Source organism: Zingiber officinale, chromosome 1A (genome assembly GCF_018446385.1).
Source record: "Zingiber officinale cultivar Zhangliang chromosome 1A, Zo_v1.1, whole genome shotgun sequence".
Classification (NCBI taxonomy): Eukaryota; Viridiplantae; Streptophyta; class Magnoliopsida; order Zingiberales; family Zingiberaceae; genus Zingiber; species Zingiber officinale.
Window position 1 is genome coordinate 1,059,959 of NC_055987.1, and position 140,850 is coordinate 1,200,808.

The 140,850-nt window shown below is 40.5% G+C and overlaps 16 protein-coding genes across 33 annotated transcripts in view; 8 read left to right on the forward strand and 8 right to left on the reverse strand.

Moving 5' to 3' along the window:
• The first annotated feature begins 7,201 nt into the window (after positions 1-7,201).
• Positions 7,202-20,376, forward strand: LOC122014911 (indole-3-acetaldehyde oxidase-like). Of its 4 annotated transcripts, none has more exons than XR_006120791.1 (10): positions 7,202-7,497; positions 8,217-9,980; positions 14,884-15,143; positions 15,301-15,510; positions 16,389-16,607; positions 17,076-18,041; positions 18,900-18,992; positions 19,098-19,196; positions 19,285-19,769; positions 19,875-20,376. XR_006120791.1 is itself a non-coding variant. In XM_042571430.1 (10 exons), the coding sequence occupies exons 1-10, from the start codon at positions 7,365-7,367 to the stop codon at positions 20,102-20,104; spliced, it is 4,164 nt and encodes a 1,387-aa protein (XP_042427364.1). In that variant the 5' UTR covers positions 7,204-7,364; the 3' UTR covers positions 20,105-20,376. The 4 variants fall into 4 exon arrangements, 1 of the variants encoding a protein (XP_042427364.1); XR_006120793.1 differs by lacking the exon at positions 19,875-20,376 and having other exon boundaries at positions 19,285-19,494; positions 19,580-19,717; XR_006120792.1 differs by lacking the exon at positions 19,875-20,376 and having other exon boundaries at positions 19,285-19,482; positions 19,580-19,711.
• A 197-nt stretch (positions 20,377-20,573) lies between these two features.
• Positions 20,574-21,382, reverse strand: LOC121998417. The gene has a single exon (XM_042553351.1). The coding sequence runs from the start codon at positions 21,208-21,210 to the stop codon at positions 20,692-20,694; it is 519 nt and encodes a 172-aa protein (XP_042409285.1). The 5' UTR covers positions 21,211-21,382; the 3' UTR covers positions 20,574-20,691.
• Positions 21,383-24,345: 2,963 nt separating this feature from the next.
• On the forward strand, positions 24,346-28,509 carry LOC122014924 (DEAD-box ATP-dependent RNA helicase 41-like). 2 transcript variants are annotated; one of them, XM_042571464.1, is made up of 4 exons: positions 24,346-24,638; positions 25,132-25,225; positions 25,577-27,221; positions 28,098-28,509. In XM_042571464.1, exons 2-3 carry the CDS (start codon positions 25,156-25,158, stop codon positions 27,115-27,117), a joined length of 1,611 nt encoding a protein of 536 aa, XP_042427398.1. In that variant the 5' UTR covers positions 24,346-24,638; positions 25,132-25,155; the 3' UTR covers positions 27,118-27,221; positions 28,098-28,509. The 2 variants fall into 2 exon arrangements, with proteins under 2 accessions (XP_042427398.1, XP_042427389.1); XM_042571455.1 differs by having other exon boundaries at positions 24,346-25,225.
• A 236-nt stretch (positions 28,510-28,745) lies between these two features.
• On the forward strand, positions 28,746-29,249 carry LOC122039044. The gene has a single exon (XM_042599060.1). The coding sequence runs from the start codon at positions 28,746-28,748 to the stop codon at positions 29,247-29,249; it is 504 nt and encodes a 167-aa protein (XP_042454994.1).
• Positions 29,250-30,265: 1,016 nt separating this feature from the next.
• Positions 30,266-31,776, forward strand: LOC122014960 (glycosyltransferase BC10-like). Its single transcript, XM_042571533.1, has one exon. The coding sequence runs from the start codon at positions 30,532-30,534 to the stop codon at positions 31,657-31,659; it is 1,128 nt and encodes a 375-aa protein (XP_042427467.1). The 5' UTR covers positions 30,266-30,531; the 3' UTR covers positions 31,660-31,776.
• Positions 31,777-31,892: 116 nt separating this feature from the next.
• On the reverse strand, positions 31,893-42,306 carry LOC122014935 (ribosome biogenesis protein BOP1 homolog). Of its 6 annotated transcripts, none has more exons than XM_042571520.1 (21): positions 41,922-42,306; positions 41,135-41,175; positions 40,932-41,048; positions 40,755-40,835; positions 40,579-40,668; positions 40,392-40,493; positions 40,152-40,306; positions 39,211-39,328; positions 39,005-39,106; positions 35,403-35,562; positions 35,013-35,121; positions 34,834-34,936; positions 34,501-34,651; positions 34,197-34,329; positions 34,007-34,113; positions 33,865-33,935; positions 33,614-33,674; positions 32,914-33,141; positions 32,749-32,833; positions 32,411-32,589; positions 31,893-32,270 (listed from the first exon to the last, which is right to left on the reverse strand). In XM_042571520.1, the coding sequence occupies exons 2-21, from the start codon at positions 41,162-41,164 to the stop codon at positions 32,185-32,187; spliced, it is 2,268 nt and encodes a 755-aa protein (XP_042427454.1). In that variant the 5' UTR covers positions 41,165-41,175; positions 41,922-42,306; the 3' UTR covers positions 31,893-32,184. The 6 variants fall into 6 exon arrangements, with proteins under 6 accessions (XP_042427454.1, XP_042427446.1, XP_042427437.1 ...); XM_042571512.1 differs by having other exon boundaries at positions 41,132-41,175; XM_042571503.1 differs by having other exon boundaries at positions 40,755-40,844; positions 41,135-41,172; positions 41,922-42,305.
• Positions 42,307-45,357: 3,051 nt separating this feature from the next.
• Positions 45,358-50,628, reverse strand: LOC122014970. Of its 3 annotated transcripts, XM_042571555.1 has the most exons (7): positions 50,328-50,628; positions 49,640-49,691; positions 49,153-49,557; positions 48,198-48,280; positions 46,430-48,113; positions 46,000-46,201; positions 45,358-45,909 (listed from the first exon to the last, which is right to left on the reverse strand). In XM_042571555.1, the coding sequence occupies exons 3-7, from the start codon at positions 49,517-49,519 to the stop codon at positions 45,699-45,701; spliced, it is 2,547 nt and encodes an 848-aa protein (XP_042427489.1). In that variant the 5' UTR covers positions 49,520-49,557; positions 49,640-49,691; positions 50,328-50,628; the 3' UTR covers positions 45,358-45,698. The 3 variants fall into 3 exon arrangements, with proteins under 3 accessions (XP_042427489.1, XP_042427479.1, XP_042427496.1); XM_042571545.1 differs by lacking the exon at positions 49,640-49,691; XM_042571562.1 differs by lacking the exons at positions 49,153-49,557; positions 49,640-49,691.
• A 655-nt stretch (positions 50,629-51,283) lies between these two features.
• Positions 51,284-52,027, reverse strand: LOC121998425 (protein TIFY 5A-like). The gene is made up of 2 exons (XM_042553361.1): positions 51,826-52,027; positions 51,284-51,735 (listed from the first exon to the last, which is right to left on the reverse strand). The coding sequence occupies exons 1-2, from the start codon at positions 51,928-51,930 to the stop codon at positions 51,502-51,504; spliced, it is 339 nt and encodes a 112-aa protein (XP_042409295.1). The 5' UTR covers positions 51,931-52,027; the 3' UTR covers positions 51,284-51,501.
• Positions 52,028-59,011: 6,984 nt separating this feature from the next.
• On the forward strand, positions 59,012-60,478 carry LOC122039045 (PAN domain-containing protein At5g03700-like). The gene has a single exon (XM_042599061.1). It carries the CDS (start codon positions 59,012-59,014, stop codon positions 60,476-60,478), a length of 1,467 nt encoding a protein of 488 aa, XP_042454995.1.
• A 522-nt stretch (positions 60,479-61,000) lies between these two features.
• Positions 61,001-66,349, reverse strand: LOC122014995 (protein LOL2-like). 2 transcript variants are annotated; one of them, XM_042571594.1, is made up of 7 exons: positions 66,170-66,349; positions 65,544-65,690; positions 64,119-64,232; positions 61,771-61,880; positions 61,556-61,630; positions 61,399-61,470; positions 61,001-61,334 (listed from the first exon to the last, which is right to left on the reverse strand). In XM_042571594.1, the coding sequence occupies exons 2-7, from the start codon at positions 65,650-65,652 to the stop codon at positions 61,293-61,295; spliced, it is 522 nt and encodes a 173-aa protein (XP_042427528.1). In that variant the 5' UTR covers positions 65,653-65,690; positions 66,170-66,349; the 3' UTR covers positions 61,001-61,292. The 2 variants fall into 2 exon arrangements, with proteins under 2 accessions (XP_042427528.1, XP_042427520.1); XM_042571586.1 differs by having other exon boundaries at positions 65,544-65,698; positions 66,170-66,309.
• A 3,089-nt stretch (positions 66,350-69,438) lies between these two features.
• Positions 69,439-71,231, reverse strand: LOC122014987 (patatin-like protein 3). Its single transcript, XM_042571573.1, has 3 exons — positions 70,336-71,231; positions 70,033-70,095; positions 69,439-69,944 (listed from the first exon to the last, which is right to left on the reverse strand). Exons 1-3 carry the CDS (start codon positions 71,200-71,202, stop codon positions 69,645-69,647), a joined length of 1,230 nt encoding a protein of 409 aa, XP_042427507.1. The 5' UTR covers positions 71,203-71,231; the 3' UTR covers positions 69,439-69,644.
• Positions 71,232-74,574: 3,343 nt separating this feature from the next.
• LOC122015005 (transcription factor PIF4-like) lies at positions 74,575-77,498 on the reverse strand. 5 transcript variants are annotated; one of them, XM_042571624.1, is made up of 10 exons: positions 77,338-77,498; positions 77,036-77,108; positions 76,571-76,917; positions 76,167-76,510; positions 75,978-76,052; positions 75,798-75,863; positions 75,644-75,709; positions 75,288-75,569; positions 75,091-75,214; positions 74,575-74,919 (listed from the first exon to the last, which is right to left on the reverse strand). In XM_042571624.1, exons 2-10 carry the CDS (start codon positions 77,092-77,094, stop codon positions 74,915-74,917), a joined length of 1,368 nt encoding a protein of 455 aa, XP_042427558.1. In that variant the 5' UTR covers positions 77,095-77,108; positions 77,338-77,498; the 3' UTR covers positions 74,575-74,914. The 5 variants fall into 5 exon arrangements, with proteins under 5 accessions (XP_042427558.1, XP_042427578.1, XP_042427568.1 ...); XM_042571644.1 differs by having other exon boundaries at positions 75,288-75,433; positions 75,527-75,566; positions 76,167-76,917; XM_042571634.1 differs by having other exon boundaries at positions 75,288-75,433; positions 75,527-75,569; positions 76,167-76,917.
• A 7,510-nt stretch (positions 77,499-85,008) lies between these two features.
• LOC121998434 (thaumatin-like protein) lies at positions 85,009-85,912 on the forward strand. Its single transcript, XM_042553372.1, has one exon. The coding sequence runs from the start codon at positions 85,056-85,058 to the stop codon at positions 85,725-85,727; it is 672 nt and encodes a 223-aa protein (XP_042409306.1). The 5' UTR covers positions 85,009-85,055; the 3' UTR covers positions 85,728-85,912.
• A 14,384-nt stretch (positions 85,913-100,296) lies between these two features.
• Positions 100,297-102,354, forward strand: LOC122015021 (probable E3 ubiquitin-protein ligase ARI2). Its single transcript, XM_042571658.1, has one exon. The coding sequence runs from the start codon at positions 100,403-100,405 to the stop codon at positions 101,951-101,953; it is 1,551 nt and encodes a 516-aa protein (XP_042427592.1). The 5' UTR covers positions 100,297-100,402; the 3' UTR covers positions 101,954-102,354.
• A 35,151-nt stretch (positions 102,355-137,505) lies between these two features.
• LOC122015044 (protein P21-like) lies at positions 137,506-138,321 on the forward strand. Its single transcript, XM_042571688.1, has one exon. It carries the CDS (start codon positions 137,506-137,508, stop codon positions 138,295-138,297), a length of 792 nt encoding a protein of 263 aa, XP_042427622.1. The 3' UTR covers positions 138,298-138,321.
• Positions 138,322-138,934: 613 nt separating this feature from the next.
• Positions 138,935-140,850, reverse strand: part of LOC122015029 (ribosomal lysine N-methyltransferase 3-like) — a 4,579-nt gene continuing 2,663 nt past the window's right edge. For both annotated transcript variants that reach the window (XM_042571669.1, XM_042571677.1), the window contains one exon: positions 138,935-139,745. In XM_042571669.1, the coding sequence (XP_042427603.1) occupies positions 139,095-139,745 (651 nt within the window). In that variant the 3' untranslated portion in view covers positions 138,935-139,094. The remainder of the gene's footprint in view (positions 139,746-140,850) is intronic.

Sequence of the window (140,850 nt, forward strand, 5' to 3'; positions counted from 1 at the left end):
TGACCCTAAACTCATGTATTTATCCCCCATGGATCTCATACATTTAAACGCCAGTCGACTGGTATCGACAAAATGAGCTTACAGAAACATTCTTTGCTCAAAAACACTGTTACCAGTCGACTGGTATCTGTACCAGTCGACTGGTACCCTATTTCTGAAAAAATCAGCCTTTTCAGACCAACTTCAGAAATGCACCAGAAATTCCACAGACCTCCAAAAATTCCCAAATTTTGTGGAGAGGTCTATTGTACCCATGTCTACTTGGGAAAAATATATATAAAAATATATTTATCACAGATCCCAAGATTGACACAAAATTCAAAACTAGCTAAATGGTTCAATTAAACCTTGACCTAAAGTCCTAGTTTTGGCTTCCTCTTGATGTATCTGCCCATACTAAACCATAATGCATTACTAGCATTAGTTTATATGGCATCTCTACATCAAAAACTAATTTTCATGCATTATGAACCCAATTCATATTTCTATGCATGAAACTCAACTCAATTGTGCCAACCCACTATGTTAGAGACTTAAGTCCGTCTCCTAACCACTTGGCACATTTGATAACCCATCTACCATGGGTCCCAAAGGATCTTCCTAACCTTAGGAATCTTAACCTTAGTCACCTCCCTTGGTGATTCATCCACTATGGCTAGGCCACTTCGGTGCACCTCGGGTGACACTTAGCCTACAAAACTCACCTTCTTAACCTTAGACACATTGTCTTTGGTTAATTTCTTCTTGTCCTTAACCTTGGACATCCCATCCTTGCCATAATTATATGTCACCCTAGCATATTCCTTCTTATTGGCCTTAGATGACTCTCCCTTATCCTTGGTCACACCTCCCTTACCAATGTCATGTGCTACCTTAGCACTTGACCTCTTTTTGGTCTTGGAGGGACCTAATTTGACATTTTTAGGTTTTTGACTACCCAAATACATGTCAAGTCCTTTAGGTCCAATAATGAACCTCTCTAGGACTTTCTCCATTTCCTCAAGCTTTGCCTTCAAGACTTGATTTTCTAATTCTAGGGTTCTAACCCTAAAGTCAACATGTCCATCTTGGACATGCCTAGACCTACCCACCTTCCTAGGCATATGTCTCCCTTTCTTGGGATTAATGCTTAGGTTTTCACCCACTTTCCTTCCCTTAGGCAAAGTGGTTTGGGTCTTAATAGGTCTACCCTTAGTGTATGATTTCTTAGGGTTATCTACCGTGTTAACCCTATTTCTATCATTATACCTAAATCCATGATTATGCTTGGGTAAATAATCTACATTATTTCTAACAAGCATATAAGAATTAGAGCTTGGATCAAGCTTCAAAATAGGAATTACCTTCCCTTTTACCTTTGAAGCTCCCCCTTGACTTGTGCTCCTCTTCTTTTCCCATTTCTTCAAGTGCACCAATTTCTTGAGCTCTCCTCTCCTTGGGCACTTTGTGTGGTAGTGACCCCACTCACCACATGTAAAGCACCTAATGTGCTTCTTCTCCTTCTTCTTCCTACAACTCACATTAGTTTCTAAATTAACTTTAGTGAGTTTAGGGTTTACCTCCTTTACCTTCTTGAGCGAAGGACACCTACTCTTGTAGTGCCCCATCTTACCACACTCAAAGCATTTGATGTGGTCCTTTTTGCTCTTCTTGGTAGTTGAGGTGGAGGGTTGAGCTTCCAAGATCTCCTCTTCCTTGGATTGCTCTTCTTCCTCTTCACTTGAAGATGTGGATGGTTCCACTTCTTCCTCCCTTGAAGATGTGGATGATACATCCTCATCTTCCTTCTCCTCCTCGGATGTTGAGCTCGTGTCAACATTCGATTGGTCCTTCTCTTCTTGGACCAATGAGTCATTCTCCTTGGGTTCCTCCTCTTCTTGGATTTGTGTAGGACTCTCATGAAGCGCAATTACCTTTTTCCAAAGGTCACTTGCATTCTCGTATTCACCTACATTCAATATCGCATTAGGAGGTAATAAATTAATTAAAATTCTAGTTACCTCCTTGTCCGTCTCCGATTGCTCCCTTTGCTCCTTGGTCCAATATCGACGTCGGAGACGTTTTCCCTTCTTGTCAGTTGGAGTTTTAAACGGTTCCTCCAACGCAATCCATTGGTCCCAATTCATTTGGAACCACATCTCCATGCGCTTCCTCCAATAGTCGAAGTCCTCGCGCTCGTATGGAGGTGGGATTCGGATGTCCCATCCGAGAGGTCCCTCCGACTCCATCTTCTTCCTCTAGCCGCTCTCTTGGCGATTAGTCCAACAAGAGCTCACCTTGCTCTGATACCACTTGTTGGGACCTTGACGTCCGCTAGAGGGGGGGGGTGAATAGCGTCTCACCCAAAACTTTACTTCCTATAATGTTAGTGCACAGCGGAATACAAAAACAAACTAACAAATACGAAAGTTAACCTAAAACAAGAAGGAAGAAGACAACAAACCAAACACAAACTCTAACACAAGGCGTTTACGTGGTTCGGAGATAACTTGCTCCTACTCTACGGCGTGTCCGTAAGGTGGACGATCCCTCAATCCGTCGGTGGATTAGTCCCCGGCAAACTCCGGCTAGCTCAACCTCCTTGTGGGTGGAGAAACCTCACTACAACTCCAACCAAGACCTCTTGGCACACAAAGATCTCTTGAGCACTTTGGTGACTACTAATTAGGCTTTAACCAAGTCTAATTTCGTCACCTTGGCCGGCCATCCCAAGCTCCTTCTTATAGAGCTTGGAGCAAATCAGAAAGCTGATTTGCCCGTTACCAGTCGACTGGTCATTGCACCAGTCGACTGGTGCCAACGGCTATCTCAATGGCTCTCTGCTACAGTGCATCAGTCGACTGCTACAATCATCAGTCGACTGCTACAGTACTGCTACAGTGCCGCTACAGTAAACCCTAATTTTAGGATTTTGCCTCGAGTACATTCACTCAGCACTCGTTCTCTCCCGACCAACCTAGACCTAGCCTTCTAGCCTCCTCCATCAGTCTCGCGTCCCTCGGATGTCTCCCCATCCTTCACGTCTTGCCTTCTGGAGCTTCCTTCGGCCTTGTCCATATTGTCGGGTCTTCCTTTGCCAAGAGGCTCCTCACCTTCGGGGCTTCATCCATTGCCAAGTCACACTTGGACTTACGTTGCCAAGACTACATGCTTGGACTTACACCGCCAAGACTCATTCTTGGACTTTCCTCCTTTGCCAAGATCACACTTGGACTTTTCTTGTTGTACTTGTATCCTGCACACTCACAATGCATATCAAATACAACAATAAACCTAACTTAAACCTTTGCCCAAACATCAAAACCTAGGGCACCTAGATTGCTCTAACAGGTAATAGGGTTTACCTCGTATTGAAGGTCGGCAGAACAATATTCCTAAGACCAGTAGGGCAATATTCCTTAGGCCAAAAGGATAATATGCTTAGTAGGGCTAGTAGGATAATATTCTTCAAGCCGACAAAATAATATTTCAGCAATATTCCTCAAGTTAGCAGGGCAATATGCTTAGTAAGGCTGACAGGACAATATTCTTCAGGTCGACAGGATAATATACTTAGTAGGGCCAGCAGAATAATATTCCTTAAGTTGGCAGGACAATGTTCTTATTAAGATCGGCAGAGCAATATGCTTAGTAGGGCCAGCATGACAATGTTCTTAAAACTGACAAGGCAATCTACTTAACATCAGCTGGACAATATTCTTAATAAGATCAGTATGACAATATGCTTATTAAGATCGGTAGGGCCAATATGTGTAATAAAGCCAAACAGGCAATATGATTAAGTATGTGTATTGTTAGCAAACACTTGGTTATTCACACATGGTAAATCAGGAAAGTAAGCTCCCTTGAAGGTCTTTCCTCCCTTACGTGGCAATTAATAAGTGGATGATATGCATCACTAGCCAAGAAGGTATTCTCGAAGTCTCTTCATCTTATGTGGAAACCATAGATTGTTCTCACTATAATCAACTCATGGAACTGCATCTTCATGAACTAACTGCATCTTCATGAACTTGGGCAGGAAAGGGAGAGGAAGCGTGATAATTGACATTTGGACACTTTATTTTATTATCATAACTCGGTGTTTCTATCTTCTTATGTATCCAATTATATGTTTTTAATGTGTTTCATGAGATTGAATCTTTGTTAGTCTCCATTTCAATTCTTATACATTTTATGAAAATTTTAGATATTATTTGATTATATTGCATTTTATAAGAATTTTAGATCTGACGGTTCTTGGCAGATTTCCTTCGCATCTAGTCAACTTTCGAGTGGTGGCTTTGTAGGAAGTTGCGCTTCCACCGTGGTTGATTGTTTCTCCGACTAGCAGTGTCATCGCCCACTGAAGTCAAGAAGTTTCTGAGTGACAACGATTTCCTTCCTCAGTAGTTCTGTTTGTGACAGACATAATGCTTCTCATGTTTCATCGTGGATTGTGGTTGGATGGTTTAGTTTACTTTCATGTTTGATTGTTTTGTGTTCAGTTGGTAGCTTATTTTCTTGTTTGATTTTATGACTGTTATGATGCATCTTAGATTTGTTAGTTCATGTTATGTCTATTGGATGTCCCCTCGGGGTGGTGCGATGGTTAAGACATGGGGTATTGCCACATGAGGTCTTGGGATTGAAACTCGGTGTGACCGAGCATAATTTCCTCCATGTCTTGGCCATTTGCACTAATTGCTAGTAGCCATCCGTGATTTACCTTCTCCGTGTTGGCCTAGGGACGGGTTGGCGGGGGCTCTAGGGGCGAGCGAATCGCCTTTTGCCACATGTTATGTCTATTGGATGATTCTTATGTCGTATGGTGATAAAACTATATAAGTCTGTCTTCGATCGTTAGATAGGATTTTAGTTTTATTTCTCGTATGTTATTTCTGTCGATGATGTTATATGTAATGTAGAGTGACATTGTATTATAGGTTCATTATTGATGGTTATATGACTTTCAATTATTGCATTAAGTTAGAAACTCCAAAACAAACCCCTGGTTTGATTCATCTGAAAATAAATCTTCTGCCATTTGTTTCACGTGAGAGATGACCCGGACCTTCTACTATAATACCTTAATGTAGGTTAAGGGGATTTCAATTAATTAGAAATTATTAATTTGATCTGAGGAGTGAATGACATGGAAATTCCTTTTCTAGACTTTATATACACTTTAGACAATAATTATGAGATATGTTGGTTTTCCTTCTATGAAATGGTAATTATGAGGTATGTTGAATGATTTTAAAGAAATCTGCTTAAACTTTTATAATAAAAGAATCCTTTTTAGTGGAATGTGATTAGAGGACTTAATTGCTATTCATTTGAGCTTTTGATTAGTTAATAATCTATATTTTTTATTAATTTAGATATTTAATTCTTCTAATTGATTAATTTGGCAGATGATCGGTTCGGTCTAAAATTTTTCATTGACGATAAATTCAAGAAAGTAAGCATCATCTTGTTGTCTAATCCCCCACCTCTCAGATTTTTTATTAGTAATTAGGGGTTGTGTACATGCATTGCGTTACCAGGTGGGATAATGCAGGAAGAAATTTTAGAGAAGAAAAATTGTCTTATAAGAAATAGTTTTAATTTTTGAGTATTACCATTATTTTTTTTTTTAGTAGGACAAGACTCTAATATTTTTATAATTTTATGCACCTTAAGGGACATTTACAAAAGATTAAGGTGGGACATTCTTTTAATTTTTTAAGTGGAGCACGACTATAATATTTTTATAATTTTATACACCTTTAGGGGTATTTATAAAAAATTAAGGCGGGACAACTGTTTCACCAAAGTTATACTCAGACATAACTTGTATACATGCACTTCATATTAGTCTGGAGTTCGCTCTCAGCAATATAGTCATTCCTATCCTATCACGTCAATTCCGCAAGCCTCTTATGCATTCTCGTTCGATCACGACAGGGGAACAAGTCAAAATAGAAAAACTTACATTGGATTTAGGGATAACCAAGCTCGAAATGATGACTTCCACCATGTCAAGGTGACACTCTACCGCTGAATTATATCCCTTCCCGGTCCCATCGAGAAATAAAACTAACTAATCCTAAGGTAAAGAGTCAAGAAACTTAATGCCACTATTCCTTAACACCGACCTTCTTTTCGCACTATTACTATTATAGATAGTAAAATAATGAAAAAAATTGGATTCAATTGTCAATTGCTTCTATCAGAAATAGAATTGTCACCAAAGTTATACGTGGCTCCGTCCCTTATTATATGTGTAAAATAATACATGAACACATATGGATCAAGTTATACGTGACTCTGTCCCTGGTTGCATGTATAAAATAATATATGAACGCATATCGATAACGGACTCTCATTCCTAAAAAATTATTTAATATTTAATATCATATATTAAACTTGTAAGAATAAATATTACATTTAATCTTAATTAATAAGTGTGCGTCAGATCCATACAATAGTACAATACTAAGGTAACACTCAAAAATCCCAGCAGTAAGTTACTGTAACGGACTATCCCTTATAAAAAATTAATTTAATATCATACTTGATCTTAGCCAAAAATCTAAGAAAAATATGTTTTCTAACATTGTCAGTCCAAAATATTTATAGAAAATTCTCTGCTTGTAGTTCTAAAATATGAGATTAAAGAAAACTCTAGATTTTTAATTGATTAATGAGAAAAATTTTTAATAATATGTTACTGAGTCTCAAATTTTTAACATGTGAAAATTATTAATAAATTTTAGAATTATTTTTAATATGAATAGAAAAAATATATTAATATATTTTTTTTTTTTTTTGAGTTTAACAGAATTGGTCGGTCAATGGATGGATTCACAAATAAAATATATACGATAGTAAGATGTACTATGACAATAAAAAATATATATATTCGTCTCAGCGTCCTCATCAATATGTCCGACCAACACGCTAGTAAGATGTACCAGGTTTGAGGCGTCACTGCTTGAGAACAGTTAAAACGTCGTGGCCGTTATAAAAAATTAAATATAATAATAATAATAATAATTTGATATTATCCGATTGTCCCTTTGGCAGTTAAAGCGTCGTCTCCGCCGCCTTTTATCGTTACGCCATCTCAATCAAATTCAGTAAAAGTGAAATCGGTGATTGAGATGGCGGCGCCTCCCGAGCATAATTGAGATGGTATCTGAGTATAATTGTTAAATGGTGTAAGAGTCAGAATTTCGATAAGGTCGTGCGATCATATCCTTCCTTTACAGTTTTCTAATGGCGTGGGACAATCATAGGCCACCACGGATTTCACTTTTACTGTATTTGATTCAGATGGCGTGACGATAAAATGCGTCGGAGACGCAGGGCTCACGGCAGAGGAGGCGGTTGCGTTAAGCATGGCGGGGAGGTTGGTGTTGGCTGTGAACACAGAGAGGTTCGAGTTAGCCAAGGTCGATCCTTCCACCACCTTGCTCGAATTCTTGAGAACCCGCACTCGATTCACTGGACCCAAGCTCGGTTGCGGCGAGGGTTAGCGGCTATACTCTCTCTCTCTCTCATATTTTGTTGATTTCGAGTTGGAGATAGTCGCTTGGTTCGGAAAGGTTTTCCTTTTGGGCGGCTGGGTTGTTTCCTTGTCGAAAATTAGTGTTTTCTTGCTGCCGAACATGTTTGTATTACTTGTTCGCGTAATTAGGGTTCTTCTTTCTAGGAGGAAAGATGCAATTTTTTCTCTGAATTGAAAGTTTTATTAGTTTTAGAAGCTGAGGTCAAGTTTTTTTTTTATAATAAAAGATTCCTCATATATTCGCCATTATTCCACGAGGTATTGGGTTGAAACTCAGCGTGTCTGAGCATGCCTCCTCCTATGCCTTGCCATTTGCAGTAGCCACCCGTGATTTACCTACTCCTTCGTGTTGGCCTAGAGATTAGTTGGCGGTGCGCTAGGGCGAGCGAATCGCCTTTACCACGTGTATTCGCCATTATTCACCTGCAATTTTTTAGAAACGCCTGCCACTTAGTTCCTTGGAATCTCTATATGGTTTTCTTCATGTGTAATCAATAAACAGCTCTTGAAGCATTCTTCCAGATGGTGTGCAAGTGGTGGCGCTACATTTTATTCCACCAATATAATCCATCTTGATAAATGGATTAGCTTTTTCAGTTATTGGTTGTCTAGTCCTTCGCACAATAAACTCAGGCATGACATATCTTTTGTATTAACATAATCTGGTAATTTAATTGTGCAGGTGGATGTGGGGCTTGTGTTGTTCTTCTTTCTAAATATGATCCAGTTAGTGATCAAGTGAAAGAATTCAGTGTTAGTTCTTGTCTTACACTACTTTGCAGTATAAATTTTTGCTCTGTTACCACTACTGAAGGACTTGGAAATACCAAAGATGGCTACCATTCAATTCATAAGAGGTTCTCAGGGTTTCATGCAACTCAGTGTGGCTTCTGCACTCCTGGTATGTGTATGTCACTCTTCTCTGCCCTTACAAATGCAGATAAGACTGATGGGCCTGAACCTCCCATCGGGTTCTCGAAGATCACCAAATTTGAGGCTCAAAAGTCTATTTCTGGTAACCTTTGTCGATGCACTGGCTATAGACCCATTGCAGATGTCTGCAAGAGTTTTGCAGCTGATGTTGATTTGGAAGATTTGGGTCTGAATACATTTTGGAAGAAGCCAGAGGATGCAAATGTTGACAGACTGCCTCCTCACAACCAAGGCCAAATTTGCACTTTTCCTGAATTTCTGAAATCTGAGATCAATTCATCTATGGGTGCCTTAGACAGTTCCCAAGATAGTGGCTTGCCAGAGTGCCAGTGGTATCGGCCTTCTGGCCTTGAACAACTCTACAAACTTTTGAATTCCGATGAATTCGCTGAAAATCAAGTCAAATTGGTTATGGGTAACACAGGATCTGGCGTTTACAAGGAAAATGACTTGTATGATAAGTACATTGATCTCACAGGTATACCAGAACTCTCAGTCGTCAAAAGGGATAGCAAAGGGATTACACTTGGAGCTGCTGTGACAATTTCCAGGGCTATTGAAGTGCTGAAAGAAAAGGATAATACAGTACTCCATTCGGGTGGAAAATTAATCTTTTGTAAAATTGCTGATCATATGGATAAGGTCGCTTCTCCCTTCATCAGAAATATGGCTAGCTTGGGTGGAAATCTGATTATGGCACAAAGAAATCAGTTTGCCTCAGATATTGCTACAATACTTCTTGCTGTTGGATCAATTGTTTGTTTTCAGACCTCTTCAGGGAGGTTAATTATTTCACTTGAAGAATTTCTTAAGTTGCCTCCATGTGATGACAGAACCATACTCATAAGCATACATATTCCTTATTGGAGTTCGGAAATAGATTCTTCCTCTGCAACTAGCAATGCCATGGTTTCTGTTCCTAAAAGTGATTCCAGTATTCTGTTTGAAACATACCGAGCAGCTCCGCGCCCACTTGGGAATGCTATTTCTTATCTGAATTCTGCTTTCTTGGTTCATGTTATTTCTGATAAGATCTCTGGGGATCTTATTTTACTAAATCTACACTTGGCTTTTGGGGCTTATGGTAGCGAACATGCCATCAGAGCAAGGAAAGTTGAGGAGTTCTTGACGGGCAAAATTCTCACAGCCTCAATTTTACTTGGAGCCATTCATTTACTGAAAGAGACCATCATACCAAAAGTAGGCACTCGTCATTCAAGATACAGAGCAAGTTTGGCCATTACTTTTCTATTCAATTTTTTTCAACCATTTGCTAAAGAATTGGTTGTGGCTGAGAAGATTAACCATGTGGATGTATCTAGTGTTGCTACTCATTATCCAAATGACAAAACCAATGGGTCTGAGGACATAATGGAACCAAGGACATCAAAATTTGAACAACTTTGCAATCCTAGCATCATCTTGTCTTCAAAGCAGTTAGTTGAGTTTAGCACAGATTACGATCCTATCGGCGCGCCTATCAAGAAAGTCGGAGCTGAAATTCAAGCCTCGGGTAAATGTTTTGGAGTTAACTCTTTTTTTTTAAGAGTTTTTTTTTGGTGAAGAATACTCTTTTTTTTTCGTAATCTTATCTAATTCTTAGATATGATATTGTATCTACAAGTGTTCACATGATATGATGACACATCTGTTCATTCTCTCTTAGATTTCATCATTACATCAACTCATGATATTTAAAATTTTAATACTTTCAGTTTATTGTGCGTCTCATAATAATATTACAAAAATGGTTATGGTTAAGTTGCCAACTCACATAGTTCTTCAAACCAGCAAAATCAACTTTGTGTTTTCATTATGGAACTGAGATTGGATCACACCTCTAATGAATATTGGAAAACTGTGTGCTCAATTTTACCGTAATCTAATCTCTGTCCAAGGGAATTGTTATGATTGTTTTGGTATCTAGGCCATTTCTATCTACCGGCATTTTTTGTACTTGTATCCATTTATTATACCTAGTTGTAGATCCACTATGATAATATTTGAAAGAATATCTAAAATGATACTATAAGGATATTAAACATTAGACTACTTAGCGATCTTTTGATTTGGGACTGAATTGAGATTTTTCTTTTGCATGTGCGCACGCACACACAAAAAGTTAGAAATACAGAGAAACCTTTTCTTCTTATTTTAAGTTTCTAAATAAAGAAATTCTCATAGAAAGTAACTTCAATTCTATTTGTTGGTGCAGCGGGGCCGACAAGAGGGGGTGAATTGCCCATATAAAAAAAATAAACCCCTTCTCATTCTTTTGATTTGATCAACATCACAATAATAATAAATAGAATAATAAAAATGAACAAAAATTAAGAGGACAATCTATTTATTTGGTTACAACCTAGGTGGTTGTTAATCCGCATTGAAGAAAGCTCCACTAGAAAAACTCCTTTGTTGAATGCGGAGTACATGTTTATAGATCATTGAATGACTAGGAAGTGAATACAAGACTTGTAGTTTAGTTGTACTTTCTTTCCTAGGTCCAGGGGTCTTTTTATAGCCCTTGGAAAATCTTATCCGAGGCTAGAAGGTGCCTTCAATTCGGTGAAAGGTGTCTCCAGTGTGACAAGTTCTATCCATGCAAAGATAAACTTTATCTTCGCTAACGATTAATTGGAAGGCGCCTTCAATAGGTTGGAAGATGCCTTCGTACTATTAATCGAAAGCACCTTCAAAGGCTGAGAGGCGCCTTCAAAAGTTGGGAGGCGCCTTCGTACTATTCATCAAAGGCGCATTCCATTCATGGAAGGCGCCTTCCACACGGTAGATCAGCTCCTTTGCTGATCTCTTCGTGTAGGTGATTCTCCGACTAACCAGAGTTGAGCTCACCCGAACCCAACTCCTACCTTCTCCTCGAGCAGCCTTCCTCCATGGCTTCTCGTCCCTTGAACCGCAGCGCGTGTCTTTCTTGTCCGTCGGTGTATTCTTTCGCAGCATCTCGTATTTCGAATGCACCGAGTCCGTCGACTCCCTTCCCGTACCATCCTTCTCGCTAACTGCGTCTTCCGCTCGACTTCTTGTGTTCCTAAGCTCCTGCACACTTAGACACAAGGATCAAACACAACAGGACTTAACTGAACTTGGTTGACCACATCAAAACTACCTTCGGTTCTAACAATCTCCCCTTTTTGATATGCATCAACCCAAGTTCAAGTTAGTGTTATAAATGCAATGAAATAGTAAAACAATGAATTTAAACAAGTTAATTGCAAAATCAAAATAAATACAAGGATAAAAATCCCAACTCCCCCTTAATCCCCCTTAACTTTTACTTATATCTCCCCCTTTGATCACATCAAAAAAAAAATTGGGAAAAAATTTGAAAACATAAAGTAAACTGTTAGAAAAATTTGAAAAACTTTTCTAGGGGTACATTACAAAAGATTACCAGTAAGCTAATATTTTTCAGAACCAATTTAAAAAAAAAATGCTATTTTTAGTAATTAATCTCCCATTTTGACACAAATAATATAAAAGTTACTTTTATATTTTGAAAAATCTTGAAAATATTTTTTGAATCTACATAAACGAGTTAGAGCAGTAAAAAAAATGTATTTTCTAGTTTGAGACAATTTAGAAAATTAGAGTTTTAATTTAAAAAGAATTTTGGAACCTAATATAGGTTCCTGCCTACTGGATTCACTAAAAATTTGGGAGGTACATAATTTTTATAGATTTTCCTAATTTGTCCTTGGTGATTCCTTATGTACCAATTAATTCTACCATTATTTTTTAATGCTGATTTTCGAAAGATATTTGAATTCAAATATGTATTGTCATTTTTTAGTTTTTCTATTTGTGCTTTCAATTTTTCATTTTCTATTTTTAGATTATCAAACATATCTAAGGGACATAACTTTGCTAAGTTTAATTTTAAGTTTTTAACCTAGCATTATCTTTTTCTAATTGAACTAAGTTCTTTAAAAGTATTTTAATAAATTGGAAAGACTGATTGGGAGAAGGTGCATGTACTACACTTACCTCGTGTTCTGATGCTCCCATTTCATCACAGCTTTCCTCTGATGATCCTTCCCCTTTATCGATGCTCATTTATGAGCTACTTTCATCTTCTCCTTGGTGGTCTGTCATTAGGGCTAGGCTGGCATAATGCTTTGATCTCAGACTTGGAAGACGACAATTCATCCCATGTGGCCTTCAGATTATTGTGCTTTGATCTTGTTGGTCTTTTGCCCTTGTCCTTCTCCTTTTTCTTCAGTTCAGGGCAGTCATCCTTGATGTGTCCTTCTTCTTGGCAGTTGTAGCACCGAACTTTCCTTTTGCTTCGAAAGTGCTTTTTTGCCAATGACTTATTGAATTTATTAGATTTAATAAATTTACTAAATTTTCTTACCATTAGGGCTGCTTTGTCTTCATCAATTTACGCTTTGGAGTCTAGGCTCCTTTAGATTCGTGAAGTTCGAAAGTGGAAAATAAACTTTCTAGCGTGCTTACCTCAGATTTTTAGAAATATAATAGGAGTCGATAATTGAAGACCATTCAAGTGTCCTTGGAAAAACATTTAATGCATACCTTAGGGAATCTCGGTTTGTTACCTTTTCTCTAAGATTCATGAATCCAGTGATCAGCTCCTTCAGTTTAGCGTGCAGTTGCGCTACTGATTCTCCTTCTTTCAGCCGAAGGTTGATCAGTTGGCTCCAGAGCAAATCCCGTTTTGCGAGCTTGGCTTCAGACGTACTTTCGTGTAGCTCCAGGAACTTCTCCCAAAGTTCTTTTGCTGATTCGTAGGTGTCGATTCTGCTGACTTCTTGCAGAGGCAACACACTCAACAGATGGAATTCGTCTCGTGCATTTGCTACGAAGTTTGCTTGCTCCTTCTTGGTCCACATATACTCTTTTTTTTTTCTACTTGTTGATCTTTGGGGGTTACAAAATCATATTTAATTATCAAAAGGATTTCAAAATCTGTTTTAAAAAAATGCCTCTATGTGTTTCTTACATAACACGAATTCTCTCTCGAACTTCAGCGGGTAGATGTTCGGTCCGGCCATCATCTCGATGCTTCAGTCAGCGGTTAGTCCTTCTGTGGTGTTCTGGCTGACTCTAATACCACTTGTTGGCGTAGCGAGAGCAACAAGAGGGGGTGAATTGCCTATATAAAAAAATAAACCCTTCTCGTTCTTTTGATTTGATCAGCAACATAATAATAATAAACAGAATAATAAAACTGAACAAAAAGTAAGAGGACAATCTATTTACTTGGTTACAACCTAGGTGGTTGTTAATCCAAGGCGTTGAAGAAAGTTCCACTAGAAAAACTCCTTTGTTGAAGGCGGAGTAGCCTTTTACAGACGTTTACAGCTCACTGAATGACTAGGAAGTAAATACAAGACTTGCAGTTCAGTTGTACTTTCTTTCCTAGGTTCAGGGGTCTTTTTATGGCCTCGGAATATCTTATCTAAGGCTAGAAGGTACCTGCAATAGGGCGGAAGGCGTCTCCAGCATAGCAAGTTCTATCCGTGCGAAGATAAACTTTATCTTCGCTAATGGTCACTTGGAAGGCGCCTTCGTACTGTTCATCGAAGGCGCCTTCAAAGGCTGGGAGGCGCCTTCATACTATTCATTGAAAGCACCTTCCAGCCATGGAAGGCGCCTTCCACACGGTAAATCAGCTCCTTTGTTGATTTCTTCGCGTAGGTGATTCTCTGGCTAACCGTAGTTGAGCTCACCCGAACCCAACTTCGACCTTCTCCCTTCCTTCCCGGCTTCTCGTCGCTTAGACTGTCGTGCGCATCCTTCTCGTCCGTCGATGTACTCTTCCGCAGCAACTCGTACTTTGGATGTACCGAGCTTGTCGACTCCTTTCCCGTGCCATGCTTCTCGCTAGCTGCATCTTCCGCTCGACTTCTTGTGTTCCTAAGCTCCTGCACACTTAGACACAAGGATCAAATACAACAGAACCTAACTGAATTTGGTTGACCACATCAAAACTACCCTGGGGTTCTAACACTATTTTCGTATGATTTATTACATAAAGGAGAATTTTTTATGAGTTATTCTCCAAGTATACATACATTTATATATCTAATTATTTTATATATAGAAATTAAGATGCTTCTTTTCATATGGTTTTTTGTGTTATTGATTTTCTCCTTGTTGCATGATGTGACTGTTCTTTCAATCATTGTCTTTCTTTCGTGTGGGGATTTATTGATTTCTAAGGCTTCACATTTTGATTTGATGGAAATAATAGAAATATTATATTTTCTTTCTGAATTTGTAGGCTTGGAAGAACTTTTAACAATTTTTTGTGTAGTTAACAATGGATTGCTAAATTACACACCATTACCATTTTACAAATGTTATATCTGTTTGGCAAGGTCATAGTTTATGTAGTTGCCACTATTTGGTTTTACTAAATCTTCTTACCGAACCAGGTGAAGCAATATATGTTGATGATATTCCTTCTCCTAAAGATTGCCTTTATGGAGCATTTGTGTACAGCACACGTCCTTTGGCTCATATAGAGGGCATTACATTCAAATCTACGCAGGCATCACCTAAAGTCATTGCTTATATCGGTGCTAGTGACATCCCACCACGTGGGGAAAACATTGGATGTAGATTTGTTTTTGGAGCTGAACCACTATTTGCTGATTCTTTGACTGAATATGTTGGTCAATGTCTTGGTGTTGTGGTATGTCCATTCTCCTCTGACTAATTTTATTGCTATCTGTTTTAGTGGAGTATTTCACAATTTAGTAGAGTTAATTGTCGTCCAATAAAAATATACATTCTAAAAAGCAGTACAAAGAACGCCACATGAGCTACATCTATTTATTTGATTACTTTAGGTAGCAGAAACACAGAGATATGCCAACATGGCTGCTAAACAAGCAAACGTGCAGTATTCCAATGAGGACTTGGAACCTCCAATCCTATCCATCGAAGATGCTATCGCAAGATCAAGTTTCTTTGATGTGCCTCCCGCAATGTATCCTAAGCGGATCGGTGATCTAGCCAAAGGAATGGATGAAGCTGATCACAAGATTCTCTCAGCTGAGGTAATTTCATGTACTTTTTCTCACAGCTTAACCAAGACAAATGGTAGCAACTTCCTCATTTTCTGCTTGGCTAGTGTTTTCACTGGCTATTTTATATTCTTGGCATTTCTAGCTTTGTTTGCTATTAGATTCTTTTACATTCTTTTTTGTATTTCCTTAATATCTCCGATGTTGTTTATGAATCCACCATTCTTCATGCCCTAGTGACAGAGTACATGACTATTTGATGTCTATTGGTTATTTAGCATATGCCTCCAGAGGGGTCTGCTTGCCACGTGCATATAAATGGGGAGAAATAAGATGCACATGAGAAATTTTATATCCACATGCTTATCTCCTTAGATCCTGGCAATATTATTTAAAGACAAACAATCTACCATAGTAAATGACAAAAAAAAGACCAACCATAATTTCTGAAGGTAACTCTCTGCTAGATCATTTATTCTTTAGAAATTTCAATTTTGCGGTAATGAACTTGAACAGATAAAAATTCCTGTTGTAGTTAATCAATAATTGGTACATCAATGTGCAGAAGAGCATAAATATTTAGTGAAAATGGCATTTGGTAGTGGTGCCACAACCACAATTATATTTCTGTAATTTCTGACATTAGCTGTATTTGCTTGTAATATAAAAAGCTTCTAAGATGATGGCCACCTAGAAATAAAAGTGAAAATTCTGAAGTTAAATGATTGGAATAGCTATGTAGGTGCCACCTGGCATTTTTTTAATACTAGTGTCTAGTAACTCTCTGCACTGGAAGTAGCATTCTGCTCCTTTCAGTATGATTTTGATTTAGCTATCCCAAGAAACAACGTCAGTAATTTTCCTGTGTTCTATTACGTTTCTAATTAACTGTTTGTGATGGCTGTCTACAGATTAAACTCGGTTCCCAATATTACTTTTACATGGAAACACAAACAGCTCTTGCCATTCCAGATGAAGATAACTGCATTGTGGTTTATAGTTCAACTCAATTTCCCGAGCATACCCAGGGTGTGATTGCAAAATGCCTTGGAGTACCGGAGCATAATGTTCGTGTAATTACAAGAAGAGTTGGAGGAGGTTTTGGTGGGAAAGCTCTACGATCCATGGTGGTGAGCTTCAAAATTTTCAAAAAAAAGGGAAAATTCTATTTGAAGTATTTCATATGGATGTGATCCAATATTAGAACTATTTTGTCTTCATTTTTACTGGAGAAACGATAATAAGCAATAATACACAGTGAAGTAGACTTTGGATAACATATATGCTAGCATTGCCCTAGGTGAAGCATGATTTTATTTTCTCCTCTTTGTATCTATTTGTTTTAACTACCATGTATTGTCAGAACAACATGTCTTGCCAGTATTACTCACATGGAATGAGATTTAGATCTAATTACTCATGTTTGAATTTTATTAGCCATTCCCCTATAAATGGTTTATACTGACCTGCTAAGTTAAGCTGAAATATGTTTAATCTTCTTTCATATAATGTAACTTCTGGAATTTGGTAAACTTTATTTTTGACAGCAGTTTAGTTAATGCTGTGTTAGGCTCTCTAAAATATGTTGTGATATATAGATAGCAGCCGCATGTGCTCTTGCAGCATTTACATTGCATCGTCCAGTTAGGATGTACCTTGATCGCAAAACAGATATGATAATGATAGGAGGACGACACCCTATGAAAATAAACTATTCTGTGGGTTTCAAGTCTGATGGGAAGATTACAGCCTTGCACATGGATTTATTTATTAATGCAGGCATAACAATCGATCTTAGTCCACTTATTCCATCTGCTGTTATAACAGCTTTGGAAAAGTACAATTGGGGTGCTCTCTCTTTCAATATCAAGTTATGCAAAACGAATCTTACAAGTAAATCAGCCATGCGAGCTCCAGGAGATGTACAGGGATCTTATATTGCTGAAGCTATTATTGAACATGTAGCAGCTTTCCTATCCATGGATACTGATTCTGTCAGAAAGAAAAATCTGCACACCTACGAAAGCCTTAGGTCATTTTATGGACCCAGCAGTGGTGATGCTTCAGAATATACTCTACCTGGTATAGTAGATGAATTGGCTTCAACAGCCAGCTATCTGCAACGCCTTGGAATGGTCCAATATTTCAATACTTGCAATAAGTGGAAAAAACGAGGAATATCCTGGGTACCTATTATATACCATGTTGAACCAAAGTCGACGCCAGGGAAAGTGTCTATTCTAAATGATGGCTCAGTAGTTATTGAAGTTGGAGGTGTTGAAATAGGCCAGGGGCTGTGGACAAAGGTAAAGCAAATGGTAGCATTTGTTCTTGGACAGCTTTGGGAGGGTGTAAGTTTAAATCTTTTGGATAGGTTGAGGATCATCCAAGTGGATAGTTTGAGTTTGATTCAGGCAAGTTTTACTGGTGGAAGCACCAAATCTGAATCAAGTTGTGAAGCAGTTCGTCTTGCTAGCAGTATTCTAGTCAGCAGATTGAAGCCACTCAAGCAAAGTTTAGAAGAACAAATGGGTTCAATCTCATGGGAGACCCTAATTTCCCAGGTGTGCATTTACATCTCGAAGTAGATTGACTATTAGTTAAGCATTGTTGTAGCTCATTTCTGTAATTCATCTCTGGCACTCTCATTACTGCATGGGGATCAAATGTTCATTTCGATATCACTTATAATACATTTAGTAGTTAATTGAATACTAGAGTTGAATAATAGAAAATTACAACAACACCTCTTCTATTTATGGGAAATGCTTTCATATCTGCCACAAAATAATATCACGTTTAAAAACTTTAAATTGTCATACATCTTTATCTTTACTCTAAGGCCAGTAAGATCAGTCAGTTACTATCATGTAGATAAAATAAAAATAAATTATATGGTAATTTTTGGATGCCTAAATGCCCTTTTTGTGAAAGATTAGTTGTTCTTAAAACATTGGCAAGAATATTACTGTCAATTGAAGTTTTTCGCTCACAATCAACAAGCAAACACTAACTGTGATATATGTTTATCTTCCATATTTTCTGCTTAGAGTATCATCTGTCTTAACCCACTTTTTAATGCTATTGTTAATGAAAATGATGAAACAATTTGGAAACCTACAATGCATTTGTTTTTCATGAAATTTATCCGACATTTATGTGCATAAATGCTAATGCCAAGTGAGATTTGTGTCGGGTCTTGGTTAATCTATATTATCTCTAGTAGCATAGAAGTTCTAAAAGTTTTAGGTATATACATACTAAACTCAAATTATAGTGAAAAAATGAAAACCAATGTTTTGAAGGAATATGCACTTTCCAATTATTTTACCTACATTTTCCCCCCTTTTGCTACTTTGACAGTATGCGCCTACTTTAGAGTTCATCCTAATTATTTACATTCCATTATGAATTGTGCACAGGCAACTATGCAAGCAGTGAACTTGTCAGCAAGCGCTTATTGGGTCCCTGAGGATAAATTAGACTATCTGAACTATGGAGCTGCTATAAGTGAGGTAGCTTCATATTTCATTGCTCGTAACATTGTGTTGTTGCAAGACCTTGCTTTAATGAAGTTTATTTTGCATTCTTCTTAAATTGTGATTTGGTGCACAATGTAGGTGGAGGTTGATATTCTTACAGGAGCTACTACCATCTTAAGGACAGATCTTACTTATGACTGCGGGCAGAGCTTGAATCCTGCTGTGGATCTAGGACAGGTCTGGTGGATGTTTCCATTGAATCTCCTCCTTCATCTGTCCTTTTTTATTTTGATCGTGATAACGGCTAAATGTCTCTCTTGATAAGGAGCCATGTGGGATGCTTGCCACATGAGGTCGCGGGGTCGAAACTCGGGGTAGTCGGGGCGTAAATCCCAGGTCCCTGTGCAATTCACCCCACCTATCACATGCTCGCTCAGGATGCTATGATTTACCTCCCTTGTGATGGCCTTGGGTCGGGTGCGGCGGGGGCGCTGGGGGCGAGCGATTTCACCTTTTGCCACATGTGGATCTCATTGTGCAAATTTTATGACTGCAATATGCCATTGTGAACTCAATAGTTCTTTTACTACAAATTAATCTCGCTATCTCTTTTTCGACAGATTGAAGGCGCCTTTGTTCAAGGAATTGGGTTCTTTTTGTACGAGGAACATGTGGAAAACTCAGATGGCTTGGTAGTTTCAGACGGTACGTGGACATATAAGATCCCTACTGTCGACACCATCCCGAAGCAATTCAACGTCAAACTAATGAAAAGTGGACATCACGAGAAGCGTCTACTTTCCTCAAAGGGTATGATCACCAATTTTGCTCACAGTTATTTCTCTACTATGTGAACTAACTCTACTTTGAAACCTTTAATCCATAAAGTAGCTGATAAGCCTCTTGCATGCGCAGCTTCCGGAGAACCACCACTGCTTCTAGCTTCTTCAGTTCACTGTGCGGTTCGAGAAGCGATAAGAGCTGCTCGGGCTGAGTTCTCTTCCAACGACGATAACCATTCCGCATCGACATTCCAACTCGACGTTCCGGCAACCATGCCAGTAGTGAAAGAGCTGTGTGGCCTAAACACGGTGGAGAAGTACTTGGAGACTTTGGCGTCTTCTCAAGGGAAAGTGGAAGCCTAACAAGCTTGACTTGGTATGTACAGAAGCAAGATCAGATACAATATAGTGATTTCCAGGCATCCTTTATTCACTCGAACAAATAGTTATATATCTAGTGAGTGATTCCAAATCATGTTATGTTGATCTTCTCTCTCCTCGTATATTTGTTTTGTTGAAGGGGAGTCTTAGTGCAACGGTAAAGTTGTTGTCTATGTGATAAAAAATTTACGGATTTGAATTTTGAAAATAACTTCTTGTAAAAAGTAAAATAAAACTGCGTACAATAGTTCATTCTCTGGATCCCGTATGATGAGAGTTTCGTGTTTGTATATTTGCTTTGTCGTCTGATGTTGATCCATAAGAAGTGCCATGCTAGAAAGTCTCTTCTTTGTTTATGCGTCGAACAGGAAGGAGTCATTATTAGAGTTACTTTGTTGTCTTTTGAAAACTATCGATATAGAAGACTTCTTATTGCTATTCCAAAACCACAATATAAAATCATTCAATTTAAACATTTAATTACATGCAAATTAAAATAAAACCTGCAGCAGATTCACCAGCTATCCAAGGGAATTAATTAATAGGATAATTAATCTTTGATCATACGATCAACGCTGCCCTCCCGATCTCTCCGGCCGCCGGTCCAAAGCATCGAGGTAAGCCGAACCGCTCCCCAGCCCCGGTTCACGGCGAGGGCTCTGGTCCAAGTACCCGCCGCCAAGCAACCAACTCTGCGGCGCCGCCATCGGCTCGTCCTTCCTTGCCGCGTATGTTGATGGCGGACTCAAGTCGTGGAAGAACAGCGTCGAAAGCTGAGACGACGGCGAATCTCGCGCCGGCGTCGGAGGCCGCCGGATCAGCGCCCGCGCTTTGACCCTCACCGGCACCACCTGGCGGTTGACGCTGACGCTGGGGGACGAGCACTCCTCGCCGGCGGCGGCGCTGGGGCCGGTGAGGCGCTGCACCAGGGTCATGAACTCGCTGGCCTTCACGTGGATGACCTCCGGCGAGACCATGTAGATGACGACCGGCTTCCGCTTATTGTTCCGGCGGATCCCGTGCGAGTCGTCGACAACAGCCGGCGATTCGCGAGGTTCGGCAGCAGCAGCCTTGGGAGGAGGCGTCATGGGCGTTTGGAGATCTGACGAAGGCGAAAATGGCAGTTGGACGGGCGGTTTATCAATACCATACTTGTACTTCCAAAAGGAAAGAAGGAGACAAAAGTAGGCTGTGAAGTCAACGCAGCGCCCGCCATTTGGAGGGCGGCGACCATGGCATTACTCTGGCCGAAGAAGCAACCGGCGGCAATTGACACCAAATTGCGTTGAGAAGGACGGGAAGAATAATAAATGGGAGCTGGTTGAGCAGCAGAGGTTTTGGTGATGGAAGACGCTCGACTTGATTGGTGCTTCCTGTGTACAAGTCAACCTAACACGTGCATTTCTCGCGATGGAAGTTTGATCGAGTCAAGTGGCAAAAAGTGGTATAAGGCGATTGGTTTGCCAGTTGTATTCGTCATTTACACGGAGAAAGTAAGATGGCGTTTTATTTTCTGTTATAAATCAGATGACAATGAGTATCATAGTATTATAAAATAAAAATAAATATAAATTTAGATATTATTTTTAAAAATAATATTTAGTTAGTTAAATATTTTTAATCGGAATGAACTTAAATTTTTGAAGAGAGGAAAAATGTAATGAGATAAAATGAGGAGAGAGAGCGTGATAGGAGAGGAAGAGAAAAAGTATGATGAGAGAGAAGTGTGTTGAGAGAAAGAGTGATGAGAAAAAATGAAGAGAGAGAAAGTGTGATAAGAGAAAATGAGATATTGAGAAAAGAAAGTATGATGAGAAAATGTGATGAGAGAGTAAGTGTGATGGGAAAAAATGAAGAGAGGGAAAGTGTGATGAAAGAAAATGAGGAGAGAGTGTGTGATGGAAGAGAATGAAGAGAGAGAAAGTGTGATGAGAGAAAATATGGAGAGAGAGTATGGTCAGAGAGATTGAGGAGAGAGAAAGTATGATGAAAAATGAGGAGAGAATGAAGAGAGAGAAAATAATGAGAGAAAGTGTGTGTGATGAAAGAGAATACAGAGAGAAAATTGTAAAGAATGTGTGGAACCGCCACATCATGAGAGAGAATGAGGAGAGAGAGTGTGATGAAATAAAATAAAGAGAGAGAAAATGTGATGAGATAAAATATGGAGAGAAAGTATGGTAAGAGAGATTGAAGAGAAAGAAAGTATGATGAAAAAATGAAGATGAGAATGAAGAGAGAGAAAATAATGAGAGAAAGTGTGTGTGATGAAAGAAAATACAGAGGGAAAATTGTAGAGAATGTGTGATGAGAGATAATGAGGAGAGAGTGTGTGATGAAAGAAATGAAAAGAGAGAAAGTGTGATGAGATAAAATATGGAGAGAGAGTATGGTAAGAGAGATTGAAGAGAGAGAAAGTATGCTGAAAAAATGAGGAGAGAATGAAGAGAGAGAAAATAATGAGAGAAAGTGTGTGTGATGAAAGAGAATACAGAGAGAAAATTATAAAGAATGTGTGGTGAGAGATAAAGAGAAGAGAGTGTGTGATGAAAGAAAATGAAGAGAGAGAAAGTGTGAGTGAGATAAAATATGGAGAGAGAGTATGGTAAGAGAGATTGAGGAGAGAGAAAGTGTGATGAAAAGATGAGGAGCGAGTGAAGAGAGAAAATAATGAGAGAAAGTGTGTCTGATGAAAAAGAATACAGAGAGAAAATTATAGAAAAATGTATGATGAGAAAGAATGAGGAAAGAGAAAATATGTTTTGAGAGAAAATGTGATGATAGAATGAGGAGAGAGAAAGTATGATGAGAGAGAACAAGGAGAGAAAGTGAAATTAAAGAAAAATTGAACAAATATGGTATTTTTGTCCAAAACTTAATTTTTATTCTCATTCCATCAAAACCCAAGGGAGGGGGGGTGAGTTTCATCTATACAATTGAGTTTCATTTCAAAATCTTGATTCCATTTCCATCAACCAAACACAAAGTTTAGGAATGAATTTATTCCCTCATTCCCAAACCTCTAAACCAAACGTCACCTAAATTATGGATGACACCTATCACTCCTAGCTACGATTAATTAGTTTTTTTAAGGTAAATTTGTATACAATCCCTATTGACGAATATGAATTTGCATGTAGTCTTTATTGAAATAAATCTTTGTTTCCACTCCTTAGTCAAATATACTTATCTAATTGCCCATGATATTTTAAATATAAAATGTCTAAAAATGAGTATAATTTCTCTTAAATTCAGTATATTAAACTAGAATTTAATATATTTTCTATCAAATTGAGCATGATTCTTTTTTCACCTCAATTGAATAAAAAATATACTAGATTTTTTTTTTTAAATGACACTCAATTGGATGAAAAATATACTAGATTTTTTTAAAATGGTGCTGAATTTAAGAGGAATTATATTAAGTAGGAAAAAAAAATTCTACTCAATTTAATAGAAAATATACTCGATTTTAGTTTAAAGTGCATAATGTAATAGGAATTATACTCATTTTTAGATTATTTATATCTAAAAAAAAATGAAGGGTAATTTTAATAGAAAATATATTCGAATATACTAGATTTTTTTAAATGATACTTAAATGGATAGAAAATATAATAGATTTTTTTAAATGATACTTAATTGGATAGAAAATATACTAGATTTTCTTTAAATAGTATTGAATTTAGGAGGAATTATATTAAAACAGAAAAAAAATATGCTCAATTTAATATAAAATATACTCGATTCTAATGTAAAGTGCTTAATTTAATAGAATTATACTCATTTTTGAACCTTTTGTACCTAAAAAATTTGAGGAGCAATTAGGTACCAATATTTGCATAAGGGAGTTGAAGTAAATAAAACTTTGAAAGCAGGAGTGGAAATAAATTTTTTTATACGTAGAGATTGCATGTAAAATTTAAATTGTGATTGAAATTTTTTCTTACTTTATTATTATTATTTTGTTTACATGTCGAAGGGTAAAAAAATGATTTTTTTTATTTTAATTTTTACTAATATCTCATATTTTTTAATAAAAAGGTTTGACCTCGATTTAAAGATTAATTAGAGGTGAATCGATTAAAATTGAAATTTTATGGTCTAATAAGAGTTAACGATAAATAGAAAAACAATATATATATATATATATATATATATATATATATATATATATATATATATATATATATATATATATATATATATATATATATATTCTCTCGAGCCCTAAGTTTTCGCCTGACGACACCCAAATCTTCGCCACGGCGACGGCCTCGACGACGTTGCTTCTCTCCGTCAAAAGCCTTCTTTTTTTCCCCTCCCCACTTGTCGTTGTATCCCTCTACTTCTCTTGCTTCCTCCTTCTCCATTGATCCGAAGGGAGATTACTTCTCCCAACCCACCGGGCTTCCACCGCCACCAGATCTTGAGGTCTACGTGAAGGAACAGAATCCGTGGAGGGATCGGCACGCGGTGTGGCAGGGCTCCTCGGCCATTTTCTCTCCTGGTTACGGTATTTGTCTCTGCCATGTCTGTGAGCTCATCATCTGAGGAGCCCTAGTGGGAAGTTGTATCAGGGGGATTTTGTTGGGCAATGGGGAATCTTTTTTTTTATAGGTTTTTACCTAAGAAAAATGTGAGAACTTGTGGAGAAACAAATTAAAGACCGCAATTCTTACCAATCATGAACACTACAAGGATAGGATGAAAATTAACAAATGTAGCGTGGTCAGGTACTAAGAATTCTCCTGCCGCTGGTCTATGTTAACTGAAACATAGTTAGTACTAACTCTAAGCGTGAATTATTCGGTGACAATTTTGGTTCTTTTCTAGTGTATTTAAGATATTGGGCCTCTCAAATCTGAAAAGAATAAATGGTTTAGCTGGCATACTATATCTAAGTATTTTCTTTAATTTTGATTTTGTATACGAGACTATCAAAATTAATTTTGCCTATGGGCATGAAATCCAGAGTCCAGTTTACCTATTTTATCTTTTCTCTGAAGTCTTCTTGATTGTAAGTGGTTAACATGGAGGACAACCAGATAGCTTCTTTGATGGATCACAACGGAACTCTCGACCCTGCATGTGACACTCAAGGTACTTTATGATAAGCACTGTTTTTTCATCAGAATTTTCCCTAGTGTGCTGCCCATTAGCTCAATATATCATAATCTATAATCATGCAAATTTTACCATGAAAGAACCTAAAAAAAAAAGTAACATGTAAATTTGATCATGGGAACGAATGACAGAATTAGAAATATCAACATGTAAATTTAATTTAGTCAAAAAGGTCTGGGAAATAAAGAGTATTATCCTTCTAACTTGCCTGAGTTGGTTGTTTTCCCATTAGTTAATGTAAAAATGATATGAGAATTTGAAAACCAGAGTATTAATATTGTGGGTAAGAAACAGAATCATTTTATGTTATCTTTTTTATTACTGCAGAATGCCCTGTGAAGCAGAGATGTCAGGAACAGAGGGAAGCACTTCCAAGGGAGCCTCATTGTGTCATTTGTGGTCGTTATGGTGAGTATATATGTGATCAGACAGATGAAGACATTTGCAGCATAGAGTGTAAAACAATCCTCTTGGCAAGACATGAAAAGACTAAAAATCCAAGATTGAATCCTGCTCCTCTAGTGAAAATTCCTACAAATGATGAGTGTTTTTATGTTAAGGGCAATAATAAAACTGACTTAGGAGGTTTAACATCGATTCAGATTGAATCCTTGAGAAGCAAAATTGAACTTTGCATCAAAGGAACTTCCGTTCCTGCTCCGGTGTTATCCTTTTCTTCTTGTTATCTTCCGGAAAAGCTTGAGAAAAATCTTGAAAGTGCTGGCTATGTGATACCAACTCCAGTACAGATGCAAGCCATACCTGCAGCATTAGAAAGGAGAAATTTGCTTGTTTCTGCTGACACTGGATCTGGAAAAACAGCTTCATTTCTGGTTCCTGTAATTTCTTATTGTTCAAGCATCCGGTTGCGGCATGTCACTGGGCAGAAAAATCCATTGGCTGTGGTTCTATCTCCCACCAGAGAGCTGTGCATTCAGGTGGAAGAGCAAGCCAAGTTACTTGGGAAAGGTTTGCCTTTTAAAACTGCTCTTGTGGTTGGTGGAGACCCATTGGCTGGGCAAATCTATCGGATCCAAAATGGTGTTGAATTAATTGTTGCCACCCCTGGAAGGTTGATAGATCTTCTAACTAAGCATGACATTGAGCTCAGTGAGGTATCCATTCTGGTCGTAGATGAGGTGGACTGCATGCTGCAGAACGGATTTCGAGATCAAGTGATGCGAATATTTCAAGCCCTTTCCCAACCCCAAGCATTGATGTTCTCGGCGACTGTTTCTAAAGAGGTTGAGAGAATGGCTAGCTCAATGGCTGATGACTTGATATTTATCTCTGTTGGCAAGCCAAACAGGCCCAGCAACTCAGTAAAACACATTGTCATTTGGGTTGAATCAAAGAAGAAGAAGCAGAAGCTTTTTGAGATATTAATGAGCAAACAACATTATAATCCACCTGTTGTTGTGTTTGTGGGTTCGAGACTAGGAGCTGATGTTTTGTCGGAGGCAATTTTTACTGCAACTGGAATTAAGGCCCTTTCAATTCATGGTGAGAAGACGATGAAGGATAGAAGAGAAATCCTTCGGCAGTTTCTGACAGGAGAGATTTCGATTATTGTCTCAACTGGAGTTTTGGGACGAGGAATCGACCTGTTGAAAGTACAACAGGTAATTATTTTTGACATGCCAAATTCAATGGAGGAATTTATTCATCAAGTGGGAAGGGCATCAAGAATGGGAGAGGAAGGTACAGCAATTACCTTTGTGAATGACGAGGACAAAAAGTTATTCAGGGAACTTGTTCAAAACCTGAAATCTGTTGGAGCTGCTATTCCAAAGGAACTTGCTAATTCAAAGTATTTGAGTGCCTATGGATTTAGCCAACCAAGGAAGCGGCGGAAATATGGTTCTTAAATATTCTTTTTCACGAAAGTTTGAGGAGACAACCTCTTACAGATCCAAGGAATCTTTGAAAATTGCTGCATTGCTGGTAATGAACATAATGGTGCTGATAACAGGTAGTGTTAGTTGTTTGTAGTTTCCCTCTTTATATTGGATCTACGCTATCTAATTACTGAATGTTCTAGTAATAAAACTTGAATAAGCTCTTTGCTAGTCAAATTACTATATTCTATTTTACAGAAGCGTGAAATTTATACATGCAGAAATTCCATTCTGCTGCATTGTCCTATGATTCTCGACCATAGAAAATTTTCTATTTCCTGCATTGTCCTTAAAACAATGTTATTATTTTGATTGTTAGTGTCTAGTCATATTACTATATTTCTTGATGATGTAGTAGTTTTTCCATATGTGCTGCATTGTCCTTGAATCTTAGTGTATCTAACTTTGAAAATTTGACCATTTAATTATGTTGCTGAGTCATTGAATATGTTGAAAAGACTATATTCAACTTTGTGATTCTTCACAGAACAGTTATGTACTCCCAACAGTAAAGATGATTCCTGGTCAGTAATAACTATTATGTGAAATCACCAAGTATGAACTTGAATGAAGTAGTTTTTCATTCACTCATTCAGCCATGTAGATAATACAAGAGGTAATAAAGAAAGGCAGACTTTGTCAGAGTAATTGTTGTATTTCTTCTGAACTTCCTCTTCTTCTCAAATGTAAGTCATAATAAAAGCTTAAACAATTTCTTTTGATGCTGTCTGCTTGTTCTTTCAGACTCCTATATGGTTCTTGATTTGATTTACAAGCCCCAAAGTTTTCAACGAGAGTTTACTTTGTTTTTGATTGATTATAATTTGTTTCCACACTAGATCAATCCAGTTACACATGTTACTAGTTTGTAATGGATGTATTGGTTAAATCTCATGCATCCACTCGCTATAATGTCCCATAAACTTCTAATGTTAGCTCATATTTCTCAGCTGTGGATCCAAAGCGCGCGATGAAGGAGAAGTTTTTGTGTGATGGATCTAGCTTTCCATACCTGCGATGATCCTTGCCATGCTACCTTCGGCTCTAGTTTTTTTCCTCCTGCTCACTCAGGCGTGATTTGGTGGATTTCCAGCGTACAAGGAGTTGGGGGGATGGGAGGCCATCTACATGATGGTCAGCATCATCATCTGGTAGAAAAGGTTCAGTTACCTGCAACAACTTCGACGAGGAACCAAAATTATACAGGACCCTGGAAAGCTAACGAGGATAGGAATAAAACTAGAGCATTCATTTTCATGAAATTGAATTTCTTGGATAATATAAAGTGTGCGATCTCTTAATACTTATTTCTTATTTTGTATAGACAGATTGATCAAATTAAGCGTACGTGCAAATTAAATAGATTGAATGGATTAAATGGGCAAACTGATCTATGCGAGGATGATTGCAGTTAGGGAATTGTTGAATTTAACAGGGGAACAAATTAAATTTAGCCCATTGCTTATTCTAATTAATTAAATTCCTATCCGTTCCTCCAAACGGATGGAATCAAAGCTGTAATAACTAAAAATCTAAAGGCCGCCAGCGTTTCATCAAGATTTCTTTAAAAAGAAGAGAGGGAGGGGAGGCGCTGACCGATGGCGCGAAACAAGGCGGTGCGCAGCCCGTCGCCGCCTCTGCCTCCTTCGACGCCGCCTGCGGAAACAGGGGCGGTGCTCACGGCTGCGGCGGGGCGGCGGCAGCTTGTGATACTCAAGCGGTCCAAGTCCTGGCGTAGGTGCCGCGAGGTGGCCGGGGACGCCGCCGCAAACTGCGCCGCCCTGTGCTGCTGCTGTCCCGCCGTGCTGTTCGACGTCCTCCTCACGGCGACGGTGCGGGTCCCTGCGGCGCTCTGCCGCCAGGCGCTGAAGGCGCGGGCCAAGCGGAAGGAACGGGCCAGGAGGAGGAAGGAGACGAGCACGGACGGTGGGGGGTCCGGAAATGCGGAGGCGGATGCCGAGGTGCCCTTGGCGGCGACGGAGGAGATGGCGGAGTCGATGCCGTCGGAGAAGATTATGGAGGTGGAAAAGGATATGTTGACTCTGTTTCGCAACACCGGATTCTGGCGGAGCTCGTCACAGACAGGGGACAGCCGCCGGTGACAGTTATTGTCGGTAACTGTAACGATAACGGTGCTCCGTCAGCTAATATTCAACTTGGAGGAATGTAACGGATATGAAAGTGTTTATGTAATTAAAGTTGAAGACGTCTTTTATTATTTATTTAAGAAAAATAATCCTTCGAGTAAAAAAAAGATCTAGAAAATCATCTTGTGTTGCTAGGTCGATAGTATGTTGACGTTAAAAATGTTTGAATTTAGTCCATTCCTTGTTTTTAAGTGGCCTAACGAAAAACATAAAAACACTTGCACAGAAAAACAATAATATATATAGTTTTACCATTTCTCGGAGGTGAAAATGCACTTGATGTTTATTATTATTTAGTTAAAGAAAACTAAATATCCTCATATTTTGTTTATTACAATTTACAAATAATTATTATTTTTTAATCCAAATGTCCGGAGTCCTAGAGGTGGACAGCTCTTCCTTGATTTATCCATTGAGTACATCCGAAAATACAATAATACATTGGCGACTGATCCCTCCCGTTATATTCGTTAGCTTGTGAAAGCACGTCAAATTTTCTTAAGTCAAGTTTGAACCAAACTCAAATTTATTAAGAATAAATTAAGATAAATTTAAACAATCATTTTAATGACTTAATTCATTTTAAACTAAACTTAACTCGATTATTTTATCAAATAAATTTGAACCTGACTTATTATAATCCTAATTATTCTTTTCTTTTTTTATCTTTACTTTGTAAAAAGATAATCAAAGAAGCTTTGACTTATATAACAATTTTTATTATAATCGTGTAGGAATTCCTCGAAACTTTTATTTGCAAGTCATCAACTTTGGTCAATTGTGGATGTTAACATATGAACTAAGTGATAGGTCCTTTTGTTTAGGGTGTTCATAGTTGCGATTCTTTGCTTGCTTCTTAATCAATCCATGCAAAGCGCATAATGAAGAGTTTGGTGTCACTTCAAATCAAGCGGCGACCAGTAGATTCTTCTACAAACTAGTTTAGTAGCAATGTTTTCTTTTTAATATATATATATATATATATATATATTATATTTTGTAACACACAAAATTCCTCTGTTCTTCATCACTTCATCAGCCCGCTTCCACCCGCCGAATTTCGTTGTTAAATCCGGTCCCCGACCGCCAAACTGGGGATTTGATCCGTAGTCGAAGAAATTTGAAGCGGGAGTAATCGATCGACATCTCGCATTCGCCATTTGTTCGACGATCTGGATCCTGGATTCTAGATGTTTGCTTAGAACCCTAAAGTTGCGATCTTTGATTCAGTGGCTTGATGGTTGTGACGGCGAGGGCTTTGTGGCGGATTTGGGAGCAAGGGCGAGAGCGGACGATGATTCTCTCGTCGCCATTTCTGGTCTCATTCTTTCTGCTGGTTTCGGTGCCGGTGCTCTTCGTTCTGGCGCCGAGGATTTTGCCGCCGAAGACGCTCCCGCGCATACCCGACCGCGACGAGGTGGATGACCTCGCGCTCTTCCGACGCGCCACTCTCGCGTCTGCCGAAGGCGGCGGGCTGCGTCCACGCGCGGCCTCGCCGCCCAAGATTGCGTTCATGTTCCTTACCAATTCCGATCTCTCGTTCGCCGCTCTCTGGGAGCAGTTCTTCCGCGGACACGAGCGGCTGTTTAACGTGTACATCCACGCCGACCCTTCCGCCCGCCTTCTGCTCCCACCGACGCCCTCTTTCCGCGGTAGATTCATCCCGGCCAAAGCGACGCAGCGAGGCTCGCCGACGCTCATCTCCGCGGCGCGCCGCCTTCTCGCGGGCGCCCTGATCGACGACCCAGCCAACGCCTTCTTCGCCCTCATCTCCCAGCATTGCATCCCTCTCCATTCCTTCCGCTTCACCTACCAAGCCATCCTCTCCGCCCCTGATGCCTCGAAGCCTACCCACCCAGAAGGCGCGCTCCGTCGTCGACGCCGGAGCTTCATCGAGATCCTCGCGGGCGAACCGGCACTGTGGGACCGCTACGTCGCCCGCGGGGACAACGCGATGCTCCCGGAAGTGCCATTCGACCGGTTCCGCGTTGGCTCGCAGTTCTTCATCCTAGCAAGGAGGCACGCCGTGGCGATCGTGCGCGACCGCCGGCTGTGGAAGAAGTTCAAGATGCCTTGTCTGAAATCCAGAGAGGATTCATGCTACCCCGAGGAGCACTACTTCCCCACCCTTCTCGAGATGCAGGACCCCGAGGGGTGCAGTCGTTACACTCTGACCAGAGTGAACTGGACTGATAGTGTCGGAGGCCACCCTCACACCTACCGTCCGCCGGAGATATCCGGCAAGCTAATCAAGACGCTCAGGAAGTCGAATTCCACTTACTCGTATCTCTTCGCACGAAAGTTCTCCCCCGACTGCCTTCGTCCCCTGCTCGACCTCAGTCACAGTGTTATATTTCGAGATTGAGTGTTCTATTCTTGATGTCAGCCGGTTGCGAAAGGTTTATGGTGCAGAAGCAAATGTATGAGGTAAGGAACTATACACGAATCATTTCAATCAATATACTGATAATCTGCATTATTAGTGGGCCGTGGCGTGTGCCAGGCTAAGTGGGCCGGGGGCAGCTGGGCCTGTTGTAACTTAGTGGCGACATTGATACCTTACCTTTATTTTTCCTCTCCCCAAAGGTAAATTAGAAGTCGACATAAAAGGATATAGCTTTATAAGTAATTTAGAAATTATAGACAGTTTTAGCAGCCAACAATAAAATAAATTAACAACAAAACTAACCTAAAGACCTTGTAAATAGATTGCAATTTCAGCAAAGAACACGAACTTGCTCTAGGTGCCGGTGCCATATAGAACGACCTCATAAATAGGTTGCAGCTTCAGCAAAGAACATGAACTTGCTACCGTAGTCATGTAGGATCGGCCAGTATTCATGTATCTTGACTCGAGGAGATTCTTCAAAGTTTCCTGGAGAATCTATCATTAGTGGCAATACAGTTTAATGACAGAATCTGCTCCAGCTGTGAATAGCCATGGCTGCCTCGGATGAAATTTACAATCTAAAACACCTGTTCAGTTAATAAGTTAATGTTAGGTCTAAGATAGGCAGGAATTGTAATTTTTATTTGAGTTAGAAAGCCATAGTTTCTTAATCTAGATGCGGTAAATGAAAAACAAGGAAAATAACAAAGTTTGCAACACAACTGACCTCTGTCATTAGAACTGTTGTGGCCACGCAGGATTTCCAATGGGACGATGAGAGGATTCTGATTAAGATCCGAATACACCGTCCCATGGAACACATAAGCAGTGCAGTCTTCGGAACATGAGGCAAAGAGAGGGTACAGGCGATGGAAGGTGACATTGGTTATGTCTTTGGGATGGGTCCTGTAGATTTGCAGGTTAAAAATCATACACAATAAGATGAGATACTTCTAAAGAGAAGGGTCCAAAAATTGTAAATTTATCATATAAGAGATACGAGAAGTTAGTAAGATACCATAAAAAGTAATAAAACACAGAGCCTAACAAACAGTTTGAGCTTACTTCAAGGTTCTATATGGTTTGGATGAAAGGTCCATATCAAACCAGCACATTTTTCCTTCCTTGCTGCCCACAATAACATTGTCACCTATACATATAATATTTTGTTATAGAAGAAAAGAACACATGAATTCAAGTTTTGCTGAAAAAAAACTACAAGAAAATTACCTGCTGGATGAATTGCAATGGAAGAAACTTCACGAAGACCAGTCTCAAGCTTCTTAACAAGCTTTTGCTTTAAAAGATCATACACACGGACATGATTCTTGGTTGATATAAAGAATATCGACCGTGTTGGATGAAAAACTGCAGCTATTGGAAGACCATGTAACTTCTTAAAAGGATTTTGTGTGTGTTTCTTGGAGAGTTGGTGTATCAAGATTGCTCTTGAATCACGTATAATAAATAAGTCAAGGGAGTTTCAAGGTTTATAAAAACATAGAAAATATAAATGTGCATAACCAATGGCTATAGTGTCACTTGCATATGATATCTAGATATCGACCAAGAGTTGCTTGCTAACATCATCTTCTAAAAGTGGGATTGATACAGTGTTTTATTCTGATTGTTTGTTCAGAGATGTTCCAAACACTAGATAACTAAAACGCCAAACTGATCTTCTATTGCTTCCTTTGGAACTCCTTTTTATGGTAGACAAAAGAGAATTTGGTATGCCTAAACTTTTCAGGGCACTTTAAGTTTCATCCTGATTCCAGCCTAGATCAAAGGCTAGGTACAATGTCATGGTTTTTAAATATTTCCAATTTGTCAGTGTGCATTAGAAAAAAGAAAGAAACAAAACCGAGATATAAAATAGGCACTAGGAATGACTAAAAATAAGTACAACTAAAATTCATAATTAGGATATCACTAGGAACGACAGTAGTGAAATAGTCTCCTTTCCGATGCCAATCAATTTTTGTCACAACCTGCAAAGCAAAAGAATGAATAAGAGAAAGGAAGTGGCAAATACCCTACCAATTAAAATAAAGTAATTCAAAGGATTAAGTCTGTGTCCAGAAACAATTAAGGTAATTTGATGTGCCTATATTGAAATTAATTACTATACAGATACATATGTAGCATTCTGAAGGGCGATTCACAGTGAATATAGTTCACCTTGCAATGCTTTAATCGGATGCCATCATATTTATCATCTTGAAGCCATCTCACTACCGGAGTGGTATTTCCTAAAGCACAGAATCAAGTGTCAACTGATCTGTACAGAAACTAAAATAATATTATGAGTAAAAACACTTACCTTCATCCTCCTCTAGTTTTGATTCTTCCACATGAAGCAACTCCTTGACCCTTGCTTGATTCTCTGCATTTCCCAATCCAGTATCTAAAATAAGCACATCGTATCCTCTGAAACAATGTGTAAATGTATGTCAGAAAGAAGCAATTAATGAGTAATAATCAAGTTTAATTCTTTTCAAAAGATATCTTACACAGATATTGACAGGATGGGAAGTTCAGGTAAAGGATTCCACACAATATGATTGACAGGTTCACCAACATCCCAAACTTTGATACATCGAGTTGTTTCAATCTCCCAAACACGCACTGTTCCATCAGATGAACCTTCATAAATTACATCAAGCGATTAGTTTGTATAGAAATTAAAGGGAAAGAAAAGAACTAACAAAATTACAGCAAGCGATTAGTTTGTATAGAAATTAAAGGGAAAGAAAATATATGCAAGAACTAACAACATAACAAACAAAATAAATGAAGAGGTCTTTTATCACCAACCAGATGCCATCCACTGTCCTGATATTTCAATTGATATCGTCTTCACTGGACTTGTATGCCCTATGTACTCAAGATAACATGTCGACGGATAAGGCCTCAAATCTTTCTGACTAGGTAGCTTAGGCTTTAGAGATTCTGGATCTATGTTGATCTGGACAAAACATCATTATGACTTCTAAGAACAAGAAAATTAGGAAAAAAGTATTACATATAGAGGATACAGTAGTTAGAAATATTGATATTGCTCATTCCATATTATTTAGGGACATGGAGTCATGGAGAAGTGCATGAATATCCAAACATCAATTCATCAGCCATAAAAGATCCACATACACGTTTTTTTCGAGTTCTGGGGCATAAATAGAGATCAAGGCAACGGTCAAAGGTTTCTTTAAGTGCATTCTCATAAGCTGGCACATTCCGAAGTGACTCAAACCTGTTCAGTGAACATCAACCTCAGCATTATGACTTAGTCATAACACAACTTAACGAAGGACAATACCTATAATTACCTTCTAGGAATAAACTTAGGACGGTCTTCCTCAAACATTAGCTGGTATGAGTTGATCTCCTCCTGAGTAGGAATGAACTCCGCAGAAGGATTATATGATTCTTCATGACCTGCAAGTGCAAAGGCACAACAGAAGTCCCATTATAGACATCAAAGCCTAGAAAAGCATATTGAAAAAATAAATAAATCATGAACACCATTCAAATAAAAAACTCAAATCATGAACACCATTCTCTTCAAAGGCCCTAATACAGCTGCTTCAGAATAAACAAAGTCCAACTACAACTGCTCTGGGCAACAAAGCCATTCCCAAGTAGAGTAAGGGTGTAGCCTTCCAAATGTGAACTGGACAAAAATCAAATGCTTTTTCATAGTAGAGCGAACATGATACCTGCCAGCTTCGATTTGGGTGGTGGAATATAACTCAAACCATGCCTCTTGTTTTCAGTTACACTAGAATCATTGCCCCATAACAAATAAACGTGAGGTTCCTCCTTAGGTTTATCAAACTTAATAAACCCTTTTCGAATAGCTCTGATATAACGAACGACCTGATGCCACAATGATATAAGCATTCAAGATAATTTATGGTTTTTCATTATAATTAAGAAAAGAATTAGATGGTTATAACACCAGACTTTGGAAAAAGTATCTGACCAAAATTTCTAAAACTATTCTCATACGGAACAAACAGAAGTATACAGAACCCAGTAATTATGAAAAAGCATAGGGAAATTGTAATTAATTATGTAGCCGCACTTATCAAATCATAAACTCAGCCAGTTCCTTGAAATTATTAAATAGAGTATGTCATGGTCTAAACAAATTGAAATAACATCTACTCCAACACATGCACAATTACTGTTCTCCATAGGCACAAGTGCAGTAGAAATATATATTGCAATATGACAGCACCCTCCCATCAAGGCTTTCTCCAATTCCAACCATCCCAGATCAAAAAGGAACTCATTAATAAGCAAGTACCTTGAACTAATCTTTATTCAACTCAAAAAGAAGATCAAGCATAAATAATTAGGCTTATTTCCTGTGAAATATAAATATGAGTGGCTGAGAGATGTTTTGATAAAATCCTTTTGGAATCCAATTGCACTCTAAAATATCAGTGAAAAACACTTGAGCAATCTAAATACGAACATGCTAAAGAAAAGCGCTAGCACAAGCCACTAAACTCATTTGCTCTCACATCTACATCTGAGCTAGAAGGCCTCAGAGAATACCCTTATGGTGGCTAGGTCACTTACCTACACTAGACAATGGTGAATTAAGACAATTCCCAACAGTCAAACTCAAAATAGCACTCATAGACTTAAAAAAAAAAATAGCTAAAATCTGACAAATGGGGCATAAACTAGATTGTGGTCCCATTCTTGCAGAATGTTTCAAGAGAAAATGGTAGCCTGATATATGACATACACAACAAGATTACTCTTTTTCCTTATCATCTATCTAGTCACATAATTTGATGATTAAAAGGCAACATAAATTTGATTTAGTGATGTGTTGATGTCTACATTTGGACATTAAAATTGTCTCTCAGTCAATTATAGCTATTGCAATGTATCAATATGTATCTAAAAATTACACTATAGTTAACAAGACGCAACTGGCCCAGTTGAATCATTACAACTCGTCAACTTTGGTCATTAATCTTGTGACTCTTGACATTTCAATTTAAGTTAGTTACCTACTCTCTTGAGTCGTGAATCAGTATAACTCAGTCTTCTATGTTTATACAAAATTTTGTAAAAAACTTAGATTTATAGTAGCTCACCAATCAATCTAAGATGGCACCTCGTATTTACAAGTGTGACACAATTTCACTTGAGAAGCAGTTGATACATGGCACGCATTATTCTAAGGCTATGTTTGGTTAGGGGTAATCAGCCTTGTAATGTAATCAAGATTTCATTACAAGATTGATTACTTTGTGTGGTTTTAAGAGGAAAAATAGAGTACCTCTTATTCATGGATAGATGTAGCATAAATACACAAGGTATTGGCTAAAATGAGAAGCTAAATACAGAAATCCTAATTAATAGGAAACTAATTGAGTGATTGATAACTAATTCCAGGGAATAGCTATAAATACAAGATATTAACATCTATAGCAAAATATTAGAATCATCTAAATTAGGATAGTTTGATTTTCCACACTTCCCCTCAAACTATGCAGTAGATACTCATTAAGCCGAGTCCGAGTTTAAGTTCAGTGAAGGTAGATCTGCATAGAGCCATGGTGAGAATATCCGTGACTTATTGATGAGAAGGGACATAGTTCATCAACACACTCTTATCTTATATCTTCTCATTGAGAAAATGCCAATCAATTTCAACATGTTCTGATCGATCATGTTGGACAGGATTCTTAGCCATTGCCATAGTTGACTGATTGTCACACATCACCTGTAAGGACCTTGGAAACTAATTATGAGCTTTTTTAACAATTGTTTTAACCATATTCCTTCACAAACGCTTCGAACTAAGGCTCAAAGTTCTACCTCAGCACTACTACGAGCAACTACGGGTTGTTTCTTGTGTGCCAAGTGACCAAATTTCCCCATACAAATGAACAATAACCAAATGTTGACTTTCGATCACTCTGAGATCCTGCCCAGTCAGCATCTGTAAAAATTTTTATTGATCGATTTATCGTTTTCTTAAAGAAAAGTCCTTTTCCAAGATCTTCCTTCAAGTATCTTAAGATTCTATGAACAACCTTCAAGTGGTCAACCAAAGGATTGGTGAGGAACTGGCTAACACGACTTATTGCATAACTGATATCTGGTCGTGTATAAGTGAGGTAAATCAATTTACCTACTAGGCTTTGATACCATGTGGTTTTAAGAAGAAAAACAGAGTACCTCTTATTCATGGATAGATATACTATAAATATACAAGGTATTACCTAAAATAAGAAGCTAGATACAGGAATCTTAATTAATAGGAAACTAATTGCGTGATTGATAACTAATTACACTGAATAGCTATAAATACAAGATATTAACATATGTAGCAGAATATTAGAAATATCCAAATTAGGATAGTTTGATTTTCCACACTTTGTTTGGTACAATTTTAAAGATGTAATATAATGTAATCTAAATTACAAAGGCCAACAACATGTAATAAAGTTTTGTAATCTGAATTACAAGGACAATAACATGTAATCCAATTACATTCCAAGCCCAATTATATTACAAACTTGATTACATTACCCCTAACCAAACATAGCCTAAAGGTTAAATTATTGCTTAAATGCATGATCTGTTTAAGAAGTGCAGGCTTACGCAGTCAAAGACTGAATTGCATATGTCTGTGTCTACAGAAAGATTATGCAGGCTAAAATAACCTCGACTTACTAAATCAACTTTAGCCATATAAACAAAAGATGTTTACTTGAAGGATCCCTATGTAAAATTTCTTTGTATATCTATTACTTAGGTTTGGATAACAAGGATTGTTGCATTTCATGTATTTAATTATGTGAATTGACTTAGGTTCATAGCCAAATATTCTATATGAACATATACCTTAGTATGGATTAAATAACAAATGCAGAACTGTTAATTTTCTTATAATTTAGTGGCACAAAATGCATTATTTGTTACTTAATTAGCATTCACATTTCCATTAAAAAAAAATATGGCAAACATATGCAAGGACAATGGCATTCGCATAACACGTCCGTGTTATGCGGTGGGCCGATTGCATAATGCCTGCATAAATTCTTTTTCTTTTTGAAACCTTAGTTAGGCATAAACTTCTCTCTGCTAAGGTTTAAATGTGGTCCAGGATATTGTCCAACCATGGATTTAATGCGTATAACAAAAATTTTTTTAAAGAAACAACATTCTGAATCAAAAGTTGGTTATCTAGAAGCTTGCAATGCCTACAGGATAAATCAACAAATAAGATTTTCTGATACAAGTAGGCATGTCAGATGATATCATCAATGCACTAAAAGACATATACCTTCTTTTGTTCCCATTTTGAAGGAATGAATCGCCTCTTTGGCTCCGGCGCATTTGAAAGAGGGTGTCCTTTATCCTCCCATTCAAACCAATCGACATAAGGCTGTTTTATTATGATATATTACACAGATACAAGTTATGTTAGCTATGTTAATGAAGAAGGGAAATGATCTGCTTATAACTATGAAAAGTGCACTGGCTACAAACCGCATATGGATCAACTCCAGCATGTGGTGTCTTCCCCCTCAACATTCTATGAATCATTTTAACTTCCTCCTTTGTCAATTCCACTTCCTCATCGTTATATTCATCATAAATCTTTCTCCTGATTTTAATTGTTGACAAATGAAGTTGTGGTGAAAGGAAATTTGCAAATGTACCAAACATATGATTCAGAACAAAAAGGAACACGTATACCTAATTAAATTGATCAAGAATTGAAACACACTCATGTCATTTATTTATTTCAGCGTCAATAATCTTCAACAATAGGGCAACAATTCGCCACTCTACCTCATTGTCTGACTCCAAGTCTCTAGAACAACCAAATGGCAAAAAAAATTCTTCTATGGAATCATCATCATTGACTCTGAGTCTCCATTCACCATAACTTCTCCACTTTATCTTGTAAGAAAATACTTCACTTTTTTCTTTTTCTTTTTCTTTTACAATTCTAGTTTTACTTCTGCAGGTTGGGTTTCATTTAACGACTCGGCCTTAAAATTAATGGGTTGCAATAAATTTCTGTTTGGTTATTTTCCTTCATCTAGAAAATCTAAAATATAATTCACATTGAATCATTTCAACAAAATTTATAATTTAAATCAAATTGAATCATGATGATTCATTGGCAATTAGTAAAACTGATAGGTAATTGTTTTACATCTGAACTGTAGAGAGAGAGAGAGAGAGAGAGAGTTTTGTTTTTTTCATTTTGGCACTAAAATTATAGGTTAAGACAAAGAAAACAGTGACCAACAGGAAAGAAAGATGTATCGTCAGACTCCCACATAAACGTACAGGCAACTTCAGTGCACAAGCTTAGCTTAAAAAGTTCATGATATGCAGATGAAGTTGTGAATAGTGTTTTCTAATCAACATGATCATAATGTCTAGACTGAAAAGAACAGAGTTAGGTGCATTCTCACCAATTTTTTGCATCATCTACTCCAGCTAGAAAAGATTCAATCCTGTCCTTCCTAGCCTGCTTCCTTATCTTCTTTCCTGCAATGTCATATCCGATATGCTCCTCCTCTTTGTACCACTCCAATGGAACATCCCCAACAGTATTTCTTGAAGGAACCTAGAAAAAAATAAAAAATGAAAATCTCCAGAAGGTAGACCTGAAAAAGTATGGGAAAAATTCAACAAAATATTTAAATGACTACCTCATCTTCAGAAGAGTCACTCTCCTCCATGGTCCCATGGTTTTCATAATCACTGGCATCTTGGTCATCCTCCCTGCTATCATAAGGTGAGCCCTGAGATTTCTGTAGTCCAATGAATACCAAAAACCATTATACGCTCCAAATCTTCCACCAAGTGATGGACTTTTGTGGGATAACAATACCAAACCTCATCCTCCAACAAATCCACAGAATCACTAGTCTGGAATCTGTCATCTTGATCATCCTCCCCACTATCATAAGGTGAGCCCTGAGATTTCTGTAGTTCAATTTGAATACCAAAACAATTATAAGTTCCAAATATTCCATCAAGAGATGGACTTTTGTGGGATAACAATACCACACCTCGTCCTCTGAGAAATTCACAGGATCTGTAGACTGGAATCTGTCATCTTGGTCATCCTCCCCGCTATCATAAGGTGAGCCCTGAGATTTCTGTAGTTCAATGAATACCCAACAAACAATTATAAACTCCAAATCATCCACCAAGTGATGGACTTTTGTAGGATAACAATACCGCACCTCGTTCTCTGACAAATCCACAGATTCACTAGACTGGAATCTGTCATCTTTATCACTGGTTCCTTCGATGCAGCCATTTGCAGTAGCTTCCTTCAAAAACTTTTTGTCTAACTTATCCTGTATTTGAAATAAAGAGATCAGAATATGATGATGAAGAAAAAAAGATGATGATCAAACACAGAAAGAGAGAGTAGAAACACCACTTCTGCAGAAGATCTACGAGACTTGCCCATCACCACTGCTGCTGCCAAAATATGCAATTTTTACAATCAATTGCCCAGAAGTTAAATATTTATAACAAGATTAACTATCACCGTATGCACAAGTGCACATGAGAATACCAACATCATTATAGATCAAAGGATGTCATGACTATACAAATCATCACGAAACAATAGTATCATATGTGAACAACAGAGAAACAAAAGCACAAAGGTAGTCAAACAGGACAAACAGAAAGCGCAATAAGGTAGGAAAGGATCAAGCAGGAGTCAGTTTGTTGAACCAACATTGATCACACTGACAGTACAAAACTGAACACTACAGTTTAACCACCAATTCTCTCCTTGGTCACAACTCAAGCATCTCTATTTTTCTGGCATCTAAACAGGGTACATTGATCATGCAGCCATTCTCATGCAAAAGCACACAAAGTCACAAACCACATAGCACGACACTCCAAAGCCAAACATTACCCTGGCCCACTGAGGCTGTCATAGCAATATGCCATTCGAGAAGGAATTCATGTACACAAATACACTTCAAGTCCACAAGACAAAATCATAATCCAGCATATGGATCCATTCGTCCACTAACCTCAATTTATTTATGAGCATCTTATCCCACCCAATCATCCAACGCATAACCAAAATACAACACCACACCAGTTAATTGTTACTGCAACAATGGGAAACAACGACCATGTGCTAGCCTATGACTAACTCTTCATACGAAGGCACCCAAACCAAAGAATAGAAGATAGGAATCTACCTCGAAAACGCGTCAGGTTCCCTAGGACGTGGGATTGGATAGATTGGTAGGCGAGCTGCTGCCTCGCGAATCTGGCTGAAATCTAGGGTTTCGGAAGGAAGGTGGTGCCCGACGGGAGAAGCGCAGCGTTGCGAGTTATAGTTCGTCGGTCAGCGGCAGCGGAGGGAGGATGCGGAGAGGAGAGTTGGTCTCGCCGGAGCTTCTTGGGGTAGAGGTTGCAAGACCACTAACAGACAAGGAGATAGAAAAGAGACGAAGAGAACTGCCGGCAACGGCGGCCGCCAGACCACGTTGGGCGGAGAGGTAACAGCTGAAGAACAGCAAAGCAAAACCCTCCGTGCAGTAGAGTCCACCCTAGATCCAAAACTTGACGATGCGGCCTGCGGGTCCCCAGCCATACTTTCTAATACACACCCGACCCTGGCCGGTAAAACGGTCCGAACTTATTAAAAGATTGATAGGTATAAAAAGATATATTTTTCTAAGTACATTTCCTTTTTTTTATCCTTATTACAAATTTAATTTCTTTTATCATTTTTCTTTTCTGGATCCACTCTTTCCTATCTCTTTTCTCATCTCTCCTATGCATAAAGCTTCTTTTATTTTTTCTTTCCTCTCTTTCTTTTTTTTTTATTTGCATACATACATAACATAGGTTTGATATATGAATCATATCAGTCCAACGACATTTAAGATTTAATTAATTTTTAATAACATTTTAATACATTTAGAGAAGCTAAAATAAACTATAAATAATAAATTTGAACTCATTGTAATCTCAGAAATCCACATGAATTGAAATAAGTGCAATCAGAACTATCTAGGTCTATCAGTAGGTTTCGATCAAAATTCACTGATGGACCTAGAGAACTCAGATTGCACCTATTTTAGTTTCTATGAATTTCTGAGGTTGCAAGAAGTTCAAATATGTTATACATTGTTTATTTTGACTTATTGAAGATGTTAAAATATAATAAGAAAGAAATGGTAAAAATTTTCACATTGGGGCTGATATCTATTATATCAGGCCCAACGTGGACCTGATATGTATCATATCAAACCCCAACATGGAGAGAATTAATGTACAATGGCTAATAATGAAAAATTCTATTTTACTTCTTTGAGGATACAACAATGAAAAGAGACTTGAATAAACCAACGGTTTATCATCTAGACCAGCTAAGATCCATGATGATTTGAAGTATGGAAGGATTAAGTGCAAATATAAGATTTTTCATTAGAGAAACAAAGACAATTAACTAACAATGAAATGCTCTAAAATACCAAGCTAACAGGTTTGTGCTGAAATTACAAATTTTATGCAAAACAAACAGTATAGAATTACTCATGGTTCACTAAAGGTTAATAGCACAAATTTTAGATAACAGCAAAATGTTAAAAGTGGGTGGGCATCAACAAAATAACAAAACTATGCAAATAAACTAAAATTATTTAAGCATAAAAAACTATAAAACATCTATAAAGAAACCTTATGTGGTTAGAGAAATCCGATCTCTCAATATGGTAAGCTCGCATGAAGGTTCATCTGGCTCCAAAAGTTTTAAATTCTTCAATGTAGTTGTCAAAAGCCCTTGGTTAAATAGTAATTCAATATAATTCTAAAAAATCCTCAAAGAAGTATAATAGAATTTACCATTAATAAGCATTGTACATTCATTCTCTCTACATTGGACCTGATATTAAATCATATCAGGTTTAACATGGAGATTTTTACTGCTTCTTCCTTATTATATTTTAACACATCTGATAAGCCAAAATAAATAATGAATAGCATATTTAAACTCCTTGTAATCTCAGAAATCTACAGAAACTTAAATGAGTGTAATCTGAGGTCTCTAAGTCCATTAGTGGATTTCGGTCAAAATCCACTGATGGACTTAGAGAGCTCTGATTACACCTATTTCAGTGAATTACTAGCTAACCAAGGGCTTTTGACAACTGAAGAATTTAAAACTTTTGGAGCCAGATGAACCTTCATGCGAGCTTACCATAGGGATCGGATTTCTCTAACCACAGAAGGTTTCTTTACCGATATTTTATAGCTTTTTATGCTTAAATAATTTTGGTTTATTTGCATTGTTTTGTTGTTTTGTTGATACCCACCTACTTTTAACAAGTTGCTCTTATCTAAAATTTGTGTCATTAACCCTTAGTGGACCATGAGTAATTCTATACTATTTGCTTTGCATAAAATTTGTAATTTCAACACAAACCTGTTAGCTTGGTATTTTAGAACATTTCATTGTCAGTTAATTGTCTTTGTTTCTCTAATGAGGAACCTTATATTTGCACTTAGTCCTTCCATACTTCAAATCATCATGGGTCTTAGATGGTCTAGATGATAAACCTGTTGGTTTATTCAAGTCTCTTTTCATTGTTGTATCCTCAAAGAAGTAAAATAGAATTTTTAATTATTAGCCATTGTACATTAATTCTCTCCATGTTGGGCCTGATATAATAGATATCAGGCTCAACGTGAAAATTTTTACCGATTTTTTTATTATATTTTAACACCTTCGATAAGTCAAAATAAACAATGGATAGTATATTTGAACTTCTTGCAACCTAAAACTCAACGGAAACTAAAATGGTGCAATCTCATGTCTCTAGATCAATCAATGGGTTTTGACCGAAACTCATTGATGGACCTAAAGAGCTCTGATTGTACTTATTTCAATTTCTGTGGATTTTTGAGATTACAAGGAGTTCAAATTTATTATTCATGGTTTATTTTAGCTTCTATAAATGTATTAAATATTATCAAAAAATTAACTAAATCTTAAATGTCGTTAGACTGATATGATTTGTATAACATGCCTATGCTATGTATGCATGCAAATAAAAAAGAGGAAAAAGAGGAAAGGAAAAATAAAATAAGTTGCATACATAGGATAGATGAGAGAGGAGATAGGAAAGAGAAGAGGGAGAAAAGAAAAACAACAGAAAAAGTAAGATCTGTCAGAAGGATAAAAAAGGAAATGCACTTGAAAAAAATATGTCCTTTGATAAATACCAAAGTAACATACGTATTTTGATCAATTAAGATTTCTAGATACGTCATTTAGTAAATTATCGTAAAAAGTAAAAAACTATTTAAACTTTTATGTATCCAACACGTGGCAAAGATAACTCAAAGCACCCCTAATCGCCAATCCCTTAACGAGATGAAGAGCAAATCACACCTCTCTAAGTCGGAGGAATTTTATTTTTCAAAAATTATTCTCAAAGATTCGATTCGTATTTTCATGTAACAATCTACTCTCGTGTAATAATTTACCATCCAAATACCAAACTCGTAACACAATCTACTCTCGTGTCCATGGAACATTTTATGTACCCAACCTGTAATAACGGCGAGTTGTTGGTTAATACAAAAACAAACAAACAACAATGAACTTATTCAGTACAGCAAAGGTGCTCAAAAAGAACAATCTACGAGAGGACATTGAAGCACTTAGCATCAGGAAATAACAGAACCATTCAAAGAACTGATCATAACAAAAATTACACCTTCAATCTATCCACACTCAGGATGCCACAACATTTCAAAATCCTAGGTAATCTACAACACTAAGAAAAGACAACCTTTCTCCGATAGGGAATTCACCCGATACACTGTATAAACCAACACTTTCAACAAGGTTGGCAAAATAAGCCTCTATATATTGCAGTGCCCGATCAATGATGTTTGGATAGTATCTTTTGGTGCCAGGATCATTTTCAGGATTGTGATGGTTGATATGTATCAATATATACTCAGCCATCATTAACAGCGTTAATGACACTCGCACTGACCACTTTATCGATCACAGCAAAGGATCCATCAGGTGGAACATCTAACAAGTTGAAGCCTTCTGCCTCGACCATTCCAGGATCATCAATCCAATCTCCGGCATCGTAGTCAGATATGCTTATCTGGTCATATTCACCATCTACAAGGCCCTTGTTGTCGGCTGCTACTGTTTGCCTAAGGGGCATCATCATTTGATTAGAAAAAAGTGTACTTGCCTGTTCCAGCACAAAGTGGACTAAGTATAGATTCAGCTATAAAACAAACCTTTGTTGAAGGTGCAAGTTATGGTGGACGAAGCTAAGATCATTTGACCTTGAGTGCTCTATTCTATTCTTACTCAAATAAATACATTGATTTGCATAGCTGCGCCTTCTGAATGTGGTCATGCTGCATGTTTGGCTCAGGATCCTAACAGCAAATCGCTGGAGATCCGGGTAATCAGATGCATACATAGACCACCATGTAGCTGTACAAAGATTTTGAGACAATGCGTAGTCCATCAAATAAAGAACATAAACAATAGTAGTAATTAAACTCCTCATTTTTATCAATAGTCAAGATAATGAGATAAGTATGGTAAACCAACAATCTGCCTTGATCTAACATAAGGCTCTGCATGGCAGGAGCCTCTAGGGCAGAGGAGTTTCATAACGGTGTATTTCCAAAGTAACAACCAAGTGAAGAGTAAAATTACCTGGTGATAGTGATTCACGACCCCTTAAAGCCATTGGACGGCTAAAGTCCCCAATGGCATCTTCATAAAAGGATTTATGCTTCGTGATATTGTCTTGTGCCGTTAGATCAGGTTCTAGAGTCTCAATGCAATCAAGCAAACCTTTTTGAACAACATTTGTGATTGAAAATCTGGAGCTATAGAAAACAGAGGGATTGAGATAGCAAGCAGCAGAATGCAGTGGGCTGTGGAATTCTTCTCTCAGATGATTTATGACTTCCAAATACGGGAAGTAATCAGATTCTTGGTTCTCAAATGCCAGAATGATATCTTGCTTTGCCTTTTCAAATGCATCAAATATATATCCCATAGGTGGTCTTTCTCCACTTTCTGCAATGTGAAGAACTCTAATAAGTGGTTCAGAAACCTTCAAGATTCTTCCACATGAGTACCAGAATTGCAAATCGAATACTATGTCCTTGACATCCATTCCTAGTCTCTGCTTAGATAACAATGATTCCTCCCAAGCATTGCAAGTGAACATCTGCTGAATAGAGTCCTTGACTGCGAAAATGTTTTGTAAAGTCAGAAAATCTGTAACTGACTGTGTCACAGAAGGTTGAATGATGTCTCTGCCATTTGTTATCTTCTTCAGCAAAGTAAGAAGCGACTCGTCGTTATAAATAAACTGGGAGATCTTCTTTGCCTTTGCCATTATCACATTCACTTCACCCATTTCACTTAACTGTTTAAGCATTAGCTTGATGCACTGGTTTGCGCATGCGCTCCAAAAGAAGGTTCTGTATTTTTCTGTTAATACCTTCCCTGCAGCTTTATACCAAGATGCACCATCTGATAAGAACTGCACAATATTTCCAGCACCTACATCTTGAACAATACTCTCAAATAAATTGACAAGTCCATCCAAGGTAGTCTCAATTTGAGATACATCTACTGACTTGAGAAACATAATCCCCTTGGGACAATAGATAAAGAAATTAATTATGGTTCTGCCAATCGTATCAATGAACCTGTCAACCATCACTGTACAGCCTGTGACTTCCCATGACTTGCGAAGCTCTTTGCAAAATTCTCCTACTTCATTAGTACATTTACCTAATAGTTTGATTCTAAGAGAATGACAGGAGGGAATTTTATATCCAGGCCCTACTACAGCAATAGCATCAGCCATCTTTTGGAAGTACATAGAATTTACTGCAGTCAACGGTATGCCAGCCTCAAACATGAATTTTGCAACTGCCATATCAGCTTGGTCTATGTTTTCCTGTGAAGCAAAAGACACAGGAATCATAGGCTGAGGTAGTGTTGAACCTTGTGTCATATGCAACATCTCCACTTTCTTTCTTTTATTGGAATTTCCCTCGTTAACATCCTTCCCTCTTCTTCTGTGAGACGCAACTATCGAAGAAGTTGAGGTCACATTAGGATCATCACCATTATACTCTTCTGCAGTTTGCTCCAAACCCTTAAAGCTCAGATGTTGTTGCATTTGTGCTTTGACATCATCAGGTACTTGGTCACATGGTGCAATATTGCCTCTTTCTCCTGCTAGATGTTGCTTGAGGCGTGAAATTCCACCACCTAAGATTACCTTGTGGCAGTATTTGCACTGTATTTTTTGCCGATCACCATTCACCATTAAACCATGAGCCCATCCAAGATCTGTAGCTCTAGAAGGAAAATCCTTCGAGGATTGGAAATGCAAAGAACTAAGATACATAGCAAAGCATAGTCAACTTAAAATGAATAAAGGATTCTGGCAACATACTTGCTCCTTGTATTGATTATTTCCAAAAGTATCAAAGAAACCCCTTGTTTCAACCTCGAATTGTTGATCCATCATTTTTTGAGCTAACAAAAATGAAATATATGTGAAGAAGGATCCATGTCTAGAAAGAACAAAATGCTGGAGGAGAATGACAAAAGTCTTAATTCCACACAAGTGCAAAGCTTAAACTTCATAGTAGATAACATGATGCCAAGCATTATCATGCTGATGCTTGTTAAAAATCAGAAGAATTTCCATAAATCATAAACCTCAGCACATTCAATTAAACAAGGCTATTCTCTCCCAAACCAGCTACCACAATTAGTACAAGTAACAATATTATATGAAGTATTAAATCTTGAATGATACTCAAGCGATTATATCTCATTGTGCTAAACACTATGTTAGAATAATGAGGAAGGACATTAGTTGCTTGGTCAAGTTAATCAATTACATTCGAAAATATTTCTTTAGTGTTTCACAAAATTCTACAAAATAGTTGCAAACCAATTTTCATGTCTTTAGGCTATGTATTCCAATACTACTTTTCAACCTTAAATATGTTAATCTGACAGCTAGTTTTTATTCTTTAAAAAAAAACATATCCTCCTGTAACACAAAATAACAAACATGTTCTTTTAAATATACATGACAATAAACAATGAACTAGGAGACCATTTCATAAAACTAAAACAATCTTAATCGATTCATTCTTCTAGATTTGTTGACATGAATTCAAGTTGTAAGGACCAACATGATTGTAAATAATTAAAAAAAAAAACATGATCATGAATGAAAATCAGATAAAAAGATCAAAAGAAATTCATAGGCAAAACTGTAAATAATCAAAATTCTTCTATGAAATAAAAAGGCTAAAGATAACACCATAGTAAAAGGTGATATTATATATAATCTAATACGAAAGAAGAAAAGAAATGGAACAATAGTATCATACAATGAATTTCCACATCATTGAAGGTCAGTAATTCATGTCTAGCATCTATCATGTCAGGATCGGATGCATCGGATTCCACACTATAATTAGTAGAAGTTGGCACCCCTGATGTTCCCTCGTCTGTCTTTCGCCTTCTTTTGTTCGGCCTCCTTGGTTTCCTTGTGGCCAGGTGATGGGCTATGATCTCCCTCACTTCTTTGGGAACAGCCTCACAACCCTTGATCTCCCCCTTTTTGCTTGCCAAGTGCTTCTTGAAACGTGTAATACCTCCAATCATGATCCTGTGGCAATAGTTGCACTTGACATGATGCCTATGGCCTCCTATCATGGTACCATATTGCCAACCAATGTCTGGAGGACGAGGCATTATGATATATTTACAGAAATGAAGCTGCAATCTCTACCCTGAACAACACCAAATTACCATTAAGAGTTGTGCTGAGAAAAAGCAACTGATTCTCTAAGGTTACAAAGATTAGAAACAAACGTGATGAAGTCTTTCGTGCTCTACTTCCTCTTTGATTTCCTGTTTCTTCCTCCTTATTTAAATATAAAGCACAATTACCATCAAGAAATGCAAAGAATTCATTGGATATAGACCGCAAAATGTACAGACATAACAGCTTCAGATCATTGATTGACATGAAAACTGATATCTTTCATTATGAACAACTATCCCCTTCTGATGCTATGGAACTATGACCATCAATGCTACTTAGTGCTGGTGTAACAACAACGAGAGCAGAAGTTGAACAAACAAATTGAATTTTGACGGAAGGCAGCACATGAAATGCAATGAATTAGTACAATCAGATCGAATTCAGATCAACAAAGACGCAACATGCTATGCCGAATGGTTTGAGAAATAAAATGGTTATTGTGCCATGAAAGTTCATTCACATCTTTTTTTTTCTCACAAGGATCAACTAAAAATATAAAATTTGACAAAACAAATGCACAAAACAGTCAAATTAATCACATAAGCAATAGAAATTAGCTCACTCAAGTCCTAAATTTCAATGAGGAAAAAATAAATCTTTTATTGCAAAGCTAAACGGAAGAAGTGAAAAAAAAATTAGAGAACGCCAACGTTACTCAGCAGATTTCAAGCCGTTTCCACCTATTGATTCCACAAACAAGCAGAAAAGGAAAAGAAAAAGTAAGGTAAATCTAACCGAATCAAGGAGGTGTCGATCCAGCTCCTTCACCGGCGTCGGCAACGGCGTCGTGCCCAGGCGATCGCGCCGCGACCGAATCCGCGAATCGGGCGATACGGTGCGCGTAGCGTAACGCCACGGCGCGTGGATCAGAGCAGCGTGCCGGGTTGTCGCGTCTTCCGATTCAAAACGAAGAGATCGGGGGATTCCGCGATGTCGGTTTGGGAAGGGAAATTGGTGACGATATGCGTTTTTGGGGGAGGCCGATAAGAACCCTCGTTCCGTCTTCCGAGATGTTAACGCCGCTCGTAACGGGGGCAAAATGACCGTCATAAATAGCCGTATCAGGTTCACGAAATCCCAACCTTCCGTTACGATCCGGTTTATCGTCCATGCGTTTTCTTGGCTCGATAAACGGTGCCGTTACTCTCACGTAACGAATCATGATCGTTACACGACTGTGATATCTACTCCATATTAGAAACTATACATATATACCGTCATTAAAACATTACACGTGTAATTTTGATGAAAAATCTTTTCTTTTTTCCCTTTGGTTTTATTTAATGATTATTATAATAATTATCATTCCAAATTAGAAGCCAATTGCCTAAAAATGTGAAAATATATATATGAAAAAGGGGCAAGTAATCAAAACTTCCCCATGTTTTTTAAAAAAAAAATAGAAACGCTTATCTTTTTATTTTCATTCTCTTTAGTTAATTGTTTAGGTGCCATTGAAATGTAAATTGACTCAGAAATTACATTTCAAAGTTTAAAAGGGTGGAAAATTGCACTCAACTAACGTTAAATAAACCTCCAACTTTAGTGGCAAAAAAAGGACAAAGTATCATTAAGAATCACAAGACTTTGTTGGGGAGAAGACAAGAACGATAGTACGCAGGAATTCACTAACGAACTTAACTCTAGTACTAAATTTCATCGTAGAGAAGAAAGAAAGAATTAAACAACAATTAAGCTAAGACAAATCTATAAACAAACTTCACAGATGCATGTCTTCATCAGACAGGTACAGCAACTGTAGAATACAATCAACTGGCTAGAAATAGTTTTTACTTGGAATCTGACATGTCAAACAACCTCAATCCCACCATAAACATGTCAGCCAAAAAGTTGGGGAAAAAAAATTGAAACACACAGATAGATGAGAAGAACAATTCTTAATCCGAAATTAAATATTATGATCTGTGCACTGCATGCGCTTGAGGTTGGCATGAGCAGCTGCGTAGGGAGACGCTAAGGCATTGTGGATTCTGACCTTCCTCTTCTGCAGAAACAGCTGCAGAGATCTCTTCATGGACAGCCCCGGATTGAGCATGGCTTGTGGAACTATTTCGTGCTTCATCATGACTTTCTTTTCTTCTTCCATTATCTCCCTCTTCGCCATAGACAGGATCGCTTTGGCCTGTTCAGTTCAGCAAATTAAAGATCGATGTCGGATCAAATAATGTTCAGTGATAATTAATAATATTGTGACTGTGGTACAGAGCTGGACCTGGATTTCAGTGGCGCTGCAGACGCTAACCCTGCCCTTGTAGAAGATGGTCATTTGCTTTTGCGGCTCGCCGGTGCTTAGTGAAAGACTGAGCTCAGGCTCCATGGCCTCCTTCTTCTTCTTCTTGTTCTTCTTCTTCTTCTTGTTCTTCTTCTTGCTCTTCCTCTTGACCTCCAGTTGGTCAGTTCAGTTGAGGAGTTTTAAAAGCATTAATTGAGGATCACGTTGAAAACGAGGGGCATCGAATTAAAAATCTTTAATGATTCGAATAGCAGCGTGCTGTTCTTTGCCTGTGAGGGTGATGTTGATGGCAACGAAAGCAGAGCTAGCTTTGTGGGTTTTTTCTCGTGTGGAAAATCGAAAAGTGGACCTGGATCTTAGTGATCAATGATTAAATTTAGAACAAAGATCATTTTAATTGGGTGAATATTATTTAGTCAGATAAAGATTCAATGATTGAGACTAATTCCTATCTCGAAACTGAGTTAGGAACACGTTAATATTTTAGGTAATGCAGATTTTAACAAAATTTCAAATGTAATGGAAGAAAGGGCTGTTTCGTGTGAAATGATACATGCCAGCCTACATGAAAAGCATTTTAAGGAATAATAAATACGTACAAAAACTGCTAACATCTTTTAATCATTTAGTAAATCTAGATATAACGTGACAGACAAGATTAAGTTAAGATGACGTGGTAATTAAAATCAAGATGAAATGACAGTCTAAATTAAGGGGAGATGGTAATCCAAGTCAAGGGAAGGTGATAGTCAAAGGGTCACTCTCAACAAGGTTTGGCTCCTCACCCAGTGCTAAAGCCTTCAGTATAAAGATAGTTGGCCTAAAAGCTAGTTGGACCAAAGGGGTTTAATGCTCTCCACACTATTAAGACATCTAGTTTATATTCAACCAATCATTATCCATTCGGGTTCAAGAGAGACTTGACTGGCCACAAGGTCGATCGAGGGTAATGTTGAGACAGGTCACAGGGACCTAGCCTTCCGCTCTGAGTACCTAATATGCAATGGGTCAATCCAGGGACGGATCCAGGAATTAAAAGTAGGCTGGGCTAATTATGAGTTGATTGAGTTTGCCAAAGATATTATAGAAGGGGTCCGAGTTTACTTTACACGAGCACATTATCATCTTACCTTTTCCTATATTTTATTAAATTTTAAACAAAATTATATACGAATTTATAAATAGAACTGTAAACAATTTATAAATAAATTAAAATTATATTTGATATATTATTTGAGGTAGATTAATAACATATTTAAAATAAGATTAGAGATAAAAATTCTATTTGAAATTAATTTTATCTGATTAATTTTAAAATAAATATATAAATAATTTTTTAATCCAACTAGAAATGTAATATTTTTATCTCAAAATTAACTACGGACTTTTACTAGACGGAAATTTATATATATATATATTCTAATTTTCTTACAGGGAAAGAATTATTGATAGGGTGAATTAATATGTGTCTAAAATATTTATGTAATTAAATTTATTAGTTATTGTTATGTACGGTAGAAAGATCTTCTTCTTATGTGAGATGACCAAAGTTGACTTTGAGATAGAGGTGTCAAAATTTTTCAATGATTTTGTCAGGGCTGGGCTACAGCACAGCCCAGCCCTTACATAAATCCGTCCCTGGGTCAATCTAACAGCCGATCAAACATATGAGTTTTCATTGTTTATTCCCTCATTCTCCTGTATATGGGTGGCCGAGTATAGAGCTAAGTAGAGTTATAAGACTCAGTATCCTTATCTTCGCCAAACAAACATACAAGGCAAATCTCAGAAGAAATCCAACCAGATTTCTAGAGCTCAGATATCACTTCAGGAACAAGTCTCTCAGTACAAGGACGATCAACAAAAAGTATGGATCGGGCCTCTTAGGGCTCAGTTTCCCATTTTCCAGAAATAAGTATCTCTGCATATGGTCGGTTGATTATAAAAAATCGTTCGAACCTAACGGACTTGGTTTCTCATTACTTCATAATCAAGCCTTCAGCATCACATGACATATATCAAGGCAACCCTAAAGACCGAACGTCCTTACAAGACTCATCATCTCTCTTATATATCGATATGCCAATATAGTATATAGCCAGTCAGCTAAGTTAGGAGACAACCTTGTCAGAGAACAACAATCTGTTAGAGTTTGTTAAAGAATATTATTTTGTTGTTACTAGAATATTCAATAGAACTTTCTTCAAAAGTAACTCAACACTTTTTATTATCTGATACATAATGAAAGTATATTCTTTCAACCGTCTCATTAATGACGTTAGTTACAAAATAAAAATGGTGCACATGGATCTCAAATGGTGACTATACACCTCTCAGGTTGTACATATTCCCTTACTCGACAACTTCAACACCCGACATTCTCTGTTATCTCATAATTACGAAAGTTATAGAGGTGATATATGAAGGGGATCCTCTCCAATAGCAAAGTATGCTTTTAACATAATTTTTACTACGGTCACGCTCAGCTACACATCTATTGTTCTACTTTCCGCTCGGACACTATATTAACTTGAGTGTCGGAGGGTCTTCGTCGAGGACCCCTTCCCTAGTTTTTGACACTTACGTTTGACTGCTCTCTTGAATGTGTGCAAGGAGGATTTTTGCTCTAGTTTGTGGTATTTTCGCTCTCAGTTAACATTCCAGCCACCTATCAACGCGCCATCTTTCTAACTTCAGACAAGATCACTCATGGTTTACCTTCTTTCACACCTACAATGAATATAATCAACTTTTACTATAATAATATTATTTCATACGTAAAATGATACAAGTTAGTATACATGATAAATAGGGAAGAAAAGATACATATTATTATTAATTTTAATTGATATTAAGGTGGCGTTTGATTCTTTCCTAGAAATGGGAATGTGAATCGTAGTATTGTGGAATGGGAATGAGTATAAGTGGGTATCACTTTTAAAAATAATGTTTGGTTAGTTGAATATTTTTTATCGGAATAAACCTAAATTTTATTTTTTACCCTTAGAAAAAAATAAGAGAAAAAATATATGTGAGAGAAAGTTGAATGTGAAAGAAAAATATGATGAGATAGAATGATGAAAGAGAAAGTGTGATAAGAGAGAAAATATGATGGGAAAGAATGAAGAGAGAAAAAGTGTAATGAAAGAAAATGAAGAAAGAGAGTGTGATGGGAGAGAACATGTGGCAAAAGGCGATTCGCTCGTCCACAAAGCCCCCACCAACTTGTCCCTAGGCCAATACAAAGGAGGTAAATCACGGGTGACTACTAGCCATTAGTGCAAGTGGACAAGGCATGAGAGATGACATGCTCGAACATGCCAAGTTTCGACCAAAACCTCATGTGGCAACACCCCATGCCTTCGCGCCACCCCGAGGGAACATGATGGGTGAGAATATGATGAGAGAGAATGAGGAGAGAGAAAATATGTTGAGAGAAAAAATATGTTGGCAAAAAGTGAATACGCTCGCCCCCAGCGCCCTCTCCAACTCGTCCCAGGGCCAACATGGAGGAGGTAAATCACGGGCAGCTACTAGCCTTTAGAATATCAACTTGCACATAAGGAAAGTATTTACCTCGACTTTGCCAAGATTTGAATCTCAGACCTCATGATGGCAACACCTCGTGCGCTAGCTACTAGACCGTCCCGAGGGAACAAATAAATAAATGGGCTGTTGCGAGAGAAAAAATATGATGAGAGAAAAAAAATATGATAAGAGAGAATGAAGAGATAGAAAGTATAATAAGAAAAATGAGGAAATTAGAGAGTGTGATGGGAGAGACCATGATGGCAAAAGGCGAAAACGCTCGCCCCCAACACCTTCGCCAACCCGTCCCAGAGCCAACATGGAGGAGGTAAATCACGGACGATTACTAGCCTTTGGAATAGTAACTAGTAAATAAGGGAGGCATTTACCTCGGCTATGCCGAGATTTGAACCCAGCCGTCATAATGGCAACACCTCATGCGTTAGCCATTAGATCATCTAGAAGAGATGAAAACTGTCTGACTAAACTTTTTATAGTGACCGACCTCACTGTCGAACATATCAGAAAATCCCCTAAGGGATTTTTTTGAGGCGCGGTACCACTGTGTCGATAAGAGTCTACTTGTCGAGACAACATCTCAGTCAACAAACCCCTTCATAGGAGGATTTATTTGTTGCTAAGGGAACTCAAACCCGAAACCTAGGCAACACATGTCTCCATGTGTACCACTTGGGATAAGTCACTTCGACGTGATGGGAGAGAATATGGTGGCAAAAGGTGAATACACTCGTCCCCAGTGATGGGAGAGAACGTAATGAGAAAGGATGAGAAGAGAGAAAATATAATAAGAAAAAAAGTATGATAAGAGAGAATAAAAAAATAGAAAGTGTGATGAGAAAAAAATGATAAGAGAGAGAGGACAAAAGCTGGTGCCCCGTCTGAATATGTGACCGAGCGGCCGTCTCGCCCGGTCCGAGGTGTATATATACTTGAGTGCCCTGGAGGCCGAGCGACCAGCCCGTCCGGCCCAATTAGAGACAAAGGGCTTAGAAGAGGACAAAAGAGGCAGCTAGTGATATCATTCTCGAGACCTCTGCCGCCGACAAACAGCATGGTCGACTGCCGGGTCGTACCAAGGATCGTACGGAAGAAGTTTCCGCTGTCGTGGCAGAGATATGCTCGGACAATTGTGGTATGACGTCAGACATGCTTTTTTGACACAATCATTCTGAAGTATGCTTTGAGGAACGTGCATGCCTCGGGAAGCGTGCACGCGCCTCTCCGGGGTCTTATATAAAGATCCCCGGACTTCGACGGAGGTATGATTTTTTTCTCCTCATCTATTGTAGTCACTCTCTATTCTGCCTCTGTTTCTTTTCGCTATCGCCTGACTTGAGCGTCGGAGGGTTATCGCCGGGAATCCCTTCCCCGGCCCGATTTTGTTACAGGTTCATCGGAGACTTACGCCACTACGGAGATTGCCTGGGAACAACGAAAAGTACCATGTCCTCAGTTTTTATCGATTCAGTACACGAACATGATCAGAAGATATTCATAGTCGTCTGGATCAGACGATCCTCTTACTCAGATCTACTATTTACTGGAAAAAAAAAAAATTATAATTCAATACAACTTAGTCTCCATCCTGAAATTCTTTGGATCAGTCATTTGAAAATCTAACACGGCACCTGCTAGGCTCCGGGAAGAGGTCAGGATAAGTATTATTATTTCACGTGAAAGGACATCTTACTGTACGTGATAAGCAGGAAGAAAAGGACTAATGTGTTTCATGTGGTGATGCGGAAGCAGTGAAAAACATGAAAAAAAAAAAAAAATTGGACAGCTGAGGAATTTGTCGAGTTGCACCTCCTTTATTAAATGAAAATGAAAAAAATATAATTAACATTAATTAACACGATTTAACATGAAAGTGGCAAATTTAGCACGAGCTTAAATATTCCTCGTCCGTCAATTACATTTGGGAGCATTGATGTCAATAAAGTTTTATAGGTAAGAAGCAACTATTGTATTTATTATGTGGGACCCTAATTAGATATTGGTCAAGATAATTAGATTCGGCTTGCTAAATAATTGATCACTATGATCAAAAATTAAAATTTGCAATTAATTTATTAATAGCCTCGGGCAGGATGCCATGGTTAAGTTCTCAAGTATCTAAAATTTGAAATTTAATTATAGTAAATTTTAACTGTCTGGACAAACCTTATACTTTTTTTAATTTATCCTTATACTTTTTTTAATTTATCCAGATAATAGGTAAGAATTTTTTTTGAAGTTGAATTGACTACCTTTAAAATTAGTCAAGCAAGAGACTTAGATATCGGCCGCTTACCAAAAAACAAGAGAAATTATATAGGTAAGAAAATTAACGTTGAAATTGCATTGTACCATTAAAATTCATCTTCTCTCCTTTCGTGCTCCAAAAATTCAAAAGGGCTAGCGTGTGGTAAAATTTATGTCTAATTGTTATATAAAAAAATTATGTTTTGAAAATTTTCTCTTTATCCACTAACACTATTAATTTATATAAGAAATAAATTAATATATTTATCACCCATATACAGTGGTGGATCTAGAAATTCAAATATAGAATGATGATTTCTACATGAAATAAAGGACGATATCCTCTATCTCCACACTAATGCCAAGATAATATTGGTATGTATAAATCAGTACCAAAATGAATAGTGCCAGTTTGATGGTGTCAACACCATCTTAGTACTAATTTATAGAAATCACCACCACAGTAATAATAATTTGTAAAAATTAGTATTAAGATAGATAATGTTTGTTTGGTGGTGCTAACATAACTTTGATGTAGATTTATAGAAATTAACAATATTTTCATGTAATTAAAGTAAAGAGAAGATAGTTATGCTTATTTATTTATTTGATATGTTATTCATAAGATTTAGGATTTAGATTTTAAGATTTATTGATGAGGAAACAACTAGTATAGGTCTATAGGATGAGCAGGGTATTATGCGTATGTGTCTGAGGGGACCTGCGTGGTAGGGTTGACTGCCACCTGTTACGCTGGGACCCTCAAATGCTCACGCGGGACGCGCATCTGATATGGACAGCATAAAATGCCTCAATAAAATAAAGGCTAAGTAAACCTAACCGCTATGTTTTTTTTTTAAGTTTATACTTTTATCTCTTCTGCACGGTCGTCAACGCAGCAGCCACCATCAAATATCAACGGCCATCCAACTGCAGATATCAAAAAAAACTCGAAAGTCAACGTAGATAAATCTAATATTTCTTTCTAAAAAAGGAATTTGTTTAAAAAAAACGGAGAGAAAAATGGTCTAATTTTAACTTAGATACACCCATTAACTTGTCAACTTCGAGAGAAAGCATAAGGTCAAATCCATCCGCACGCCGTAAAAGTCAAAATATTGCACTCATAAATAAACGTTCAGCAGAAACAAACAAAAAACGGCTCTTATTTCTCCATAGTGCTCGTCTCTTTGATCAGGCATCAGCTTTTCTTTTGTTTCGAGGAGTAAATTTAAAAGGATCATCTTTGATTGCATATCCAATAATTATTAATCGGCTGTTGCCAGTAATTAATGGATGAAACCAGTTGGTTTTGTGACCTACGCTTCCTTTGCGCAGCAAAGGCAGAGTTACAGTGAAGGAGGTCTCTGCCATGGCGGCCGCGGTAAAGGTGGTTCCTTTTTCGACTCCAATCTTTCTTCTTGTTTACTTGAGCACCACCGTTGCAGCTTCTTCCGTCGGCCATGAGATTCACAGAGGCTTCTCCGTCGCCCACGACACTTCCTACTCCCAATTCCAGCCCCTGCTTGCCGACCCCACCGGCGTCTTCTCCCTCGGCTTCCTTCGGGGTGGAGACGGCGGCTCCTCCTTGCTCGACCTCGCCGTCCTCCACCTCCCCTCCTCTACCGCTCTCTGGCGCGCCACCCTGGCGCGACCCCTCCGCTGGAGAGCCGATGTTTCCTTATCCTTCAACGGGAGCCTCGTCTTGTCGGATTCGGAAAGGGGGATTATCTGGTCGACTCCCGCGGTCGACGCCGGCGAGCGCCTCGTGCTCCTCGACTCGTCCAACCTTCAAGTCCAGAAGCTGGCGGCGGGGGGCGCCGTGGTGGTGCTCTGGGAAAGCTTCAATTTTCCAGCGGATACGCTGGTTCAAGGTCAGAACTTTACCTCTGCCGCCGTTGTTAAGTCTTTAGATCAGAGCTTCTCGATGAGGGTGGCGGAGAGTTACGTCGCCCTTTATATGGAGTTTCCCGGAGGCGTGCCGCCGGTAATATATTGGAAGCACGCGGCCATGGAAGCGAAGGCGGAGATTGTCGCCGGCGGAGGAGCGATTTACGCGCGGGTGGGAGAGGGTTTTTTGGGGATGTATCAAACGGACTCCGCCCCTGTCGACGTGCTCCCATTCAGCAGCTTCAATCGAGGAATCCGTGGGCTCCGCCGCTTAACCCTAGAATCCGACGGCAACCTCCGAGCTTACTACTGGAACGGCACGATCTGGGTCAGGGACCTCGAGGCCATCGCCGACCGCTGCGAGATCCCTGCATCCTGCGGCGCCTACGGGCTCTGTGGCAACTCCGGCGGATGTCGCTGCCTCGACGACGCCAGGGAGGAGGAGGGAGGGTGCCTCCCAGCTGCCTCCGGCGACTTCTGCGACGCCGCAAATAACGAGTTCGGGATCTTGAGGAGGAAAGGCGTTGACTTGGCGCACAAAGAGCTGGCGGCACGCGAAAAGGTGGCGTCTTTGGAGGAATGCGAGGGTTCTTGCGAGCAGAACTGCAGTTGCTGGGGCGCGATCTACAACAACGCTTCGGGCTACTGCTACTGGTTGGACTTCCCGATACAAAGTCTGATGGAGGCGGACCAGAGTAGGGAAGGGTACTTCAAGGTCAGGTCCACGAGCGGAGGAGGCGGCGGCGGCGGGAGGGTGGTGGTAAAGGTGGCGTTGCTGGCAGTGGGCGGCATGGTGTTGGCTGGAGCGGCGGCGGCCGTTATTGCTTACTTTGTTCAGAGGCAGCGACAGCGACTGACGGCGAGAGTGAATGGGATGGTGGAAGGGCTAGCGCCGGGGCCTTACAAAGACCTCAATTCAGCTTCGTTTCGATCAATCGAGCTCTCGTAAACTCCCAGATTGCTCTTGTTTTAACCATTATAACATAGTGGTCCATCATCCATGATCAATGGCAAAATCACAATGCTCCGAAATGTTCAGCCTCTTTCTTGAACGCTGCAATCTACCAAAAAAAAAAAAAAGACATCAAGAAAAAACACAAGTAAAAATACGAGTATCAAAGAACAAAAGAGGAACTGAGTCAACTCTATCGCAAGCTAGAACTGTCGAGATTTGCGGCAATGGAACTCGAGAGTGAAGAAGATGAGGTCGAGCAAGGAAGATGCCGACGATCAAGGAAGAACATGTGGCGCCAGACATGGAATGACACGTATCTGAATTCTCTTATCAACTATATTTTGTTTTCATTTTATCTTCACGGTGATATCATTCATCATGGACAATGAAAAGAGAACTCGATCTATTCAGTTCAATGAAGATAAAGGAGAGGATAAGGAAAAAAAAAACATGAATCAGATAACGCCGATGCTAGAGAAACCTGATCAAGTTCCACCGGCTGTCATAAAAAAGAAGTTAAGAGAACAATCTTAAGATAATAATGGCTCATCATCAACGCATACACATGGAATTATCAAGAATTCTACATCCTGCCGTAAATAATTAGGTATGCACATTACGCACCACCCAGGAACATTCACCATTGAGATCGAAGTCATCGAACACTATAGACGGGTAGACTGTTAAATTTTTACAAACAATGCATCACAATCAATAAAAAAAATCTGAGTTCTTTGATGGCGAAACTCCATTCTTTTTACGCAACAAAGGTATAAACACATAATTGTTCTACACAACAAGCCCAATCTTATTTCTTCCCCGTAGTGACTCCAACAACAACATTGCTCACCTGCATACATCTAAATTTTTTTAATGGTCTTTAAACTTCGTAGAGAACACAGATCAAGGCTTACCAGTTTTCCACTTTCGTCCACTGTCATGGGATTTTCAACCACAACTGTTGTATTTGGAACTCGAGAAGAATGCTACGGAAACCACAATAAAATGAATAAATAAAAGAATTATATGAAATAGTGAAAGTTAAGAGAGTTAGAAAGCCGAATACACAACTGATGTTGATGGCCGGATAGGTGCAGTCTCATTGGGCCTTGGTGCTTCAGGGGCAGGAATTCTCATATTTGGCATCTTGAATAACACAATGATTGTCAGAAAAGGTAATGAAAATAGGACGCAACCACAACTAAGCCTTATCCTACTAGGTGAGATCAACTAAGATGATGAAATAGGATGAAAGGAAAAAAAAAGAAGTTACACTCAAATTATACCCCAACATTAGTAATGTAATGGCAAATTGCACATTTGACAGATGACGCTCCATATGGGTACATCAGTGTTGTACGACAATTGCCGCAGTTCACATGAGAAACTTGATTTGCTGCATTTAACAAGATATAGGAAAGCAGATTCAAAATCAATCAAAATGTCACCATAAAACAAAATTTCTACTCACTACGGTTCACATACTAGTATCAATTGTAGCAACCATAGTAATGTGTGTAGTAAGGATTGAAGAATCATGAGTGAGCATGCCGATGCTTCGTATATGGTTTCACTTAGTAGTCAGTTGATTCTCCAAATTAGTATTGTGTAATTTATGAGTTAGCATTGATGCTTGAAAGCTGTCAGTCCAAGTGTCATTTATAAATGTAATTTATCTGTTAATTAAATAAACTCGCAGGTTCTGTGAAGAGCACAAGATCATTTGGGTAATCAGTGCCAGGGACGGGACCCTATCAACTAGCTCATACCATGGATGACAAACAGCTCATCTTGGGAGATAACGTGCTTGGCTTGGTAGAGCATCTTGACAACATAAGCTGCAAGAAGACTGGAGAGGTCGAGAGGCGACTAAAGTGAATGGACCTTCATAAATCATAATTATGATATTACAAAATTACTAAATAATAATATTAAATATATGTTGCATGTTTTTTCCATATAACAGTGCATGGGCCTTCAAAATGATATTTTAGAAATGCTAATATTATACATTTGTTTCTTATTCCCGTATAAACATTTAATAATTTTGAACTAAGATACCTAAATATTTGATTAGCAATTTAAAATAGTTTATTTTGATTGTTACGGTGTCATTCTCAATACTGATAACATCTTTTTTTTCAAAATATTATCATTATTTAAGTATTACAAGATATTAGATCTAGTATCAGATTTACAAAATAGTTATACAATAAGGATATTTGAATTTATGGATGCTTTTTTTTCTATCCAACAACTTATACAGCTTATTATTAGTTTTCATTTTCATTTTCATTTTCATTCATATTCATATTTCTTTATTTATTGTTAATTATTGTGTTTTATATGATAGTTCACAGCTTATTGTTTTATAATATACCTCAGTGCTTCATAAGTTAGACTTGATTATTAATTTTTCCTTAAATCAAGTTGCTCCCTCTCTCTTATCAACACAGATACCAACTTTCCACTGCTCTTGGATCTCATGTTCATATCTCTCTCTTCCACATTAATCTCTGGATGCTGTTTTGTCTTGTGTGTTGCATCATTTCAAGGTACAGATATTGCATAGTAGCATGGGATTCAAATGAAGGGCAACAAGCCGATGCTGGGTGGAATTAACTAGTAGACATGTTTACTCCCACATTTAAACATTATATTTCTCTACACTAGGGAAGAAATATATTGATTAGCTGATTGTAACAAAATTTGACCAAATTTCATGCCAATTAAATAGTATTCTCTCAATATGAAGTTTATTTTCAGCCAGGTAGATTTTGAGCATGTCATGAATTTCAATGAGAAAGTCATGTGCCCCAGCTGATCACGATCCAACTCATCTGACTGGAATAGAGTTGACGTTTTTTGGAAACAATGGGAAAAACATTAAATCTACGAGAAGACTCACTCTACTACAATGTTAAGGGAATATAGTTGTATTATATGAAATGCATATAAAACTCCCTCATTATTCCTGATAGCTAAATACTCCAAGCAGGATTCAATTTATACAAACACTCGTATAACTTATAACTATCAACTCTGATGCTTTATATATAATCATTGTTTATTATTAGAAATTCCATCCCCTGTCCATGAGGGTAAAAAATTGACTTAAAAAAATTAGCAGCAGTTGAAATATCATGTTAAAGAAAAGCTATACTAATTGAATGTCTAAAGAACTGGACTTAAAAAGGGAGGTTCCTTCCCAAATCCCAACGATTTTCTGACATTCTTAAATAACATTCAGAGGACAAGAGCTGAGGAAAAGAGTTCCTCAATTTTGGTTGTGTGAGAGATGGACTTCCTTTTCTCCAATTATTATCACGGATGATTAAGTTACCAACCTCTGATACAGGTGACTCTATAACTCTTGAACATTTCATTGTATAAATGGAAAATTATGGAGGTCTCACAAAAACATGTAGTCACTCCTCACAAAAGATGTCATGGAGGACTGTTTTTTATTTTTTGTCGGTATCCGCATTTGTCATAGAAGCAATTTTATTATCTCAATGCACGTTTAAGAAGATAGTGCATATCTTAAATAATTGTTGTAAATCACTAGAAAGTGATGTTAAAGTTAACTAACCAAGAAGAAGGGAAAATCAACTACAAATAAAGTAATAGATACCTGATATAGTGTGATTGATTGTGTTACAGCAGGAACATCTTACACTTGTTGCACCACGAGCATACATTAACATTGTTCGACAGCCACAACATAACAATTGAGCCATATCCATTCCTGTGAAGTTCATATTAGGCTTGCCTATATAACTAAAACGATAAAAAGAAAAATTATCCGCTTAAGTTAAGAGGAACAGTAGTACCTCAATTTAACATATAATGCAATAACAAGTATCTAAGGGAGCGTTTGGTTTGTATTTTCTAGGTTATTTTCTATTTTCAGTTTTTGAGAAAATGAAAAATGCGTTTGGTTTGTATTTTCCACGTTGTTTTCTAAAAAACGAGAGAGTGTTTTCTAAGAAAACAAAAACTGCAGAAAAGTCATTTTTCAAAAAACGGAAAAATGCAGTTTTCTGAAAATGAAAACGAAAATACAAACAAACCAAACGCCCCCTAAGCAATCCTGGTTAGACAAAAAGATGAAACCGCTGAGACAATAATTGTTGGTTATAGAGCAGAAATGCATAGCCCTCTGCACCCACAAGGGCATCATGTCAATTCTAAACTGTATAATGTTGACTAGGCAAGAAGTAGCCTAATATTCATGCCTGACTGGCAACAAAAACAGATGTCCTTTCCATAAAAAGGGGAGGCAAATAAACCCAGTTTCTCACCCTTATGAGATTTAAAAGCTCTTAGAAAGGCATTATGAGACAGTGAAATGACTTGAAACTCAATTCACTACTATCAGTAATCAACACCATTAATGTGTTCTGATGAATAATTGAATATCACAGAGCCAAATTAACATGGAAATTGAATGGATATGACTCTGTCAAAGAACCCGTTGAGATGTTGTTACAAGACAGTTGACCAGAACTATTGGGGCCAAAAGTATTGAACTATCAAATGATAGGAGAAAAATGCAAACCCAGATATCAAATCCTCTTGCATCTCATAGGTTGGTAAGAGAATAGAGGGGGAGGAGGGATAGTATACCCAAAAAGTTGAATTTCCTTGGGTGCCTATATTTTTAGTGTAAGTAAATTATATTAAACTAACTAGTTTGCTATGTACACAAGTGACTCATAGGTTATTCACATTGAAAATTTAAACTGCATAGTACATGAGAGGCTATAGAAACAAAACAAAATCATCCAAACATAAGCATTACTTGATAGTTGTTCACAACAGATTTTATAAGTCAATTTATTTTAGACAAAAACTATGTCTACTTGTATGTTAGACAGTAATATAGTTTATTAATTACTGTTGCCACTTGATGTTGAAACGCATGGCTGAAAAGAAAAGCAACTAAATGTTTGTCGTAATGGTATCAGGTTGGAAGCATAACTTTTTTTTTTCTTTTGCCACAACCAGATTTCTATGATATGAAAATAACTTAAATCAACAAACGTAAATGGGGTACCTGGAGCAGCTCGGGTGACTGTGCTGCATATCGCACAACGCACCTCCATCGATCCCCTTGGGTAAAGAAGGACACTCCTGCATCCGCAGCAAACAATTTGGCTCTGCATAGCTGAATCGTGTCTATCACGACAATTGGCTGCTGATCCTACGATTCTCGAGATGCATAACAATACGAAATCAATCAATAAAAAAGATTGTACACTAACAATAAAAAAAAACTCATAAAAAAATACGCCAGATAAGAACCGAGATAACATTGCCCATGTCTAATGGACGAAAAAGGTCAAGAAAAACAACAAATGTTTAATCGTCGATATATTTCCCCAACTGTAGAAAAAGAGGCATTGCGATCAACGGCTAGACACATAGATACAATCTTTAACAGAATAAAGTTCGAACAAAAAAAGTGCAAATATCTACATATAAACATCCGATTAAGAATAAAAGAAGCTATTCGAGTAGCAGGGTTGCCTGAGTCACAGATTGACAGCAAATCGGGAAGGATCACACCCAAACAAGCAACAGCGGCAAATAACAGGGCAAAGGAAAAGGTACCTAAACATCGAAATCGAAGATACCTAAAAAGGGAATGATCAAGACAAAGAAGACGAATCATGGAGGTACCTTTGCCTCGACGACGGATGGAGCAATCAACGAAGCAGCTGTGTCCTCGTATCCTTTGGTGGGAGAAATGGATCAGGATCCGTTGACGGAAACGAAGCCGGGAGCAGATTTCTCTCCCTTTCTCGTCTTCTGTTTCTGTCCGCGTCGAGGTAGAATGACAGATAGCGTGGCGACGGAAGGAAAAATGGGGATGTGAATTTATACGGAAAGGTTAATAACATTAAAACGGGAGAACTTCTAGTTGGCCCCCTTATTTTTCACTTATTTTAATTATAGGTTTGCAAATCTCGGGTTAGTTTTTCTTGTCTTTAAAATATTTATGGTTTTGGAAATCAAAACACACAATTCTTAAATAATTTTTCATCTTTTTATCATATTGATGCAGTAATATAATAATAGTTTTGGTCAAAAGTAACTCTAATCCTCGATAAAATTATTCTAAATAATTCTAAAATGTTGATGATTAATTTAAGGGCAAAAATAAAGACAACATCCTTATTTTTTTATTATTAAAATATTTAAAAAATATTTTGTGGAACCAAATAAGCAATACAAGGGTCGGATTGATAAAATAGTAAATCCAATTGTTGAAATGGGCTGGGCCTTAAAATTGATAGACTCCAACAAGCCCAGCCCATCCCTTTGCTAGGCCCTCCAATGACGCCCTTATTCTTTGTTTGCTATTCAAATGCTCCGAAGACACTTTAGGTTATAAATGAATTAAACTTTTGTGAATAAGTTTAGTATTCAATTTAGTAAAATTAATTTATAATTATTTAATATATACAAGATGAATTAAATAAATAGGTTTGAATAGCTCATTAAACTAAACAAACAAATAAACATGAATATATATACGTTCAATTTATTAATATTCATGAACAATGTTCGTGAACAATATTCACGAATCATGTTTGATCCGGTAGTAAGAGTGGCCCCCCCCCCTTTTCTTGCAAAGTCAACGCCAAGGGGAAGTCACCGGAACAGCCGCCCACTCAGACGAGAGTGTGGTCCGACCGGACGGACGACCGTAGACGGCCGGTCCGATTGGACTGCCGGCCGGCCGATGGAATCGAGTACCCGGAGGGGTCCGGCCGGCTCGCACTTATAGTTGGGAGGCACCCTGTCAAATCGGGGTTCCGACGCTCAGTTAAAAAGGTCATGGACCGAGCTGACCTTTTGACCGACCGCAGTCATAAAGCACCCCTGTTTGTTAGTCTCCACAAAGCACAAGTAAACCACTGCGGAGGTCCGGTCGGATGTTTAGGTATCCGTCCGCTCGGACTACAAGTTTGGAGCAAAGGAAAAGGCCAGAGGATTTCTTTCTTTGACAACCTGTAGGTTTCACGTGTGTGCCATGCTCCAAATCTTGTGACAGGGGATTCTGCTGTCCCATCGAGGGCATGCTTTGACTGTAGCGATATGGGTCAGGTAAACTTTCTGACAGCCGCGTACCTAGGAAAGGACATGTAAGCTTTCTGACAGCCGCATACCTAGGATAGGACAGAGGACACTTATGCACCTTGGTACGCGTGCCCAAACCTTTCACAGCTCTATATAAAGAACCTCAGGTTTCATCGACAGAGGATTCTGGGGTACGTACTCTGAGACTTTGGGAGCCACCTTGTTCATTGTAATTTACCTGACTTGAGCATCGGAGGGTCGTCGCCGGGAACCCCCTTCCCGGCCCGACTTCTGTGCAGGTTAGCCGGAGCATCGCGCCACCAGTCGGAGATCTACATCAGCGAGCCAGGGAGCGCCACGTGCCCAACGTCTGTTGATTTCTGGTTCGAACAGGATCAATGTTCATTAATAAAACTCTTATCAATATATTAAATAAAAAAATAAAATGAATAAATAAGTTTAAATTATCAAACTTAATAATCAATCAAATAAGTAAAAATTTCAAATAATCAAACAAGCTTAAATCGAGAGCTCAATAACATTTAAACTAATCAAATTCGAACCAAGTTCAAGTTAAGCTTGAATTGAAAGTCCAATAACATCTAAACAAATCAAACTCAAGTCAAACTTCGAATAACTTAAAGCTCATAAAAAATAAACTAAACCAAGCTTAAACAATAATTTTAAAAATTTGATTCGTTTTAAATTTGGCTTGATTACTTTATCAAATAAATTTGAACACTCTAAAATTTGGCTCGACTCGTCTCAACTTGTTATAGTCTTATGCACAATTACGGTTTTGTCCTTGCACGTGGGATCACACACTTGGAATTTTGTTTCAGAAAAAAATAATAGCGTTGATTGCAGTTACCAAGAAAGTTCTTCAGCAACCTGCAGAATTTTTCTTTATATAGATTATTCAGATTAATTAAACCACTTTTGATTAAGCATAATTAACATCACTGATTAAGGGTTCCAGCTTCCAAGATATACGTATCATCAATGGCATCAGGTAAGTAATTATAGGTTAATTAATTATCATTTACTAGGTCTGAGCCAAACTAATCCATGTGATGAGCAGCAATGCATCCTTGTCTTATTCACCCTAAAAAAAATAGCAGTTAATTACTCAATCTAGCAGTTATTACTATGAAGAATCCATGTTTATTGTATGGTGAAAAAAAAATTAAGTTATTCAATAATCAATCAGATGTAGCGCCCACGAGAGATGTGCTTGAATTATTTTATACAGCTAGCAAAAATTAATATTACAGCTTACAGTATCAGAACACTCACTTGTACTCATCCAAATACACGAGAGATCTGATATTTATTTTCTTTTAAAAACTGTTTCTATAATCTGACAGTGAATGCGATGCCAAAATGAATGAGCTGTTGCTGTTGGTCAAGTTGAAGGTTAATTATCAATGTATCAAGTTATATATATTTATTAAAACATAAACACGTAAATAAATAAATAAATAAATAAATAAATAAATATGAACAGAGAGAGAAAGATTGCATGGCCTACCTGTTGGATTTAGGTCATGAGCTGTGGGATCTAAGATCATCAGATTCGACCGAAAGGTAGCTTCTTGGAAGAAGCTTCTTCCTCCGAGTGAAGAAAAAACAGTGTGAAGAAAAAACTCTTTTCTGATGGTATTTTTTAAGTATAAAATCTTTGTTAGACTATGAAACTAAAATTGATCTTTCAAGCACCTAGTTCAACTACTAGTAGAGAGTTCAGTGAATTTAATACTTACTCATTGAGCGTTTAAGATCTCAAGGGAGGCATGGCCACATGTGAGGCAGCTGACTATGTTCTTTAACTATAGCTTTTGATTTCACGTAGGTAATTAAAGGAGTAGTGAAATGATATATTGCTCATTGAAGTAACATTAATTAGACAATGGCCACGCTAATAATTTAGACAAACACCAAACTTGATTTCGTCTCCCATGCTTGTCAATTCTCTCCAAATAAACTCAAAAAAAAAAAAAAGTTCCATAGCAATAACATGGAACATGCATGCACATCTAAGAACTAGCTAATTCATCAAGAGTACACTCTTTCAGTGGACCGGTGACATCGTGGTGGCAGTGGTGGCGACGGTTGTGGTGATGGTGGTCGCCGACGATGTCCGCGGTGTCATCGCTTGCTTGATCACCACAACCGGGATCGGGCTCTTCTTCCTCCTCTCCTCTTCCATCATCAACTCCATCCCGAAGCGGTCGAGCTTGTCGGCGTTGCTCTGCTCGGAGAGCTTTTTTCCTCTGAAGAGCAATGACTCCACATTTCTCTGTGAGAGAATGTCTTCGGCCGTTCGCATGAAGTTAGTCGGCGTGCAATTTCCGGACATTAAATTATTGGCCTAGAAGAAATTGGATTAGATAGAAGATTAACTACGAGGGCATAATTAGAGGAATTTGAAATGACTAAATTGGAAGTACGAAATGTACCTGGATGCGAATGTAATTATTCGCCCTGCAGTGTCCGAATGCCATGGCCACAGCTTGATCCACCTGCTTAATTGATTAAGAAAATTATTTTTCGTGATAAGATAATAATATATTGACGTATTTTAATTATCCGAGATATTTTATTTTGAATTAAATTTGTTATTTATTTGTTATTCGCAGGTATTCCACCGTGGTTCGGTTGCCTGGATTATAGGTCAATCCTGCCCGTCCAATTATACGATCGGTTAACGATCGGTTAAAGTATTCGAGAATTTAACGGCTACGATTTGATCTTGTCCGTACCATGTCGGCGACGCCCTCGGCGGCGATCCTGAGGAGTTCTGCCGCTCCGATTGGGGAGGGTTCAGTAGGGGCGGTGCCGAGAGAAAGTACGAGGAGGCCCGCCATTCCTTCGGCGAAAGGGAACTCCTGCTTGTTGTGCAGAACGTGCGTGATGGCGGCGGCGGTAGGATTGGCCATAGCGACTCCGCCGCCTACCGCTGCCACCCGCGTCCGTCCGTCCACGGACTGCATCTCGACTGGGGCAGAGTCAGCGCAGGTGGCGGCGCACGCCTCCCACATCCGGAAGTCGAACCCGTCCGCCTCCACGGCGTCGGTCCGCGAGAAGAGGAATGGCGCCCCCGTCGCAAGGTCGTAGCACGGGATCAGTATCGGCTTGATGGCGTCCCTCAGGGTCGCGTCCCCGAACACACGGCGGAAGAAGCCGCCCGGCCGGCGGAAGACCCCGCGGAAGAGGCCGCCGCGGGAGGAGGCGAAGCCGCGGCCGCGACGGCGGCGGCTCTCGGACACGAGGAGGCGGAGCGCGTCGGCGGCCGAGAAGAGAGGGAGTCCGTCGTGGCCCCTCGTGAAGAGCATGGCGGCGAGGACGCCTCCGGCGCCCGATCCGGCAGCGACGTCGAAGAGGTCGGCAACTCGGGCGGATGGCTCGCCTGTATGGCGGCGGAGGGAAGATTCGAGCCGATCGAGGGCGGCGGCTGCGAGGAGGACGTCGGAGGGGCGGTCTCCGCCGTCGATGGACAGGACGCGAATCCTTCCACCAGAGCCACCGGACTTCTCCAGTGATGCGGCGGTGGAGGAGGCGAAGAGGAACTTGCTCTCGAGGAAGGAAAAGATCTCATAGCTCAGCTTGTCGGCGTCGATGAATGCCATTAGAGTCACAGCCGCAAGCAGCTCGAATTGGGGATGGCGGAGACCCGCGTTCGTTTGCCGCTTAAATAGAGAGGGGCGCGCACGTTAGAGGCGCCACCATCCACCGCCGGATAGCCCCGCCTGGCGGATCTGGCACCGTGCGGGCCGTACGATGCAAATCGAACAGTCGTTGTGCGTCGCGGAAGGTGGCGCGAAGGTGGGAGGTCGATCTGTGGCGGGCGACACGGCGAGCAGTCGGCATGGTCTCGTGCACGTGCGGATGGTTCGGCCACCGACGGACTCGGTGAGGCGAGCCGATTGGAGATCGGACGGTAGAGATGTGTCGATGGGAGGTACGTGTCCGGAGACGAGGAGACAAGATCTGATCGCCAACCAGGATAGGCGACGTGCCCTTACCTCGAAGTGCCGCGTGCACCCATGACAATAATGCTGATTTACTGATAATAATGATTATCTCGATCCCACTAAAATTTTGGTTACCTGGATAAATTAAGCACTCGTTGATCAACTCACAAATCTAACCTCCTTTAATTATGTCATCATTTCAAAAAAAAAAATTCCTATAAATACATTATAACTGATGTTTGAATCATGAATATCTTGATAACAATTTAGATATCCTATTGTGACACCATGATATAAATTTCTTTTAAAAATCTATTAAAATCGGACACTAGTATTTTCCAATAAAACTCACCATTACATTTTGCCTTATAACGCTCACCCCAACGTCTCTGCCAATCCGTTCCAAGGTCAACACGGAGAAGGTAAATCACGGACGGCTACTAGCCTTTAGAATAGTGACTAGCATATAAAGGAGGTATTTACCTCAGCTTTATTGAGATTCGAACGCTAGAACTCATTGTGACAACACCTTATACGTTAGCCACCTTATAAATAACAAGAACATTAAACACATGGATGGAATTAAAAATTAGTTCTCATTTCTCGTCTTTTGTGAAGCACGCCATTAAAATAGCCTTATAAATAACAAAAATTTATACTTCTACACGATTCTTGTTATCCCAATCATTCACCTGAGTTAGGATATAACGAGTTTTTTTGTTGAGTGTTTAGAAACAAAAAAAAGAGAGGCAACCACTTTATTCCTCTCCTAGTTTAAAAAAAAAAAAGTGTCTTTAATTGTTTCATTCATGCCTTAATTTAATTGCTTGTATGAGCAAGAAGCTGTGTCCTTGCTCTCATGATGGAAGAGCATGCAATTTAATTGTTCTTTTGCAATCAATAAAAACTTGGCTGCTCTTCCACGCAAAGGCTTGGTATGGGGCATTACTTGTGCACTTAAATAGGCGATGAAGGGATTAATTCCTCTGCACTCATGGCAAGCAAAGAGACAGAGATCAACTTAAACTAAAGCTCACAATTATGTTCTTGATCACACTTGCCAAAAGTACAGGGAAACCAAATTCAGGAACTGCTGTGTTTGATATATGGCATCAAATTAAGCTTTCCTCTTCAGTTTCTGTAATGTCACGTGTTAATAGAGTTCGTATAGTAAAGTTGAAAGATCCTTAGCTACTTAGGTATATATAACTTAAATCCCCATATATAGGCATAGCTGGTCCTGATACAAATCATGAGGGTTGAGGTCCCGTAACTGTATTAACTATATAACTAGATAGTTGTGTAGTTTTCTTGAGAAATAAGGTAAGAAAATGGTGGTCACTAAAAATGCATGCATGTACCACTTACTTTGTGGCCACTTCCATAGTGTTTGTAATCAGTTTGTGACCACTTGCATTAATGCTCTGTGATCATGTCTCTTACATGGAACGGTACTTCATACAATATGTGTCTACAGTCTATTATGTTCATTTGAATTACTTGTGCAACATAGTGGCTGAAATAAGAATGTGTACTTAATAGTGACAGCATAATGTGTACTTAATCATATATAATAAAAAACCATGCACACTTAAAACTTTAAAATACAGTATAAAAATTTGCATTCATGAGAATAATATTTAGTTCATACAACCTTACCTTTGTCAAACAATACTCTTTTTCAAGAACAAGCATCAATTGAATTTGATGCGGTCCTTTGATATTGATTGAGGTTTGAGGTAAATAATGTTCAGTTTAGGTTGATTGAAAGTGAAATGGAACACATAAACTGAAGATATCATTTTGTCAATGTAAATAATGATTATTGGTAGATGTTCAGATCCTCTGCTTTCATAACTTTCCATAGAAAATTCAGATCATGACCTTGAATGCTTGAAGATTCCATTTCATTCTTCTTTATTTTACACCTTTAAGTGTTGGCATCAATTCCTTGTTTTGGGCCTATATCTTTTCTCTTTTCAATTTTTTTCCCTTCTTTTTCTCTGAAAAAAAATCTTTAATTATCATCAGTATCATGAGAATTGCTTGCCTTGAAAGCTCCATGTCCTCAAAGAAAGCAAAGCTTTGTGAATTGATGTATGATGGTTATTGGAATGTTCTTACTTGGATATATATGATCTTCTTTTGATAATTTTATAGTAGTTGCCTTAACTGGTTATATGATTATTTTAAAAATAGTGGTTTGACTATTTCAATTCACTTGGGTCTGAATATTTTCAGTCATTTGACAAATCTTTGTAGAGTCAACCTTGAAGCTGTGGTTTCTTCCATGGATTTGATTTTGAGTTTGATAGATGTATGATCTATAGCACTAGTTTTTAATCACGTGATTCAGATCAGATGGCTGTAAATTTGGTCAAAATTGTTGAAGAACAAGCAATGTTTAAGAATGACAAAGGAGATACTGATTCCAATTAACAAAATGATACGAGGACCAAAGCTCACAAACTGTGTTTTTAATTCATATACTTTATATATTCTATGATTTCCCAAAGGAGGACCAAGTAAAAAATAATCTAATGGAAAATCAAGATATAGAGAACTAAAAGTCACAATGGGAGAACAAATAATTTTAAACAATTAGCTATGAGCAGTGGCCTTCTTCCAAGTAGTTCCAACATCAATAAAAGACAAGGGAATCACATAATGTTATTTTGCAGAGAGAATTTAGTGAAGAAATTCCAACTATGATTATATTCTTTATGGGGAACTTCTCAGTCTCTTGTCCTCCTCCTCCTATTGTTTATCCTCAGAGATCTTATCTGCTTACCGCATGGCCCTACCATTTTTGGAGTCGAAGTCAATGTGTGCACTGTTCAATCTATATGTAAGCTGTCAATGGAGACAAGATATGAGGCAGAACCATTATTTAAACTTTGGAGTCCTCTGGCTTACTATAAGTTGAAAGTTATGGCAGTTTTTATGACTTCATCTTGTGAAAGTAGAATTTCACTGATGAATAAACTTAGATTGTCTCGACATTCCTCAATGAACTAAACAACGGCGTTGATATTTTGAGTTGAAGAAAGAATCATTCATGGTTTCATCACATTGCAACAAGAACAGATTTGTAGCTTAACATAAAGATATATCCAATTTCCACATTTGTTGGACACATGAGAGATGCTTGCTTCAACATATTGCATAACTACTACCAGGAAGCAACTGAAGACGAAATGTATCAAAATCTCTTTCTATTTCTGAATTTGATTTGTCACCGATGTCAAAATCTGATGATGCAGTTTATTTTTGAACAGCAAAATTAACTGCATCAATGTTCTAGCAGTGTTTTTGATCTAAATAGAAAGCTGTTTATCATCCTAACCACCAGAAATGAAGTTGTTCATCAACCTGATACATTAAAGAAAAATACTGTCAATATCTGATGTGATGATATGAGGAAGAGGAGGCAGATCAATGAGTTTTTTGTTTGTTTTTGTTTCATTTGCAAATTTTCATACTAATCGACAATACCTAATTAAAATTTAGAGTATTTTTTTTCCCTGCTGGTGGAATGCTTACCAAATTTACTGCAATTGGTATTCTTCTCACAAGGACCTTGTTCAGGGCCACATTGAGTGAGATTTTGATTCTCTAACTGACTTTGCTGCACGAGGTTGGATCCAAAAGCACATATGTTCATCTCCTGCATTTGATTATGTCAGTTTTCTATCACAAAAGATATAAAGGTCAAGCAGTGTGAGGACTAAGATACAGACCTGTGAATGAGGTTGAAGGTGATGAAAGCCGTGATACGAGGCCTGAAATTGTTGAGGATGGCCAGTTTGTATCAGGCTTCCCATATTTACTGCATGCGAGGCTGGTGGATAGCAAAAGATTGATTGGTTTGTGGCAGTAGGTAACCCTACAGATTGATGATGAGCTACTGGAACAGTTGGCAGTTGAAATGGATGATGCATTGAAAGAACTGAAGCATGAGCCATATATTGTTGAGCACCTGGAAACATCATCTGTGCCATGCCACTTCCTATCCACATCTTCTGTCGCGTATTAAGAAGTAGATTACTCGATACAATCATCAAGTATGAAATTAAAAGACACTTCATTGCCAGACCTGCATTTGTAGTTTGAGAGACTTCATGTATTCAATTGCATCATCTAACATTGATGCCTTGTCTGTCTGAGAAATGTGAATGACAAAGAACAGAGCTATTAGATCTTACATTCATAAGTATTTTAGAATATAGTTTTAATTTTGCACATTATACTTTATTGCTATGAGGTATCAGTTCTTGAAGTGCCTTCATCTTCTCATTTATTCTATCCCTTCTTCTCTGCATGAAATCAAAACCTAAGGCTGGGGAATGTACATGCAAATCACAAATATACAGAGACGACTACTTTAATACATTTCAGTGGTTCATCATCGATCAAGATTCAATCCTTACTCTCTCAGATAGGTTGTGGACTTCAGCAGCACGGCTTCTGCGTTGCTTCTTTGCATCAAATGAATCCTCTATATCCTGCCAAACGTTTGATTGAAGACTGATTAAAAATTTAACTTGGGTTCCTCAGAAATCATGCAAGTAACTACAATGGAGGGTGAGACAAGAACAATTAAGTTAGTTAAGGTTTACCTTACATTGATCTTCCAAATAACCAACATATAGTCCTTTCTTCCTCTTTTTACAATCGATCTTTGCATGCTGAACTTCTGTATGGCATTTAAAGCTAGAACCAGATGTTCCTGATGATGAAGGATAATGTTTTTGCCCACTTTCTGATTGAAAACAACTACTAGCAACATCCTTCGACCCCTCTGCAGTATCAACAACAACACTCCTAAGATCGCCCTGTCCATGAATTTGACTACTTCCGTCTGTGTTGGATCCAATTCCCGTCATTGGAGTTGTAGACATCTGACTCCCTACCGTCGACAGGCCAATGGATCCTTTCTCACTCGACTTTTGTCTTAGTAACTCTGGAAAATGGAAACAGTTTAGTCCACTACCATTTTTGCAGGGGGGCTCTTGTTTATAACCTGGTTTAGGAGGCAGCATATTCCCCTCGTGCTGGGCAGAATGTTCAGGAGCAGATGATGCAAAGCCATTTCCATCTCTAGCTGCCGTGTTGATCTTTTCCGGGCATACTGCGTTGGTATCTGCCATTTCGGAGAAGAACTCCGGACAGAATTCTTTTTCCGACAAATTTTCCACAGGATTTTGAAGCCATGACACAGTCTCTTCGTCTTGAATCAAGTTCATGGAGTCCTCATGCTCTTGTATTGGTTTAAACTCACTGCCACTCATGGAGATTTTGCGATTGTTATGGCTGTGCATAACCAAGTGCCCATCTTGCCATAGTAATTCTACAAGCTCGGTATTTTGTCTACGCCACCGCAATAGAAATAAGAAGCGAAGTTCATGGTTAATGCATGTCAAAGTTTACTTCAACCTATGCAATTTATAGCAACAATAGAGAAGCATTGAGGAAAACAAACACTGACCCCAGATTATGTGGGAAGCCATCCTCTTCTAACTTCCATTCAGGATCAAATTGGTTCATCGCTTCGAGTTTATCTATATTTTCAAAGAAGAAATCAACATAATTCTATAAGACACTGAAAAGAAAAATATAATCATGTGAGAAGTCTGATAATTGAATCTGAATGGACATTTCGACGAGCAGGGAGAAGTTGCACCAGCATGAAATGGAATTCAAACTATTTTTTCTCAGAGAACATCAATCTTCCACTACAAAAAAGAAAATTAAGATTCTTAAAAGGGAATTTTAAATGGAAACACTCACCTTGCTCTTTAAAACTTTAAACTACGAAGAACACGACTGTTTTAGAAAAAGATTGTTGGGAAGCAGTGATCCCTTTTATGGTGGTGATACAGTGGGGAAGAAGTTGTGGCTGTCTGTGATGGAGATGAGCAATGCGGCCATGTTACACTTATTGTGTTGTCATATGCAGAGCATGTGTGAGTGGGTCTTACCTTTAAAACCAAGGGCGGACTACTGGACAAGATCCAAAATTATTATTTTGGGAGGTTAAACATCATAAACCTTTCCAAAAATGCTTACAACATATCAAGCTAATCGTTTAGAGATGACAATGAAGTGCGACAAAACCAAAGTCAAGGTGGAGATTTTAACTTTTCATCCTTTTCACAAAGAATTTACTTTTTTATGGTCTCACGCTATGGTTTCATAAATATCATTCAAGATTCCTTCCTTTTCTAAACAAGAATACTGACCGAACAGAAGTCTTCTTCTTTAAAATAAAGAAAATGAAATCTTCTGACAGTTGAAGATGCTCTGTTTACTAATCACAAAACGCGAAATCGGAAACCAAATTTAGAAAGAGCTCAAAATCTAGCAGCGTCCGTATCATAAATGTTTTTCGTTGACTGAATTGCCTATTTGTTGATAGATTGGAAGGCATTTAAGATGGCAAGGTCAGATGCCTTGAAGCATGTTTCATGATCACAAAACGTGTGTTTGTTGTCTGATGAAGTAGACGAATTAAAAGAAAGTGAAAAGAAAAAAAAAATACAGAACTCAGAAATGGATGGATCCAAAATTCAATTGATGGATGGCAATTGGAAGATGTGTAGGTGTACGAAAACCAAAATAGAGGCCAGGACAAACAAATTTTTTTACTAAATTTCCTGCACGATTAATTTCGGACAACTAAAGATGAACTCCTTCCTTTATTCCTCTGATGACGTCGTTCATTTCACAAGTCCCAAAAAATTTGGCCTGAAGTGTTAAAGCATAGCAGTTTAGTACAGATACATAGTTCAACATGCAGCTTCATGCATGCACATGCATGTGTAAATGTACATTTTCTTCGTGGCAATCTCTTGTTTTGTCTCTAAACTTTTACCAGAATCAAGAGTTTCTCAGTTTATTCACAGGATAAAATATATTTTAATATTAATTTTTCTGTATGTGATCGTTCTTATCTTATTCCTTCCAAACTAAAAGGTTTTGACATTTGATTTTTACTTATGAATCCCGCTCGGCCAAAACTCAAAGGGAGTTTGATTTCTCTTGAGGTCGGCAATCGAGATATTAATTACAAACATACAGCTACATTTCATCTGCAGAGTTGACTAATAAGTTGAATGCTTAGATTCAATAAAATAAAATAAGTTTCATGCTTAATTACCGATCGACTGCTCGGTCAAAAACGCACGTGGATGTAATTAAAGAGTTGGATAATGGCAAACACATATCATTGATATTTTGCTTATAATGGCAATGACCTCCTGTTATATTTCAGCGTTTCCCTGACGTACGTGAGTACGTCGAAATAATTAAGCAGCTGGAGTTACATAATCGACGTCGTCGTCCCCGTCATCATGGCGGACTCTATCAGCCGTATCGTACCAGCCGTCGTCACATGCCCTAATTCTCGCCGCCGGTGAAGTACTACAGATCTTAATGAAGAGCCTTTGCCGCCATGGAATGGAAGGAAGAAGAAGAGAACAGTGTGATGGTGTTAGCATAAATTCGTACATGGAGCAGATGACACATCAAGAACTCTTCGTGGAAAAGTCAAAGTCGAGTCCACGGCAGATCGGCCTGTAGACCACTCCAATGAAATTATTTAGAGGGAATATTTCTCTAAATATTTTTATTCTTAAATATCCCAGACATCCACAATGGTTGAGAATATTTATCTCAAATATTTGTGATCTTTACTTTCACATCTCTTCAAATATTCTACTATTCAAATATCTTAAATCTTACAATTAAATATTTCACCATCCAAATATTTATTGATCACACCCATCAAATATCTTACTCTCAAATATCCTCAACTTCACAATTAAATATCTCACCAATCAAATATGTATAGGTCTCATTACCATTTTAATTTTTATTAATTTACACCTAATTTTATATTTAAATAAAATTAATATATATTTTTAATATATTTAGTCTATCATTTATTCATCAATAATTTGTTTGGACAATTATTCAATATAATGATTTTAATATTAATATTTATTTAAATGAAAACAATATAACATACAACATTTACGACATACGAGTTCAAATATTTTACAAAATTGAAATTTAATAACTAAATATTTCATATATAATAAATTAGCTATTTACTTATCACGATAGCATGTTTCCTAGATGTGTTCAACTAAATCATGACGAAGCTGACGATGCACCTAAACATCATGTAACTCAAAATTTCTTCGAATGTATTCAGCAAATTCACCGGTTGAGTCATGATTCACTGTGATAGTATCTTGTTCTTCACGATCCCAAATCGATATTGCATAACCTTCGTCCTCCACAATTATGTTGTGTAAAATAATGCACGTATACATGATTTCTTTGTATTTATTCATAAACCAATGTCGCCCTGGACCTCTTATAATTGCCTAACAAGCTTGGAGTGCCCCAAATGTCCGCTCGACATCTTTTCTTGCAGCTTCTTGTCTTTCCTTAAATTTCATTCTTTTCGGATCTTGAGGGCAGGAAAAACTCTTGACGAAAGTGGCCCATTCTGGATATATACCATCTGTTAGGTAGTACCCTTTTGTATATTGTGTACCGTTCACAATAAAATTAACTTCCGATGCATTTCCTTTCAAGATGTCATTAACAATAGGTAATTCATTAAGCACATTAATGTCATTACGAGATCCAGCAACTTTAAAAAATGCATGTCATATCCACAAATCGATAGATGCGACTACCTCAAGCACAATTGTTGGATAGCCATGATCGCCTCGTGTGTACTGTGCCCTCTACGCAATCAAACATTTTTTCCAACCTCAATGCATGCAATCAAGACTTCCTAACATCCCAAGGAAACCATGCTTTTTTGTTCATGCATTTTAAGCAAACGAGTGATGTCAGTTGCATTGGATTTTCTTAAGTACTCACCTCCGTATATTTGTATCACGCATTAACAAAAGTTGGACAAGCATTCGAGGACAGTTGTTTCACCCATTCACAAGTACTCATCAAATTGGTCGGCGAAACCTCTATAAGCCAGTTGATGGATAGCTGCCGTGCATTTTTAAAGCGGCGACAGACCTTTTCTCCTTATTGCATCTTCTCTCCATTTAAAAATCCACTAGGATGATTTTTCCAAATTAGTGACTATGTGCGAAAATAACTATTTTCTCATTCTGAATCGTCTTCAGAACATATCATCGGTATATACCGGCTCAACACAAAAATAATCATTGACAAGTTAAGTGTATCCAGCTACACATTCTTTGTTAATTGTCATTCTTTTTTGTGTACTCCCATGATAATTTTGCATGAATTCAGCCACTTTAAATTGATTTCGCACAACCATCATGAATAACGCTTCACCAGGATCTAATATTGTAGGACTCGTTGTGTATTCGGAAATATTACGATGAACTTGAGAACTTTCTTCATTAGAATTTTTGTCGATATTTGAAAAGATGAACAAATTTCTAGAATAATGACCAGAATTACTATCAATTTCTCTCTAAATTGTTGGTATGTAGTCAGTATGGAATTTGATGAAAATAAATAAAATGAATGATATATATATATATATAGAGTTTTGATCTCCTGCGCGCTCGCACAGTGCGCAACTGTGCGCGCGTGCAGGAGATCGCTCAGTTTTTTTTTTTGATTTTTTTAATATTTTAAATTTAAAAAATCAATTAAAAAATTTAACATTTCCTTATATAAATTTTTAATACCTTAATATATCCCCTTAACATATTACAATACTCAATAAATGCTTAAATTAATTTTATTTTAAATTTTTTTTAAAACCAAACACTATAACTTAATTGGAAAGCCTAAACCCCAGAGGTAAAATCTAAAAAAAAAAAATAGCTTTAACACTATAACCAAAGCCTGAACCCTAGAAATAAACTCTTAAAAAAATATTTTATTTTTTATTTTTTTCAATTATTTTTTAATTCATAAACAAATAATTAAAAAAAACAAAAACAATTAAAAAAACTCATATACAGTGTTCAATTTTTTATTTATTTTTTCAATGTTCCTAGTTTTGATATTTTTTTCAATGCTTTTTTTTTCAAACGTTGGATTTCATTTTTTAAACGTTTGTTTGTTTTTTATAGTTTAATTAAATTAAAAAAAAGAATAGCCCACCATTTAGGTGAGCCCCACAATAAAGAAATCACCGGGCACAAGTTTCAAGAGAGAAATCATCGAACATAAACTTGTGTCTGGTGATTTTTATTCACCCAAAAAATATCCCCCTCCAATAGAGGATATTTGAGAATGAAGATATTTAGAAAAATATCCTCTGCAAATATCCTCTATTAGAGACGCTCTCAAAAGAGGATATTTCTTGAGTGAATAGAAATTTATGGAAGGTGATTTCTCTCTTGTGGGACCATCAAAATGATCGTTTATCAATTTTTTTTTAATTTAATTAAATTAAAAGCAAACCATAAAAAAAACAAGCATTGGGAAAAAAATCAAAAATAGGAAGAAAAAAAAAATAAAAAATGAACATTAGAAAAATAACGAACTTTAATCAACGTTCATTGTTTTCGAACATTGGGCAACATTCATTTTTTCCCTTATATATATATCATTCATTTTATTTATTACCATCAATTTCACACTCATTGTATATCAAAACTTTAGAGAGAAGTGAATAACAATTCCGATGATTATTCAAGGGATTTGTTCAACTTTTTAAATATCGACGAAAATTTTAGTGAATAAAGTTCTCAAGTCCATCATAATATTCTTGAAGACACAACGAGCCTTACAATATTAGATCTAGGGATTTGTTCAACTCTTTAGAGAGAAGTGAATAACAATTCCGGTCATTATTCTAGGAATTTGTTCAACTCTTTAAATATCGACGAAATTTTTAGTGAATAAAGTTCTCAAGTTCATCATAATATTCTTGAAGACACAACGAGCCCTACAATATTAGATCCCGATGAATTGCTATTCATGATGGTAGTGCGCAATCAATTTAGAGTTGCTGAATTCGTATAAGATTATCATGGGACTACACAAAGAAGAATGACAATTAACAGAGAACGTGTAGCTGGACACACTCAACTTGTCAATGATTATTTATGTGTTAAGCCGGTGTATACCGATGGTATGTTCCAAACATGATTCCGAATGAGAAAAGAGTTATTTTTGCGCATAGTCACTGATTTGAAAAATCATCTTAGTGGATTTTTTAAATAGAGGGAAGATGCAGCAAGGAGAAAATATTTGTTGCCGCTTCAAAAATGCACGGCAGCTATCCGTCAACTGGCTTATGAAGGTTCCGCTAACCAATTTGATGAGTACCTACGAATGGGTGAAACAACTGCCCTCAAATGCTTGTATAACTTTTGCCAATGCGTGATACAAATATCTAGAGGTGAGTACTTAAGAAAACCAATGCAACTGACATCACTCGTTTGCTTGAAATGCACGAACAAAAGTATGGTTTCCCTGGGATGTTAGGAAGTCTTGATTGCATGCATTGGACCTGAAAAAATTGTCCGGTTGTGTGGAGAGCATAGTACATACGAGGCGATCATGACTATCCAATAATTGTGCTTGAGGCAGTCACATCTGTCGATTTGTGGATATGACATGCATTTTTTGGAGTTGTTGGATCTCGCAATAACATCAATGTGCTTAATGAATCACCTATTTTTAATGATGTCTTGAAAGGAAATGCACCGGAAGTTAACTTTATTATGAACAGTACACAATATACAAAAGGGTAATACCTAACAGATGGTATATATCCGGAATGAGCCACTTTCGTTAAGAGTTTTTCTTGTCTTCAGGATCCGAAAAGAATGAAATTTAAGAAAAGACAAGAGGCTTCAAGAAAAGATGTCGAGCGGGCATTTGGGGTACTCCAAGCTCGTTAGGCAATTATAAGAGGTCCAGGATGACATTGGTTTATGGATAAATGTAAAGAAATCATGTATACGTGTATTATTTTAAACAACATGATTGTGGAGAATGAAAGTCATGCAATATCGATTTGGGATCGCAAAGAACAAGATACTATCATAGTGAATCATGGCTCAACCAGTGAATTTACTGAATGCATTCGAAGAAATTTTGAGTTACGTGATATTCAGGTGTATCATCAGCTGCATCATGATTTGGTTGAACACATCTGGGAAATATGTCATTGTGATGAGTAAATAACTAATTTATTATATATGAACTCGATTTTGTGAAATATTTGAACTCGTATGTTGTGATTTTTTTTTAAATGTGTACGCCCGATGTTGTATTATGTTCGTTTAAATAAAATATTAATATTAAAATAATTATATTGAATAATTGTCCAAAGAAATATTTATGAATAAATAAATGATAGATCAAGTATATTAAAAATATATATTAATTTTATTTGAATGTAAAATAAATATTCGAGAGATATTTGATTGTGAAATTAGAGATATTTAAGAGTGAGATATTTGATGATGAGCCCCATAAATATTTAAATGGTAAGATATTTTATTGTATAATTTAAGATATTTGAATAGTAATATATTTAAAAAATGATGTGAAAATAAAGATTATAAATACTTAAAAGAAATATTCTCAATTATGGATGCTCTTGTATTCATCTTGTTCACGGGATATACCTTTCTTACTCAAAGCTGAGTCAGACTCTCGCATTTGTCTCTCTCTTTGTCCATTCTTTTTTTTTTTTTTTCAGGTTTGTAAGAGTAAACTATTCGATTCCGCAAATTTGATATATCCTTCTTTCAGGAACTATGAATTTCAATTTAAAACGTACGAATTTCCATCTTGACTTAAACCTATAATCCATGGAGACTGTCTTGGAGCAACTTAAAACCCAATAATTATTAAGTATGATACGGGCAGTGTATCCGGGCCGGCCCGACTTAAAAGGAACGTGTCCGGACCAAGACAGGTACTGGTCGAGCATGATCCAAGACAGGTACTGGTCGAGCATGATCCAAGACAGGTACTGGTCGAGCATGATCCATAGGCCTATATATAAAGCTGATAATTAAGTTTTCTTTTTTATGTTTTTGTTAAAACATAAATAAATAAATAAAACTTAATTATCTTTCAATGTATGTCACATATTTAGCTATGACTAGTAGTTGCTACTTGCAAACAATTGTCTCCTTCAAAAATCTGGAAGATCAAGGCTATGCATATATATATAATCCTGAAATTGTACTATGCCGATTGAAAAATCTCGTATTTTTCCATCACGAGAGGAACCGCCTCTCGATATCTATCCAAATATCCAAACGTGGCCATCACAATTTCTCTTATTTTCCACAAATCTATTTCTCTTCCATATTCCCTTTGATTTTTTTTCCCCCCGCATTTACAAGTCTTTCTTGAGTCAATGTTTAGTATTTAATTCTTTTTATAATAATTTCTTTAAATTTTATTCATTTATTAATAAATTGATAAATTAATATATTAATTGCCAGTGCCATCTCTATAAATTCCCCATTGCCACAGTGAAGTACCACAAGCTTGAGCGATAGACTACGTAGTCCACAATGGCTACATCAATCAACGCCCTGCTCTGTTTCTTCCTCTTCCTCCTCCCTCTCTCCGCCAACGCCGCCACCTTCCAGATCGTCAACAGCTGCTCTTTCACCGTTTGGGCCGCATGGGCCACCACCGGCCCCCAGACAGGCAGCGGTAACCAGCTGAACCCGGGACAGTCCTGGGCCGTCAACATCAACGCCGGCTCCACTGGCGGCCGCATATGGGCCCGCACTGGGTGCTCCTCCGACGGCAGAGGCTGCCAGACCGGCGACTGCGGGATGCTGCGGTGCCAGGGCTACGGCCGGGCGCCCAACACCCTCGCCGAGTTCTCCCTTAACCAGTTCAACAACCTCGACTTCATCGACATCTCCAACGTGGCCGGCTACAACGTGGGGATAGACTTCAGCCCCACCACCGGCGGGTGCCGAGGGATCCGGTGCGCCGCCAACATCGTGGGGGAGTGCCCGGCGCAGCTGAGGGCGCCGGGGGGCTGCAACGACCCCTGCACCGTGTTCGGGACGCAGCAGTACTGCTGCAACAATGGGCCTTGCGGGCCCACGGATTTTTCAAGGTTCTTCAAGACGCGGTGCCCGGACGCCTACAGCTACCCGCAGGACGATCAGACCAGCACGTTTACCTGCCCTGGCGGCACCAACTACAGAGTCACCTTCTGCCCTTGATCGACATGATGCATGAGTATATATAAATATATAAAAGACAATAAGATTTTCAAGGATCTAATTCGACACGTTTCTATCGTCATGGAGAAGAACACAGACTGTGCTAAAATAACGGCGTGAGGTATATATGTTCACGCTTGTACTTGTATCCATCAAGAAATAATCATTATATATATCGCCATAAATATCATATCAATAAATAAATAACATGTATAAATCATACCTAAATTCATAGCATTTAATCATGTTTAAAATTTTATGACGATGAAATATCAGTTATACGAATTAGGACTTCAATTTATAACGAAGGGAAACTCATGGTTATAACTTCTCTTTTTGGAATTTATTCATAACTTAAAAAAATATTTATTTGTCTAGAAAAATCTTATATTAAGATAGTTAATACTAAAAAGATTCGTTACTTTGGTAAAGAATAGTTTAATTAAAAATTCCATTAAAAATATCCCGTTATTTTTGGTAAAGAATAAATTAATTAAAATTTCTATTTAAAAAATCCTGTTATTTTTTCGATAAATTAGAGAAAAATTCTTAATCATAACTTTAACTTTGCATGCAATCCCTATGTCTAAAAAACTTTGTTTTCACTCCCTACATTTTCATTTGCTTCAACTCTCTCATGCAAATATCATTACCTAATTATCCTTCAGATTTTTTAGGTATAAAAAGTCCAAAAATGAGTATAATTCCTCTTAAATTCAGCACTTTAAATTATAATCCAATATATTTCTATCAAAATTCAGCACTTTAAATAAGAATCTAGTATATTTCTATCAAAAATAGCCCCATATTTTTTTAAGTATAAAACATCTAAAAATAAATATAATTCTCTTAAATTCAACACTTAAAACTAGATTCCAGTATATTTTCTATCAAATTGAACTTTTTTTCATACTTAATATAATTTCTTCTAAATTCATCACAATTCAAAGAAAATCTAGTATATTTTCTATCTAATTGAGTATCATTTAAAAAAAAATCTAATATATTTTTCATCTAATTAAAGTGGAAAAAGCGTCGTGCTCAATTTAATAGAAAGTATACTAAATTCTAATTTAATGTACTTGATCCTGTCCGAATGCTGAATCGATGGACGCTGGGCACGTGGCGCTTTCCCAACCGATGACGTGGCTATCTGACTGACCGTATGGAGCTCCGATGAACTTGCAAAGAAGTCGAGCCGGGAAAGGGTTCCCGGCGACGACCCTCCGACGCTCAAGTCAGGTGAGGGAAAAACAAGAAAGTGGCTCCAAGGATTGAAGATTTCATACCTCCGGTGAAGTCTAAGGGCTCTTATATAGAGCTATGAAAGTTTGGTGCACACAAATCGAGGTGTACACGTGTCCTATATCATACCGCAGCATGGGCTTGTCAGAAGAGCATGTCTGACGCCATACTGCTACAGTCTGAGCGTCTCCCTGATGGGACAGCAGAACCCTTTGTCGTACGATACTGAGTATGGCCTGGTCCTCGAACATGTCTGTTGTCAGCAACAGGGGTTACTAAGATGACGTCCCCACCGTCCCACACTTTTTGACTTCCTCTTCCCGGATCAACCATCAAGCCGCTCAGCCAGAACATTCGCCTTTGATCTGGCGTAGGTGGTCGTCCGTCCGGGAAGGTTCAGGGTCGTCGCCTGCTCAGCTCTCATAGCCTGGCACCCTGGCCGAGCGGGCAGACCGCTCGGCCTTTACTCTTGCCTTCCACCCCAGCCGAGCGGACTATCCGCTCGGCCATATGATCTTCTTCATTGGAAATCTGGACTCTCGGCCAGATGGTTGTTCTCTCGGATAAAGGTCATTGCCTAGTGATCGGCATGTCCCGCCCGCTCGTCGAGCCGATGGGGTTGACCCCCCTTTGACTGTTGACCTCCACGTGTCGTTGACCTTTCCCTCATGAGGGCCCCCCGGCCTTACCACCGGATCACTTGCCTCCCCCTCAAGTCTAGTCGAAGGAGGCGTCAAAGTCCGACTGACTGGACTGTCGGTCTGATTGAGTAACGGCCGCTAGGCCGGCCCCGGGAATGCTCATCCGCTCGGCTCACACTCTTCATTATGCCTGTTCGGCTCTACCAATGGACGGATGGTCAATGTTGACGCTTTCGGTATCCCCTCGGAATTCGTGCCAAATCTTCTCCATTAACGCCAAGCACGCGCGCTGCGCGCGGTAATGGGCGTTCATTAAATGCGCCCTGTGTCCTGCTGACACATGGCGTTCCCGCAGTCGTCAGCGTACGGCGATGGCGTTACCTCCGATGGGACAACCTCCGTTTGAAATGAACGGCTCGATGACAGCTTCGTTTCTTGCGACCTGAATCTGACGGCTGAGGCCATTAGGGGCCAACACTATAAAGCTTTCGATTCTTCTCTCCGCCGCATTTCTGCTCCCTTGCGTTTAGGAGCCTTGCTGCTTTCTTTACTCCGACGACCTCGTCTTTCGGCTCTCCGGTGACCTAACAGCCCCTTCGATCATTCTCTTGTTCGTAAGCCTCCCTCATCCTTCACTTCATCTTTACGTTGCATTTTTCGTTAACTGTCCTTTTCATCTTGTCATCATCCTTCCCCGCTTGCTCTCTCTTCCCTTTTCTGTCTTCGATATCCTCTTTAATCCCGACCATGGCGAGCACTTCCCAGCCGACCACCGGCGCTCCTGGTCTTTGGTACATGACCATGGAGAGCCAGTTTGACGAGGAAGATGCTGCAACGCCCGAAAATTCTCAAACTTGCATTAGAATTATTCTATGATTTTTCTGGAATTTTTAGATATTTTTCCGGAATTTTTCCGAGTAGCGGAAGTAGCAAAAATAATTAGAACCGCAAAATAGCTTAGGCGGGAATCGAACCCGAGACCTATGGTGTAAGGGATAATGCTAGTAACCAGTTGAACCCAGCAGGGCTGTGCTGAAAGAAGAGGGAATCAATTATATTTATAATTGATTTTTGGATGAATTAATTAGTAAATATAAATAAGGATTTAAGTGAGAAGTTTTAGATTATTTCTCACCGTAGTTTTTCCTCACCCGAAACCTAAAACCGCCGCACCTCTCTTCTTCTTCTCTTCCTCACGCACGGCACACCAAGCCAAGGGGCAAGGGAACATCTTCCAGCGACGACTCCAACACGAAAAAGGTTCTTCTCCGCGAGAGGAACGCGAGGACGTAAGCGGTTCGTCGAACGGAGCAGTTTTCCGGAAAACCTAGCGGATAGAATCGTAAGAAAACCTTGCGATTGAGGTAAGAAACCCCTCACCTGCAGTATAATTGCTCTCGCTTGTTAGTTTTGGCATTAGTTCAGTAGTTCTATAGTTTTCAGTTTTAGGGTGTGCTTTTAGTGCACACCAAGCATTCGGTAGAATGCCCAGTTCAGAAGGATGCACCAGTAGGCGTCCTAACAGCATGTAAAATATATTAGAAACATTTTATTCAGCTTATTATTAATTATTACAGCTAAATGGATCAGATATCCATTGGGTGGGCTCCCACAGTAGCCTCTAGGTTCAGATAACCTAGCTCTAGGTTCAGATAACCTAGAACAACAAAGTAAAATAAAACAGTATTCAGTATTTTACTTTTATTCAGTTGGCACTGTACTTGGATCAGATATCCATGGGCTGGACTCCCACAGTCGTCCCTAGGTTCAGATAACATAGTAACCCTGCTGGATTCGGAACTTGCAATCCCGGGTCTCGTAGGGATGCGCGCACAGTAGGTACAGTTGCCAGGGCCCCAGCAGCATGTTTAGTATTTTCATCTATTATATGTATAGTTTTCAAATTTGAAACCAGTGATGAGAACACTAATTTAGCTTTCAGTTCAGTTCAGGTTCTATTTATATGATATATGCATGACTAGTTCAGTTTCATGCTCAGTTTATAAGTATGCCATGTTCAGTTTAAAGCATGTTTAATTTATATGCTATGCCATGTTTCAGTTCCAGTTTATGCTTTTATATACCATGCCATGTTGTCATGCTTAGCTCGGTTTTCAAATAGCATGTTTTAAAAGTCATGAAATGCATCGTTGCATGTTTTTGTGAGGTAGATGGTTTCTTACTAAGCTTAAAGCTTACAGATACTATTTTCCTTATACTGCAGATACAGGAAAAAGGAAAATGGATTAGCAGTGGAGGCTGGAGGTCAATGCAGATGAGGATGTGTGTGGAAGGAACTGGAATAAAAGACCCTTTGGGGATTTAGCATTTACTTTAGCACTTTTCAGTTTATTAGTTCAGTTTCATGTTTTAAGTAATTAGAACTTTTAGAAATTCATACCTTCATGCACTTTAAGTTGTTAAAATGCCATGAACTAGTAAACCTTGCTTTAGCTTAAGTTTAGAATTGTTATTACATGTTGCTAGAATGTTTATTATGCATTAGATAGTGGTAGTGTGAGGTTTTGGCACGAATCAGTGCTGGAAATCAGAAATTCTGATTTCGTTTCAGACTATCAGAACCTGGATCGGTCAGCAGACCGATCCAGTGCCATTCCTTCTCCTGGATCGGTCAGCCGACCGATCCAGATGGGTACAGTAGCCTACTGTATCTCCTTGGATCGGTCAGCCGACCGATCCAGCATCGAACAGAAGGTATCCCAGCGTCTCCAGGTGCCTGGATCGGTCTGGCCGACCGATCCAGTCTCTGCTGGATCGGTCCGCAGTCCGATCCAGAAGGGCACAGAAGCAGGGCAAGTTTGATCGATCCGTGGATCGAACAGTAGCTAGCTGGGAAGTTAGATTCGAGTTCTAGCTCAGATGGGAGGTCAAATATCCTCCTCAGCACATATACCCCAACCGGAAAGGTCTTGAACCCTTCCTTATAACAGCATGGGTGTACCAGTTGTCAGTTTAATAGAGTCAACTAGTAAAATTTTATTTTACCCAGTTTCCGCACAGTAGCATCAGTAGCTAGGGTAGCGATCCGGCTCACAGCTTAGTTCCCAGGAGTCGGGTCGTTACAGATGCTCTTCGCCTCGTTCGTACTTATGAGTTCCCCACTAACCTTGAAATAATATTAGCCACTCCTTCCGACCGGCCCAATAACCCGCCGTCTGGCACTGTTTGCTTTTTTTGTGATCAATTTTTGGTCGGCCTGCGGTTTCCTATACATCACTTCATCTTGGAAGTATGTAATTACTTCCGCCTCCCGCTCGGCCAACTTGTTCCAAACTCCATTAGGCTGCTGTGCGGGGTGATAATTCTTTTCAAGCTGAACGACATCCCTCTGGACCCCAAAACCTTCCATTACTTCTACTATCCGAAACAATCTGAGTGGGGCACCTTCATTTTCCAAACTAGGATTGGTTTTGTTCTTTTTAGCAATATGCCGAGCTCCAACAAGCACTGGAAGGAATACTTTTCCTATGTGTGTTTCCCCGAGCCACCGCTTTTCCGCACCAAGTGGCAGACCACGGTGCCGACCCAACCAGAGCTCGGCAAATACAAGAGCGATCCAGCCTACCTCCATGCAGCTAACCGTCTGGTCGGCCAACGATACAACATTGATAAGTTACTCTTTAAGGGAGTAATGTACTTGTTCGGCCTATCTCCCGTTCGGGCTGGCATTCCCTGCAGCATGGGTAAGGATTAATCTTTATCTTTCTCCTTTGCTCTAACTGATTTATTTTTCTTTTCTGCAGTTGAGATCATGTGGCGCGCTAAGGCTACCGAACGTCTGAAGCTGAGAGTCACAGAGATTGAGGCAGCTACTGAAAAGGAGGTTGCTGCGCGAGGGCTTGTCCCGGCCAGCTCGGGGGTTGAAGGGACACAGTCCGCCCCCGAGATATCAGCCGCTCGAGCACCCGTACATGAAGCCGCAGGTGACGCTACTTCATCCGCCCCAGTCGGGGAGGAGATTCTTCCTATTGATGACGCCCCACTAAGGACCCGGAAGAGACGCCGGGCGGACCCCACGCCACCATTGGTCCCCTCTGGTGAGCAGCTTTCTGAACGGGGTGGTATTCCTCCCGATCGAGAAGAAGGAGCTCCGGCGACCATCGAGGAGCTCTCTTCGGATCGAACACCCTCCCAGCTTGGATTGCCTGAGGCGCTCCCCGAAGGGGAGCCGACTGATTCTCGCCCCCGCACTCGCCGTCGCCTCAGGCGCTTAGGCGACCTTTCTACTATTGGGGGACCTTCTGACCAGGCAGCTGAGACCCAGGATGATCTGAGCGGCCCTCAGGTGATCAAGACCATTCTGCGCTTTCCATCCGAGGAACAACTTTTGGAGGCCGATCGGCCCACGAGCCCCAAGCAGCAAATTACCTTAACAGGGCCTCTTGCCAAAGTTTGGGAGGATGCCCGAATTCGTGTCGCGCTCATGACTCCCAGTCAGTTGGGGGACATCAATATGCAGCAGGCCACCGGGGTATATTCTTTCTCCTCTGGTGTTCCTTTTTAATTATCCCTTGGCATCTCTCATTCTGTGTAGACCTGGGTGGAACAGATTGCAATTAGCAATCGCCTGGTTGAGCTGGAAAATGAGCTGAAAAAGCTTAAGCTGTCAGGGGAACGTCAGGGGCATTCATCCGCCGAGCTGGAGAAAAGTAAAAAGCTTCTGGAATTCGAGCGGTGAAAGTCCTCCGAGCTGACGGCTGAGGTGACTCGTCTTGAAGCTGTTGTCAAGAAGTGCGACCACGATATAAAGCTCGCGACTAACCGGAAGCTTCAGGCCATCTCAGACCTGGATATTATGAAAGTGGAGAATCGGGGACTAGATCAACGCGTCAAAGAGTTGGGCACCCTCTTGTCCACCGAACGGGAGAGCCGCTCGGCTGATCAGGCTAAATTTGAAGGGGATTTGAAAGGTCTCCAGGCTGCCCTTAACGCTTCCCAAGCCACGTTCAAAGAATATCAAGACGGGGAACCTGGCCGGTCGGCTGAAGTGCGAAAAGCTTTCATCCGCTCGGACGAGTTTGGTGAAAAGTTCAGCGACAAGCTGTCCCTAACCTTTGAAGAGGCTATCAAGGTGGCGGTTAATTATTTGAAGACTAAGGGCCACCTACCATCCGAGCTGTCCGTCCCCCCCGAAGATCTAGCTGTCATGATGGGCTCTATCCCTGACGTCCTTTTTAATTTTGATGAGTGAGGAGTATTTGAACCTCTTTTTGTATGCCCGTTGTTCGGGGCAAACATTCTTGTTATTACTACTTTTGTCTGGCCGCCGTTCGGCGTAAATGAACTCTGTTTTTGCTTGCTAGACCAATATTCATCCGTAGCCTTTGCTTCGATCATAATAATTTTTTCACGCTAAGTATTCTTTATAAGGGGGGCCGCTCGGCCGTACGATGGCCTTATTCTTGCCTTAGTAGGAACGGTTATGAGTCGGCGCTTACGATCGGGTCGTACCATGCGAACAGCTATCCGTCCGGAGGCTTAATAAACGACGGTTTATCGCTCGATTTTTAACGTCGGAGCTCGACGGTCTGCATGCCGGGAGGTTTATAGATGCCGGTTCGTCTCTCGATTTTTAACGTCGGAGCTCGACGGTCTTCCGGTCGGAGGGTTTATAGACGCCGGTTCATCTCTCGATTTTTAACGTCGGAGCTCGACAGTCTTCCGGCCGGAGGGTTTATAGACGCCGGTTCGTCTCTCGATTTTTAACGTCGAAGCTCGACAGTCTTCCGGCCGGAGGGTTTATAGACGCCGGTTCGTCTCTTGATTTTTAACATCGGAGCTCGACGGTCTTCCGCTCGGAATATTTATAGACGCCGGCTCGTCTCTCGATTTTTAACGTCGGAGCTCGACGGTCTTCCGCTCGGAGGGTTTATAGACGCCAGCTCGTTTCTCGATTTTTAACGTCGGAGCTCGACGGTCTTCCGCTCGGAAGATTTATAGACGCCAGCTCGTCTCTCGATTTTTAACGTCGGAGCTCGACGGTCTTCCGCCCGGGAGATTTATAGACGCCGACTCATCTCTCGATTTTTAACGTCGGAGCTCGACGGTCTTCCGCTCGGAAGATTTATAGACGCTGGCTCGTCTCTCGATTTTTAACGTCGGAGCTCGACGGTCTTCCGCTCGGAAGATTTATAGACGCCGGCTCGTCTCTCGATTTTTAACGTCGAAGCTCGACGGTCTTCCGCCCGGGAGATTTATAGACGCCGGCTCGTCTCTCGATTTTTAACGTCGGAGCTCGACGGTCTTCCGCTCGGAAGATTTATAGACGTCGGCTCGACTCTCGATTTTTAACGTCGGAGCTCGACGGCCTTTAAGGCTAATTTTGACACCGCCGTTCGGCGAAGCTATTTGCCATCCTTTTATCATTTTGCTTCCTGCATTACAAGGAGTTGGACGACCCACAACATATATAAAATTACATTTAGCGCACCTCTCATCCAGTTCGGTACAGCTGGAGATGATTCGCGCTCCATGGTCTGTCCAGCCGCCGTCCGTCTTCATCCTCCAAATAATAAGCACCCGAGCGGAGCTTCTCGATGACTTTGAAGGGGCTCGTCCAAGGAGCTTCCAGCTTGCCAACGTCGCCGACCAGCTTTACTTAGAATGCTCTGGGGATTACGCGCCGGTTGTAGTTTTGCTTCATCCGTTGCCGGTACGCCATCAGCCGGACGGACGCCTTGGCCCGCTCTTCATCGACCAGATCAAGCTCCATGTTCCTCCGCTCGGCATTATTATTATCATCATAATTCTGGATCCGGACGGACTCGACGCCGACTTCGACCGGAATAACCGCTTCGCCGCCATACACCAAATGGAAAGGCGTGACGCCCGTTCCTTCCTTTGGGGTCGTGCGGATAGCCCATAAAATGCCTGGCAGCTCGTCCACCCAGCTTCCTCCCATGTGGTCCAGTCGGGCTCGAAGAATTCTAAGGATTTCTCTGTTGGTTACTTCCGCTTGGCCGTTGCTTTGAGGATACGCCACGGAAGTGAAGTGCTGTTCAATGCCATAACTTTTGCACCAATCTTCGAGTTGCTTCCCGATGAACTGTCGTCCGTTATCTTATACTAGCCGGCGAGGGATGCTGAACCGGCAAATTATATGCTGCCAAATAAATTTTTTGACCATCTGCTCGGTGATCTTGGCTAGCGGCTCGGCTTCCACCCATTTGGAAAAATAGTCGACAGCCACCAGCAAAAACTTCCACTGACCGGTCGCCATAGGAAATGGACCCACGATATCCATTCTCCACTGGTCGAACGGACAGGATACGGTAGCTGCTTTCATTTCCTCCGCCGGTCGGTGAGAGAAGTTGTGATACTTCTGGCAGGAAAGGCACGTCGCGACTGTACGAGCGGCGTCTGCTTGCAGAGTTAGCAAAAAGTATCCGGCCAGCAGGATCTTCTTAGCCAGTGATCATCCGTCCGGATGTCCTCCGTATGATCCTTGATGCACTTCTTGGAGGATATATGCCGCGTCTTCCAAGCTCACACATTTCAACAGCGGACGGGAGAAAGCCTTCTTGTAGAGTTGGTCTCCAATAAGCGTGAACCGACCGGCTCTCCTTCTTAATAGCTGGGCAGCCTCCTGATCGGATGGTGTAGCACCCGAGCGCAGAAACTCTATGATGGTTGTCCTCTAGTCGCTCGGAAACGCGAGGCCTTCCATCCGGTCGACGTGCGCCACCAAAGATACTTGTTCAATTGGCTGCTGGATGACGACTGGCGTAATTGAACTTGCGAGTTTGGCTAACTCATCTGTCGCCTGATTTTCCGCTCGGGGTATCTTCTGGATAATGACTTCTCTGAAATTGGCTTTAAGCTTTTCGAAGGCTTCAGCGTAGAGTTTGAGCCGAGCGTTGTTAATCTCAAAAGTACCAGAGAGCTGCTGAGCGGCCAATTGAGAGTCTGAATGCAACGTCACCCGTCCGGCCCCACATGCCGGGCGGCCTGCAATCCGGCTATGAGGGCTTCATACTCTGCTTCGTTGTTTGTGGCTCTGTAATCCAGCCGGACGGATAGGTGCATCTTTTCTCCTTGGGGAGAGAGTAATAACATACCAATCCCGCTTCCGAGCCGAGTGGACGATCCATCCACAAATATTTTCCACATGGCTTCGGGTTCTGGCCTTTGTACTTCAGTGACAAAATCCGCCAAGGACTGCGCCTTTATCGCCGAACAGGGCTGGTATTGAATGTCAAATTCGCTCAACTCCGTTGTCCATTTGATGAGCCGCCCGGACGCTTCTGGATTCAACAGCACTCTTCCCAATGGACTATTCGTCCGGACGATGATAGTATGAGCCAAGAAATAGGGACGGAGGCGTCGAGCGGCGAGGACCAAAGCAAAAGTCAGCTTCTCGAGCCCAGTGTAGCGAGATTCAGCATCTTTTAAAATATGGCTTAGAAAATATACAGGTTCTTCTCCGCTCGCCCTTACTAGTGTCGAGCCGACTGCTTGCTCAGTTGAAGATAAATAGATACAAAGTGGCTCACCCATAGCTGGCTTGGCTAGCACAGGAAGAGAGTTCAAGTATGTTTTCAGATCTTCGAACGCCCGATCGCATTCTTCGTCCCAGTGAAACTTAGTGGCTTTGCGCAAAATTTTGAAAAAAGGGAGGCTCCGGTTGGCAGTCTTGGAGATGAATCTGGACAAAGTAGTTATCCGACCGGTCAAGCGCTGCACTTCCCTCAGATTTCTTGGGGGCGGCATATCTTGTAGTGCTTTCACTTTGCTGGGATTTGCCTCGATGCCCCCTCGGTCACTATGTATCCCAAGAAACGCCCGCCCTTTGCTCCAAACAGACACTTCTGAGGGTTGAGCTTAACCTCATACCTCCTCAGCGTTCGAAAAGTCTCCTCTATGTCTTTAAAGTGATCGTCCGCTCGGACGGACTTGAGGAGAATATCATCCACGTATACTTCCAAATTTCTTCCGATCTGCTCCCTGAACACTTTGTTTATCAAGCATTGGTAAGTTGCTTCCGCGTTCTTCAGTCCGAACGACATCACATTGTAGCAGTACGTGCCGTCGGCTGTAACGAAGCTAACTTTCTCTTGATCTTCTCGGGCGAGCGGTACTTGATGGTATCCTTGATAAGCATCGAGCATGCATATCAACTCGCAGCTGGCTGTGGAGTCCACCAGTTGATCGATCCGGGGCAGAGGATAAAAATCCTTCGGGCACGCTTTGTTGAGATCCCGGAAATCGATGCACACTCTCCACTTGTTGCCCGGCTTGGAGACTAGTACAACGTTCGCCAGCCAGCTCGGAAACTGAACCTCGCGTATGTGGTCGGCCTCCAGGAGCGTCTCAACCTCCGCTCAGATGATGACATTCTGCTCAGCGCTGAAATCCCTTTTTCTTTGCTTCACCGACCGAGCGTCCGGTCGGACGTGGAGCTCATGCTGCGCTATACTCGGCGAAATTCCGGGCAGCTCATGTGTCGACCAGACGAAGACATCACAGTTTCGCTGGAGGCATTTGATCACTTCCTCTTTCTGGCTTGCCTCCAGATCGACCGCAATGAATGTGGTGGCCTCCGATCGGGTCGGATGGATCTGTACTTCCTCTTTTTCTTCATACACCAAAGAGGGAGGTTTTTTAGTTATGGCATTTAACCTCAATCCGGGGCGCCTTCCGAGTAGAATTGGCTTCTGCTCATACCATCTCGACGTAGCATCGCTGAACTGCCAGTTGATCTCCTCGTACTTCTCCCACTTTGTCTTCGACCGGGAACTTGATCTTCTGGTGGAAAGTGGAGACGGCCGCTCGGAATTCACTGAGAGCCGGTCGTCCCAATATTACGTGTATGCCGACGGAGAGTCCACCACGACGAAGTTTGCAGTCCGCGTCCTTCTGAGCGGCTCCTCTCCTAGCGAAATGGCCAGCCGGATCTGTCCGACCGGCAGAACTTCGTCGCCCGTAAACCCATAGAGGGGGATTGTCATGGGCAGCAGCTCGGCTCGATCAATTTGCAATTGGTCGAAGGCATTTTTGAATATAATATTGACCGAACTTCCTGTGTTAATGAAAACGCGGTGAATAGTGTAGTTGGCTATTACCGCTTTGATGAGGAGAGCGTCGTCATGTGGCACTTCGACTCCCTCCAAGTCCTTGGGCCTGAAACTGATTTCGGGTCCGCTCGCCCTTTCCTGGCTGCAGCCGACCGCATGGATCTGCAGCTGTCTGACGCTCGCCTTCCTTGCCCTATTGGAGTTGCTTCCGGTCGGCCCGCCAGCAATAATGTTGATTTCACCTCGGGAGGTGTTGTTTCTATTTTCTTCTTCCCGAACCGACGGCCTAGGCTGCTCCCTAGACCTCCGAGGATTGTCCTCACGCCTCGGAGTATGGTGCCGCTCGGGAGTTTGTCTTTGTCGCCTATCAGATATCATCCGATCGGCTTCACGAGGGCGTTGTCGCCTGTCGGATGATGACGATCGATGGCCACCACTCCTGGGAATAGGGTGAGCGATCAGGGGAAGGCTTCGGCAATCTCTTGTATTGTGCGTGTCCGTCCGGTGGAATGAGCAGAACATAGGCGTCCATTTCTTTTTAGGCTTGGGCCGCACGGCAGACACTTCTTGAATGACATGGGATCTTACATGTTGCAGGGGCGAGCTGCTTCAGCTCGCGGTCCTCTGGGTGGCTGATGAGCCGTGTGCGGCTTCCGCTCGGCAATGGGAGCCCGCTCGGTTGGAGTTTCCTTCCTTCGGGCTGCTTGAGCTTCCTCCACATTGATGTATTCGTTGGCCCGGTGCAGCATATGGTCGTAGTCTCAGGGCAGCTTCCGAATGAGCGAGCGGAAGAAGTCCCCGTCCACGAGGCCTTGCGTAAATGCGTTCATCATTGTCTCGGAGGTGACCGTTGGAATGTCCATGGCCACCTGGTTGAATCGCTGGATATAAGCTCTGAGCGACTCTCTGGGCTCTTGCTTGATGGCGAATAAGCTCACGCTAGTCTTCTGGTAGCGCCGACTGTTTGCAAAATGGTGGAGGAAGGCCGTTCGGAAGTCTTTGAAACTTGAGATAGATCCGTCCGGCAATCTCCGAAACCACCGTTGAGCCGATCCCGAGAGGGTGGTTAGAAAAACCCGACACTTCACCCCATCTGTGTATTGATGAAGGGTAGCCGTGTTGTCGAACTTACCCAAATGATCATCCGGGTCGGTGGTTCCATTATATTCACCGATCGCCGGGGGCACATAGTGCTTTGGCAGAGGGTCTCGTAGAATGGCCTCCGAGAATTGCCGATTAATCCGCTCGGGGGGCTTTGCCTTTTCTGTTGTCCCGTATTGGTATTTCATCTGACGAAGATCCTCAATCACGATTCACTGCTGCGGCTTCAGGGGGCGTGCGGAATAAGGCCCGATGAAATGGAACCGTGGCATGAGGTGCTTCCGCTCGGCCCCCTGATGCTGATGTTGCTTGCTGTTCAACCCGCTCGGCTTGCGACTTTTGTCTCTGTTCCACAAGCTTAGCGGCTCTTGTCTCGATCAAAGCGTCGAGCTCCTCTGTGGAGAGCATCACCGAGTGTGGTCGTCCAGCCTCGTCCATTGCTTCCGATCGGATACAGGAGCGTTCCCACAGACGGCGCCAAATTGATCCTGTCCGAATGCTGAATCGATGGACGCTGAGCACGTGGCGCTCTCCCAACCGATGACGTGGCTATCTGACTGACCGTATGGAGCTCCGGTGAACCTGCAAAGAAGTCGAGCCGGGAAAGGGTTCCCGGCGACGACCCTCCGACGCTCAAGTCAGGTGAGGGAAAACAAGAAAGTGGCTCCAAGGATTGAAGATTTCATACCTCCGGTGAAGTCTAAGGGCTCTTATATAGAGCTATAGGAGTTTGGTGCACACAAATCGAGGTGTACACGTGTCCTATACCATACCGCAGCATGGGCTTGTCAGAAGAGTATGTCTGACGCCATACTACTACAGTCTGAGCGTCTCCCTGATGGGACAGCAGAACTCTTTGTCGTACGATACTGAGTATGGCCTAGTCCTCGAACATGTCTGTTGTCAGCAACAGGGGTTACTAAGATGACGTCCCCACTGTCCCACACTTTTTGACTTCCTCTTCCCGGATCAACCATCAAGCCGCTCAGCCAGAACATTCGCCTTTGATCTGGCGTAGGTGGTCGTCCGTCCGGGAAGGTTCAGGGTCGTCGCCTGCTCGGCTCTCATAGCCTGGCACCTTGGCCGAGCGGGCAGACCGCTCGGCCTTTACTCTTGCCTTCCACCCCGGCCGAGCGGACTATCCGCTCGGCCATATGATCTTCTTCATTGGAAATCTGGACTCTCGGCCAGATGGTTGTTCTCTCGGATGAAGGTCATTGCTTAGTGATCGGCATGTCCCGCCCGCTTGCCGAGCCCATGGGATTGACCCCCCTTTGACTGTTGACCTACACGTGTCGTTGACCTTTCCCTCATAAGGGCCCCCCGGTCTTACCATCGGATCAGTACTAAATTTTAAACAGATTATATTTATTTTTAAACTTTTTATATCTAAAAATATTAAAGACAATTAGATAAATTAATGTATATGATTTTGAACTAGAGAGTGAAAATAAAGATTTTGATCGAGGACTGAATGTAAATTTATCCTTATTTTTTTATTTTTTTTATTGAATAGGACACTCATTCTGTAAACTTATAACACGATCCGCTGCCCTACCCCTCGCTGCTCCTCTCCCGTTCCCCAATTCAATCAATTTCTTCCCGATTCCATCCGATCCCACCGTCTTCCTCCGATTCGCCGTCGATCCCCCGCATGGAATACGACGAGGACTGCCCTCGGTCGACTGATGTCGAGGATTGCGACCTCACCTGTCAGGAAGACGCTATCCTCCAGCGCCTCGAAGACAACGGCGAGGAAGAAGGCCACTGGTCACGATCGTCGGTTATCACAAAAGAGTCCCTCCTGGCAGCGCAAAAAGAGGATTTGCGGAACGTGATGGAGGTGCTGGCCGTTAAAGAGCAGCACGCGAGGACCCTTCTTATCCATTACCGCTGGGATGCCGGGCGGATCTTCGAATCCCTAGATGAAAAGGGGCCGGACCGATTGTTCTCGGAAGCGGGAGTACTCGCGGCCGTCGGTAACGAAGGTTTGCCCACTTCAGCGAATCCACTCACCTGTAATGTCTGTTTCGAGACCATTCCCACAGATGAAATCTTTGATATGAACTGCGGTCATTCTTTCTGCAACGATTGTTGGACTGAGCATTTCATAGTGAAGATAAACGACGGACAAAGCCGCCGCATCAGATGCATGGCGCCCGAATGCAGCGCTATATGCGATGAGGCAATCGTAAGGAATTTGGTCGGCGCAAGGTGCCCGGATATCGCCGATCGTTTCGATAGGTTCCTACTCGAATCATACATCGAAGACAATGATAAGGTCAAATGGTGCCCCAGCGTTCCGCACTGTGGAAATGCTATACGCGTCGATGGGGATGTTTACTGCGAGGTTGAATGCGCATGCGGTCTACGGTTCTGTTTCAGTTGTTCGTCGGAAGCGCATTCGCCTTGTTCGTGCCCGATGTGGGAGCTCTGGATCAAGAAATGCAGGGACGGATCAGAAACTGCCAATTGGATAGCAGTAAACACAACGCCTTGTCCAAAGTGCCACAAACCCGTGGCAAAGAACGGCGGTTGCAATCTCGTTAAATGTATCTGCGGGCAGCCATTTTGTTGGTCGTGCGGCGGGGCTACGGGAAGAGAACATACGTGGTCTACCATCGCTGGTCACTGTTGTGCTCGCTTCGAAGAAGACCAGATGAAGAAGACTGAGCTCGAAAAGCGTGACTCATACCGTTATAGGCACTATTACAGAAGGTACAAGACTCATTCCGATTCTCTCAAGCAGGAGAGCAAACTCCTGGAGACCGTTCGGAAGAAGATTTCCATTTCAGAAGAGAAGCAATCTATAATCAGAGACTACGGTTGGTTGACGAACGGAGTGAATAGGCTGTTCAGATCAAGACGGGTGCTTTCGTATTCGTATCCATTTGCATTCTGCATGTTCGGGGATGAGCTCTTTAAGGATGAGATGACAGCGGAGGAGCGAAAGCTGAAGAAGAATTTGTTCGAGGACCAGCAGCAGCAGCTAGAATCGAATGTCGAGCAGCTATCTAGGTTCCTGGAGTTGGATTTTCCAAGCTTTTCGGATGATGAGGTCGCGTGCATAATGCAGCACGTTACAAATCTTTCTAGCGTCGTCGACAGGCTTTGCAGACAAATGTACCAGTGCATTGAGAATGACCTCTTGTATTCACTTCACCGAGAAAGTCACTGCATAGCTCCGTATAAACCCAATTTTTGATCTTACACATGAAGATTGATTTTTCCAGAATCATTTGCTGCTTATTCCAACTCAATACCCATCGAAGTGTTCTAAATCTGGCAATCAATGGACGGTCTTACCGTGTGAGCAGTTTGAAGTCAGTCATTAATGCCCGTCTCAGATCGGCCATAATGTGTCTGTTACATACATAAGGCAACATGAAAAAATAATTTAATCTATTAGGTTAATGATATTTATTTTTTTCTTAGATTCTGTCAGAAGGTTTTGTAGTCATTAGACAAATTTCATTTTCGCTGCGTTAATATCTTTCCTTTAATCTCACTATATAATTTTATACTTAAATGGCTGTCGTAAATGGTCTGTACCAATCATCAAATTTTAATTTCCATATTTATCTTAGGTTGGCCATTGCACTAAAATGGTTGGAAGGAATCCTTTTAACCTTTTTGGCACGCTTAATTACAATCACAGTATCATCATCCGAGTGTGGATCCTCTTGTCCATTTTCCCATGATTTTCTCTTAGTCCATTTTGTAATTGTGGCTGGAATTCTGGCGTAATCATCATTTCTTGAGTTTACATTCCTATTCAGATCATAGTTTGGGTTAGAGTAGGTGGTCGAAAGCTGCCCAGAGGCCGCTGGCGGTGGCGAGCTACCGGGGCGACCTGTGATCGCTTGTTCTGATCCAAATTATAATCTGGATGAGAATGTACATTTAGGTAGGAATCACAGTATTGGCGGAGCCAACCCGGATGATCTACTTGGGCTGTGGGCTACGCCGACACCGTCACCCGGGCTGCTCCCTTCTCCTCTTGTGTGTTTTTTTCTTTTTCTCAAGGTAAACTTTAGAATTTTTCTTCTTGACTGCATCGACTACTCAGGCTACAGCCTAAAGCATGGCTCCGCCCTTGAATTATAGTCATTGCGGTCGGATTCCAGTCACAATCCGCCCCATAATTACGAAGGTGACCAAAAGAAAACTATGGAAAAAATGGACCAGAGGATCTGTCCTCAGTCATCGAGCACCCCCTTTAAACTATCCCAAACCCTAGTTGCCTAATCTTTAGCGTAGGGGAAAAGTTCTTATTTGCTTTCACTTCCTAGATTACCATGTCAGCGATGAATAATATATAATTACATGCGTTTAGAGTTTTAACACTTGTTCACTATTCAATTTGATTTCAACATTTTTTAAATAAATAATAATCTTTTAAAAAATCAATCTTTACCAGAGTCCTTCCACACAAATCCCTATTTGAGAACTACTCACTGACCAATTTAAGGAATTCAAGAGGTATAAGGATCTCTAATTAGTGATGACTCCATGAAAAAAAAATAGGGATTTTAATAAAATATGAAGCCAGAAGTAATGATTTTCAAGGATTTCATTTCAGTTTCGAGCACATGCCAAAAACCAAGTCAAGCTCAAGTCAAGAGGCAATTGCCAATCTAGAAACAAATGAACACATAAAAAAAAACAAAAACACACCATTATAGGGTTAAAAAAATTGAATTGCTAATCTGGAAAAGAAGGTGAGAATTGAAGATCAAAGTAGGGGAGAGGTTACCATAAGGAGATCCGAGGCTTCGACGACACTTGCCACTCAACGACGTAGCATTGGCCATGGAGGAGGAGGAGGAGGAGGCGGAAAAGATAGATATGATTGTCCTAATCAACTCCTTCATAGGGTTTCCGCCAGTGACAATTCGAGCCTTTGATTTATCTGAGCGAGAGCATGAGAGAATCTCTCATCTATATATGTTAATAAAAGGTGTGAAGATTAATTTTTTTATTTTATCCGAGAATGTGTGAATATCAATCTTCAGCTTTACTAAACCGTTATTTAAATGCTTATGTAGACTTACAATCAAATTCAACATCTGAGATAATTGTCATAGTGTAAAAAGATAATTATTCAACGTCATTATGATGTTAACTTAAATTATTATTATTGTTGGAATAAACCAATTATAAAATTTTATTGATTAAAAGTAATTGATATTGATCAGGCATTATGATATGCCTATAAATATCGTAATCGTAGAAATTTTGCTGTCGATTAAAAATCTAGCGTTTCCCCACAATGCGAGGACGAATAAGTCGTCGCCTCTGACATTCATCCAAACGTAGTCACGATTTATGGATTTAAGGTTTAGAAAATGTATAATTTAAGGTAAACAATTATTTTATTAAATTTAAATATATTTTTTTATTTTTCTCTCTATAATATTTAAGGAATATAAATATTAAATTTAGAAAATGAATAGGTCTATTCTATTTAAAATTTAATGTAAATTTTTTAAATAAGATAATTAAGACTTGTCCTTTTATTACTTCCCACCAGTCTATTTCTCTTCTCTACTTCCTTTGACATTTCTATTCATGTACGTTTAATTAAGCAGTTTTCAACGAACCATGAAAGTTTTTCTCTAGTCAAGGCGCGTTTAATTAAGCGTTTGAATTTTTTTTTGCTGATCCATGCGAGTCTTTCAACTATTTTGTTTGATTAATTAATAATTAAATTAATTGTCTCTGATATTGTTTAATTTGAAACGGGACAGATGACGTGCTCGCGACGACGGCTTAATTGCTGAGCGAGACTTCTCACTATGCGGGGAGCTTTCGTTAGGTCTTAAGTACACTTCATATCCTACGCGCACTCAGACGAGTAAATAAAACGTTAGTGACCTAAAAATTTAAAAGAGGATTTCTAATGAAGGTCCTCCGACGCTCAAGTCAATATAAATCCAGATGAGTAAAATGAAAAATAGTGGAGAAGTGCTCGTGTGAGAATAAGACATAGATGCTCTCAGAAGTGTACCTTATCAACGGAGAAGACCCCATTTATACATACCACATCTCTTAACTTCCGTAATCATGAGGTGACCTCTGAGGAATTTTCCATTTACCTATATGTATACTTTTTTTTATCGTTTATGTCTTATGTCATTGTTGAGCTTGTTGAAGGAATATGCTGTCACTAGTGGTTGGTTGTTAGGAGACATCTTAATCCCTGAAGAAGGTTACAGACGTACGGTTGTTGTTCTGACAGGCTAATAAGATGTTGCCTGTCGAGTATAACACGACCGAACCATAAGGTCGGTCGTCCTTATGCCTATCTCAATATTGCTCTGCTTAGTTAAATATTGTATGATATATCTGTTGGAATCGGAGCACAGTGGAATACATATACTAAATCATGAATCTCTTCGTGGTACATATAGTTTTATACAAAATAACATAAAAACATACCTCGAGTTTTCGATAGGTGTGAATGATATTACAGCCAAATAAGAGCCCCACGTGTGACTTCTCTAGCGGTATCCACACGCACTAGATCACCAATTTGACATGATCCGTTAGGTGCTAGCTAGCCTCTTGGATCGATAAAACTTTGGAAGTACTATCAATCTCTTTCGATGGAAGAAAGCAAAAAAGAAGTCGACGAGAGAAAAATGGAGCGAAAGAAAATCCTTTGAATCTTTACAAGGATGGCTACTTATAGCCTCCAAGAAATATGAAGAGTTAAGGTTTCCATTAATTAGAAAGATGAAAAGTTATGACCTCCATAAATTCTTCATTTATGACCTTCATTATGATGACTTTTCGAATTCTCTATTAATCATCATTATGACGACTCTTCAAATTCTCCATTAATTATTATTATTATAGCTATTCAAATTCTCTTTTTTTCGAAACAAATAAATCCATATTTGATCTGGATACCGACTAACTTCCGATATTTAAGAATTAATTAATAATATAATTAATTCTAATTCAGAAATAGTAAAATTGATTAATTTTAATATTCACTAAAATAGTTAATCATAGATAATATTCATGTCTACGTGTTATGCGTGCGACCCTCTAGGTTTTATACATGAAAGCAATGTAAATCTATACACAGATTAAGGTGTTGGTGCAATTTGCACTAACGGTCTAACTCAGGTTTTGATGAATGACAAGTGAGTTAAGTTAGGTGTTATCTTGATTTAATGCATTTACCGAATGCGCAGGTTTTGAGATGTTCAATTCCCGATTAACAGTCAGGATGTTCAATTCCTAAAAGGAAGAAAGTCCAATCGGGATGTTCGATTCCCGATTGACAGTCGGGATGTTCAATTCCCGATGAGAGAAGATTGGATGTGCGATTCCCGATTGGAGAAGACTGGATGTGTGATTCCGATAGATCGGGATGTGTGATTCCCGAAGTCCGAATGTGTGATTCCGGAGGTAACTCTACACCTGGTATGTAGAGGTAAGTCACTGGAGGAGAGTGATTAAGTGAGGGCACACCCTCGTTCGTAGGGATAGTAGGTGTCAGTCCGATTTAGGTCCATTTCGGAAATCTAAATCGAGACATTGACTATATCCTAGTCTCGGGAAGACATGATCTAATTACTACTCTTTACTATGATTGTACTAACTCTATTTTGTATGGTACACCTTGTATTATTGGACTAACATGTTTTGCAAGGCAAAAGAAGCACAAAGACCTTGGGTGAACAGTGCCGAAGTGCCTTCTAGGTGAACGAAGGCACCTTCCTACTGTTTATGGAAAGCGCCTTCAATGCTGTGGAAGGCGCCTTCCATAGGATAGATTTTGGAGCTCGTCGCAGATAAGACACAACAAAGTCGGGATCAATTTTCTCAGGTTGGAGGTGCCTTCAAGGTCCTTGAAGGCGCCTTCCACATCCCTTATAAGGGCTTCTCGACCCAAGCTTCATACACAATTGATATATGAGCTTCTGCGCGTCTAAACGACTTTCCGACTGCTTTGTCTTTCTACTGCTGCTCTGTTACGATTCTGCTACGTCCGTCTGTCACCGAGAAGTTGACCAAACACCGAGCTCAAGCCGACCAACTTCAGACATTGTTTGGTAACTAAAGTTTTGTATAACATTTAATTTTTGCAAACGAGAAGTGTAGCATGTTGCACTTCTCCGATCTTTTTGTACTCGATCTCCTCTTCCGGTGGTTCCGGAAGAGACATTTAGTGGATTACCCATCGATAAGTCCGTAGGTCTTGGAGTAGGAGTCGCCGAAGGCTCCGAACTAAGTAAAAACCGCTTACGTTCGTGTCTTTTACTTGTTTTTCACTTTCATCTTTTCTGCTGCGTCTTTACTTTGATTTCAAATAAAAAAAAATTAAGCCCTTGAAGACCACGTGATTCACCCCCACTCTCACGTGTGACTCGATCCAACAAGTGGTATCAAAGTCTAGTTCTGCTCTGAATTGGTGCAACCACCAATCAAGTCCGGGGGAAATTGCTTTATTTTTTTTAGATTTCAAGTTTTCGTACTTTATTTGAACTGGTAAATTTTGCCTCTTCAAATAACTCTTTCTGGTTCGATTTTTACTCGAAGGTGGTACAACACCACTCAAGTCGTCAATATTTTTTACCAAGACCTCTCTTTAGTTTTCTTTTTAGGAAATAAATGATCCAACTTGAGGGATTCAGTACCGCTCGTCCTCCTCTTTTCAACAGAAATGACTTTCTGTACTGGAAGAAAAGAATGGAGGTTTATCTGAAGATGGACATAGAACAATGGTTCATCGTCTAATGAGGGCACCATCCACCTATAGACGAAGTAATAAAAGTACCGCTTGATCCTGAAAGATGGAGTCTAGAAGATAAAAAGAAAGCTCAAACCGACTCCAAAGCTTTAAACACCATCCAGTGCGGACTCACAAAGGAAGAGCTCAATTGAGTTGGCCCACACGAGAACGCAAAGGAGCTTTGGAACAAGCTCATCGAGCTACACGAAGGAACTCCCTGTTGGTGTAATTTGCACTAATGATCTAACTCATGTTTTGATGAATGACAAGGGGTCTAAATTTAGAGTGTTTTGTTGTCTAACCTTTCTACCAAGTGTGCAGGAGTTGACTGGTCTGAAGGACCTAACATCGGCCTAAAATCCAACTAGGTTCGCGGGACCCAATAGCTGGCGGGAAGTCCAGATAGGTTCACAAGGCTCGATATATGGTAAGAAGTCTAGTTGGGTTTGCGGGACCTAACAACCGGCCGAAGTCCAGTTGGGTCTCCAGACCTGACAACTGGCGGGAAGGCTTGGTGGGTCAGAGGCAAGTCAAGTTACTGCAGTTGGTAAGTGAAGGTAAGTAATTGAAGGAGAGATCCAGTGAGGACGCGTTCCTCGTTGAGGGAACTGTAAGTGTCGGTCCAACTTAGGTCCATTTGGGAAACCTAAGCTGAGACCTTGACTAAATCCTGGTCTTGGGGAGACAAGATCTAATTACTACTCATAATTTATTATGTTGTGCTAATTCTGTTTTATAGGGTAAAATATATTTGTCGATTGCTTGGACTAACCTTTTCTTAAAGGAGGAGAAGCTAAAGAAAAGGGTTCGGGCGCCTGGACCAGGCTTATCTGGGCAGGGCCATGGGCGTCCAGGCGGTCTGGGCGCCTGGACTCAGTCCAGGCGCTCGGACCTGAAAATTAATCCAAAAGCTGATGTGGAGCACGTCGATTGGTTGAGCCACATGTTCCAGGCGCTCGGAGGGGTTCTAGGCACCCAGAATGGACCTATTTAAAGACCTTCGACTAGGAGCTTCAAAACAACAACTTCAACGACTTTCACTTCTGCTTGGTGCTCTGAAAAATCTCCTGTGATGCTGTGAAACTCCTCCGACAACCGACGATCAAGATTCTTTTCATTTTATTGTCGGTAACATTATTTTATAGTTCGTGTACTTGCAATTTGTAATCATCTCGAATTATTAGTGGATTGCCCAACTAAAACACTCAACGAGTGTGAGCTTTAGAGTAGGAGTCGTCGAAGGCTCCGAACTAAGTAAAACTTGGTCTTGTTAGCATTGCGAATTTCTGATCCTACACTCCCAATTCAAAGGTAACGAAACACGACCTACTCCTTAATTCTTTATTTAATATTAAAATGTAGGATGCTGAGACTGTGAACCAGCTCTATGCTCGAATCAAGGACATCCTCAACGGACACCATCTAATAGGATACCAGATAAAAAACCGGGACATAATAAGGTACGCACTTAACTCGTTTCCTCAAAACGCACTATGGGCATCAATCATAGATGCCTATAAGGTTTAAGGAACCTCTCTAAGTTAAAATTAGACGAATTATTTTGCGAGCTTGAATTACACGAACAAACTAACAGTCCAAAGGTCGAGAAAGGAATTACTTTTCTTGCAGGTACCTCAAAGGGAACTAAATCCGAAGCAAAAATTGAATCTGAATTAGAATCAGATGAAGAGGAGCAACTGGTAAACATGGTTCACCAGACGTAAGAAAAGCTTCACCAAACATGACACGAAGAAGATGTCCAAGTCAGCATCTAACAACCCAAAGGCAAACCTCACATGCTATGGCTGCAACAAAAAGGGATACTTCAAGCATGAGTGCCCAAATGAAGACCAAACGAAAAAAAAAACAGAAGAAAGCGCTAAAGGTGACTTGGCACGAGTCTTCTTCAGACGGATCAGAAGCAGATGAACTGAAGCAAGCAAGTTACCTTGCATTGATGGCAGCCGAAGGAGAAACAGATCAAGATGAAGAGTCTGAAAATGAGACAAGCCACGAATCTTCATCCGGGTCAGACCGACCCGAGGTAAAATATTTGATTTGTGTAAATTCATTCAAAATAATTGCTTATTTGAATAAAAGATTAGTTAAAACGGAGTAACACGCTAAACAACTCCTAAAGGAAAACAACATCCTTAAGGAACGACTGAACATGAACTCAGTGACAAATTAAGTTCAGGACAAAGATTCAATTCAAGTTAGAAAACTTAACGAAGAAAACTCTGTCCTGAAAAGTCATGTCAATGAGCTTAAAGTACAGTTGGAAAAATTTACCTCGAGAACCAAGTACTTAAACATGATGCTTGGATCCCAAAGAGCAGTGTACAACAAATCCAGACTCGGATACAAACCCAACATAAAATATGAATCAATTTTTACTTTAACTCAAAATTCAAAATCAACTAAAGTTTGGGTTCTGAAATCGTGCTTAACCATGCAAATAGAACTCAATCAATACTATATACCAAAAGATAAAATTCACCACATAAATCAAATAAATCTTCCTTAGTTTAAAAAATTAAACCTTCAAAAATAAATGCAAACCAAAAGAATAAAATCAATAAACCTAAGTTAAATAAATACAATATAAACACAAGCTATAACCAAGTATACTACAACTATAAAACAAGTCAACACAAACTCAAAACTTAAATCCAAATGTACAATAATTCAGGAGGAGACTCTAAATTAGTTGGCACATCCAAAAATAATAATTTACCCGACTGAGTAATTAGGATTAGAATAAATAGGAACAAAAGTTTAACATGATAAACAGTACTGGTGAAATTTTAGATGGTAGCAGGTTAAGAAAATTCTATTTATGTATGTCTAGGAAGATATGACTTCGACCTAGTGCATTTGGTTTAGTGGAATTGACTGAAGCTACCCCTTATGAATCCTAACTAGTTAGACTAGAGTTTTGTATTAAGTTCAGTGGATAGGACTATGATACAGTGCATAATGGTGGGGTCCGATAAGGCTAGGTAATCAGAAGTCAAAGGGACGTGGCAGTCAAAAGTCAAGGAGACGTGACAGTAAGAAATCAAGGGGGGCGTGACAGTCAACAGTCAGGAGGACGTGGTAGTCAGTAATTAGGAAAAGAAGAAGTGGGACCGCCTGATGTCATCAACCGCATGATCCCCAGTCGGGTACTTACATATCAGGATCCCAGATCTGAGACATGGGGCACGACCGAGGGTAATGCCTGACTTGCCCTGACTGGTTGGGTTTTTTCTTAGTTCAGGTTACATATCTAGACTTGGTGCTCTCGTTAGGCCAACTCCGGTCGGTTCTTGGGCAATCCGAAAGGGAAGATGAGGCTCTTGCCACAGCTCGTCCTCCTCATCAAGACTTAAGCCAGGTGTTATACCTGACAGATCAGCCTGAGCTACCCCTAGTTAAACCCGGGCGGGACAAAAGGATCTAGTTGACAATAAGGTAAAGGAATCGTAATTGCCCGTCAGAGAATAATTGTTGTATGTCAAGGAATATTCCAATGGTCTACGGTCATCTGTGAATGAAACTTTCTTCCAGTCCATGAGAGGGTGCCATGTGTCCTCCAGCACTCGACATGTCCTGACACTCGACATTCTCTGACATCGGTCAGGTTTCGGAGGTACGCATGGCCATATAAAAAGGGAGGTCCTCTCCCTTAAGTAGGTACACTCTCTCGCACATTTGTACTTGTCTTCTATAGTTCTTTTTCCTTCGTACACTGTTATTCTGGGGAAAAAGTACCCGACTTGAGCGTCAGAGGGCTTGCTCCGGAGACTTTTTCCTTGGTTTTTGGTCTCTAACATTCCGTGTGCTTATCTGAGTGCGCACAGAGTTGAAGCATTGTCGGCTTGGTTATCACCGTTTGTCAACGCCACGTGGGGGGTCGTTCTCTTTGGCACATACGCTAAGTGTCCCTAAGTCGCCTCTCCGTCAACACCGACTACACCTCAACCGACCTTCATTTGACTCAGATTTCGGATAGGATCAAGTTGGCGTCGTCTGTGGGAATCTCCTTCACCTATTATGGAACGTGAAGATGGAGGAGACTGAAAGAATCAACATCACCATGATAGCGGGAGAATATGAATTGTTCAAGTAGGCCAAGAGGCGAGCGACTTTCGAAAAATAAACCACTGCTTCACGCGCACACAAGATGCCCGCAATTTCCAAGGACCAGACCCGTGTCTCAGATAGGGGATCTAAAAGAAGACAGCCTGAGGATTTCCCTCAAGCCTTCTACCGAGAGCACTGTCTGGATTTTTACAACAAGGGTCCAGATTGTTATAATAAGAAAGAACAACCACATGCCTCCATGGCCGAAAGCTCCCCGCCTAGGGATTCAAAGAAGGAGAAAGCCATAGTCCTCCTGGAGGAGCCTAGAGAGGTACCTGAAGAGCAAGTACCCTTCTCTCTAAGGGTACTCGAGGAGAAACTCTCGAAGGGGTACAAGCCCCTAGCTATTGGAGAGTATGATGGTAGCAAGGATCCAGAAGATCATCTTCAAAAGTTTTGGAACGCTGCGTTGTTGCACCAATATAGCGACACCATCAAGTGTCGAGTGTTCTTAAAACACTCTATCCAACTAGGCAAAAAAATGGTTTGATAGACGGCTAAACGGGTCCATCACTTGCTTCCAAGACTTCAAAAACATTTTCCTACACCATTTTGTCAATAGTATGAAGTATCTGAAGACATACCACTATTTCTTTCCCCTCAAGCAGGGATCTGCATAACCCTTAAGGAGTTATATCAAACGCTTCAACCAGGTAGCCCAGGACGTCCCATTCGCTACCTCAGAAATATTGATAAGTGTCTTCTCCCATGGTCTAGTAGAGGGAGAGCTTCCGAGCCTTCATCCGAGAGCTTGTGAAGAACTTTGATGAGATGCTGGGGAAGGCCGCCAGCTACATTAATGTGGAAGAAGCTCAGACGGCTTGGCATAAAGTGGATAAGGTGCCTGCTCCTACCAACAAGCCGGAGAAAAGGCCACCCCAACATCCAGCTCGGCCTTTTCCCCGCTCTCAAGATGCTCAACCAGGATTTCCGTCTGGTCAGGATTCCAAGATGGCTCAACGGGTAGAAATTGTCCAAGTCCCAAGACCCAGTCAGTGGGGGCCTCGCTATTGCACTTACCATAGGTTCCACACCCGTGCCACGGGTGATTGTGTCCAATTCACCCGTGATTGTTAGTGCGTAGCTAAACTAGGCCTGCCCCCATCGGAGATTGCGCCTAACCTTTAGAGGCTACTGGCTAGCCAGCCTGCCATCGCAGGTTAGTCAGGTAAATCCCTACCCGAAAATACAAGTCAAGGGAGCCATCAGCTAGGACGCGGCAAGGAGCCGTGGGAATCCCTTGAGGAGGAGAACGGAGGAAATGCGGTCATCCGAGAGATCATCATGATCTCTATGGGGGCCCATATATAGAGATTTCACCAGGGCCCAGAAATCTCATGAGTGTCGCCTGGAGATACACGTTGCAGGATGCAGCCAGGTACAAGCTGTCAGGCCCATAATCAATTTTGGGCCACAAGATCTGGAAGGGTTGGAGCTCCCTCACGATGATGCCCTAATAATCAAAGATGTCATAGCCAACAACCGCGTGACCAGGGTTTTCGTTGATACCGAAAGCTCTGTCAACATGTTGTCCAGGAATACGTTTGAGGGCATGCAAATCAACGCCAGTGAGCTCCAACCTATAGCCACTTCATTGTACAGGTTCATCGACAATGAGGTAAGATCAATGGGTTAAATTAAGCTAGTCATATATTTGGATAGCGAGCCCCTAGTAAGGACGCGAAGAAGCACTTTCATAGTGGTGGATTTGCCGTCCTCCTAAAATGTCATCCTGGGAAGATCGACATTGCACGAATTCTAAGTGTCAGTCTCCACTTTCTATCAGAAGATTAAACTCCCTGTAGGAGAATAGGTCGGGGAAGTCAGAGGTGAGAAACTGGTCTCTTGCAAGTGTTACATTGACATGGTAAGAGTGGAGACGCGCAAGGCCTAAAGAACCCAAGATAGCGGAATCCACGTCATCCAAGAGGAGCCCCTACTTGTAGCAGAGGAGCCCGCCCCTTGGGAAGAAGTCCAGCTCTACCTAGAGCGATCGGAGAGCATTACCCAGGTGAGCATATATCAGGTGATCTGCCGATCGAGATCAAAACAGATTTGATCAAGTGTTTGACACGCAATAAGGACGTCTTCACTTGGTCCCCCGAAGAGTTACCTGGAGTCAAGCCTGAGGTAGCTGAACACAAACTACATCTTCTGCTTGATTCCCGGTCGATCAAGCAGAAGAAGTGAAACTTCTCGGCCGAGTAAAATAAGATCATCCGAGTTGAGGTGGATCATCTCTTGAAAGTAGGGCATATTAGAGAAGTACAATTTCCGCCTTGGCTCTCTAATGTGGTCTTGGTGTCCAAACCCAACAATAAGGGGAGAGTCTACATCAATTTCCGATATCTCAACCGGCCTTCGTCTGACTCAGATTCTAGACAGGATCAGTCGCGAAGTCGACGGGAGGAGGATAAGGATGGTCATCAGGCCTAGGGGGCAAAGCTTGTACGCATCCGAAAGTTGCAAGCTAGATTGAATAGACGTAAGGTCACTCCTATCCAAATCAGAACGAAAATAAGCGTACCAAGGTACTACCATCTCATAGGCCATTGTGGAGTCGGAAAAGGAAAGAGCAGAAGATGAAGGAGGAGAAATACTTACAGAAGAGATGCACAAGGAGGAAGGTGAGCGAGCAAAAGCAAGTAGAGAAAGAAGGGTCGAAGGAAGACGAAGCGCTAATGAGTAACGACGTACATCCTTTAGGATTTTAAATCAAAACCCTTAGGGAACATCAGGATACAAGCCAGACAATCGAAGCAGTGGAGCACATGATGACCATCAGATCCAGAGACAGAGGTGCCCTGGGGTTGCATGCAGAAAGTGTGCGTTAGACATCATAGCAAAGAAAGTTGGGGGGGGGGGGGCACGTGTCGGCTTCCTATGAAAGGGCATTTATGATGGAAGTGTCAGGGAAATCATGGAGGTGATATGCAAATAGGAGCACCCTACCTCATGAAGACCATGCCTCGGTGACTGAAAATTCCATGCGGTTGCCTCAGGAAATAAAGTAGAAGACGGCGGGAAGCGTTGATCAAAATTTAGCGCCTCTACCCCTCCTCGAAATCAGAGTAAGATTCCAATATCGCTAAAGCCTTATGTAATGCACTTTGTGAGTGTATGTGCATTAGGCTAAGTCCACGAGCGTAACTCCTTCAAGCCACAAATACTACCCTTTCGAACTAATTCCCGGCCGGGCTGCCAGATCAATTCTCGACCGAGCTGCCAGATTAATTCCTAACCGATCTGCCAAATTAATTCACGATAGGGCTTCCAGATGACCTCTCGATCGAGATTTCAGACTCTCACCCCAACAGGAGTTATAAGTGAGCATGCTCTCACGCCTCCAAACTCTCGCCCCAGCGCTAGTTATAAGTGAGCATGCTCTCGCGACCAACGACCTCTCGGTCGGGATTCCATACTTTCATCCCAGTACGAGTTATAAGTGAGCATGCTCTCACGCCTTCAGACTCTCACCCCAACGTGAGTTATAAGGGAGCAAGCTCTCGCGACTAACGACCTCTCAGTTAGGATTCCAGACTCTTGCCCCAGCGCGAGTTATAAGTGAGCATACTCTTATGCCTCCAAACTCTCGCCCCAGAGCGAGTTATAATCGAGTATGCTCTCGCGACCAACGACCTCTTGGTCGAGATTCTAGACTCTCGTCTCAGCGCGAGTTATAAGTGAGCATGCTCTTACGCCTCCAGACTCTTACCCTAGCGCGAGATATAAGCGAGCATGCTCTCATAACTAATGACCTCCCGGTCGGGATTCCAAACTCTCATCCCAATGCGAGTTATAAGTGACCATGCTCTCACGCCTCTAGACTCTCGCCCCAATGCGAGTAATAAGCGAGCATGCTCTCGCGACCAACGAGCTCTTGATCGGGATTCCAGATTCTCGTCCTAGCGTGAGTTATAAGTGAGCATGCTCTCACGCCTCCAAACTTTCGCCCCAGCATGAGTTATAAGCGAGCATACTCTCATGGCCAACGACCTCCCGGTCAGGATTCTAGACTCTCGCCCCAATGAGAGTTATAAGTGAGCATGCTCTCACGCCTCTAGACTCTTACCCCGATGCGAGTTATAAGCGAGCATACTCTCGCACTTAACAACTCATGGGTCAGCTTTCTACACTCTTGCTCTCGAGCGGGTTATCAACAAGTAGAGCTTTTTCTAACCCCCCCCCCCAGAGTTTGCATAAAATAAGAAAGTGCCAGAGAGTAAAGGAAAAAAGAAACATGAATAAAGACCGGAACCCAACTAGATTTATATTTATTTAATGAAATACAGAAGACACTCTTCGAAAGCAAGACATCTAAGCGATCAGAGTTCTCTCCCAGTATCAGTAGATGGTTGGCACTTCAAGCAAAAGTATTCCACTAGACCTGCTTTCTCCATATGGATTCGAGTCGATGTCAGCTCAACCTTAGTCGACTGTATAATGCGACGTTACTAAGCAATGGTTTCATCTTTGATCCGATTTTCTTCTTGAAGGAGGGATATGGAAGAAGCGTGTTTTTCTTTCAAATAGATCAGGAATTAAGCTTGACTCTCCAGGTCTAAATATGCTTTCTGTTTCAGTGCCACTTCATCCCGGGCTCGCTAACCAAAGTTCCTCAATTTCTTGGTGCGGAGAGTATTGAAGATCTCTATCCCGCGTCATCTCGGCTAAGGTTGTACCCCTTTGGGTAAGCAGTTGAGTTATCTGATCCAATTGTTAACGGATATGTTGCAGTTCATTCGACTCAGAATTCAAATTCATTATTAAGGAACGTCAGTAGGAAGAAAGTACGATGCTATGGATGACAATCAACCTCCTTTTAAAGAAGAAGGGAAAGAGAAGGCAATTTATGCAGGAGTCAAAGTGACCTTTCCTCCTACGTTGATTGAGTAATTAAATAGGTTACAAAACCGAGAGTATGGAAAAAGGAGCAGCATTTATAGTCATAATGGCAAAGTAAATGAAACCAAGACCTAGGTCTAGTTAGTCGGACTTGAGTCTCCTTCGACTAGACTTAGAGGGAGTCTTGTGATACGATGCGTAACGGTGGGATCCGATAAGGCTAGGTAATTAGAAGTCAAGGGTACATGGTACTCAGAAGTCAAGGGGACGTGACAGTCAAAAGTCAAGGGAACGTGACAGTCAGTAGTCAGGAGGACGTGGTAGTCAGCAATTAGGGAAACAAGAAGTGGGACCGCTTGACGTTATCAGCCGCATGATCTCCGGTTGGGTGCTTATAGATTAGGATCCCAGATCTGAGACATGGGTCACGACCGATGGTAATGTCTGACCTGCCTTGACTGGTCGGGGTTTCTCAGCTAGGGTTACATATCTAGACCAGGTACTCTTGTTAGGCCGACTCCCGGTCAGTTCTTGGGCAATCTGAAGGGGAAGATGAGGCTCTCACCACAGCTTGTCCACCTCATCAAGACTCGAGCCAGGTGTTATACTTGATAGATCAGCCCAAGCTGCCGGGCGAGACAGAAGGCCTTAGTCGACAACAAAGTCAGGGAATCGTAACTGCCCATCAAAGAATAACTGCTGTATGCCAGAAAATATTCCAACGGTATGTGGTCATCTGCGAATGGAACCTTCTTCCAGTCCATGAGAGGCTACCACGCGTCCTCCAGCACCCGATAGGTCCTGACACTCGACATTCTCTGATATCGATCAGACTTCAGAGGTACACACGGTCATATAAAAAGGGAGGTCCTCTCCCTTGAGCATGTACGCTCTCTCGCACATTCACACTTATCTTCTACAATTCTTTTTCCTTTTCTAGGGAAAAAGTACCTGACTTGAGCGTTGGAGGGCCTGTTCTGGGACTTTTCCTTGGTTTTTGGCCTCTAACATTCCGTGTGCTTTTCTGAGTGCGCGCATAGCTAAAGCACCGTCCACTTAGTTATCGCCGTTCGTCAGCACCACGTGGGGGGTCCGTTCTCTTGGGCACATACGCCAAGTGTCCCCGAGTCGCCTCTCCATCAACACCGACTACACCTCAATCGACCTTCGTCCGACTCAGATGCCGGACATGATCAGACTATTGGAAAAATTTCGAAGGCGTGGTTACTCTAATGAAATTTAGGTGATTCCACAGCTTAGAAGTTTATTCAAAGAATATTTGTTTGTTGAACCCAAAGTTTAAACTTGAATCTAATACAAAGTTAAACCAAACCCTGAAATTTAACTGAACTCATCTCACAAAATCATAGGATTTCCTGATTGAAAATATAGATCGGGTGAGATGACTTATGGATTCTAAAATTAAAACTTAAAATTAACTTTAAAACTAAATTAAAACTTAAAATTAACCTTAAAATTTTGAATTAAAATTAAATTCAAAATTAAAACTAAAAATTTGAATTAAACTTAAAATTAACTTTAAACATAAAAAAATTTAAAAAATTGCGCTACTGAAGGCACCTCCGAGACAATCTGAGGCTCCCTTGGAAGGGCAGGAAAAAGTTCCGCCCTAACTAACCGAAAGTGCCTTCGGTCGGTTGAAGGCGCCTTCCTTAGCTTATGGAAGTCCTACCCTAATTAACCGAAGGTGCCTTCAGCCTGATGGAAGACGCCTTCAACGCTATTTTTTCGAACGAACAAAGCGTTGCTTTGTTTACGAGTGTAGTCACGGCAAAGCACCTTTCGCCATCAGATTCTCAGCATTTCTCCATCTTTCTCCTTTCAAACTTCAACAATACCTCCTCGGTACATCCTAACCTAACTTTCTAATTAATTTTCACTATTTATATGTAGTTATATTCAAGATTTGCTTGTATAAATTAGGAAATAACGACATATTAACCCTAACTCTAGTAGTACCCCATCTATTGATACTAGATTTCCCACTGAGCGGCTTAGACTAGACTTTTTACAGCATACATACACCCCATTGAAATCTAAATTTTTGAGTAGGTATTTTTTTTCACTTGGTACTGTGCACCCATCATTGAGGTTATTGCCTATTATCAATTAGATAGATTAGTTTACTATAGGCATCCGATAAACCTAGATCTTTGTGCACAGTTTTATAACAAACTAGTGAAGATCGATGATCTGATATACTCCACTAGAGTTGGAGGGAAGGACTTTAGTTTCTCCCCCACTCTATTATATAACAGGTTAAGACTCAGGAGGTCAGCATGCCCATTTTTATGCTACCATAGTAGGGATTTGCCATTTAGTGAATCCTACTCGCATATTAAATTAGATACTATCTGCATGTATTTCTTTGGGGAGGAGATACTACCTACTGTGACTGACTTTAGGTCACTCTCTCTTAGGTCCAGGACTATGTCCTATATCGAGTCCTAATCACATGCATTTTGCTGATCACATCTCGCGACGTTGCGATGATGTGTCCCTCCCACTCCTTTTTCCTATATGCACTATGCCAGTGTTTAGACATTGACATTGTATTGCATATATTTCAGAATATCTTACATGCATTTTGTCTCGTCACTAGGTAGCAGGTTCATATGCTATATTGTCACATTTTGACATATATATTCTCGACCATAGAGGTAGACATGACATAGGGTACATCCACTCCTCTTAGCGCATATGACGAGATTGGCCAGCGTTAGCTTGCATTAGTGCATATAGAGGTCACTGCTCAAGGGGGCTAGCATGGAGAGTGGGACCACAGTCGAATATTCCAGACCAAGCCGAAGACACCTATCCACCCATCATTCTAGCCGAGGGGGAGGAGTTGCCGACATTCACAGAGGAGGAGCTCTTTGGACAGCCTTTGACTCCAACCTAACCCTCGACGTCGACCTAGCCCTCTACCTCATTATCCGTCGAGGACCGACTATCACAACTTGAGGAGTCTTTCGCACGACTCCGACAGTCAGTCTCGGACGGATTTAACACTCTTCGAGGAGAGATGACCATCAGATTCTCCTCACTCTAGGAGGAGATGATTGCTGGCTTTCAGCAGATTCTTCGAACTGTGTGAGTGCCTGAGTAGCCCCCACCACCTTCAGCTGATGATGATTAGTCTTGACTGTGATATTATACAGTACATATTTGGATTATGTGGATGTTTTGATATATACTGTTTGCCACTTGTTACCTCTGTTGCTTGATAAATTTAGTAATGTGCTTTATAGACTAGGACTGCTACTCTCAAATTAAATTTTTAAAAATAATGTTTTGCAAGTTCTAGGAAATATTCTTTACTTATATTTTCCAAAAATTCTCATTTTCTTAGATTTTCAAAATTATTTTAGCCTTAGTCTAGATCAAATCCATAGAAAACATGATCCTATAGATCTAGGACTTGAGCATCTCACAAACACATTAGGACTCCCTTAATTGTATATTTAGAAATTTATAACAGTGTGATATGCATAGGCAGATTGCCTAAACTTAAGTTGCTTATATCAATGCATTTACATAAATCTGGGTGTGAAATATCAAATATTACAGTGATCAAATTAAGTAATCCATTTTTAATCAAACACTAACTAGATGCACCTATTTAACTTGACTAACCAAGTGAACACTACTATCTTCTGACAGTTAGTTAGTAACTAACGGTTAGATATTTAAGGAAGATTTTCTAGATGAATATTTTTAAATACATACCAGGTCTAGGGGAAGATAATTTGGAATAAACTTTTAAAACCTTCCTTAAAACAACACAAAACAAAACAAAAAAAAAATATCCATGTTGTAAAGTTTTTTTTTGAAATGTTTTAAAGTATCTTATTTATATCCCACAAATTAATGTTTTGAAAAGTTTGTTTTGTGAACAATATTTTGACAATTGTATTTGTAAAACATTTCTCTAAGTTAAAAATATTTCTCTTAGCATTTTGAAAACATAACTCTTGGAATATTTCTAACATTTTGAAAATAGCTTTCAAGTTCGTGTTAACATACTTAAACTTCTGATTTTGAAAAAGATTATTTCTTACCGAAACAAATGTTATTATACCTTTACAATAAATTTTATTTTTAAAAAATAATTTATAAACTATTGGAAAATTCTGTTTTCCAAAATCCAGCTTTGTAAAATTTTAGCTTTGAAAATATCTAGAAAGCTACTTTAAAAATTATTTTTTGCAAAAAGTTCATTTTATAAAATTATTTTACAAATAAAATTGGTTACACTTAATCCTCCCTCCAATAAACCTGAAATTTTTATAATTATTTTGTCAAAGTTTTATTACTTTACATGCTTATTTTGTTACATGTTTCGCACTCTGATTCACTAATTTGCACACTATTTTGATGAATGTCAAAGGGAGAGAGTTGGGGGGTTAAGTTTGAAAAATAAAGAAAATCAGATGAACTTAACCCTAAAAATGATAGAACAAAACCTAATTGTATAGAATAAAACCTAACTGTCTTATATGTTTTATTTTTTTGGTTTTGCATACTTTTTCCTAACTTTAATACAGGTTATCATTATATCAAAAAAGAGGAGATTGTTAGTGCAATTTGCACTAACAGTTTAACTCATATTTTGATGAATGACAAGTGAGTTAAGTTAGGTGTTATCTTCATCTAATGCATTTACCGAGTGCACGGGTTTCGGGATGTTCGATTCCCGATTAGCAGTCGGGATGTTTGATTCATGACTAGAAGAAAGTCTAGTCGGGATGTTCGATTCTCGATTGGCAGTCGGGATGTTCGATTCCTGATGAGAAAAGACCGGATGTGCGATTTCGGTAGATCGGGATGTACAATTCTTGATTGGAGAAGACTGGATGTGCGATTCTGGTAGATCGAGATGTGAAATTCACGAAGTCTAAATGTGTGATTTCGGAGGTAACTCTACACCTGGTAAGTAGACGTAAGTCACTAGAGGAAAGTGACTAAATGAGGATGCATCTCCGTTCAAAGGGACAGTAGGCGTCGGTCTGATTTAGATCTATTTCGGAAACCTAAATCGAGACATTGACTAGATTTTGGTCTCGGGGAGACAGGATCTAATTACTATTTTTTACTATAATTATGCTAACTCTGTTTTGCATGGTACACCTTGTATTATTGGACTAACATGTTTTTCAAGACCATAGAAGCACAAATGCCTTGGGTGAATAGTACCAGAGGCGCCTTCTAGGTGAACGAAGGCATCTTTCTACTGTTCATGTAAGGCGCCTTCAGTGCTATAGAAGGCGCCTTCCACAGGATAGATTTTAGACCTCATCGCATATAAGGCATAACAAAGTTGGGATCTTATTTCTCAGGTTAGTGACGCCTTCAAGGTCCTTAAAGGCGCCTTCCACAACCCTTATAAGGGCTTCTTGACCCAAGCTTCATACACAATTGATATATAAGCTTCTTGTTGAACCCCGTGGTAGTTTTGATGTGATCAACCAAGTTGGTTAGGTCCTGCTGTGTTTAATCCCTGTGTCTGAGTGTGCAGGAGCTTAGGAACACAGGAAGTCGAGTGGAAGATGCAACTAGCGAGAAGGACGGCACGGGAAGGGAGCCGACGGGCTTGGTGCGTCCGAAGGACGAGAGAGCTGCGGAAGAGTACTCCGGTGGGCATGAAGAGCGTGCGCGGCGTTCGAGGGACGTTAAGCCGGGACGGAAGGCTGCTCGAGGAGAAGGCCGGGAATTGGGCTCGGGTGAGCCCTATTCCGGTTGGCCGCAATCACCCAAAAGAACGGAGCTTCGGAAGCCAAAGCGAAGAAGAAAAGGAGTCAAAAGAGGCTGGGAATTACTGTAGCAGGAAGTTACTGTAGCAGAAGTTACTGTAGCTTGAAGGCGCCTTAAACAAGCATTGAAGACACCTTCATTGCTTGTTGAAGGCACCTTGAGCCAGGTCAGAATGACCGTTCGAGCACCGGATAGAATTCTATCCACTCACCGAGCTGGAGGCGCCTTGGACCTTGTTGGAGGCGCCTTGGACCCTCGGAATAGAATTTCCAGGAGCTATAAAAAGGCCCCTGGAGCTAGGAATTAAATAACAACTCAAGCAATCAATTTGTAAGCAATTCCTAAGCAACTAGTGAGCTTCCAAAGTGTAAAAGACTTCTCCGCCTTCAGAGAAGGAGATCTTTCTTACTGCATTTTTTCTACTGTCCTGGATTAACAACCTCCTTGGTTGTAACCAGGTTAAATCCCAGTCTTCTCTGTTTTTCTGTATTTAGTTTTTATTGCTTTACTATTTTATCACTATTGCACTAATTGAGTTGAAAGTACGAGGAGTGTATATTTTTTTTTTTTAGCAATTCACCCTACTCTTGCCAGTCTCACCTGCACCAACAATTGGTATCAGAGCCTGATCGCCTCAGAAGGACTAACCGTCAACTGAAGCACTACGATCAAGACGATGGCCAGAGTGAACATCCATCCCCCGAAGTTCGACGGAGACTTCGCCACATGGAAGCGCAAAATGGAGGTATTTTTTAAAACCGAATTTGACATTCTGTTAATAATGAAATATGACTATGCAGTTCCGAAAGATAAGGAGGAAAATACCTGGATGAAAAAGGAGCAAGCAGATTTCGTCGCTAACGGAAAGGCTGAGTTCCACCTACTCAGCGTTCTACCGCCGCAGGAGGTAAATCGGATCGGAAGCTACGACTCAGCGAAAGATCTCTGGGAAAAATTCCTGGAGCTTCACGAAGGTACTTCCGAAGCGAAGCTAGCGAAGCACGACATCCTCCGGAACCAGTTAACGAACCTCCGGATGAACCAAGGTGAGAAGGTAGCGCAACTCCAAGCGAGAATCAAGGAGCTGATAACGCAACTAACGAACCTTGGAGAAGAGGTAACCAACCGGGATTCTATCTGATACGCGCTCAATGCCTTCCCGAGAACTCCAGAGTGGGCCTCCTTAGTAGATGCGTACTACATCTCTAAGGACCTCGAGGTAAGTACATTAGAATAATTATTTTCGACTTTTGAACTTCACGAATCTCGAGTTTCAGAGCCAAATGGAGTAGAGAAGACCGGTCAGAACATAGCTCTAAAGGTAAAAGTAAACGGTTCTGACTCTGAAGCCTCAGTCGACGAATCCGAAGCGGCACTACTGGTAAGACGCTTCAATAAGTTTTTCAATTCTAATAAATTTAAATCGCAGAGGCATCAACGAAAGAAGAGGACGGTTCGTTGCTACAACTACAACGAAGAAGGGCACATCAAGGAGGACTGCCCAAAATTGAAGAGAAAGGAGAAAAAAAAGGAAAAGCCAAAATACAAGAAACCAGAACCCTCCAAGCACAAGAATCTGAAGGCTACTTGGTCAGATTCGTCAACCTCTGAGTCGGACATCGAAGAATTCTCAGGGTTAGCGCTATTGGCGAACTATCAACCAGAAGAAGACTCAAACTCAGAGATGAGCATCGATGAAGGGGGAGGAACATCAGAAGAAGAAAGCAGCAGTGAAGGGGGAGCGTCACCAGATCAGGTAAGTAAGGTACGCAATCTAACCCCGTCTCAGTCATTTCGATTTATTAAATCACTTTCTAAAGACTTATACGAAGTAGAAAAAGAAAATAAAGAATTAAAAATAAAATTAGCAAAAGCATGTCCACTTGAAATGTATAATAGTGTAAAATCAGAAAATGATAAATTAAAATTAGAAATTGAAAAACTGAAATTTGCTGCATGCTTAAATCAATTTCTAAATTCAAAATTAAGAGTTTATGGTAAATTAAATCGATATATAAGGAAGCATCAAGGTCAACTTAGGAAAATACCAAGAAACTATGTACCCCTTAGATTTTTGAATAATCCTGTAGGAAGGAACCTCTATTGGGTTCCAAAATCTGTGCTTAATTAATTTTTCAAAAATTAAAAGCTTACAGTGAGAAAATTAAACATTGAAATTCTTTATGAAAGCTTTGTCTAAGGAAGTGATTGCTGCTCCAATAACCAAGAAAGCCTAGTGCCTCGCCACGACCTGGAAGCTAAAATATTGAAAGAAAATGTTTAATTAACTTTCTGAAAAAGCATTAAACAAGAATTAAATAATGCTTTGAAAGTTTATCAAATATTTGTTAAAATAAACAAAAATTCCTTAAATTTTTTTTTTGAAAATTCTAACTTAGAAATTATTTTGTATTCTTAGAATTTTTTTTTAGAAAAATCCTAAAAACCTCATTTGACTTAGAAATTTTTCAGTTGAGACTTAGAAATTTATTTTATAAAAAGTTCATTCTTGCTTAGAATTTTTTTAAAATTCAATTTAACTTGATTTTAAAAAAAAATCATTTTTTAAAAGATTAAATCTTACCTGCAAATATTTTACTTAAGACCCTATTTTTGCTGTGATCAAAGGGGGAGAGAAAAGTACAAGTTTAGGGGGAGTTAGAAAAACTTAATTTTTTTTTTTGTGTTGCAATTTTACTAATTGCAAAAAATATTCTTAACTTGTTAGTTTAGTAATTTTTCTTTAAAATTACTGTTTATGTCTATTTTTACCGTAACTTAAACTTGGGTTGATGCACATCAAAAAGGGGGAGATTGTTGAACCCCGTGGTAGTTTTGATGTGATCAACCAAATTGGTTAGATCCTGCTGTGTTTGATCCCTGTGTCTGAGTGTGCAGGAGCTTAGGAGCACAGGAAGTCGAGCGGAAGACGCAGCTAGCGAGAAGGACGGCACGGGAAGGGAGCCGACGGGCTCGGTGCGTCCGAAGGACGAGAGAGTTGCGGAAGAGTACTCCGGTGGGCTTGAAGAGCGTGCACGGCATTCGAGGAACGTTAAGCCGGGACGGAAGGCTGCTCGAGGAGAAGGCCGGGAATTTGGTTCGGGTGAGCCCTATTCCGGTTGGCCGCAATCACCCAAAAGAACGGAGCTTCGGAAGCCAAAGCGAAGAAGAAAAGGAGTCAAAAGAGGCTGAAAATTACTGTAGCAGGAAGTTACTGTAGCAGAAGTTACTGTAGCTTGAAGGCGCCTTAAAGAAGCATTGAAGGCGCCTTGAATATTGAAGGCGCCTTCATTGCTTGTTGAAGGCGCCTTGAGCCAGGTCAGAATGACCGTTCAAGCACCGGATAGAATTCTATCCACTCACCGAGCTGGAGGCGCCTTGGACCTTGTTGGAGGCGCCTTGGACCCTCGGGATAGAATTTCTAGGAGCTATAAAAAGGCCCCTGGAGCTAGGAATTAAACAAAAACTCAAGCAATCAATTTGTAAGCAATTCCTAAGCAACTAGTGAGCTTCCAAAGTGTAAAAAACTTCTCCGCCTTCAAAGAAGGAGATCTTTATTACTGCGCTTTTTCTACTGTCCTGGATTAACAACCTCCTTGGTTGTAACCAGGTTAAATCCCAGTCTTCTCTATTTTTCTGTATTTAGTTTTTATTGCTTTACTATTTTATCACTATTACACTAATTGAGTTGAAAGTACGAGGAGGGTATATTTTATTTTTTATCAATTCACCCCCCTCTTGCCAGTCTCCGCTGCACCAACACTTCTGCGCATCCAAACAGCTTTTCGACTGCTCCAGCTTGTTATTGTTGCTCTGTTACGACTATGTTATGCTTGACTGTCACCGAGAAGCTAACCAAACATCGAGCTCAAGTTGACCAACTTAAGACATTGTTTGGTAACTAAAGTTTTGTATAACATTTAATTTCTGCAAACGAGTAGCATGTTCAGTAGAGAGGGGAGGGGCATTTTTGATATTTTACTATAACAGCCTTTTTTAGGGCGCTGTAGACGCGTGAAAGGGGGGCTGGTTTTTAGGGCTTCGTGGGGCTTCTCCGTAGCCACCACAAAGAGGGGAGGGAGTGAGCTTCTTCTTCTTCTCTCGCCACCACCAGCGAGCGATGCCCGCCGGCGACGATCGCTGTTGGTTGCTACTCGGAAAACCTAGAGGTTCCACTGTACAAAAATTTTGTACAAAGGTCTGAACCTTTTCCTAGCTACCATGTGTTCTTTTAAATTAAATTTTGGATCGCCTGCGGAACTTAACACGTTTGATCCAAAACTTAATCTATTTGTTCTTTTAGGTTTTGACTTGGATCTCCTGCGGAACTTAACACGTTCGACCCAAATCACCTTAAGTTATTAATTCCATTAAATATTAATTTTCATAATTGGTTCCCAGTACTGACGTGGCGAGACACATGGTCTTCTTGGATATAGGAGCAACCACTACCGACTAGACAAAACCTTTTATAGAAATCTAATATTTAATTTCCTAAAATAACTTTAGGTTAATCGAAAAGAACAATCAAATCACAAGGAAAAATAAAACAAAAAAAAAAACACAACTTCGAAAAACATATTCGAAATACTAGAATCGTAAGCCTCTTGTATTTGATATTGTTTCCATAAATAACTAGTATGATGCGGAAAGGAAAAATTACTAGTTATACCTTCTAGAAAGACCTCTTGATCTTCTACCGTATTCCTCTTCTAACCTCGGACGTTGTGTGGGCAACGATCTTCCGAGATGAGAAATCACCAAAGCACCTTTTTCTCTTCCTAGCTAGGTTCGACCAAACAAGAGAGCTTCACCAAGGAAGAAGAAAAACCACCAACCAAGCTCCAAGGGATGCAAGCTTTCTCTCCTTCTTCTTCTTCTTCTTCTTCTCCAAGTAGTATCCGGCCACCACAAGAGCTCCAGCAAGAGATAAGTTTCGGCCACCACAAAGAGGAAGAAAAGAAGAGGATGGTCGGCCATAATAACTTTCTTCAAGCATGAAGAATTTCGGCCACCACCAATGCTCCAAGAGATGCTAGAGACGAGACTTGCTTTCTCTCCTTCTTCTCCTTCCTTGATCCGGCCACAAACAAAAGCTCCACCAAGAAGATAGGTTTCGGCCAACAAGAGGAGAGGAGAGAAAGGGAAGGGCCGGCCACCACACCAAGGAAAAGAGGGAGAAAAATAATAGAGGTTATCACCCATGAAGGCACCCCAACCCCCTCTTTTATATTCCTTAGCTTTGGCAAATTAGGAAATTTAATTACAATAAAATTTCCTTAATTTTCCTTTACAACAATTAATTAAGAAAAATTAAATAAAATTTCCTAATTAATTAATCATGGCCGGCCACCTTAAATAGAGACAAATTAGACAAGTTTCAATCAACAAATTAAAACTTCCTAATTTGTCTTTGGAAATTTTAAAAATAAAATTTCTCTTCAAAAATACCTTCATGGTTAATAAAAAGAAATTTCTATAATTTTATTTTTCAACATGTGGATAATTTTACAAAGAGAAAATAAAATATCTTTCCAATCTACAAATAAGGAAAGAGATCTAATCTCTTTCTTTAATCTTTTGTAGATCCTTTTAAGAGAGATATTTTAATTTTAATTCTCTCCAATAAATTATATCTTCCACATAAGAAAAATTAAAATTAAAATTCTTTTTTATTATTTTATTATGGCCGGCCCCCTCTAGCTTGGGTTCAAGCTAAGGGCCGGCCACCTCATTAACCATGCTTAGGCCGGCCCTAGCTTGATCCAAGCTAGCTTGGCCGACCCCCTTTAGGTGGGTATAGAAGGTGGGTATAGGTGGGTATAGTACTCTATAATTAAGAGGCTACGATAGGGACCGAGAGGAGGAATTGATTTTGGTCTCCCGATAAAATTAAGCATCCCGTGTTCGCCCCGAACACACAACTTAATTTTATCAATAATAATTCATTCCACTAAAGAACTATTATTGAACTACCGCACCAATCCCAAATTACATTTTGGACTCCTTCTTATTATGAGTGTGTTAGTCTCCCTGTGTTTAAGATAACAAATGTCCACTAATTAAGTAAGTTACTGACAACTCACTTAATTAATATCTAGCTCCAAGAGTAGTACCACTCAACTTCATTGTCATGTCGGACTAAGTCGACCTGCAAGGTTTAACATGACAATCCTTATGAGCTCCTCTTGGGGACATTCTCAACCTAGATCACTAGGACACAGTTTCCTTCTATAATCAACAACACACACTATAAGTGATATCATTTTCCAATTTATCGGGCTTATTGATTCATCGAACTAAATCTCACCCATTGATAAATTAAAGAAATAAATATTAAATATATGTGTTTGTTATTATATTAGGATTAAGAGTACACACTTCCATAATAACTGAGGTCTTTGTTCCTTCATAAAGTCAGTATAAAAGGAACAACCTCAAATGATCCTACTCAATACACTCTAAGTGTACTAGTGTAATTATATAGTTAAGATAAACTAATACCTAATTACACTACGACCTTCCAATGGTTTGTTCCTTTCCATCTTGGTCGTGAGCTACTGTTTATAATTTATAAGGAACCGATAACATGATCTTCTGTGTGTGACACCACACACCATGTTATCTACAATATAAATTAATTGAACAACTACATTTATCATAAATGTAGACATTTGACCAATGTGATTCTTATTTCTAGATAAATGTTTATACCAAAAGCTAGGCTTTTAGTATACTTCCTAACAATCGCCTCTAAACCGCATCCTCCCTTCTCCATGTCGATGCTACTAAGGTTACGACACCACCGCGCTGCCCTCCTCATGCCATTGGGATCTTGCTCACACCGATTCTCCCTCTTCTCCCTCACGAGACGCCACCACCGTCGAACACAGAGAAGAGGCCGGCGGAGCCTCTCCTCTTCTCCCCCAGATGTGTTCACACCGGAAACGCAACCGCCACCTCCCCGTGATCTCCGACACCATCGTGATGCCCCTCTCTCACGCTCTCTCGCTATTGCCGCCCACGGGAGTACACCACTAGAGCATGGCCTCTAGCTTTGACCGTCGTCGAGGCCGACTGCCCCTTTTCTTCCTCCTCACGTCACTTCCGCTGTTGACGCTCCGTCGGCCGGCACTACCCCGCTGCTCTCCCCCTGTCCAGCGTTGGCTCCCGCTCTCACACACCCATCGACATCCCATACACCTTCTCCCTCCTCGCGCCACTGCCGGTCGACACTGCCTCCAGCGGTTGATGCGGCTCACAGCCGATCGACATCGCCTACAGCCGGGCAACATCGTCTTCAGTGGCTAACGTTGTCCTCCGGACCATCCTTGTTATCACAAGCCCCTCTGATCCATCTGACTGTACATATCCGATGACGATCTAGCATTCACCCTTTTGATCTAGAATATCTCCAACTTTTAAGCTACTATTTTGTTCCGGCCATCATGCCGTTGCCGTGTTCCGACCTTCGAGCCACGTCGTGTTCCGACCTTCGTATCGTTATTGTATCCTGACTTAGGTGCCGATATCATATCCTAGCCTACGTGCTAATGTCATATCCCGGCCTACGTGCTGATGTCATATCCCGACCTACGTGTTGTTGCGAGGTCCCAACTTACATGTCATCTTTCGAATCCAGGCCATGCTCGACTAGGTGCCGTCAGATCCGTCTCTTCATCCTGCTCAAAGTTATCTACTCTTCCGGGTCATGATAACTCGAGCAGTGTCTCAATCAACTCACCGATCCATCAAAAGGCACCCCTAGGCCAGGGTACGTTCTCCATTATTATTCTATACGCATTTCATTACTTTACTATTTGTTCTGTTCCTTATATATTCATTGGATTTGCCTCGAGTATCGGGGTACTAGGGACCGGGGCAACCCAATTGCTGGCTGTAGATAGCGTTGACCCGAGGACTTCTGACGACTTGGTCAACATAGAAGACATCTCAGCACACCCTCCTCTGGGCTACGTGATTCGGTCAACATTCCAATCACATCACCCTGGCAGTCCCTTTAACTCAGCTTCTGAACAAGATCAATTTGGCATCGTCTGTGAGAATCTCCTCCACTTATTCTGGAACATGGAAGATGGACGACGTTGGAAGTGTCTATGTTATTATCACAGTCCCAGAGAATTTCGACGAATATATTATCTTCTCCCCTCACTCCACAGGTATTTAGGAGCCCAAGGATTGACTCAGAGCTTTAGCCGCCCAACAAGTTAGTTTTTTCATTATATATATATATATATATATATATTCCCCGACTCTACGGATATTCAGGAGTTAGGGGATCGGGACAGATCCTCAGCCACACGACACAACTCCTAGACCAGGTACGCCACAAGCTCGACTCCCTCTTTATGGCCACATAATCGTCCATAACTCTCTGATAAGAGAGTAAGAGCCTAGTACCATGACCAAAGCCTAGTCCCAATCAAGGTCTAGGGGCCTCACTCTCCGATTATGAGGTAGGGGCCTCACTCTCCAATCAGGGAGTAGGAGCTCAGCTCCCTTATCAGGTGTGTCATGGGCTCTACTCAAACACTGCTACGGTCTTCGCATTCGCTTATATCAGGGCTCCACCTCCTCCGTTCGGGGTTGAGCTATCTCCACTGGTCTCAGACCAGAGTATCGTCACTGATCTCAAACCGAACTATCACCACTGGTTTCGGACCAGAGTATCACCACCGGTCTTGGACCGGACTATCACCATTGGTCTCGGACCAGAGTATCACCACCAGTTTCGGGCCGGACTATCACCAATGGTCTCGGACTAGAGTATCGTCACAGGTCTAGGACCAGACTATCAACACTGGTCTCGGACCAAAGTATAGCCATCGATCTCAGACTGTATTATCAACATTGGTCTCGGACCAGAGTATCGCCACCGGTCTTGGACCAGACTATCGCCAATGACCTCTCGATCGGCGTTTTAGACTCTCACCCCAGTGTGAACTATAAGTGATCATTCTCTCGCGACCAATGACCTCTCGGTCGGTGTTCCAGATTCTCGCCCCAGTGCAAGTTATAAGCGAGCATGCTCTCGCGACCAACGACCTCTTGGTCAACTTTCTAGACTCTCGCCCCAGCGCGAGTTATAAGTGAGCATGCTCTCACAACCAATGACCTCTCGGTCGACTTTCCAGACTCTCGCCCCTATGCGAGTTATAAGTGAGCATGCTCTCACGACCAACGACCTCTTGGTCGGGTTCCAAACTGTCGCCCAGTGTGAGTTATAAGCGAGCATGCTCTCGCGACCAATGACCTCCCGGTCGGCCTTCCAGACTCTCGCCCTAATGCAAGTTATAGGCGTGCACTGCCCATGCGCAAATCGAATAGCCAGCCAGATTTCCTCCCTGATTAGGTACTCATCTCATTCGCTGCTCAGTCGACACTCATCTCACTCACCGCTCTGCTTGACACTCACGCCTCACTCGCTGCTCGACTCACGGGTTTCGTGGCCACTCGGCTCCTCGGCTTTGCCTCCTCTCACATTCACCTTCGATCTCATAGGCTTCACGCCCATTAGGTACAACGACGTTGTGTCTTTCGATCTCTCGGGGTCCGCTCCTAATTTAGCTCACAGGGTTCTGCACCCGTTTGCACTTTCATTCTCATGGAGCTTCGCTCTTGCTCGCACTCGATCCACAGGCTCTTCCCTCGTTCTCTTTCGATCCCTCAAGATCCATGCCTGACTCAGCACACAGAGCACTCAAGGTTCGCGCCCACTTGACATTCTTTCGGGCACCCAGTCGACATTCTCTTAGTTGACCGATCAGTATCACCCAACTATCTGTTTAGTCACTCGCTTGTATCATTTGACATTCTTACGTCCACCCGTTCGGTGTTCTCCTGATCACCTGGTCGATATTTTTCGGTTATCCAGTCACGATTTACTATCACTCGGTTAACATTTCTCAGTCGCGCGCTTAAAACCACTCACTCATCGTATTTCTGCTCACTTGGTGTTCTCCCGATCACCTGGTCGACATTTTTAAGTTACCCGATCAAGGTTTACTGTCGCTCAGTCGACATTTTCTTGGTCACACACTCAATGTCGCTCATCCGTCATGTTTCCACCCACTTGGCATTCTCCCGAGTGCTCGATCGACATTTCTTCAATTCTCGCTCATCACTACTCGGTCTTTCACTATGTTCCGTCTATACGCACGCTCGACATTCTTCCGTTCGCTTGGCATTTGATGGGTACAATTCGGTCGTTCGATCAAATTCTTTCAATCGACCTTCCAGACTCTAGCCTGAGAGCGATTTATAAGAGAGCAAGACTTGCATGGCCAACGACCTCTCGGTCGGGCACAATGACTAGTCAGTCGAGTTCTCTCCCTGATCAAGTGTTGGTCTCACTTGCCACTCTATTCGACACTCATTGCCTGGTTGACATTCCTCTCATTCATCGTTTGTGCCTCACTCGCCACTCTGTCCGACATTCATCGTTCGTGTCTCACTTGCCACTCACGTCTCACTCATCGCTTTACACTGCATTCGTCGCCCGACCGACACCTATTTTTACTTCTTGCTTGGCATTTGTATAATCGCTCAATCTCTGCGTAGCATCACCCCACCGTCTTCTCGATATCACTCAGTCTCTCTCGGCATTCGATCGATCGCTTACTTGGCATATATGCTTGGCATTAGTTCTTATGTTGATCCACTCGACATTCCTTACATCGCTCAGCTTGGCACACCTTTATTCGATCAATATCCCTTAAGCATCCGCTAGCTCACCTACTCGGTTTTCCATTCCTTCTTTAGCTCGGCATCCCACTTGTCACTTGGTTGGCAATCGTTTGACTTATTGCTCGGTCGGTGTTACTTTTGTCGCTCTCTCGGCATCGTCATTACTCGTAGGGTGTTGTTCTCGTTGTTCGTTCAACATTTGCCCAATTGCTCGCACGACATTTGCCCTATCTCTCGCTTGACATTCACTCGATCGCATGCTTGACATCCGCTCAGCATTGTTTTTCACCGCTCAGTCAGCACTTATTTTTCACGTCACTCTGCCCAGCACTTGTCGTTCGTCGCTAGTCGTTTAATGTTATATGACAGGCTCAGCGATCTGACGCTGCATTCAGGAGCGATTCTACTTTACATTAGGTTTGGTCTAGTCAGTTGGACTTGCATCACCTTCGACTACACTTGAAGGGGAGGTTTGTGATGTGGCCAGTAGAGATGGGAGGGGAATTTTTGTCATTTTACTGTAGCAGCCTTTTTTAGGGAACTGTAGACCCGTGAAAGGGGGGGTTGATTTTTGGGGCTTCGTAGGGCTTCTCCGCCACCACCACAAAGAGGGGAGGGAGTGAGCTTCTTCTTATCTCGTCGCCACCAGTGACTGATGCCCGCCAGTGACGATCGCCTCCAAGCCGCCTCCCCCCTTCTCCATGTCGATGCTGTTAAGGTTGCCGACGCCGCCGCGCTGCCGCCCTCCTAATGTCGTTGGGCTCTTGCTCACGCCATTTCTTCCTCATCTCCCTCGCAGGACACCGCCACCGTCAGATGTAAAGAAGAGGATGGTAGAGCCTCTCCTCTTCTCCCCCAGACGCGTTCACGTCGGAAACGCCATTGCCACCTCTCCCATGATCTCTGACACCATCGTGACACCCCTCTCTCACACTCTCTCGCCATCGTTGCCCACGGGTGTACACTGTTGGAGCATCGCCTCTGGCTCCAACCATCATCGAGGCCAACTGCCCCTTTTCTTCCTCCACGCGTTGCTTCCGTTGCTGACACTACCTCGCTGCTCTCCCCCTATCCAGCGCTACTTCCCTCTCTCTCACACCCACTGGCAGCCCATACGCCTTCTCCCTCTTCACGCCACTACCGGCCGACACTGCCTCCAGCGGCCGACGCGGCTCACAAACGGTCGACGTCACCTACAATCGGGTGATATCGTCTTCAGTGGCTAACGTTGTCCTCAGAACAGTCCTTGTTATCGCAAGCCCCTCCGATCCATCTGACCATACATGTCTGGTGACGATCCAGCATTCACCCCTTTGATCTAGCTTATCTCCGGCCTTTAAGCTAATATTTTGTTTCAGCCATCAAGTCATTGACGTGTTCCGGCCTTCGAGCCGATGTTGTGTTCTAGCCTTCATGTTTCGACCTTCGTGCCATTATTGTATGCCAGCCTGCGTGCCGATATCATATCTCAGCCTGTGTGCCAATGTCATATCCCAGCCTACATGTCGATGTCATATCCCGGCCTACGTGTCGATGTCATATCCCGACCTATATGTCGTCTTTGGGATCCAGGTCGCGCTCGACTAGGTGCCGTCAGATCCATCTCTTCATCCTGCTTAGAGCCATCTACTCTTCTTGGTCACGATAACCCAAGCAACGTCCCGACTAACTCACCGATCCATCAAAGGGTGCCCCAGGCCAGGGTACGTTCTCCATTCTTATTCTATACACATTTCATTACTCTACTATTTGTTATGTTCCTTATATATTTGTTGGATTTGCTTCGAACATCGAGGTACTAGGGACTGGGGCAATTCGGTCGCTAGTTGCAGGTAGTGTTGATGAGAGGACTTCTGACTACTTGGTCAACATAGAAGGCATCTCAGCATACCCTCTTGTGGGCCATCGCGATTCATTCAACATTCCAGCTACATCAACTCGCTAGTCCCTCTGACTCAGCTTTCGGACAGGATCATACTCGATCTCCTCTTCCGACAGTTTCGGAAGAGACATTTAGTGAATTATCCGTCATTAGATCTGCGTGACCTGGGTCTTGGAGTAGGAGTCATTGAAAACTCCGAATCAAATAAAAACCGCTTGCGTTCACGTCTTTTACTTGCTTTTCACTTTTGTCTTTTCCGCTCTACCTTTACTTTAATTTCAAATAAAAAAAATAAGCTCTTGAAAACCATGTGATTTATCCCCTCTCTCTCTCACGTATGACTCATCCAACATAAGGTAATCATCAATCAACAAATTTTAATCACCTAACGTGATAAAATTAATATTAGTCATAAACTATAAACCACTATAAACCGATTATTATGTAATTCAATCTCTTCGTCTAAGCCTACATCCTAATTAATTTGGTACATTATGCATAATTACTAAATTAATTATTTTACATGATTTTCAAGATATAATAGACTACTCTTGAATGATAAATTATTCCTCTCGTGGCTATGGATTTCGAGTCACTAATATTTTTATCAAGTGATCAGGATGTTAACTCCTAATCCAAGAGAGAGATGAATCTATTATTGACTCAACACTATTCTCTCTACGCTTTACCATACACCCAACTATTGTATTAATCACAATCCGATTAAAGACTGCTGATTCGGCGATGAGAACAGGGGACCCTCGTTGTAAGGGGTCAACGCCACGTGGAAGTCAAAGAGCCGGGCGGTCCATCGAAGAAGGTCGGACCAGCTAGGCCGACCGGGAGAAGGGGTCTGATTGACCGGGCGGTCGCCCGGTGTTTAGCCGATGGCAAAAGGCACCCCTATGGAAGTCGGGGTTCCAGCGCTCATTGAGCAAGATCGTAGGGCCGAGCGGACGGCACGCTCGGCCGAAGGCATGAAGCATACTGCTAACAGTCGCCACAAAACACATTACCGATAATTTCCCAAGTGGACCATCATATATGACCGGTCGGACGGAAGGCGGACGTGGGCCGGTCGGATGCCCGGCAGGAGTTCGGGGAAAGAGACAAGGGACATCTTCTGACAGCTGGCATGCTTCGTGATATGGTCATACTCCAAATCACGCGACAAGGGGTTCCGTTGTCCCATCGAGGACATGCTTGGACTGTAGCAGTATGGGTCAGGTAAGCTCACTGACAAGCCCTTACTGGGGTATGAGCTACGGACACGTGTACACCTCGATATGTGTGCACTCGCTTCTCCGCTGTCCTATATAAAAGCCCTCATCCTTCGCCGGAGGTACGCATTCTGATATTTCGAGAGCCACTTGCCACCGCTTGCTTGCCTGACTTGAGCGTCGGAGGGTCGCCGCCGGGAACCCCTTCCCGGCCCGACTTCTGTGCAGGTTCGCCGAAACTTCGTGCAACCAGTCGAAGATCCACACCAGCAACCGGGGAGTGCCACGTGCCCAACGCCCGTTGATTCAGCATTCGGACAGGATCAACTGCTTTTAACAGCGTCAAAGCACAGAACTCCACACATAGAATAAATGAAGGTTTCAAGTCAAAATATCAATTATATTCGTTCATAAGATGAATGACCAATGATGCTTAATATGTGGTTTCCTCTTAAGCGGGTCATGTCCAGTATACCTCTAAATTCAAGGCACCCCAAAGTAAACTTGGATATCTATCCCTTGGTCTATCTCGACCTAGTCATACTCAGCGTTGATCTAGATATCCATACTTCCTCTATATATCTATCCGATCAAGGTCTGTTTCCATATTAATATACTCATTAATATGTAGGATTTTATTATTAATTATATATGTACAGAAAATTAAATAATTAATAATAAATATTTACCTTTACGAAATAATTATTCATAAAATACATAAGGAATATCTTGACACATAAGTGCACACATTAATAATATCATAACCGACCTAATAGGTCGGTGGTCGTTATGCCTGCCTTACTCTGATATCTGCAACAATAAACATCCGTTCAGAGGATGATGTGAGGCAATGGGCATACTAGAAATCCTGTTCGGGCAACCATATGAAACCAAGTGTCTCTGGCTGGCGATTTCTCTGGCTGGGCCGCATGCACAAAGGAGCTTATGAGACTAAGCACCTTAGGTCAGGCCAGATCTTTATTTGGTCGGGTGTGTATCTATGAATATCAAGGAGCCGATGTTGATCCTTCATAGAGCCGGTCTACTATGAGACAAGTTGAATTTTCCGTCCGGCCTATAAGGCCGGCCGCCTTAACACTCGATCGACTATTTAAATGATTGAATATGTTATCTTTTTAGCCAAAGCACTAGACTTCTTATGTTCGACTGCCTTTAAGGGCCGGTCAGCTTTTTTTGCTCGGCTAATAACTTGGTCGGGCTAAGTTCGAGAGCCTTGATATTAGGTGAGCATAAGAGCTAGATGGGAAATGAACTGCCATATCATTCTAACTTTGACTCAATCCTCGTAATTTTAACCGTCACGTCGTCTCTGAAGTCCGTCCGTCACGATCGTACGAGTCTCTATAGATTTCCCACTTCCTCGTGAATCCCCACAACACATAAGCTTGAGTCTAATTAATTAATTAATTAATTATAGTGCGTAGTCTACCATGGCAACATCAACCAACGCCGTGCTCTGTTTCCTCCTCCTCCTCCTCCTCCTCCTCCTCCCTCTGTCCAATAACGCCGCAACCATCGAGATCGTCAACAGCTGCTCCTTCACTGTCTGGGCCGCATGGGCCTCCACCAGCCCCAAGACAGGCGGCGGTAACCAGCTCAACCCGGGTCAGACCTGGACCATCAACGTCACCGCCGGCACCGACCTCGGCCGGATCTGGGCCCGCACCGGGTGCTCCTTCGACAGAAGCGGCCGCGGTAACTGCCAGACCGGCGACTGCGGCGGGGTGCTGCAGTGCCAGGACTACGGCCGGCCGCCCAATACCCTCGCCGAATTCTCCCTCAACCAGTTCAGCGACCTCGACTACTTCGGCATCTCCAACGTGGAGGGCTACAACGTGGGGATAGCCTTCAGCCCCACCAGCGGCGGGTGCGGAGGGGTCCGGTGCTCCGCCAACATCGTGGGGGAGTGCCCGGCGGAGCTGAGGGCGCCGGGGGGCTGCAACAACCCCTGCACCGTCTTCGGGACGCCCCACTACTGCTGCACCGATGGAACTTGTGGGCCCACGGTTTATTCAAGGTTCTTTAAGACGCGGTGCCCCGACGCCTATAGCTACCCGCAGGCCTACAGCTACCCGCAGCACGACGAGACCAGCACGGTCATCTGCCCCAGCGGGCACAACTACAAGGTCACCTTCTGCCCCATTAATAATTTTATAATTTGCATACAATTAAACCGCACCGATTTGGGCTCGTCGAAATCGTGGTCAGTTGGCGGATATTAAAATTAGTAAACAACTTTTCACAAACTTGTTAGTAACTTAGATAAAGTTGGGCATGTTCATTGAATGATGGACTGAACCTCATTTATTAAATAGATAGAGTTTAATTCATCCCATCAATAAATATACAAGATCTCTTATCCAGAAGATTCTGGATCAAAGGATCTGGGCTCGATAAAGTTCTATTATAACTTTTTTTTTCCAGTTTTATATGTAAATATATAAAAATATGGCGTGCTTTATAAATCTTATGCATTTTAACATTTAAATTTTGAGTGATATTGAATTTAACATTCATAAAGTTGGTTATCAATAGAATACATTTACGTAGTACTTTATGTAAAAAATTTAGTGAGATGTAAATCAATAGGGATCTTCTGGTCCGCAAATTATAGATCAGGAGATGGTCCACTGATGAAGACCCTTGATTTGGATAAACCCCACCTATTTAAAGATAAAGTTCATCCAAATCAAGAGTTCTCATGTAATGGACCATCCCCTGATCTGTAAATTTACAGACTAGAGGATCTACTCTCGATGTAAATATGTATTATGTTGGGAGTATTTGGATTCAAGTCCCTTTGACGTCTTGATTAATGTTAAGATGTAAATCTGTATATGCCCTCTGATGCTTCAGCTCTTCTTAGAACTAGTGGGATAAAAGTGTCATCTTGATAAACTACTTGTCTTTTATCATAACACCTACATATAGATCAATACTTTCCGAGTTGCTACAGAACTTCTCAGGTCGAAACCTATGAATCACTTGCTTATTCCAACTCAATACCCATCAAACTGTTCTACAGCTTCTTCTTACTCGATCTTTTTGATGCATAATCTCTTAGCCTGCCGAGAATCAGCCTTTCACACTTCCGCAGCACAAGAGAATGGTACGCCTTCCTCTCTTTCATATCACAGCATCTTTCAATCTTTTTGGTATCTTCCTCTACCGAGCTACTTCCATACAAACTTTCCCTCAGATCAGCAAGTGAACTTAGTGCGAAACAAACGTTGTCTGATACCAGTAGCTCCTTGATATCTCCAGATGTTTCCTGATCCATTTTCATGCGTTTATTGCTTGTGGCCTTGACTAATTTGACAATGGCAGTGGACTCATCCAGATTAGCTAATGCATCGGACATATATCCCAGTTTTTCATAATCCTCCTCTTGTAAAAAAATTATGTAAAGTAGGACGAGAAGCTCCAATTCTGGTTCTCCATCGCATGAAATCTCAAAGTATTCACAGTGTTGATTGGCAGAACCTAAGTAATTTAGCTTTCTCCAGCATGAAACCCTTGCTCTACAATAGCGACCAGAGAAGGCCGAGGAACACCATCTGACTACCAGTGCCAGATCAATGTTCACAATGTCGAATTGGTTGTCGGGTTCGGTGAAACCATATCTGTAAAGAAGAGCAGCATTGCCGATGATGCCGTAAGTGTTGAACACCTGAGGAAAACAGGTTATGCCAATTAGTTGCTCAAAGAAATTGGTACATTTATTACCAACAAATTCTTAATAAACAGCGGGTGAGACAAGAAAACGAGATGAAAAATAGGCAAATTATTAAATCACGTAGAATAGTTTCCGAAATACCTAAATCACGTACTCTAAATTTAAAAATACCAAATCATGTACCCAAATCCATTTTTACCCCTCCGAATCGATTGCTTCAGTATAACAATAAATTTGGATACAGTTAATTTGTCCGGAATCAATTGCTACAATAATATCCTGAAAAAAATTCAATTTGTGTATATTGGGTGTCAAATTGATGTTTGAAACCATAGATATAAACAGGAGAACTAGATGAACACATAATACCTGATTTCACATCATTCCAAGCTCTTTAGATCCATTAGTCGATTTTAAGCGAAATTGATTGATGAATCTAGAGGATTCAGAATGACATGGAACCAGATTCTATGTGTTCATTCGTTCTCTTAATTATATCTATATCCTCAAACAAAAATTCGATATACCGTATTGAGAGCAGCAAATTTTTAATTATAGAAGGTTTTTTAATTAAAAAAAAAATAATCAATTGCAATTGTTCATTGTTACAAAAACATTCCGAATCAATTGCTACAGTGAATCACAAAAATGAAATTGGATACATGATTTAGTAATTTTGAGACTATGGTACATGAATTGGATATTTCGAAAACTTTTCTTACATGGTTCAGTGATTTGTCGATGCAAAATCAAGGTTAAACTGAAGGTGTGGAAGACCTTATAACATATTCCAGCAATGACAGAACTGTTTTTTTTTTTTTGTTTCCCTGCAAATTTTATTTTTGCATCTACACAGTATCCATGAACTGACAACATAGCCAACGAAATCTGCAGAGCAATTTAAATTACAAAAGAAAATTCTCAAGCAGAAAGAACAATTCCCATTTAGTATACAAGCACAAGCATAAAACCATAGAAATGGGGAGTAGACAGATTCTAATTTTATCACTTAATTGGCTTATTTTCCCAAGTATTACATATTGAAGGATTGAGGAATAAGCTGCAATGGTTTTTTTACTGTCAACGAATGCCACTGTTT

Coding starts and splice junctions, on each gene's coding strand:
- LOC122014911 (XM_042571430.1), top strand. CDS start 7,365: ATGGCGGGGAGGTTGGTGTTGGCTGTGAACACAGAGAGGTTCGAGTTA. Junction 7,498..8,216: donor CAAGCTCGGTTGCGGCGAGG/GTTAGCGGCTAT, acceptor TTAATTGTGCAG/GTGGATGTGGGGCTTGTGTT. Junction 9,981..14,883: donor AGCTGAAATTCAAGCCTCGG/GTAAATGTTTTG, acceptor TTACCGAACCAG/GTGAAGCAATATATGTTGAT.
- LOC121998417 (XM_042553351.1), bottom strand. CDS start 21,210: ATGACGCCTCCTCCCAAGGCTGCTGCTGCCGAACCTCGCGAATCGCCG.
- LOC122014924 (XM_042571455.1), top strand. CDS start 25,156: ATGGAGGACAACCAGATAGCTTCTTTGATGGATCACAACGGAACTCTC. Junction 25,226..25,576: donor CCCTGCATGTGACACTCAAG/GTACTTTATGAT, acceptor TTATTACTGCAG/AATGCCCTGTGAAGCAGAGA.
- LOC122039044 (XM_042599060.1), top strand. CDS start 28,746: ATGGCGCGAAACAAGGCGGTGCGCAGCCCGTCGCCGCCTCTGCCTCCT.
- LOC122014960 (XM_042571533.1), top strand. CDS start 30,532: ATGGTTGTGACGGCGAGGGCTTTGTGGCGGATTTGGGAGCAAGGGCGA.
- LOC122014935 (XM_042571487.1), bottom strand. CDS start 41,164: ATGGGCAAGTCTCGTAGATCTTCTGCAGAAGTG. Junction 34,330..34,500: donor AGGACAGTGGATGGCATCTG/GTTGGTGATAAA, acceptor TAATTTATGAAG/GTTCATCTGATGGAACAGTG. Junction 33,936..34,006: donor AAAACTAGAGGAGGATGAAG/GTAAGTGTTTTT, acceptor TCTGTGCTTTAG/GAAATACCACTCCGGTAGTG.
- LOC122014970 (XM_042571545.1), bottom strand. CDS start 49,519: ATGCCTCGTCCTCCAGACATTGGTTGGCAATATGGTACCATGATAGGA. Junction 48,114..48,197: donor ATAATCAATACAAGGAGCAA/GTATGTTGCCAG, acceptor CAATCCTCGAAG/GATTTTCCTTCTAGAGCTAC. Junction 46,202..46,429: donor TCGTGAATCACTATCACCAG/GTAATTTTACTC, acceptor ATCTTTGTACAG/CTACATGGTGGTCTATGTAT.
- LOC121998425 (XM_042553361.1), bottom strand. CDS start 51,930: ATGGAGCCTGAGCTCAGTCTTTCACTAAGCACCGGCGAGCCGCAAAAG. Junction 51,736..51,825: donor GCAGCGCCACTGAAATCCAG/GTCCAGCTCTGT, acceptor TGAACTGAACAG/GCCAAAGCGATCCTGTCTAT.
- LOC122039045 (XM_042599061.1), top strand. CDS start 59,012: ATGGCGGCCGCGGTAAAGGTGGTTCCTTTTTCGACTCCAATCTTTCTT.
- LOC122014995 (XM_042571594.1), bottom strand. CDS start 65,652: ATGCAGAGCCAAATTGTTTGCTGCGGATGCAGGAGTGTCCTTCTTTAC. Junction 61,881..64,118: donor AATCAATCACACTATATCAG/GTATCTATTACT, acceptor TGTTAAATGCAG/CAAATCAAGTTTCTCATGTG. Junction 61,471..61,555: donor CTATCCGGCCATCAACATCA/GTTGTGTATTCG, acceptor TGGTTTCCGTAG/CATTCTTCTCGAGTTCCAAA.
- LOC122014987 (XM_042571573.1), bottom strand. CDS start 71,202: ATGGCATTCATCGACGCCGACAAGCTGAGCTATGAGATCTTTTCCTTC. Junction 70,096..70,335: donor CCGAGGGCGTCGCCGACATG/GTACGGACAAGA, acceptor TCAATTAAGCAG/GTGGATCAAGCTGTGGCCAT. Junction 69,945..70,032: donor ATAATTACATTCGCATCCAG/GTACATTTCGTA, acceptor AATTTCTTCTAG/GCCAATAATTTAATGTCCGG.
- LOC122015005 (XM_042571607.1), bottom strand. CDS start 77,094: ATGAACCAATTTGATCCTGAATGGAAGTTAGAAGAGGATGGCTTCCCA. Junction 76,053..76,166: donor ATTTGGAAGATCAATGTAAG/GTAAACCTTAAC, acceptor AACGTTTGGCAG/GATATAGAGGATTCATTTGA. Junction 75,570..75,643: donor CTCTCAAACTACAAATGCAG/GTCTGGCAATGA, acceptor AATACGCGACAG/AAGATGTGGATAGGAAGTGG.
- LOC121998434 (XM_042553372.1), top strand. CDS start 85,056: ATGGCTACATCAATCAACGCCCTGCTCTGTTTCTTCCTCTTCCTCCTC.
- LOC122015021 (XM_042571658.1), top strand. CDS start 100,403: ATGGAATACGACGAGGACTGCCCTCGGTCGACTGATGTCGAGGATTGC.
- LOC122015044 (XM_042571688.1), top strand. CDS start 137,506: ATGGCAACATCAACCAACGCCGTGCTCTGTTTCCTCCTCCTCCTCCTC.